Source organism: Eubalaena glacialis, chromosome 14 (genome assembly GCF_028564815.1).
Source record: "Eubalaena glacialis isolate mEubGla1 chromosome 14, mEubGla1.1.hap2.+ XY, whole genome shotgun sequence".
NCBI lineage: Eukaryota > Metazoa > Chordata > Mammalia > Artiodactyla > Balaenidae > Eubalaena > Eubalaena glacialis.
In genome coordinates, this window is record NC_083729.1 from 21,476,920 (window position 1) to 21,614,035 (window position 137,116).

The window sequence follows — 137,116 nt, forward strand, 5'->3', positions numbered from 1 at the left end:
ACCTTTTCCAGCCCTGTGGGTCTTGAGCATTGGCCCCGCCCACTGCCCAAACCTCACCCTTGCTTAGGCCCCACCCTCCACAGCTAAGGCCTCCCCCCCGCCTTTTTTTTTTTTCTTTTTTCTTTTCCCTCCTCCTCTTTTTTACTATTGTGTACTGATGTACCTTCCGGTTGTTGATTCATCTATATTTTTATTTTTATATTCTTCCTAACATATCTGTTAGCTTCTAGTCTAATTTTATTTTTTACTTTGTTATTGTTCTTTTTTTTTTTTTTTTTTGCCGCTCCCGGCAGCTTGTGGGATCTTGGTTCACAAACCCTGGGTCCAGCCGAAGCACCTGTGGTGGGAGCTCTAAGTCCGAACCACTGGACTAACAGAGAACCTCAGACCCCAGGGAATATTCATCGGAGTGAGGTCTCACAGAGCTCCTCATCTCAGCACCAAGACCCAGCTCTACTCAATAGCCTACAACTCCAGTGTTGGAAGCCTCAGGCCAAACAACCAGTAAGACAGGAACACAATCCCACTCATAAAGAAAAAAAAATGAGATGGCAAAAAGATACGTCACAGATGAAGGAGAAAGGTAAAAACCTACAAGACCAAATAAATGAAGAGGAAACAGGCAATCTACCTGAAAAAGAATTCAGAGTAATGATAGTAAAGATGATCCAGAATCTCGGATATAGAATGGAGGTATGGATTGAGAAAATACAAGAAACGTTTAACAAAGATTTAGGAGAACTAAAGAATAAACAAACAGAGATGAACAACACAATAACTGAGATGAAAAATACATTAGAAGGAATCAAATAACAGAATAACTGAGGCAGAAGAATGAATAAGTGAGCTGGAAGACAAAATGGTGGAAATAACTGCCAAGGAGCAGAATAAAGAAAAAAGAATGAAAAGAATTGAAGACAATCTCAGAGACCTCTGGGACAACACTAAATGCACCAACATTCGAATTATAGGGGTCCCAGAAGGAGAAGAGAAAAAGAAAGGGTCTGAGAAAATATTTGAAGAGATTATAGTTGAAAACTTCCCTAACATGGGAAAGGAAATAGTCACCCAAGTCCAGGAAGCACAGAGAGTCCCATACAGGATAAACCCTAGGAAAAACACACCAAGACACATATTAATCAAACTAACAAAAATTAAATTCAATGAAAAATATTAAAAGCAGCAAGGGAAAAACAAAAAATATCATACAAAGGAATCCCCATAAGGTTATCAGCTGATTTTTCAGCAGAAACTCTGCAGGCCAGAGGGGAGTGGCAGGATATACTTAAAGTGATGAAAGAGAAAAACCTACAACTAAGATTACTCTACCCAACAAGGATCTCATTCAGATTTGATGGAGAAGTCAAAAGCTTTTCAGACAAGCAAAAGCTAAGAGAATTCAGCACCACCAAACTAGCTTTACAACAAATGCTAAAGAAATTTCTCTAAGTGGGAAACACAAGAAAAAGACCCACAAAAACAAACCCAAAACAATTAAGAAAATGGTAGTAGGAACATACATATCAATAATAACCTTGAATGTAAATGGATTAAATGTCCCAACCAAAAGACACAGACTGGCTGAATGGATACAAAAGACCCATATATTTGCTGTCTACAAGAGACCCACTTCAGACCTAGGGACACATACAGACTGAAAGTCAAGGGATGGGAAAAGATATTCCATGCAAATGGAAATCAAAAGAAAGCTGGAGTAGCAATACTCATATCAGATAAAATAGACTTTAAAATAAAGACTGTTACAAGAGATAAGGAGGGATACTACATAATGATCAAAGGATCAATCCAAGAAGAAGGTATAACAATTGTAAATATTTATGCACCCAACATAGGAACACCTCAATACATAAGGCAAATGCTAACAACCATGAAAGGAGAAATCGACAGTAACACAATAATAGTAGGGGACTTTAACACCCCACTTACACCAATGGACAGATCATCCAAACAGAAAATAAATAAGGAAACACAAGCTTTAAATGACACAATAGACCAGATAGATCTAACTGATATTTATAGAACATTCCACCCAAAAGTGGCAGAATACACTTTCTTCTCAAATGCACATGGAACATTCTCCAGGATAGATCACATCTTGGGTCACAAATCAAGCCCTGGAAAATTTAAGAAAATTGAAATTGTATCAAGCATCTTTTCTGACCACAACGCTATGAGATTGGAAATCAATTACAGGAAAAAAAAACTGTAAAAAACACAAATACATGGAGGCTAAATAGTGCGCTACTAAATAACCAAGAGCTCACTGAAGAAATCAAAGAAGAAATTTTAAAAATACATAGAAACAAATGATGAAAACGTGATGACCCAAAACCTACGGGATGCAGCAAAAGAAGTTCTAAGAGGGAAGCCTATAGCAATACAATCTCACCTCAAGAAACAAGAAAAATCTCAAATAAACAATCAAACCCTGGACTGAAAACAAGGAGAGAAAGAAGAACAAAGAAAACCCAAAGTCAGTAGAAGGAAAGAAATCATAAAGATCAGAGCAGAAATAAATGAAATAGAAATGAAGAAAACAATAGCAAAGATCAATAAAACTAAAAGCTTGTTCTTTGAGAAGATAAACAAAATTGATAAATCCTTAGTCAGACTCATCAAGAAAAAAAGGGAGAGGACACAAATCAGTAAAATTAGAAATGAAAAAGGAGGAATCACAACTGACACTGCAGAAATACAAAGGATTATAAGAGACCACTACAAACAACTATATGCCAATAAAATGGACAACCACGAAGAAAGGGACAAATTCTTGGAAAGGTACAATTTTCCATGACTGAACCAGGAAGAATTAGAAAATATAAACAGACCTATCACAAGTAATGAAATTGAAACCATAATTTAAAATCTTCCAACAAACAAAAGTCCAGGACCAGACGGCTTCACAGGCGAATTCTATCTAACATTTAGAGAAGAGCTAACACCCATCCTTCTCAAACTCTTCCAAAAAATTGCAGAGGAAGGAACACGCCCAAACTCATTCTATGAGGCCACCATCACCCTGATACCAAAACCAGACAAAGATACTACAAAAAAAGAAAATTATAGACCAATATCACTGATGAACATAGGTGCAAAAATCCTGAATGAAATACTAGCAAACAGAATCGAATAGCACATTAAAAGGATCATAAACCATGATCAAGTGGGATTTATCCCAGGGATGCAAGGATTCTTCAATATACGCAAATCAATCAATGTGATACACCACATTAACAAATTAAGGAATAAAAGCCATACGATCATCTCAACAGATACAGAAAAAGCTTTTGACAAAATTCAAGACCACTTTATGATAAAAACTCTCCAGAAAATTGGCATAGAGAGAACCCACCTCAACATAATAAAAGCCATATATGGCAAACCCACAGCAAGCATCATACTCAATGGTGAAAAACTGAAAGCATTTCCACTAAGATCAGGAACTAGACAAGGATGTCCACTCTCACCACTCTTATTCAACATAGTTTTGGAAGTCCTAGCCACAGCAATCAGAGAAGAAAAAGAAATGAAAGGAATACAAATTGGAAAAGAAGAAGTAAAACTGTTACTGTTTGCCAATGACATGATACTATACATAGAAAATCCTAAAGATGCCACCAGAAAACTACTAGAACTAACCAATGAATCTGATAAGGTTGAAGGATACAAAATTAATGCACAGAAATCCCTGGCATTCCTATACACCAGCAACAAAAAATCAGAAAGAGAAATGAAGGAAACACTCCCATTTACCATTGCAACAAAAAGAATAAAACACCTAGGAATAAACCTGCCTAAGGAGGTGAAAGACTTGTACTCAGAAAATTATAAAACACTGATGAAAGAAATCAAAGATGACATAAAGAGACGGAGAAAAATACCATGTTCTTGGATTGGAAGAGTCAATATTGTGAAAATGACTATACTACCCAAAGCAATCTACAGATTCAATGCAATCCCTATCAAACTACCAGTGGAATTCTTCACAGAATTAGAACAAAAAATTTTACAATTCGTATGGAAACACAAAAGACCCCGAATAGCCAGAGCAATCTTGAGAAAAAGAAATGGAGTTGGAGAAATCAGGCTCCTTGACTTCAAACTATATGACAAAGCTACAGTAATCAAGACAGTATGGTACTGGCACAAAAACAGAACTATAGATCAGTGGTACAGGATAGAATGCCCAGAGATAAACCCACGCACACATGAGCACCTAATTTACGACAAAGGAGGCAAGACATACAATGGAGAAAAGACAGCCTCTTCAATAAGTGGTGCTGGGAAAACTGGACAGCTACATGTAAAAGAATGAAATTAGAACACTACCTAACACCATACACAAAAATAAACTCCAAATGGATTAAAGACTTAAATGTAAGACCAGACGCTATAAAACTCTTAGAGGAAAACAAAGGAAAAACACTTTTTGACATAAACGACAGCAAGATCTTTTTTGACCCACCTCCTAGAGTAACAGAAATAAAAACAAAAATAAAAAATGGTACTTATTTAAACTTAAAAGCTTTTGCACAGCAAAGGAAACCATAAACAAGACAAAAAGACAACTCTTAGATTGGGAGAAAATATTTGCAAATGAAACAACAGACAAAGGATTAATCTCCAAAGTATACAAACAGCTCACGGAGATCAATATCAAAAAAACAAACAATCCAGTTAAAAAATGGGCAGAAGACCTAAACAGACATTTCACCAAGGAAGACATGCAGATGGCCAAGACGCACATGAAAAGATGCTCAACATCACTAATTATTAGAAAAATGCAAATCGAAACTACAATGAGGTATCACCTCACGCCGGTCAGAATAGCCATTATCAAAAAAGCTAGAAACAATAAATGCTGGAAAGGGTGTGGTGAAAAGGGAACCCTCCTACACTGTTGGTGGGAATGTAAATTGACACTATCACTATGGAAAACAGTATGGAGGTTCCTTAAAAAACTAAAAATAGAACTACCATTTGACCCAGCAATCCCACTACTGGGCATATACCCAGAGAAAACCATAATTCAAAAAGAGACGTGTACCACAATGTTCATTGCAGCACTATTTACAATAGCCAGGACATGGAACCAACCTAAATGTCCATCGACAGATGAATGGATAAAGATGTGGCACATAGATACAATGGAATATTACTCAGCCATAAAAAGAAACGAAACTGAGTTATTTGTAGTGAGATGGATGGACCTAGAGTTTGTCATACAGAGTGAAGTAAGTCACAAAGAGAAAAACAAATACCATATGCTAACGCATATATATGGAATCTAAAAAAAAAAAAAAAAAAAAGTCCTGATGAACCTAGTTGCAGGGCAGGAATAAAGAGGTAGACGTAGAAAATGGACTTGAAGACATGGGGCGGGAGGGGAAAGCTGGGACGAAGTGAGAGTAGCATCGACATATATACACTACCGAATGTAAAATAGCTAGTGGGAAGCAGCAGCATAGCACAGGGAGATCAGCTCAGTGCTTTGCGATGACCTAGAGGGGTGGGATAGGGAGGAGGGGAGGGAGGCTCAAAAGGGAGGGTATATGGGGACATGTATATGCATATGGCTGATTCGCTTTGTTGTGCAACAGAAACTAACACAGTATTGTGAAGCAATTATACTCCAATAAAGATCTATTTTTTTAAAAAAAAGCCAAAAGGTGGAAATAGCCCAAAGGTCCATCAACAGAAGAATGGACAAACAAAGGAATGGAATATTATTTAGCCATAAAAAGGGACAAGTACAGATACATGCTACAATTTCAATAACTCTCAAAACATTATGATAAGTGAAAGAAATTAACACAAAAGGTCACATATTTTACGATTTATTTTGTATGAAATCTCCAGAATAGGTAAATCCGTAGAGACCGAAAGCATATTTGTCGTTGCCAGGGGCTGGGTGAAGTATGGATGGAAGTGATTACTTTAAGGGTACAAGGTGTTCTTCCAAGGTGATTAAAAAAAAAAAGTTTTTAGACTAGAGAGAGGTTGGCACAACATTGTGAATGTACTAAATGCCACTGAATTGTTCATACTTTAAAATAGTTAGCTGTATGTTATGCGAATTTCGCTCAAAAACAGAACAAAAACCCCAAGCAACATAATTAAATATATTCTGCTTTCCAGCCCCGCCTCCCCACAAGAAAGAGAAAGACAGTGAGAGTGCTAATCACCGTTCCAAGAAAACTACCCCAAACTAACGTTCTAGGACATAATGGTAGCATTTGCAGCAGCAGAATGAAGTTAAACCAATAAATCAATGGGAAGATGTTAACCTCCTGCTTTGTGGATGGGCACAGGCGTGAACCCCGTGTTGCGTTCAGTGACAACAGAAACTTCGGAATTAAAACAGCCTGAGATAACCCCCAAAATGTTGGAGCCGCGAGGGGCTTGAAACCATCGCCCGACCTGGATTTGCCCGGGGCGATTGTGACTCGGGGTAACACAGGCGGTTGCAGAGCTGGCAATGGAGACCAGGTCTCCCCGCACATCCACCCCGCCACACCGCGAAGCAAAGCTTCACACACGAGCTGGGTTTTAGGTTTGTTTCTTTGTTTTAAAACCCCGGGAGCTTTTGGTGGGCAAAGGATTGTGGGCTGGCATGCCAGGGCCCTGGAAAGAGAGATGCAGGTGTGAGGCGGGCAGGGGCGGGAGCCGGGTGGATGCTAGCGGCCCGACTCACCGCCTGGCTCAGGGCCCCGTCCGCAGTCGCTAAGCCCGGGCATCCCGCGCCGCCCGCTCCCGCGCCGTCAGGCTCGCCTCCAGCAGCTCGGTGGTTTGTATCTTTCCTGCTCTTAGGAGGAAGAGATCCTGACAAACGTGGGTTAATTGACTGAATGAATGTCCTTCACATCAGGAGAGCAGTAGGATTTTACAGGCGCCCCTGGAGAAACCGGAGGGAAACGAGGAGCGGAAATAGCGAACGTAAGCGGTCGGCTTTGCAAACCCAGCGGGCGCCGGGCGATTGTAGAGCACGTGTGCGTACCCGCCCCGCCGGAGAAATGCGGCCCATAAGTCAGGGTTGTGGGCCAGGTCTCGAAGTGTCCGCAGTCCTGTAAGAAACCACAGCGGGTGGGGGGCGGGGGGGGGTGGCGGTATCGTTTTGTAAAAAGCAAGGAAACGGAAGGGAAACTGTATTGCCTGTGTTTCCTTCGTCCAGCGTTGGAAAGCGGGTCCTTTGGCAGCGCCCTTTGCTCGCATTTCTGTCTCCGGGTTTCTCTGTTCCGTGCACCTTGGAGGAGCTCGGCCCCAGGGAGTTCCTTTAGAGGGTGGGGGCCAGGCCACCCCAAAACTACTGAGACCCTGGAGTGCGGCCTTGGTAAGTATTAGGGGGACAGCGGCAAAGGATAGCAGCAGCGGAGCCTTCGATAGCTCAGTTGGTAGAGCGGAGGACTGTAGTGGGTAGACTATGGTAATCCTTAGGTCGCTGGTTCGATTCCGGCTCGAAGGACTTCGTGCGATATTTTTAGCTTCCACTCATTCACAGGAAAAAAGCTTACCTAGAAGCCGACTGTGAGTTGCGTACGCACTGCAGATGTTCCGTGAAACATATATGCAGTAAATAGGGTACGGGTACGCTCTCTTGGGGGTTACATGCAAAGGAATGTTAACCTGTGCTTTTAAATAAGGCTTATTATTGCTTATGTGTAATTATTATATGTCTGCTTTTAAAAATCTTGCCCGCGGTCCCACTGCACTTGAGTGCAGTGCTAAGCTAAACGAATGTTCTGAATTGCGGTCGGTTCACTGGTCAGTGGACACCCCAGAACAACCTGTAAGGCAAAAAGAAAGAAGCCAACAACGGCCGGGGGATTAGCTCAAATGGTAGAGCGCTCGCTTAGCATGCGAGAGGTAGCGGGATCGATGCCCGCATCCTCCACTCGGTTTTTGGCCCGCGCACCGGAGGATCCTTGAACCGCGGGAGAGTGGCTGAAGCCGGTGGGTGTTTTGTAATACACAGAGGAGTACGGAAGGCAATCGTCAGCTTCACACACAGTCTTTTTATTTTGCAGGTGAGTCTTTTCCAGTGTCCTTCTTGGTCACTTCGTCTTTTCCTCCTCCCGGTGGGCAGGCCGTTAACCGTCTTCTGAGAAGACGCGGGCGGAACCCTCCCACCGGGCCCGCAGGTCGAGCCCCCAAACAGCACGGGCTCAGGTACCCGCTAAACGTGCGAGGGAACCCCGGCGTGCTGGCCAATGGCAGCGAGCCTTACTGGGCGGGTAGCCAGCTGTCCCCGCGGCCAATAGGCGTGAGACTTCTTGTTTCCCGGCAGAGCGGGGTCCCGGCACCACGGCGCTCGGGTTTTGTTTGGGTCCTGGGTGGAGGGCCCGGGTGCCGGGGCCCAGGTGGCGCCTCGCTAGCGGGAGAGGGAGCGGGATCACCGGCCCGGAGAGAGGTGAGGGGCTCTGCGTGGAGTGCGGGCCCCGGCCCCGCCCCCTTCTCAGCCCCTGGCGGCCCGGAGCCCCTCTGGAATCCCACCCCGCCCCGCCCCTCGCCCGGGGTGCCCCCGGCCGCACCCCACTCCTGTGGCCTCCTCTCTTACCCGCTACGCCCTGCCTTCCTACCCTCCCGCGAGTGTGAGTCCGCCCAGAACCATCCCAAGCCAACAAACCCCACCCTGGCCGGGACAATCTCGGTCCTTGTGTGAGGGTCCTTCAGAGTTGTGGGTCGAGAAGCCATCCCCCTGTCCCCAAGTAGGTCTCTATCGGCCACATTTTTTTAGGGATGCTCAGAACACCCATTACTAACCCACAACTACCAAGGTAGCTTTTTCAGGGGCCTCACTGCTTATAGGACTGGGGGTGAGGGGGTGGAATAGACCCGTACCCTAACTGGGTTTGAGCTGCAGTCTCCAGGTGAGCAGGTGGCTTCTGCCCAGTTTCCTTCGGCTTGGCAAAGGCCACACGTCTAGTTTTCCTCCCTGATAGGCATGGGGTAGTAACAAAAAAGTAAGAACCAGCCCTTCCAGGGCTCAGGGGAGCAACAGAAAACTGCCTGGTCAGTACTTGTGAGGACAGAGGAGTGGAGAGAGGAAGCTGCCCATCCAAAGTTAGAAACGTGGTTCTCTCCACTCTGCTCTTCTCCAGAGTGGGGAGCCAGTCTAGGAACCAGAGATCCAGAATGGCCCATCTCTCAAGATGGCCACATGTGGTGGTGGGTGTATCTTGGCTAGATTTGGGCAATCTGACCTCTCTAGCTTCTCTAATCTTTGGGCTGCAAAGAAACTTAGAGTCTAGTGTTTCTCAGCATACTTTAGCCACTGAGTATTTCATTTTGGAATAGCCAAGCTGTGGTAAAATAGGGTCCTTTGAGGTCAGTTATAACCCTTAGTGTGGGGACAGAATACTGCTTATTCTTGGCCTTTGCTGGAAGCCCACTTCTACCTTTTTTTAAGGCGGAGAGAGACTCTTGTTTCTTAGGGCACTCCCTAAGAGCAGCTCTCATTCACCCAGAGATACTCAAAGAACGTGTTTTCATTTTTCTTCCCTCTCCTCCCTACCCCACCATTTTTCCCCAGCTCTCAGGGCCTGAGTGGGGCAGGAGGATGCTTTCCCAGCCCCACCATGGAGCTGCGCTGTGGGGGATTGCTGTTCAGTTCTCGCTTTGATTCAGGGAACCTAGCCCACGTGGAGAAGGTGGAATCTGTGTCTAGTGATGGGGAAGGAGTAGCGGGTGGTACCTCAGCCTCCACCAGCAGCATTGCCTCTTCCCCTGACTATGAGTTCAACGTGTGGACCCGACCAGACTGTGCTGAAACAGAATTCGAGAATGGAAACAGGTAAGAGGAGAGTAATGGAAGGTAGAAGAAGGAAGAGAAGCTGGCCCCGCACCCCTGCTTCAGTTAGCCCTTTGACTGAGAATTCGTGCCAGCACACTACCCTTCCCCTCCCACTCCCCCTTCCTCTCCCTCCCTCCCTCTCTCCCTACCAAGTAGCCCTTTCCCAGTTTGGCTTGCTCCAGCCCTCCCACATTGCTCCTCTCCAACCCTCCCCTGTAGAATGACCTGTCTCTCCTACTCTGGCCCTCAGGTCATGGTTCTACTTCAGTGTCCGGGGAGGAACTCCAGGGAAACTCATCAAGATCAACGTCATGAACATGAACAAGCAAAGCAAGCTGTATTCCCAGGGCATGGCCCCCTTTGTGCGCACACTGCCCACCCGGCCACGCTGGGAACGCATTCGAGACCGGCCCACCTTTGAGGTAAGTTCTCCATGAGGAGGATAGACAGACTTGGGTGCTAAAAGCAGGTGAGGGAAAGAAAAGAGGAGTCCCTTCGATACAGCGTGCTAGGCAGGCGGGACACCAGGTTTTGGTACCAGCGTCCCTCTGGCGCCAGCTGGAGTCCAAGATAAGCCCCTGCCTCGGGAAGCCTAGAAGGATCTGGCTGTCACGTGGAGTTTCAGAGGGAGGGACGTTGGTAAAAGTGATGAGAGTGTGAGGTCAGTTCCTGGTGACCCCAGCAGGATCTTAGTTCTGACACCGATGGCATGTTGCCCCTCCCTCTTCCTTCTCTGCTCCTCAGATGACAGAGACGCAGTTTGTGTTATCCTTTGTTCACCGTTTCGTGGAAAGCCGTGGGGCCACCACCTTCTTCGCCTTCTGCTACCCCTTCTCCTACAGTGACTGCCAGGATTTGCTAAACCAGCTGGACCAGCGCTTTCTGGAGAACCACCCTACCCATAGCAGGTGCCAGTCGCATTCTTACTCCTGTCATGCCGTCCTGGACCACACGGCACCTCTGCTACTCCTGGAACCTGCCCTAAGAGCCCTGAAACAAAACCTCATCTGTTCTTTTCTCTGTACAGAATGTGGGATTTGGGGTACCTTTGACAGATGTTTCTGTGTGACCTTGATCTTGGCATTACCACTGCTCCACTCCACTTATCCACCTGCCTACTTCAAGCCTCCTAGTATCCCAGCTCCCATCAGTTACCCAGAATTTAGCCAGCACTGCCACTGCTCAGCACACATTTGTTTTTCTCCTGCCCCAGCAGAGGCCAACTCTCTGTGTCTATGCAAAGTAGTCTATCCTAGGGCACCATAAACTGGGGAAAAAAACAATAAGTTTATCCTGTCCTGTTCCCTGCATTCTGGCAATGTAGACCCACCCACATCCTCAGCCTCATTTAAAACTGTGAGGGACTGTAAAGCCCCAAAGGTTAGGGTAAAGTACCAGATCGTACAAATCCTGGGCTCATGACAAGGCCCACCTGTTGGTAGGACTTCAGGGACTTCTCCTGGCTTAATGACTTTTACCTTTACAGCCCCCTGGATACCATCTATTACCACCGGGAGACCCTTTGCTATTCTCTGGATGGACTTCGTGTAGATCTGCTAACGATCAGTTCCTGCCATGGGCTTCGAGAAGATCGAGAGCCCCGCCTAGAGCAGCTATTTCCTGATGCCAGCACACCCCGACCATTCCGTTTCACAGGCAAGAGGGTGAGTAGAAATAGCATAAAGGTAGTACCTTGGCCTTTGCCCAGCTCCAGGCACTGCTGGTAGCTTAAGGCCATGTTATTCCTCAGCCCCCCGTGGACACGGCCTCAGCCTGCATTCTGAGGCAAGTGTGACAGCTCCTACTCCATTTGCAAACTCAGCCAGCTGGAAATCCAGTGGCTGTTTCCACCTCATCCCACCACCATCCCCACATGGTTACCGTGGAATATAGAGCAACTGACCTAATAACTGCTCTCCTCTCCACCTCAGATATTCTTCTTAAGCAGTAGGGTACACCCTGGGGAGACTCCATCTAGCTTTGTCTTCAATGGCTTTCTGGACTTCATCCTTCGACCTGACGATCCTCGGGCCCAAACCCTACGTCGCCTCTTTGTCTTTAAGCTGATTCCCATGTTAAACCCCGATGGCGTAGTCCGGGGCCACTACCGGTAAGAAGCGTCCCCAGCCCTCCTGGATTGTTCCCAGTCCCCTCACGCCCTGCATCTCAATGGAAGACTGTCAGCCTCTCATCTAACGTCTGTGTTCCCAGTCCTCTTGCACCCTAACAAGGGCAAGTTCATGTGATCCTCCAGTGACCTGAGAAGGAACATGATCCCATCTAGTGGCACTCTCTAGAAGGAGAAGAGCCAGAATCCCCGCAGGTCCAGCTGAGCAGAGGGCGCTGTCTTTTCGGTTTCTGTGGGAGGGGTGACAGCTGACCACGGAGAGGGCCTGGCCTCAATTCTTCCTTTCCTAATGCACCCTCAGCCTCTCGTGTCACAAGTCAAGTCTCCTTTTCATCTACTCTAGTGTCTCCTTCGCTGGCCCAGCCCTCTAGACCCTGCTTTGGTCCTTGTTTCCCTACAGCACAGACTCGCGTGGAGTGAACCTGAACCGTCAGTACCTGAAGCCTGATGCAGTCCTGCACCCGGCCGTCTACGGGGCTAAAGCTGTGCTTCTCTACCACCACGTGCACTCCCGTCTGAACTCCCAGAGTCCCTCTGAGCACCAGCACAGTCCCCATCTCCCTCCTGATGCTCCCCTTTCCGACCTTGAGAAAGCCAACAATCTCCGTAATGAAGCTCGCCTTGGGCACTCGTCTGACGGGGAGAACCCTGAGGCCTGGACACAGACCGAGCCAGCAGAGCCGAAGCACCACAGCGTGTGGATTATGCCACAACAGTCCACTGAGGCTGAGCATCCAGACCCCGACACCATCCCCCCCAAAGAGAGTGGTGTTGCTTACTACGTGGACCTGCATGGACATGCTTCCAAAAGGGGCTGCTTCATGTATGGAAACAGCTTTAGTGACGAGAACACCCAGGTAGGAATCCACAGGTGGTCATGTGAGTGTGGGACATGTTGCAGGTTAGGAAATAAAGGTCAGGCCACAAACGGAGGGAAGGGGGCCTTCTGGCAGGAAGGCCTGGGGCTGCAAGAGGTACACTATCCTGAGCGAGCTCCGGAGAGCCAAGAAGGGGCAGCACTGGGCCCCTCATGTCTCAGTCGTTACGTCATGACCTCTGAAAGAGGGTCAAGCTTTTGGCATCCTAGTCTTTTCTAGGGTTTGGGAAACCAGGGGAGGAGGAGAATTTTGCATTATTGGAGAGAAGAAGGGCTTAAAAAGAGGTAGAATCGTACCTTTCCAACACCTAGAAATATTGTCAAACATTCAGTGAGAATTTACGAACACTGACTACTGCTGATGGTTCTGAAGGTGTCTGCTGTGTTTAAGGCACGTGGCCGCATGCTTGGCATCTCTTCCTTGTCCCCATCCTTTCTTTCTCTGTCTCTCCTTCTGAGTTGCCTTTTTCCTCGCCCAAACAGGTGGAAAATATGCTGTATCCAAAGCTCATCTCCTTGAACTCAGCCCACTTTGACTTCCAGGGCTGCAATTTCTCAGAGAAGAACATGTATGCCCGAGACCGCAGAGATGGCCAGTCTAAAGAGGGAAGCGGCCGGGTTGCAATCTACAAAGCCTCAGGGATAATCCACAGGTTGGGTGGAAATTGAGATACAGTTTGTGAAATAGCTTCCCAAGGAAAACAGTACCTAGTCGAGGGCGTTCAAGGGGCAGGGATAGCCGAAGTCTTCTCAAAGGACAGATTCACAATTAGTGTTATTGTCTTTAGTCTGGGACACTAAAGGTCCCTTTTGGGGACCTTCTTAGGTATATGATAAAGTGCCAAGGTCAATTACTAGTTGCTGGGGATTAGCACTTTCTATTTGTGTATATTTTTTCCCAAATGATTATCTCATAGACCACCTAGTCTGTCCCCCCGTGGTTCTGTCCAGATTCTGTCTGATAAATGTCTCTGTGTCTTAGCTACACACTTGAATGCAACTACAACACTGGACGCTCAGTAAACAGCATCCCTGCCGCCTGCCATGACAACGGACGTGCCAGCCCCCCTCCCCCGCCGGCCTTCCCCTCCAGATACACTGTGGAACAGTTTGAGCAGGTATGCATGCAGGGGATGAGTGGGGAAAAGGGAAACCGCAAAGTCTGGAAAGGCCTTCACTCTTGCTACCTGACTCTAAGGTCCTCTGAGGAGAGGCGCACCACTATCGCTGTCTCATCTCTCAACAACTGTGGTTGTCTTCCTCGGTTAATAGGCGCAGGCCTCTGACTGTAAGAGTACTGAGAGGATGAGTGGGCACTATTCTGACCTCCCCCCAACCCCGCCATAGAGAATCCCCGAGCACATCCGGGTCAGATTCTTCGCCTCTGAGCTTGTCTTCCTCCTTCTATTGCATTTGTTCACTACTGACCTAAAAGTACCCCCTCTGCAGAGGTACCTGATGATCCTGGTGTCCTAGGGCACACAAGAGGAGTAGAAAGAGCTGTGGGTTATAGAAAAGATCCCAATGCCTTCTCCTGCTGGGAGAACTCCTGCCTGGTGCCAGCCAGAAAGCCCACCTGCCCCTGCTCATAATGGATGGGGGCCCCAGATGGGCAACAGTTTAGGGAATAGCTCTAAATCCACTTGCGATAAACAGCCTGAGCACTAAAGTTGGGATCCTCATCGAGCAAATGTGAGGCCAGCCTCTCCTTCCCTTCCCCTGTGCTGTGCACCCCAAACCAACACAGCACCCTAGGTTGGAAGACCAAGACACTGAGCCAAACCAGACTCTCCCCACAGGTGGGACGAGCTATGGCCATTGCAGCTCTGGACATGGCAGAATGCAATCCGTGGCCCCGAATTGTGCTGTCAGAGCATAGCAGCCTCACGAACCTCCGGGCCTGGATGCTAAAACACGTGCGCAGCAGTCGAGGCCCGAGCACTACTGTGAACACGGGTGTCAACAAGAAGAGAGGCTCTCGAACTCCACCCAGAAGTAACAAGTAAGACCAGCAGGGTGGAAGGGAGAAAGGCTGTGAAAGTGGAACAGGGCTCTAGAGCAAGCAGTTCCAAGGAATTTGTGTGATTGATTCCCAACTTCCAAAAGGACCACATGGTGAATATTTCCAGGGTAAACTTAAATTAGTAAGATCAGTGCATTTTTTGGAGAATGGGATCCTCTTCCCTTTTACCTGGAGCTGCATACTTCCCAGATATCTGAAAAGCAGGCTAGGGGATTCCCTGCTCCAGAGCCCTGCACAAAATCAAATACAGTTAGGGTGCGGGTGGGGGCAAGTCTCAGCTTCCAGTGGTTGTGAATGACTGAGGGGTCCAAGGGCAGCACCAAGGCATTAAAGGGGAATTCGCTGGGAGTTAAAGCTGCCCAGGGACAGCCCTTATGGCTCTTAGCGTATTGTCTGCAGGAGCATGTTATGTGTGAACAAGGGCTCCCAGGCATCCTGAGATGCCCCAGGTTAGGTACCTTATCCATGGACGTAAATCCCTCCCTGCTCCCTTGGAATGAGTCCCTGTGCCTTTTCACTCCAGAGGTGATGCTTTACTGAGCATCAGACCATGGGGAAAGACTTGCAACAACCTCCCTGGCCCAGGGTTAACTGGCATCTGCTTCTTTGCAGTGGACTGCCTGTTTCCTGCTCTGAAAATACCTTGAGCTGCACGCGAAGTTTTAGCACTGGCACAAGTGCTGGTGGTAGCAGCAGCAGTCAACAAAATTCTCCACAGATGAAGAACTCCCTCAGCTTTCCTTTTCATGGCAGTCGGCCTGCAGGGCTGCCAGGCCTGGGCTCTAGCACCCAAAAGGTCAGCCACCGGGTGCTGGGCCCCGTCAGAGGTAAGCTAGTCTGGGAGCCCCTGCAACAGGTGTTCAGTTGTTTGGGGCATTGCTGGGGGAAGTGAGAGCTTGAAGATACACACTTGGCCTGGGACCGAGGGGTGAATCAATAAAATTAGTATATAGCAGAATCTACAGCCTCTTCTGCGACCTTGGTGTTCCCCGCGGCACGAGCTCCAGACGGTACCGTGTGTGGCATAGGCGGGAGTCCGCGGTATCTGGGTTTCAGCAACTGCTGGGAGGCAGGAAAGTTTCCAAGGAAGAAACACTGGCTAGAGCAGGGTCACACTGAGACATGGCGCCTCCACGTCAAGGACAGGGTCGGTCTTTTTGGGACCAACATAAGGAGATGTCCTCACAATCCAAATCGCAGCACCATACAAAGATGGAGAATCCTATCCAGGGTCTCTATGGGCTGAAATTGTTCCTGGCTTCAGAGCCTGTTCAGAAAGTGTTATCAGAAGGATGCCAGCTCTTCCAAAGAAAAATGGAACAACTACAGACAGCTTCTGTTCTAGGCTTACAAAGCCATAGTCTAGCCCCTTCCAGCAGTGGTCACAAGTGCTCAACTGTGCCCCTGGGTTTGGCCAAGGAGACCCTGCTTGATACAAGACAAGAGATTCTGGGTCACAGTGTATCCCAAAAACAGGTGGGCCTTTAGGGAAAAAGAAGAGGAAGGGACTCCAGAGCCGTCCCTCGGGAGTGACCTGGACTGTAGCAGGGAGACAGTTGCCGGGCCACTTCTGGAAATAACACTAAATCAAAAATCAACATTGTATTTGGCTTCTGGGCTACAGCAATCTTGCCAGAGTATGGAGGCTTAAATGCTAGAACTAAGCTTTGCTGGTCTTCAAGCTGCACTCGTCCTTGTTAGCACTTCCCTGCTACTCAGCTTGCAACAAAGCTTTCGGTGCAGAGCAGAAACATGCACTGGGGTCAGTGGCTGTGGAAATCTGACTACTAGTTAGAGCAGCCACAGGAGAGAGAGCAGCGGGCCTTACCAGCTTTGACCAGTAAGATGTTCTACCTGAGAAGCTCCATAGTTACCTCTGCTTATGTTCCAAGCCCCACTCTTAGAGAGTCTGTCTTCATTGGGAAAGGACACTTTTGCACACTGTTTGATAGAAGGAGAGTATTAAAGCAATAATAATGCCTTATATTTAAATAGCATTAAACAGTGAACAAAAAAAAAACAGTATCGCATATTTATTTCATTTAATCCTCACAAAGACCCTGTGGGATAGGTGGTATTTCCACTTTTCTGATGAGGAGACTGAGGGTGTTTAAGGGTAACTTGTCCAAGATTGTGCAGCTATTAAGTGGCAGTTATTCAAACTTAGTCTTTTCATGTTCCAGTATACTTGAGTTTCCCATCTTAAATCTGGATATTTTTTCTTCTTTTTCTTTTCCTTTTAACTCATAGAAGGAGTATTGGCACCATAAATTCTCCTTCCTGGACTACAAAAGGGAAATAGTAAAGAGCCTTTTCTAGGTCCTCACTGGAGGATTCTAGGCAGTCTTTTAGTCAATATTTTATTAACATCTTCCCTGCCCCCCCCACCCCCGCCAAATGCAGAGTGTTGTATTAAGCTCCTTGAGTGAGAGACATGTATGCTGTTTCTTTGTTACTTCCCCCAAATAACTAATAGAAAATAGGCATAGTCAGTACAAAGTAATTCCTGGTTGACTGACTTGAAACTTTATGGGGGACACAGGGCAGTAAACACAACGTAAAAGCACACACTCATTATAAACATACAGGGAGCGTGGGGAGCCACTGTTATAGATAAGCACAAGAGTAATCACCCAAAGAATGATCAGTTGAGAAATGGTTTTGAAGAATGGGTGGTGGTGTATGGTTTTAACAAAAACATTGCAGCGATGACAGTGATAGCCAGGACCAGAGCTGCCGCGTAGAGGACCACAAGCAGGCACACTGGCTGTTTCGAGGGGCCAAGCCCTTCCCGTGGAAATCAGCAAGACAGGTGGGAGGAAGGGGCCGAAATGTCTTGAAAACAAAGATGATGAGTTAACGAGACATATGGCAACGACTGTGTTTCTGAGAATGATGGGAACAAAAGATTTGTTTAAGAGAGCTATCTGTGAACTGTTTATATATAAATCAAGCAGGGGCGGGGAGGTGGGATCCTTGCAGTAGTTTATACATGAGATAACTAGTGCCTATACCAGGGTCTGTGAATGTACATACTAGAAATAGAAGTGGCAGGATTCAGTGGTGGTGGAAGAGAGACTAAGAGAGCTTCATGGCTACAAGCTAAAGGAAAATGTCATGATGACAGTAAGACATTGTTGGAAGAAAAGTGCTGAGTTTATCTACTTTAGACGTGCTTGGATGTCATGGGCTAGCTATATGGAGGTGACCTACAGGCAGAGAAAGGACCAAACTGTAGAAAAGATGACATCAGGGTTGGATCTAAGAGTCATCCACGTACAGGTGAAACCAAGTGAGAAGCCATGTTCCCCCAGGTAAATGAACTTAGAAGCAGAAAGAGAGCTGGTCTGAGTACCAAGACACCCTAGGGACTTGCATAAGTATTTGTAAGAACTAAGAAACTATGTCTCTAAAGTCAAGGGGTCAAGAAGGTTCCTAATAATACCAAACAAACAGGAATACTGTAAGGAGTTGAAAGATCAGATCTGGCAATCTTGACTCCTGTTCTCCTGAGCATTTGCTGGTGCTACAGTTTTACCACTTCATCTCAAAGTCCCTGATAAGACTCCAGGATGGGAGACTGGCCCTGGCTTGGGATAGGGGCTTGTGATGGAGCTGTGGTATGTGGACATGGCATCTTCAACTAACCCTTAGAAAAACTTCCTTATTTTGTTCGTGTGATTTATCCTATGCTGTAGCTTTGTGACATTTCCTGGTTCCACACATCTGGCCCCTGGGCCTTTGCCACATCTGGGCATACTTTGTCTTCCGAGATAGGAAGAACACGACCCTCATATCTCTAACTATAAAAGCAGCTATAAATATACTTTCCAAATCCCAAAACTGGGATTGCGTTGACAAGGTTTTTTTTTTTTTTTTGACTTACCAACTTATTTATAAGAAAATTCCCACTAATGTATAAAAATTTTATCACATTTAACCATACGTTTAATTGACTATCCTTTATTGGCCAGAACAGAACATGAGATTGGGCTACCCAGAAAATTTCAGAAAAGATCTAGGTAGCCCAGCCAGAAGCTTAAGTTAGAAGTTCAGGGAACTAGTCTGGCAGGGTCTGTCCTCGGAGGCTGGGGGTGACATTTTAGAAGCCAAAAAGTAGCCAACTTGGGGTGAGCAGGAATGTTGCTGGGGCAGGAGGCTGGAAGAGCCTGAGTAAGCCTTGCCTCCCAGCGCCCCTGACCATAGTGCCAGGATCTTCCTTACCTCGTTCTCCCCCTGCTGCAAAGTAGGTCCCGAGAACCACCTTCCCAGACCCGTGGTCATGTCCCTGACCGCGGGGCTCAGAAGCGCAGCCGGCACTATCCGCAGCTGCCACCGAGGAGCAGGAGGGAGAGCTCACTGGGGAAGAGCTAATGGAACAGCTAAAGTGTGCGATTTCCTGGTGCAAAAGCAGATGCAGACAGCTCAGAGGAGGACCTGCTGGGGAGACGGTGGATAGTAAACGAGCTCCTCCTTCTGTTGGCTATGTACTGATGAAACCAGGGCTCGGACTAGAGTGAAGCCAGTGAGGTGCCTAGGACACACGATTTAAGAAGGCACTCGCTCTCAGGGTCAGGCAAGGGCCTCCTTAAACTATGCACTCTAGGCGCCTCACTCGCCTCATACTAGTCCTGGCCCTGGATTCAAGCAAGTCTCACTCAATAACTTAAACTTATTCCCTAGCCCTCCACCCTACCCAGCGGGATACTGGTGTAAAAGACAAGGGACTTAAGTGTAAAGCGGGGAGCCTTCAGCCATCAGCCTGCCATGGCCACTCTAGTCCCCCCCAGCTCTGGCACTTAAAGCTGAGGTTACCAGAATTCTCTCCTGGCCTCTGTGATGCCTTGTCTCAGCTGACCAGCAGCTTCTGATAGAGCAGCTAAAGGCCAATGGTGAGTGGAGGCTCCTTTGAGAAGTGAGTCAAAGGACATAGGAAGAGTGCCTCCAGCACCATCACCACTTTTACTTTTTCCCCTGCAAACAAAAGTTTTGTGTTAAATAGAGTAAAACTTATTTGATGGCAGGAAGTGTCTCCTAACACATCTATTTATTCCCTTAGCACCTAGCACCACGCCTGGCACTTATTAAATGATCTGCAAATATTTGTTGAACAAATAAAAGGCAAGAAGTTGAAGCTGAATGAAGGCTTGTCTCGCCTGTCCACCCCTCACAGGGCATAAATCAGGTCTGCGATCATCCTAGGGATCCATTGAGATCTGGGGTGCTACCTGTAGGGACAGTTCTAAAGATGTTTTGGAGGGATGATGCACGACCTAGGCACAGATTACACAACTGCTCCTCAAAATTGTGAGCCCTTAGAATATCCATTCTGACTCATACAATGGTGAGGTCAGTCTGGCTCTAAGTCTCAGGCCTCTGCCCCATGACTGTCCTGCCTCTCCCAAATGGAACCTAGCGGCTGATTATCATAAAACACCATCTCACAACCTCTAGATGCAGAGCTGTTCACATTATCACTTGCACTCAGCCTTAAAGCACTGTTTCTCTAGCTCAGAACCAAGAAAGAAGAGAGTTGGGGCTCCTCCCTTTAATTCTTGTCACAGTGGAGACTGGGTAGGCCTGGATTATACCAGGGCCCAGAAGCCAAAACATGAGAAACTGGGCTGTGTGCTCACGCTGCCAAATTCACAGGCAGCCCCCGAACCTTAAGACAGTCTTTTAAGTGATGACGTGTTACCTTTAAATGCCTTGTACTTTCCAGATCAGGCCTCTCTCCTAAACTAGAACCTGTCTCCTACCCTGAAACTCTCTTTAGGGGCAGGATTCCTGAGTTGTATCCTTAATATCTTTCCCTTGATCCTTACATTTCACATTGGCATTTTTTATATCATTTGCCTGTTTTGCTTTGTATCTTCTTAAGTGCCACTCAGTTCCTTACTAGAACCTACAAATGTCCCAGAGGCCTTCACTCAATTTCTAGCCTGCTCTCTTATCCTTCCTTGGGGTGGGGTGAGGCTTCATCCCTTAACATGGTTTCAACATCCTTCTGTGTATGGATATTTCTCAGATCATCTATTAACATGGTTTCAACATCCTTCTGTGTATAGATATTTCTCAGATCATCTATTTCCTGCTATTTCCCCCTCTGTCATTAAAGTTCATTATTTCTGCCTACTGTGCACTATCACTTGACATCATCTTGTCATCCCTGTTTGAACCAAAGAATTACCCAGGTCTAGGCTCTACAGTGTCTCTAAGTCACTGGTGGTGGGTAATGTTTCGAGTTATGTGACTGTGGCTATGAGTCTCTGACTTCGGTTGTTTTGTTGGCATCGCTGTGCCAACTCTTACTAGCCCCCTAAGGTCTGGTTGTTTTTGACTCCTGTGTGTGGTCTTAGACTCTAATTGGTACCCAGCATCTTGGCAAACTCCTCAAAGCTAGAGTAGCTTCCATCCTGAGATCTCTCCCTTTCTTCTCGTCCTTATTCATACAAGTATCAGTTTTTAAAAATTTGGTTTGGGACCTTCCAGAATTAGCCTTGTCACTGCTAGTGTAGCTAGACAAGGTAAAGTTACTGTCACCTACTTCCTACTTTAGAGCCTTTTCACATGTAACACATGTTGCTTTGTTAGAAGTCAACTGGCATCGTGGAACCACCATCGAATTCAGCTCCACAAAGGTTAATAGCTCATTCCGTTTGAGAGCATTTGGTACCTGCTGTCCCCCTGTGATAAGGAAGGACCTGCCAAGCCTGAGAATCTCCCTACCTCACCATCTACCCCACTGGGACCCCACCTTTCAGAATCTGTAGCAGTGAGGCTCTAGCTACAAAGAAGGGACCAAGAGAGCTGCCCCACAGAGTATAACCATATGCCCTTAGAGAGGGATTGTTGAGCCAGCCTACGGTCTACAGTGGGTGTCTGCTATCCGGGTAAACAAAATGTTTATTAAGGTCTCTGGTTTTCCAGGCAGTACTTTACAGGCACTGGGATGTACAGTATTGGAAAAGACAAGGTCCCTACCCTCAAGAGACTCAAGTTCCAATTAGAATATTAGCTACCATTTATTGAGCACTTACTATGTGCCAGGCAGTATTAAGTACTTTACATGTACTAATATTTAGTTAAGGAGACAGAAACCATAAACAATTACTAGCCAAGTGAACAAAGGACAATGAAAGAAAAGAGAAGAATTAATTCTACTGTTAATGGTCAGCGAGGCTTCACAGAGGTGACATTCGAGATGGGACATATAAGATGTCCAAAGTTTCACTAGAAGAGGAAACAGACTTTGCAGAGGAACCACATAGCTAGTAGCCCTAGAGGCTATAGCAGAGGGTGTGAAGGATCAAGTCAGCATCCTACTAAGGATGTGTAGACTGGACCCACAGTGGGCGGGGCTCTGAATGCCATGTTAAAAAGTTTAGACTTTATCCTTTAAAAGACCTTCAGTATCTCCCCCTTGCCTGAGCCAAAATGACTTTTGATCAGGTCTGTATTTTAGAAGAATAATTTCTGGCACCTGTGTGAAGGATGGATTGTAAAAGGGAAGAGACTCAAGCTGGGGAGGCCAGTGGGGAATTTTTTTCAAAAGCCTGGATGAGAGATAAAGACCTGTATCTGGATGCTGGCAATGGCAAGGGTGAATAAAGGAGGAAATCAAGTGAAGGCAGAGGGAGAATTGTCCAGATTTGGGTTAAACACAAATCTAAATGTGAGGGAGGAGTCGAAAGATGAAACAAGGTTTCTAGCAGATTTTTCACCAAGATAGGGAGAACAAAAGGAAGGAGGGGAGAAAATGAGTTTTGTTTGGGTCATGAGAGACTGCCAGGTAGGAACGATCAGTAGACAATTAGAACTGCAGTTCAGGAAAAAAAGGGCAAGAGGGAGACTTGGGAGTTTTGAGTACATAGAGCAGGAGAGAACCAAGGATAAAATGGTGGGGGACACTGACATTTAGGGACAGGACAAGTAGTTGAAAAGGGGCAGTTAGGGGGAAGAGGAGAACCTAGGAAAGCCAAGCTCAATAACTTCTTTGCCAGAAGAATGAACTGGTGGGTGAGTAGGCTAGCTCCAGAGAGGTGAAGTAGGATGAGGGCTGGATGAAAACTGGAGAGCTGGAATAAATTATTAGTTCTTTCTACCCATCTTAGACTTACTTCAGAAGAGGGATGCTGGTGTGATGACAAGTTTGAAAACAGGCATCTGCTGACAAGGGAAAGCCAGTGGGGCGGGGGAGTGACAATGCCTCACTTATTTGCCCTTTTATCTGCTTTTGTCCCTTCCACTCAGAGCCCCGAAGCCAGGACAGAAGACGGCGGCAGCAGCCACTGACCCATCGCCCTACTTCAAGCAGCCCGGCCCCGTCCCCAACTCCTGTTAGTTCTAACACAGCCTCTTTACACATGGGCTCCTGCCTATTGCCCAACTCACTCAGCATATCAGGTCTGTACCCACTGCCACTGAAATCTGGGTTGGCCAACCTCCTTCCTTCCCTACCTTCCAGGGCATAGGCCAGACTCCTGACTAGGCTTGAAGAAATCCCTCCGGCTCCGCTGCCACGTGACCTGGACCTCATTCCTGACTTGTTGTAATATAGGCCACTCCAGACCAGGGGCATCAGTTATCCTCCTGGATTATCCTAAATCCCTAACATCAATGCCCTTGTACAGGAAGCTGGAGTTTAGTGAACATCTTTGTGTAATAAAATAAGTTACCACTTATTGAGCGTTTACTATGTGGCAGGCACTGCTCTAAGCACATTATCTCATTTAATCCTTACTTTTACAGTTGAGGAACCTGAGGACTTTTCCTACCTGCTATTTATTCACGCTCCCTGACTCCAGGAGCTGGGCAACTTAGACAAAACTGAAGAATGAAAAAAGCATAGGCCTTTCACCTGTCGTCACCGCAAATGTTATGTGACCATATCATCCACATAGAGCCTAGACCGTCTGTCTGCTCTCCTTTTAAGTTACAGACCCAGCCGTGTAAAGGACTGGACGGGAATGATTTCTAAGACTCCAGCCTAACATCTTCTACCTCCCTCAGAGCCCACTACTCCCAACCTGTTAACTCTCTTCAATGGGTAGCCCTGAATCCACCAGTCTTGGGTACTGCTGACTTGATCCTTAAATGCTCACACATACGACTGGGATAACTCTAAGATCTATAAATTCAGAGTAGTTCAGCTTGAGTGGGTTCTGATTCAAGCTCCAAGTTACTGATCTACCCCTCGGACCAGACTAGAGCATGCCGTGCTTCTGAACCAGGGGCGATTTTGCCAGGCAGTGGACATTTGTGTGACAGGAGAGATTTTTGGTTGTTACAGTGGGGAGGAGGCAGGGGAAGAAGTGCCATCTGCTGAGTAGAGGCCAGAGATGCTGCTAAACATCCTGAAATACACAAGGCAGCCGCCCACAACAAAGAATTATCCAGCCCAAAATGTCAATACTGCCAATGTTGAGAAACCCTGATCTAAAGGAAGTTACCTCTTCTCCATGGCCCCATCCTGATATCAGTTTCCTTTGTTCCCTAGGGAGCAGCTGCTCATTCCTATCCTCAGGGGACAAACCAGAGGCTGTCATGGTGATTGGGAAAGGTCTGCTAAGGGCTGGACCTCGGATCCCCTGTATCAGGACCCGACTACAGGTAACATTTTTGGGTCTTCCCCAGTCCCCAGCATAACAACTCTGGCAGAGCCCAGCAAGGCGCTGTTCACCTGGGTAGTGGGAGGGAAAATGCCCAGCACTGCTTTACACCCTCTCCCCACAACCATAGCAGAGAGCTGCTCTGATGCCTGAGTGCCTGTCTGTCCAGTGCTGCACCCCCATCCCCTTCAGCCAGGTCTCTTGCTTGCTTCTAATCCCAGTATCCCTGCCAGACGTACCCTAACCTCAGCCTGCTAGCATTGGCTTTGCCTGCCCCTGCCCTTAGCTTCTCCTCTCTTTCTGCCCAGACCTGCCCGAGGAGAGTTCCCGCCAGGAGGGGTCCCGGATTCCCCAGGTAACACATCTGGTTGCTGCTCCTAGGAACAGCTGTACCACCAACTCTGATTCAGTCCAGATCCCCATACTAGGTTGACTGAAGTTGGGTATAGGCAGAAGCTGACTGGATGGGTGAAGCTTAAGCTGCTCTGGCAGGGGCTGAGGCAGTGAAGGCTCTGAGGTAGACCTACTAATCCTCCAACATCTTTCCACACCGTGCTTCTCTACTCAGCCAGATCTGGACCGTGGTACAGCCATGAAGGTTAAATGCTGGACCCTTTTGACTCCCCTAGTTAAGTAAAGCTTGGAATGTATAGTCATAGACTGAACCCAAGAGTTTTCTAGCTATTATCCTGCCCTACCTTCTCAGCTAGGAACAGTGCCCAGGAACTCAAGGCCCCAGTACCCGTGTTGACACCTATATTACACTCATACGCGTGGATACTAGAAGGAAACCTAGAAGCAAAAAAGTTCATGGAAGAATCCAGCCTCATAGCCTACCCCCTGTCCACACAGGCTAGGCCCAGGTTGGGCCGGGGCTCACCGCCGACTCGCAGAGGGATGAGAGGCTCTTCGGGCCCCACGTCCCCTATCCCCCGGACCAGGGAGAGCAGTGAGCCAGAGCCGGGACCCTGCTCCATACCACGGTGAGCACCAGGGTCCAACTCTTCACCCCACCTCTCACTTCTATCCCCTTATTCCCATTTCTGCCATTCAGGATCATTTTCTTCCTTCCCTTCTCCCTTTGACCCCCGAAAGACTAAATGTACCTTCATTAAGAACCTAGTCCCTGACTTTTTTCCCATCATGCTGTCAGTCTTCACTCCAACAGACAAGAGAACAACTTCTAGTTAGGCCTAAGGAGCAGGCTGGTCAGACCATTCCTATCAGACCACTGTGCAGTGCTCAACCTGCCTATCCTCACCCACCTTGCCTCTCTCATCTCCCAGCCCCTGGCTGAAAGACCAGAAGAAGGGCGGAGTTTTCACAACCCTGACTCCTCTCTCTTCTCTGTTGCAGGCTGCCTCAGGCTGGGCCCCCACGGCCCCGCTCTGCCCCTGCCTTTTCTCCTATTTCCCGTAGTCTGTCTGACTCCCAGTCCCGGATTTGTTACAGTGGGGGGCCCTTGGGCCAAACTGAGGTTTGTTTTGTCCCTAAATCTCCTCCATTCCCTGTTTCTCCCCGGGTCTGATGCCTTGACCTTCATGCCCAGCACATGACCCCGAGATGGGGAACACAGTGAGAAATGAGCTAGTCCCCTTTCTCAGCTCCTGATTCCATGTGACAATTATAACTCCTTGGAACGCCAGCCACATTGTTCTGAGACACTGCAGAGCATCACCTTGAGACAGGACAAAGCAGGGACCTGCCACCCCTTCCCTCCCTCCACAGCACACGATTTTGGGACCACAAAAAAAATCTATATTTTTATATTGGGGGGAGGGAGTAGAAAAGAAAGTAGCCCTATGCTGGGCCCTATTCAGTGGCAGCTTCTTGTTCCATAAGGTTAAGGAAGACTTTGAGGAAATAAAAGTTGTTTGGAAAAATCCAGGTGTAGTTGCTTTGTATGTTGTGATGGGTAGAAGGGATGAAGTGAAGTGTGAAGGCCCCTCACACCCTCCATCTTGCCTCAGACTATGTCCTGGAACCCTAGAAAAGAGGGGGAAAGACCTGAGGTAAGGAAAATGCTGCAGCTTTCCTCTGGGGCAATCCTTCAGCAATCAGCTCCCATCCAGCCTGTCCCCCCTGACAATTCTCGCCCACACTTACGGGCTGGTACACAAGACGTTCATACAACACACCCCCCATCCCATTCTTCTCTATGGCTTGGGTCTACACTAGCCAACCCCTAAATCAGTGCCCTGTGCCCCTGAAATAGAATCCCCTATCTTTCCAACCCCTCACACACAAAAAATTATGCCTAAATAAAAGCCTAAACAACCTTGGAAAAGTGAGTACTATTTAAGTGAAGAGCCTAAATTCTCTTACTTGGACGGCATCCTCACTACCTTTATTCCTTCGGGTGTCAGTACCTCCTTGTACCCGTACTATCAACTTGGGCATCTGGGGACCACATGAAGATGGGGACTGAGGGGGTTTAGGGAACCCACCCCGTTCTAGCAGGGAGCAGTTTAAGGGGGAAGGGGGCAGGGCACTCGCTACTCTGTGCGGATAAAGGGGCCCAGTTCTGGACAGTATCATGCTTGGCCCAACACTTTCTGATTTGAAGTTCCGAACCCTTCAGGCCCTGGCGCGGCCCCGCCACTCACTCTCCAGGGCTGGGCGCTACAGCCCCGGACCGTTACCTGGGGCGGAGAAAGCGCCACTTTCATTCCTGCTTCTTGGGATTGTTGACGGCCACGTAGTGATAGAGAACGACAAGCAGGAAGAGCGACACGCCCAGCATGTTGGCGAAGATGGCGAGCTGCACGTCCGTGATCATGCTGCGGAGAAGAGGAGGGACTGAGCCTCGGACCGGCGCACTCCTCGCCCAGACCAGGACCCGTCCTCGCCCCACTGGCCCAGCCACCGCCGATGGGCCGTGGACCGCGCCTGCGTGCCTCTCACCTGATCAGCAGGGCTCGGCTCCGACACGGTCTGCGGACTAGCTCGAGGTAGGAGACCTGGGCCGGAAGTTTGCTGCTCCAGCTCAGTCCCAAAACAGCCACTTCCGGTCGTCAGGCTCGGCCAGTAAGGGCTCCCTAGCCCCCGCGTCTCGCCTGCTCCCGCGGCGCACTCGCGAGGGGCGGGGTCTTGGGCGGGGCTGAGGAGGGGCCGGCCGCCGTAGGGGGCGGGCGGGCTGCAGACGCTCGCCTCGGACGCTGCACGGCGCAGCTGGGCGCTGTTGGCGTGGTCCGGGACGCGGTTAGCGGGGCTGGGGCTGCCTCCTTGGAGCCGAGGAGTGGGCTAGAGCGAGGGTGCGGCGGCGGGACCGAGCGGGAGGCTCGGCCTGACCCTAGACTCCGGCCCCCCTGTCGGTCGCGGGCCCCCATGCTGCTGCCCACTTTTCACTTCCCAGCCCGGCCAGGTGCTTCCTTTGCGCCCTGCCCTCAGGGTCCCCTCCTTGGTCCGGGCAGCGGGGAGAGGGGTGAGAGGCGGTGCAGAATGAGGACAGGGCTGGGGCGGCCGGCTAACTCTCCTCGGCGCCAGCCTTTCTGCCCCACATCCGCCAAATAGAACGATCCTGCCTGTGATCTGATCAGTGCCTCCCTTCCGGACTCCCTCCCTCCATCCCACTCTCAGAGGTGGGCGGACCCTCCCGGAATCAAAACCCAAACCGTGGGACTTCAGCCAAGTGGGAAATCACCCCCCCGGATGTGAGGGAGGGGGAAAAGGAGGAAGGGCTGGGACCAGCAAAAGGGGTCCTGTGGGTAATAAGCAGAGTGGGCCACCGAGGAGAAAAAAGAAAAGATGACTGTGGGTAGATGTCCGAGGGTCTCTGGTGAGGGGAGAGGCAGCCTGGGGCTCTACAACCCTCTGCCCAGCCAAAACCTACTCCCCCCCACCTCCTTGCTTTCCCTCAGCTTCACCATAAAAGGGAACGGCACTGAGCCAGGCTGGGGCCAGGGGCTGGGCTGTTTCTCTGGAGCTGTCAGGGGTAATGGAAGCCAGTTGCTTTGCGGTAGAGGGGGGCCAGGGCTCAGGGGACGCCTCTGCTTCTCTGAGCCAAACAAAACTACAGGAGCTTCTATGGGGCTGGAACAGCTGGGTAAGGGGACCGACTCGCTGCCTGTGTGCACGGTGAGCTAAGGGTGCACTAGCCCGGAGTGGGCTTCCCTGGCCTGGGACCATCAGCAGTTTGTCCTCCATGCACCAGCCCAATGACTCCTAAGCTTGGTCTCAGCCTTTAGCAGTCTGTAGTTCCCTGGCCTCCCCTCTCATCACCCAGCCCCCACCCAGTATTTCCCAGAAGTTTTCTGTTTAGAATCCCAAGCCCATGTTGCCTCCACATAACGGTGAAATCCCAGCCGTGTACTCGCTCATGTGTCCCCTCAGTGAGCAGTCTGTCCCCAGCTCTACTCTGGGAGAATGAGGGTCTAGGTCTTAAAGGATTACACACATTATTCTTTGCATCTCCTGGAAATTTGAAGCAGATCCAAGTGCAACCAAACTTTTAGATCTGTTGAAACACAACTAGATCCTGGAAAGTAGACTTTCTAGACTGCAAATGACATAAGGGAAGGCCTTGGAAGTGCTTCAGCTTTCCAAGGCTGTCCAGAAACCAGCTGACCCGGGTGCAAAGTAAACTAGACTCTCAGAGCTGAAGGGGGCCTTCAAGGTCATTTTATGAAGAAGGAAACTGAGGCCCAGAAGGTAATTGACTTGACCAAGGTTCTACAAATGGTTAGAGACAGTGTCACCTGGTCTTCCTTCCTCTGTTCCATACTCTGTGTCAGACTGTGGACTCAATAGGTTGTGCTAGGGTCAGGGGCAAGCGGAAAAGGATTTGTTTTAGAACCATCCAGAAATGTCCTTCACCTCCCAGAACATCCTGTGCCTAGGTCAGCGAGTCTTTATCAGCCTTGACTGGGTCATTTGGCCTAGTGCCTGGAGGAACATTTTAACCAAGTTAAAAATGGTCTCCAGGACTAAACTAGACTCAGCTAAGAGCTAACAACTCCTGAAAAAAGCTTGGGTGGAAAAGTATGTGGGAAGTGAGACAGGTGAAGCCTTACCCTGGGGGAAGTAGGAGAGAGAGGATTAGGGGGCACGTGGGGCGGCGGGGAACGTGTGGAGCTTAATCTCTGTGATTAGTGGGACAATTTCAAGCAGAAGACATAGTCAGGATTAGGCTCAGGAGTGAAAAAGCAACAAGACCTGGAAAAGGGGCACTGGGCCCTGCGTCCAGGGAGGTTGGCTCCTAAAGTATTGTACCTGTGGGAAGGGTTGGAAGGAAAAAGAAAATGTGTGCATTTGTGCAGGAGTGGACTTTTGCTCAAGAGTCCCCACAAGCTGGAATTCCCATCTGGGTTGGCATGACCCAAGGCCCGGTTGATATTATTCCCCCCTTTTTCCTCCCACTATTCAGCCTTCTGACAGAGGGTGGTAGGCATAAAATGCTCCTTTCTGCTGGGGCCCATATCTCTCTGGCCCCAGGCACAGGAGCTCATTGCTCAGTCAGTGATGGTTGACTGAATGAGTTAGTTGCCTGGTATAGCCAAGATTTCCCATTGGCACTAGACCCATGGAAATCTGTGTTGGAGAGGTTATAAAATAGATCTTGTCCTAGTGCCCCAGGGACTCTTAGCCTTTTTTGGTCTCAGGAATTCTCTTCCAGTCTCTGGAAATTTGTGGCTGCCTATCAATACCACCGCCACCACTGCATTCCCTCTAACCTTAGTCTCCACTGCAGCCTGCTTGCCCAACACCTCAGGCCTCCCCAGTGAACCCACTGATTTCTTTGAGATCTCTAAACATTCATGTCAGGCCCTAGGTCTTGGCTCCTAATTACAGCACTAAATGAAATGCAACCTACTGCCATTATATTTCAAAGGCAACATTTTTGACTTGACACACTTAAAATACAACAGATTTTGTAACTTAAGGGGGCAGGCAAAGGAACGGGTGACAACTGGGTAGTCACAAGATGGCTGGGATGATTTTTCAAGTTGCCAGAAGCTCCTGAACGGAGAAGACGGGGAAGAGCAGAGAAAGCAAACCCACAGCAGCAGCCAGGGCCACCTGGAGGGGAAGTGAGTTAGCTTCCTGCCAGGGCCAGGGCCAGGGCCTAGGCTGCTGCCTTCCACTGACAGCGACTTTGAAATCAGGACCTTCCAGGACCAATTCCTTCAAGTCTCCCTAGGTGCCGATCCCTTCACCTCTAAGGAACAGCCACAAATTTCCATTTCTGATGGTTCCTGTGTTTACTTTCACCATCCTGTCTTTTCACCAACATTTCTCCCAGTCATCAGGATCATATTCTGGGCCATAGGACCTCAGAGGCAGATCACTCAGATTCACATTGAAGATTTGGTGGCATCCATTCTTATAGTTTCCAACTATTGCCCTGCAAATGGTTCCCAGAATCAAGACCCACACTGCTAACCATCTCCTTTGGACGTTTATTTCCATTGAGATGTGTCATTCTCATCTTAAACTCAGGATGCCCAAACGAAGGTCATCTTTCTTTCCTTCAAACCTGCTCCCCTTCTCGATTTACTCATCCTGGCTCAAACCCTGGAAGCTTCTGTGGTGTCCCCCTTCATCTGGTCCCTCATTACCCAGGCAGTCACCAAGCAGTCACAGCCTTCTCTTCCAAGTCTGCATCACTTTGCAATGTAGAATTTGGAAGGGACCTGAGATGACAGAAAGATAGCAGACCCCCGGTGGAGTCAGGGGGTTTGCTCAAAGTGATAACACTATTTAGAGGAGGAGCTGGAACCAGCATCCTTGTGCCCTAACACCCTGCCCATTGCTCTTGCCAAGAATATCTTCTTTCTGCATGTGTATTGACCCCCTACTCAAAAACTTGTAACCCAAGCTGTTAACCAGTCATCTGAACCTCTCCCTGATTTTTCCACAATCGACCTCTCTGACTTTCTGACACAAAGAAGAGCTAACATTTACCACATGCCAGACACTATTCTAAATGCTTCACATGGATTAACTTAATCCACACGAAACTAGGAAGGAGGGTACTATGATTATTCCCATGTTACAGATGAGGAAACTGAGACAGACCGCTTTCACCAACCTGAAATCTCTCCCCCACCTTGTCTCTGTTCTTCACTCCCCACCCCCCTCCCCACATTTATCAGATTCTCTTTCTTCCAACAGCTCTTCTCTGACTCCCTGCAGCAGCCAGCTATCTTTCCCCTCCTCTTACCCGGAGCACAGCATCCATCTGGCCTTCTGTCTGTCCTGCCCTGTGTTCGTTCTCTGTTGGGCGCTTGTGTCCTGTTCCCCAGCAGGACCAGCTGCTCCTTACTGAGTTCTACACATGCCTTTGCTACCCAGGCACCTCCACAGTGCCCACACACGGGGCTCTCGCCTCCTTTCTGTCTAGTACTGCTGCCTCGCTCTCCCAAGCGGCCCACCACGCAGGGAGACCTGTACAGAACACAACGCTGGGGGCCAGATGGTGAGGGGGGCCGGCCGACAGATTCTGACAGAGCCTACCTGGCAGGCTGGTGGTTGAGTCAACTTCCTTACCTGCCTCAGAGGCTATCAGACTTGGCTCCACTCTAGGGAGTGACTTCCTTCAGGCTAAATAGATAGGGCGCAACTCACCTCCCTCCTTCCCTCCCCTCCCCCACTCAGGCTGACCTTCTCCAAGACAAGTCTGAGACCCATGTTCACCTGGCCTTTTGAGAATAAAAGTCTTTCTCCTCTTGCCCATGTCCTCTCCATGCTTGACAGAAGGCTACTCCCCATTTCCAGATTCCTTTCTTCTGGCTTCTCCGAATTTCTTGCCTGCCTCAGTGGAGTCCTTCTCCTTTTCCTCCCTGGCCCAGTAGCCCTCGCTCCTCTCCTCCTTTTTCCTCCCAAGCCACTGACCTGGGTACTATTTATATTCTAATCTGAGCCCTGCTCTTGACTTGCTGTGTTACCTTGGACAAGTTACTTTCCCACTCTGGGCCTCAATTTTCACATCTATGAAAGGAGGCAGCTGGACTAGATGGTGAGTGACTGTCCTGCTGAGCCCTGCGAGTTCTTCCTTCCTTTTACAGCTCTCCTCTCCACCTCTCCCCTCTGGGCTCCTCTCTCAGGTCTTCTCTCCCAGGGTAGGCCTGCCCTGGCCCCAGGAGAGCTGTGGCTCCAGCTCCCGTTCCCTGTCTAAGCGACCAGCCCTGGGCCTCCTCCCCAGCTCTGGCCCCAGCTCCGCTCCATGTGGCCCGTCTGAGAGGCTGGCCCCAAGCCCGGCGGCAACTCCACATTTCTCTGTTTTTCCTTTTTTTTCTCTCTTTCCCGGAGTTAACAAGAAGCAGATGTGGCGCACGATGGTTGGAGAGGTGGGGGGAGGAAGGGGGAGGCTGGACCGCCAGCCAGACAGGGGGGAAGGGAGGGGAGTGAGGGAGAGAGAGAGGCGGGAGGCCAGGGCCCGCCCCGAAGCCACTCTTGCGCCTCTGAGCAGCCACAGGGGCAAAGCCCTGTCACCCTCAGGATCCAGTCATTGGGGAAAAGCGATAGGGAGACCAGAGGAGGGCCAGCTGGGGCGAGGGGGTGGAGGCCCAGGAAGCAGCATCTGAGAGGGCCAGGGACCAGGCACAGGAGGCCAGGGGGCACAGAGAACAAACCCCCCTCAGAAGTGGAGAAGAGGAGAGCGGAAGGAACCGAGGGAGAGACAGATAGGAGCCTGAGGAGGAAAGAGGAGGGGGAGAGCGGTCAGGCCAGGCGGCCAAGGAGGAGGCGTGTGGCTGGGGGCTGCCGGCAGGAAGCTGGGGACAGGACCTGCTGTCCCTCGGAGCAGCGGCATCCCCCGCTCCAGGCAGAGGCGCCAGTGGTCAGGCCAGGATGTGCCTCTGAGGACCACCACGGAGCGCCCCCGCCATGGCCCCCGGAACCCTCTGGAGCTGCTACCTCTGCTGCCTGCTGACCACAGCCGTGGGGGCAGCTAGCTACCCTCCTCGCGGTTACAGCCTCTACACTGGGAGTGGCGGGGCCCTCAGCCCTGGGGGACCCCAGGCCCAGAGTGCCCCCCGGCCTGCCAGCCGCCACAGGTAAGAGTCTGGGTCCCAGCCCGAGGCTGGAGGTAGGTGGGAGCGTGGGTGAGAAGGTGCGTATCCTGGCCCCTGCCTTGGGTCCGCTCTTCTGGGCTGTCCCCGCCCAGGGCAGGGAAGGGGGAAGAGGAAACCCATCCGTCAGGTGGCTCTTTACATGCCCGCCTTCCTTCAGGGCACTTCCAGGGCCCCCTGAATAGATAGGTCCCCCCCAACCTCAGGGAGATCCGTTTCCATGTTAGGTGCCCAGGGAAACTACCCTGAGCGGCACCAGCCAGGCCTTCCTGCCAGCCACCAGCTGCATACCAGCCTGGGATTCTCGGCAGACCTTTCATTCCTTTCTAGGGCTCCCTCAGCCCCATCCAGTAATCCACGCTTCTGACGCCACTCCTCTGCTCCTTGTGGCTCTCCAGCCGACACGGACCAGAGGCTGGCGTGAATGGGGCCAAGAGTGTAGAACTGCGAGCCCCAAGGCGGGCAGGGTTCATCAATGGCTTATTCTCTCCTTAACCCCGAGCTGGACCCCTGCCTGCCCCGTCCTCTCCCCTGAGTGGTGGGTGGAAGCCAGCATCCAGGGGATCTCCAGGGGACCCGGCCAGTCGGTTCACACAGGCCACGCCAAGCTGGGGGTTGAGACAGAAGGGACACGAATGAATGCGTGGATTCAGAGGCTCCCCAGGTGCCCCCAGCCACAAGGATCAACATCTCATGGTTGTGGTTTTGCATCTACACCTCCTGTCCCCATCTTGAAAAGTCTTTATTGACTCCTGCTGCACAGGAAGGCGGGGAGGAGCTGCCCCTGCCAAAGCCCTGGCTCCCACCGGTCTCCAGGGGCCCTTCATCTTTTGACCCTCCCTCAGCCCCTCTGGTGGCCCCTGGGCCTTCCTTGGGGGCATGTGTCTCTGGCTCTTGGGCCCACGTGGGGTTGTATCTGCAGGAACTGGTGTGCCTATGTGGTGACCCGGACAGTGAGCTGTGTCCTTGAGGATGGAGTGGAGACCTTCATCAAGCCTGACTACCAGCCCTGTGGCTGGGGCCAGCCCCAGTGTTCCCACAGCATCATGTGAGCACCCCCCCCCCAGGGGATGTGCACTTGGTTGGGGCTGGGCTAGGGCGGCCAACTGGGGGCATTTGTACCAAGCAGGTAGCAAGGGGCAGGACCGGGGGCTTTGGTCAGAGCCAGCTGAGGAGATGCTGAGGCAGCAATTTGGCTGGTGGAATACTGAGGGCAAACTTACCTGGACCACCCTGCCAGCCCCTGGAATGCCTTTTCCGGGCTGGGTCACAGTCAAGGAGAGGAGTTCAAAGTTCCAGCACAGGACAAGGGGAGGAAGAATAGGGATTTGGCCCTTGGCCAACAAGCTGAAAACTGTCAACTGAGCAAGGCCACATGCTGGTCAGTAAGGGGGACCTAGCCTGAGGGACAGGCCTAGTCCACCAGCGGCTGCCCATCTCTGAGGACAGGGGCCAGGATCACTACAGGACAGGGAGGAGTCAAGAGGCCTCCCTCTGCCTCTCCCAGGTACCGCAGCTTCCTCCGCCCTCGCTACCGTGTGGCCTACAAAACAGTAACGGATATGGAGTGGAGGTGCTGCCAGGGGTATGGGGGTGATGACTGTGCCGAGGGCCCTGCCCCGGCGTTGGGCCCTGCACCCACCACGCCGCGCCCCCGGCCCCGGCCCGCCCGCCCCAACCTCTCGGGCTCCAGTGCGGGCAGCCACCTGAGTGGACTGGGCGGGGAAGGTAAGTACGGGAGCTGCTGGGGAGAGGAGGGGGAGACGGTGCTGGGGGAGGCGTGGGCCAGGCTGCTGCGGGGAACCCCTGCTCCAGGTCAGAAGAGGGGACAGAAGGGAGTTAATGAGATCCCTTCCCACACATGAGAGAGAGAGAGAGAGAGAAAGAATATGTCCGTGTCCGTGTGTGTGTGTGTGTGTATGTGTGTGTGTGTGTGTGACACAGAGAAGAGAGATTGAGTGGAGACCCAGAGAAAAGGAAGACAGAAAAAGAGAATGTGCTCGTTCACGCCCACGTGTGGCCAAGATACTTCCTAGTTGGGAACAGCTGCGGAGGAAGGGGGAATTCCTTGGAGAAGCTTGGTCCAAGGGGATAGACAGATGAGACTACAAGTCCTAGCATGCACTGCAGCCAACTACAGGTCCCAGGCCCCTCGATGGCCTCTGGAGACTGCAGGTCCCAGAATGCAGCAGTCCCCGTTGCCCGGCACTGCAGATGTGCTGTGTTTGCCTGCCAGAGAGATAGCTGTGCTGTAATTATGGAAACAGGAACTTCTGGCTGACTCTCCCACCATCCAGCCAGATCCCCCACAGCTTGCCTCGGAGCCCTGTTTGTCCCGGTAGTGCTGTGGAGAGGTTCCTACCCCAGGTTCGCATTTCACTCACCCTGAGGGAGTGACCTAGTATCATTCCCTTTTTTCAGATGTGGAAACAGTTTCCATAAAGTTAAGAGGCATTCTGGAAGGTGGAAAGGACCTGGCCTTGGTGGTCTGATGGATGACCTGGGTTTGTAACTTGGCTCTGCCACTTATTAAACTTGTAATCCATGGCCCAGTTAATTAACTAACCTCTCTGGTCCTCTGTTTCCCAGTCTGTGAAATGGGAAGAACTAATGGTATTTGCACAATGGAGTTGTTGGATGGGGGAAGGAGCCATGGTACACATGTGGCTTAAAGGCATTCAGTGAATGGAGTTTCCTACCATCTTTTCTTGCCCAAGTCACGCAGCTAAGGAATGGCCGAATCAGCTGGGACCTCTGCCCTCTTGTTGGAGCTGGGGAGAGCAGGACCTAGGAGGTAGGCACTGAGCTCTGAGGCCTAGCCCCTCGACCTCATGCCTTCCCCTCTCTGCCAGGACCTGGGGAGTCACAGAAGGTGCAGCAGCTGGAGGAGCAGGTGCAGAGCCTGACAAAGGAGCTGCAGGGCCTCCGGGGTGTCCTGCAGGGACTGAGTGGGCGCCTGACGGAAGACGTCCAGAGAGCTGTGGAGACAGCCTTTAATGGGAGGCAGCAGCCCGCAGATGCAGCTGCCCGCCCCGGTGTGCACGAAACCCTCAACGAGATCCAGCAGCAGCTGCAGCTCCTGGACAACCGCGTCTCCACCCACGACCAGGAGCTGGGCCATCTCAACACCCATCACAGCGGTGGTGGTGGCAGCGGTGGCAGCAGGGCTCTGGGCGCAAGCCCGGCCCCTCCCGGCCGCAGCGAGGAGCTGCTGCGGGAGCTGGAGCAGCGGCTGCAGGAGTCCTGCTCCGTGTGCCTGGCGGGGCTGGATGGCTTCCGCCGGCAGCAGCAGGAGGACAGGGAGCGGCTGCGCGCGCTGGAGAAGCTACTGGCCTCCGTGGAGGAGCGGCAGCGGCAGCTCGCTGGGCAGGCCCTGGGCCGCTGGCCCCCTCAGGAATGCTGCCCTCCAGAGCTGGGCCGGCGACTGGCCGAACTGGAGCGGAGGCTGGATGTAGTGGCTGGCTCGGTGACAGTGCTGAGCGGGCGGCGGGGCGCCAACCTGGGAGTAGCAGCTGGGCAAGGGGGCCACCCCCCAGGCTATACCAGCTTAGCGTCCCGCCTCTCTCGCCTGGAGGACCGATTCAACTCCACCCTGGGCCCCTTGGAGGAGCAGGAGGAGGGCTGGCGGGGGCATCCCGGGGGGCTGGGCCACTGGCTGCCTGCTGCCCGGGGCCAACAAGAGAAGCTGGAGGGGCTGCTGGCCAATGTGAGCGGGGAGCTGGGGGGGCGGCTGGCTCTGCTGGAAGAGCAGGTGGCAGGGGCTGTGCAGGCATGTGGGCAGCTCTGCTCTGGGGCCCCGGGAGAGCAGGGCTCCCAGGTTAGCGAGATCCTCAGTGCCTTGGAGCGCAGGGTGCTGGACAGCGAGGGGCAGCTGCAGCTGGTGGGCTCAGGCCTGCACAAGCTGGGAGCAGCTGGCGAGGCCCAGCAGGCCGCACTGGAGGGACTGCAAGGGGTCGTGGGCCAGCTCCAGGGTCGTGTCGATGCGCTGGATGAGACGGCTGCAGAGTTCACACTGCAGCTGAATCTCACAGCTGCACGGCTGGGCCAACTGGAGGGGCTGCTGCAGGCCCGTGGGGATGAGGGCTGTGGCACCTGCGGTGGTGTCCAGGAGGAGCTGGGCCGTCTTCGGGATGGTGTGGAGCGCTGCTCCTGCCCCCTGCTACCCCCGCGGGGCCCTGGGGCCGGCCCGAGTGTTGGGGGACCGAGCCGTGGGCCTCTGGATGGCTTCAGTGTGTTCGGGGGCAGCTCAGGCTCAGCCCTCCAGGCCCTGCAGGGAGAGCTCTCCGAGGTTATTCTCACCTTCAGCTCCCTCAATGACTCACTGCATGAGCTCCAGACCACAGTGGAGGGCCAGGGTGCTGATCTGGCTGACCTGGGAGCCACCAAGGACCGTATCATCTCTGAGATTAACAGGCTGCAGCAGGAGGCCACAGAGCATGCTACAGAGAGTGAGGAGCGCTTCCGAGGCCTGGAAGAGGGACAGGCACAGGCCGGCCAGTGCCCCAGCCTAGAGGGGCGATTGGGCCGCCTGGAGGGAGTCTGTGAGCGGTTGGACACGGTGGCCGGGGGACTGCAGGGCCTGCGCGAAGGCCTCTCCAGACACGTGGCTGGGCTCTGGGCCGGGCTACGGGAAACCAACAGCACCAGCCAGACACAGGCAGCCCTGCTGGAGAAGCTGCTAGGGGGGCAGGCCGGCCTGGGCAGGCGGCTCGGCGCCCTTAACAGCTCCCTGCTGCTCCTGGAGGACCGGCTTCACCAACTCAGTCTGAAGGACCTCACTGGTGAGGGGGCAAGAGGAGGCACGGGGTGGGGGGACTCCTTTCAAGTCCTTTCTTTCTCCTCCCCTGACCCTGTGACAGCCCAGCCTTAACCTCGTCCACTTTCTCCTTGCCCTGCCCAGCATGAATTGCAGACCCACCTCTGTCCCAGGGCTTGGTTTGTCCACAAGAGATGATCCAAGGTCCCAGCTCCCCGCCCTCCCCTGATGGCTCAGACAGGCCTGTGGGTGGAGGAGGGGTGCTGCTCTGCCGGCTAGGTGCCCAGCATGGGCAGCGAGGGGCCCCATCACCCTGCCCCTGGATCCACCACCTTCCCTGTCCTTTGGAAACTCCTTTTTATGGCTCTCCTTCAACTTAGTTTTGTCACTGTAGGTCCTGCAGGTGAGGCTGGGCCACCAGGGCCTCCTGGGGTACAGGGACCCCCAGGCCCTGCCGGACCTCCGGGACCTCCAGGCAAGGATGGACAAAAGGGGCCCATTGGACCACCAGGTATGTGGGCTGAGATCCTTGCTGCAGCCAGGGCTACTCCAACCCCAACCCCGCTGCCCCGGGCTTGACATTCCACTCTGAACCGGACAGAGAAGTGGGGAAAGGGGCAAGGAACTGGGGCTCCTACATGGCTGACAGTGACTAGGAAAGTGAGTAGGAGCTAGGATAGTCACTGTGTTGGCCAGTTGGCTGTGGTGGCCTCACTGCTGTGTTGAAGACGATGGCTGAGCCTATAAGGTTGAACAGAATGGATCCTATCTCTTCCTCCTTTTCTTGATACGCCCAGTTCTGTTTTGGAGTCTGCATAGCACCTGGCACAGTGGGAAAGCAGATGTTTGCTGAGTGACTTAGCGAGAGCTGCCCTACTTCTCACTGCTCCCTTTTTTCTTCCCACAGGTCCCCAAGGTGAACAGGGTAAGTTCCTCTCATTCAGTGCTGGAGGGCGGGGAACTGAACTAGGATTTGGAGGACGGAAGGCCTCAGGCAGCCCTGGGGGTAGAGACCCAGGAGGGGAAGGGGGCTGGGCAGCCCTGCACTGAGCGTCCACTCTGACACCCTCCCCACCCCACCCAGGAGCAGAGGGGGCACCAGCAGCCTCTGTGCCCCGGGTGGCCTTTTCAGCTGCCCTGAGTTTGCCCCGGTCTGAACCAGGCACAGTGCCCTTTGACAGAGTCCTGCTCAACGATGGGGGCTACTATGATCCAGAGACTGGTAAGCCTGGGAGTGGGCAGCTGGGCACAGGGGGGAACGGGGGAGGCTGTGCAGTGATATGTCCCCATTCTTGCCGTTTCAGACAAGCTGAGTCTTTTCATTCTCTGGTTTGGGGAGACCCCTATTCTCGCCTTCATTTATTCATTCTCACCACAGCTTGGACTGAGGGGTGGGTGGGGAGGGGAAAAGCCTACCATTCCACAGCTCTTTATGGGGGCCTGTTCTTGCCCAGGCACTGTTTTAAGTGCTGGGGATGCGGAAATGAACAAAACACTGGTTTCCCTGCCGTCCGTGGAGCTCACATTCTAGTAGAAGAGAGGTGAAAAGACCCAGAGGGTCCCTCCGCACGTAGTCCAGGAGTTCTGCAAGGGCTCCCGGACACCTTCCCGGCCCCTGCCACCTGTCTCCCTCCTGATTGCCACTGTTGTCCCCAGGCGTGTTCACGGCGCCACTAGCCGGACGCTACTTGCTGAGCGCGGTGCTGACTGGGCACCGGCACGAGAAAGTGGAGGCCGTGCTGTCCCGCTCCAACCTGGGCGTGGCCCGCATAGACTCCGGTGGCTACGAGCCTGAGGGCCTGGAGAATAAGCCGGTGGCCGAGAGCCAGCCCAGCCCGGGCGCCCTAGGCGTCTTCAGCCTCATCCTGCCGCTGCAGGCCGGGGACACGGTCTGCATCGACCTGGTCATGGGGCAGCTGGCGCACTCGGAGGAACCGCTCACCATCTTCAGCGGAGCCCTGCTCTACGGGGACCTGGAGCTAGAACAGGCGTAGACAGGGAGCTGGGCCCCAATGGCCCGAAGTGTCTACGCCGTCCAAACAGCCAGCTGGGGGGTGGGCTCCGGGGCGTCTCGCCTGGGACGGGGCCCCGACTCGGGCAAGCTGCCGTCTCTGTACCCGCCGCAGCAGCGCAGGCGCCCAGAGCAGCGTCCTTCCCACGGTCGGAGTGCACCGGGTCGGGGACTCTGGGGGTCCCCTCGTCCAGACTTTTGGCCTGATCGCCGTCCCTGCAAGACTCGGACTGCGGAGGGGCTAATCCTCGCACACTTTGCTCCCCCAACTGGCCTCTAGGCCGAATCCCTGGGCTCCGGGACTCTCTCGAGGGGGCTCCGGCCCCCACCGCCATACTAAACTATTCAGGAATAAAGACACTTGGTTTTTATAAAAAAAAAAAAAAAAAACTAAACTAAACAAGCTGTCTGCTCTATGTGTTCAGGGGTAGACAGGAGTATACAGGGGACGGGGTGAGGGAGCCCCGGGTTCCGGATCCCGCTCGTGCCCTCCGCTCTCGCGGGGGTAGCTCTGCCTGCACTTGCACTGGACGCGCGGGCGAGAAGTGCGTCTGGTGCTTGGAGCCCTAGCCGGGCCCCATTACTGGTCACGCCTTTTCCGCCGGCGTCCGCCAGAGGGCGCTGGGAGCCGAGACCGCGTCGCCGCTGGGCGGTGTCTCCCGTCACGTGACGTCCGCCGCTCATCTTGAGTGCCCCAGCTGCTCAGCGGCGGAGGCGAGGCCTCGAGCTGGGATTGGCTGGGCCTCGGGGGCGGGGCGGGGCGGGGCAGTAGGGACGGCGCGAGCCGCGGCTCTGGATGCCGGGGAGCGGGTCGCAGCTGCGGGGTCAGACTCAACCCCGCGGGCCTAGGGTCTGGAGAGGGAGCCGCGGGTGCAGGAGAGGGCGTGACAAGGGATGCCTTTCTGCTGCGCTTTCTCTTGGCATTCATGAGGTTGCCTAGCTGCGCTTTAGAGAGATTTGTATTAGCTCGGAGTCCGTCTGACAAGTGAGGAAACTGAGGGCGAGAATTTGAAGGCGTAGCCATCTCCTGGGCCACGCAACCTTCTAAGGGGAGGCCGGGGACCAAAACCGCGGGGTCTGCACTCCCCAGGCCCGCTGGGGTCGATGCGCGTGGGGAGCAAGAGCCCGGCTGCGTCCCCTGCACCCCACTGCACCCCTCGCCGCTGCAGGAGGCTCCTTGGAGGAGGAGCTCGGGACGGGGAGGAGGAGCCAGGGCAGACTCTGGGAGCTGGGACACGATACTCCGGGATAAGAGGCAGAGCCCGGGAGGAACCCCGTCAGCCGAGCGGGCAGAAAGCTCCGGGAGCAGCATCATGGAAGAGAAACAGATTCTGTGCGTGGGACTAGTGGCGCTGGACATCATCAGTGTGATGGACAAATACCCGGAGGAGGACACGGACAGCAGGTAGGGGCGCCCGGGCCCCTCGGAGACCCTAGGGGCCGCTGCAGCCCCGCGTTGTGCCAGGCGGCCAAGACCACAGGGCTAATGAGCGGAGGGGCCCCCGCAGCGAGGCCTTGAGGTCGCCTTGGGAGCTGGTGCCCCCTGCCCTCTGCCCGGGACCTGGGGAAAGAATTGAGGCCTTTAGTAGTAAGATCCAGGCTTTGGATAGCATTGTGTTCTCCAGTTCCCATTTCAACCCTGGGACCGTGTCAGACATCATTATCCCCATTTTACCGAGTAGGCTAAGCAAGTAAAGACCCTGAGAGACGCAGTTATTTATCCACGGGCACACAGCTAGGAAGGTGCAGAACCAGTTGTTTTCTTTTTAACGAGAACTGTGCACTTGCCTATCACCAGCATTTACTTCTAATTTATTTACCACATATATATCTCATATGTGTCTTTTAAAAATTTTTTTTGAGGTAGCTTACAATAAGAAGTATGTGCAGTTAGACTGTTCAAGAACTTTCGAAACCATGGTGTTTGAGCTTCACTGTAGCTCAGGGCTTGCTGGCACGGCAGTCAAATTTGGAGATGCTGTGAGTTATGGGTAGAGCTGGTTCATGAGCCACACAGACTTTTCCCTGGTGCCGAATTCCAGAAGTTTACCAGAAGTCCTTTCTACAATACTCAGTGAACCTGAGTGGAAGAGACCCTTCTTGGTTGTCTGGTAGAAGTTGAAAAGTCATTTGTTGGTTCCCGTATTTACTCTTGATCACCCTTACACTGTAATCCCAAGACACTTCTGTGTGGTGGAATCCGTGGCTGTCTCTTGGTGCAGTCTGGTGCTCAGAATACGGACAAGAACTGCTTCTTGGCCCTCACTTGTCTCAGCCAAGAACTGGATAAAAGGCGAGTTCAAGATTGAACTCGGGAAAGACACTACAGCAACCACAGCCAGGAGGCTCACTGAGGGGAGAGCCCTGGGTCCACACAGCACTGTCACAGGCATTGTGACATAGTTTCCTCACAGCAGCCCATGGGAAGCGTGTAAGGATCAGTCGCATCCTCTCTTTAGAGATGAGGAAGCTAAGGATTTGGAGAAATTAGACACTTTCTGTAAGGGGCCACGTGGTTGATGAGTGGCAGAGCGGTAGTCACAACTCAAGCGTCCTGATGCTAGTGCCCCAGCCCTCCGCCCTCTCTGGTTCCTTTGCTGCTGCCCGCCTCATGGAGTTGACCCTTTGCTTTGGGCTGCTTTGTTTGCCAGAGGTGACAGCCCCTGGCAAAAGGTGCAGGGACGGTGGGGGGGAGGCACAAGGGTATGCTGCTGTGTGGACCTAGCCCACCTACCAAGGTCAAGCCAGCCCCAGGACTTGGTGCCCAGCGAGGAGTCAAGTTTACTTTCCGGAGAACAGTGCAGATTCTGGGGCTACAGTTTCTCCAAGAACTGTGGAGGACCCCCAGAGGACCCAGAGGACTTGCTCTGCTAGAGCTGAGTCCCAGTGCCTTTGAGCTTACTCATGTTGGGAGGCTAGGACAAGAGCCTGCTAGTTCCACCCTGACGGGAGCTGGTTCCGAAGGTGGGCACTAAGCGAGGTGCCTCTCTGAAGAGACCCTCCGTGCTCCCTGCGCTTCAGGGAGTATCTCCCCCCTTCCCCAGACCCATGGCTCTGCTCCTCTGTGGAGCAGTTTGGTTGTCCACAGGGCCTCTCTCCTGTGCTCGCATCCCACCCAGCCCAGCTCCTGGACTCTGTTGTGCCTCCCCGATGGGCAAACCTGAGTGGGGACACAGTCCTTCCCAGCATCTGAGCCCCACCTTTCCCAGGCTCTCTCCATAGGCAGCCCACCTTTCCCAGGCTCTCTCCATAGTCTCCATAGGTGACTCTCAGGAGCTGCCACCTGGAACTCGGCCAGACCCCTGAGGAATGGCCCTCCCTCCCAGAGTCCTGGCTGAGAAGGACCTTCTGGAAAGCATCTTCATGCTCAGCAGAGCATTTCTGCACCGAAAGTTGGGTGTCAATGTACCTTTGAAGGGTTTCCACAGAGTAAAACTGTATACCCTTTCTCGGAAGCCTCATCAAGCTGGGACCCAACTACTTTCCATTCAGAAATGCAGAGCACTTGCAGTGGTTTGGGGTCAGGAAACCCGGGTTCTGGTATCAGCTTTGTCATTAACTGTTGTTGTGACCTTGAGCAAGTCCAGTCCCTCCAGGCTTCTCCTCTCTTCTCTGCATGAAAATTTCTCTAAAGCTCATAGCTTGAGAAATGTTTGACCCTTTGCAGATTAGTATCCTTCTTTCTAATGAGATCATGGTCCCCTTTTCCTAAGGCTGAAGGGAACTTCAAGGTTAAGCTTTGTGTACAAATATACCCTAGCCTAAAAATTCTACTTCATTTATTTCTCTTAATTAGTAGTTCTTCAGTACTTGTTCCTCTTATCGTAAGCTGCCACAGTTATTATTATCCTTTTTGGAACTGGAAGAATAGAAATAACAGCCTGTACTGTTACCTCACAGTATTATTGGAGCACAAACGAGAAACCATTCAAGTGCTTTGACTATGTATGCATGAGTTATCATTTTTGTTGTTGATGATGACAATGAAGCCCTTCAGGTGTATCTTGACTTAGTTTCCTTTTATTAGATTTTCAGTAGAGATGGAGAAAAAAAAAAAGGAAAAAAAAAAAGGTAACTATGCACTGTGATGGATGTGTTAACTAACCTCATTGTAGTAATCACTTCACAAAATATATGTATATCAAAATCATCACGTTGTACACCTTCAGCTTTCAGAATGTTATAAGTCAATTACATCTCAATAAAGCTGAAAAAAAAAGGAGAAACAAACAAAGATGGAGAAAAACTGGTCTTCACTCAGTAATCTTTTTAACTTTTGTCATCATAAAAGTTACCACACACAACCTTCTTAAATGATCACAATGTCCGGGTTTGCTTCCTGTCTTAATTATTTTAATCTGAGTTATTACTGAAGTGGTCTCTCCTAAGACAGGAGCAGCAGGAGATTTGCCACTTTTGGGAAGAGGCAGCTCTCAAGGAGGAGGCTTGGTGGGGGGACACTGTAACAAAGGAGGAAGTAACCCAGAGTCAGTGGGACCCTCAAATTGTGATGGGCCCGAGTGAGTGCTTTCCTGATGTCATAAGAATAGGTGCAAGATAGAAATTAATCACTGTGAACTTGAATTTAGCCTGGGCTGGGGAATAGCTGAGCCTCTTCCCTTTGCTGAGCCTAAGGCTGGCCTGGATACTTTCTGAGGGGAATCGCCTGGCTTTTACATCCTGTGGGCCCTACTCAGGGCTCAGCCCTGCTTATCCCAGCCCCAGCCTGCTGGATCTGCAGGGACGCTCCTTGTGTTTTGCAGGTGCTTGTCCCAGAGATGGCAGCGTGGAGGCAACGCATCCAACTCCTGCACTGTCCTGTCCCTGCTTGGAGCCCCTTGTGCCTTCATGGGCTCGCTGGCCCCGGGCCACGTTGCCGAGTAAGTGGAGGGAGCAGGGGAGGGTGGCCCACAGGGTGGGGGAAGAAGAAGGAAGCCTTGGCCCTGGGTGGGCGGTCTCTGAGAAATGGTTTGCGGCCATCAGAAATGGGTGGGGCGTGGGGAGTGGAGTACCAGCATCCCAGACCCTCCCTGGTATGGCTTATCTGCTGCTCAGTTGTTAATGCTGCTCCTGTTAAAGGTTTCATTTTCACAGCCTGTTTCCTTGGCCAGTCCCTGGAGCCTGCTTCGGCTTCCCACCTTCTCCTTCCTTGTTTCCAACAGACTCTCTGCGGTGGATGTGACTTTGCCCTTCTCAAGTCCCTAATCTTGCCTGTGCTTGTGGCAGAAGGCAGTTAGGGACATGCTGTACCTGCCCTCTCTCGGGGATGTCCTGCATCCACGGTCCCAGGGTCCAGGCCTGCAGTTTCTTTCCCAGCTGAGGGAGCAGGGCCAGTGATTGTGTCCCCGTTGTTCACTGAAGCAGCGAGAGCTCCCTGCCCAAGGACACCCGGATGCCACGTGCTAAAGCTGGGCCCAGACCCATGCCTCCCAGCTCATCGGCTAGGAGGCTGCAGCCCGTAGTGGCCCACACACTTCCTCTATGTTGGCTGCTGCAGGGACCCAAGAGCCCTTTGACCCCTGGCACTGCCAACTCAGCAAGCGCTTATCAGGGCGGTGAGGCCCACTTTGCCCACTGTGGGCACAGGGGCAGGCTGCCAGGTTGCTGGCCTGTAAAGCACAGCCCTTTGAACCCTGGTTTGAGAGGGGCTGCTGCCAGAGCCCAGCCCCAAGCCGCAGCCAGATTCCCTTCCTTATGAACTGGCACGAGGCAGATAATGGGGTGAGAGCCTGCCCTGTGATGGGAGACAGAGGGACCCGGAGCCAACAGCTGCTCACTTGTCAGCCCTCTTCAGCAGCTGCCTTCCCTACCAGCTAGAGCAAGACCGTGCCTCTTGCTTTGGGGTTGTGGACCCACCTTTGTGTGGCAATCATGCTGATAGCTGGGCCATTCCAAATTCTCCCCATGTGTTCAACAAACACTGAATGAGCACCTACCACGTGCCTGGCACTGTGGGTGCAAAAAGTTATTTGGCAAAAACCAAATCATATTCTCCATGCTGTGAGAAAGCTACTATTTAAAGGATCCTTGAGACGTAAGACAAGGAATGATGCCCCGACGTGGTACCTCTATACAAATCTGTATTGTTCAGCCTTGGTGTTGCCGAAAGTGGGGTTCAGCCATAGTGAGAAAGGCCAGGATGGTGGCTGGACTGCTGGGTATAGTTGCCAGCTCCTGGTGACAGGACACTGCATTTCCAAAGAGCTGGGAGGGGTGGGATGCCCGCCTTGTTCTGCTGGTACAGTCTTCCTGAGGGGCCACCCCCCGGCTCACTCTGATTGGAGGGGATTCTGAGCAAGAGTCCTGGACCCAGTCTATACTGAGGGGCCTCAGGCACTGAGAGGGCTTGCCACTGTGGAAGGAGAGGGCAGTGAGCAGGCCCACCGAGGCAGCACCACTTCCTGGCTGGGCATCGTGGAGGCAGCTGTAGAAGGAGAGGAATCATGTTAGGACTGGAAGGACTTCAGAGAGAGGAGTACCATGGGGATGAGCAAGCAGAGGTCACCTGGGGGACAAAGTGTCACCTTGGTAATTATTAATATTGCCTGGGCCTTGCATGATGCGGGCCACAGTGCCCTCACCTGCTTGGTGCAAACAGGGTGCATGTTCTAGGTCCCAAATCTACCCCATCTAGCTTTATGAACGTGAGCAAATCCTTTCCAGCTTGAGTCAGACTGAAGGACAGGGTCAGGGTTGGAGTTTGCTTCAGTCAGGACCTAAAAGAATGTCCCTTAGGGTTTTTCTCACTAAGCTCCAGCCATGCTCTCCTGCCTCTCCTGCCTCCACACAGCCTGTGACAGTGACTCCCCGTCCCATCGTAGCCCCTCTGCTTGCACCCCAGGGTCCCCGGTGGCCCTGCCACCTACCCTCCAGTCCCCAAACCCCCGTCGAACTGCGCCTCCCCGGGTTACTCCGCCCTGGCAGTTTTGTCCTGGACGACCTTCGCCGCTATTCCGTGGACCTACGCTACACGGTCTTTCAGACCACGGGCTCCGTCCCCATTTCCACAGTCATCAGCAGCGAGGCCAGTGGTAGCCGCACCATCCTACATGCCTACAGGTTTGTACATCTGTCTGCGCCTTGCCAGCTGCCGCCGCCGCCATTGCCGTCACTCAGCTCCCAGAGCAGGACCCTTCTCTCCAAGGCCCGCGTGCTCTGGCACCGCTCCCCACCCCGTGGGAGGCCCAGGCCCCTGGTAGCCTCTAATCTGTGTCTCCTTGCCCTTCCCTTGGCTCGGGCTCCACCCCAAGCTTCCTGGTGGCTGACTTCAGGCAGCGGGGCGTGGACGTGTCTCAGGTGGCCTGGCAGAGTAGCGGGGAAGCCCCGTGCTCTTGCTGCATCGTCAACAGCTCCAATGGCTCCCGTACCATTGTGCTCTACGACACGTAAGGCCCCCTGGCCTGCCCTGCCACAGCCCACCAATTAGCTTCCTCACTTGCCACGTGGGCAGCCCACTTGCCCGCCCTCTGTGGCCTCTCTCTTTGTACCAGAAATTGTCCCTATGCCAAACTGTTCAGTGATTTCGGAATTGTTCTCAATTAGGGGAGAAGTGAGGTGGGAAGGGATGGGCTTTGCTCTGCCTGGCGACTTGGCCTTGGTCAACACCAAGGATGGGCGGGCAGGCCTGTGCAAACTGTAATTTATGATGTGATTCCTCCATAATCAGCTAATCAGCAGCCTGGGTGTGAGTACGGGGAAATTGTTCTGAGGACAGAGGGATGGGAGATGTGATTCAAACCATCTTGAGCCCTGAAGGGGGCCCACTGGGGTTTCCAGGGTCAGCCCCAGAGTTGCCAGCCTGCAGCATGGCACCAGGAGCTGAGGTTTGGGTGTTCGAAAGAGATGAGCAACCCCAAAGGTCCCAGCATAATGAAGCCAGACCAAATGCCACACACCACTCACAGCCATTGCTGAAGGAGGGAAGGGGAACACTGGCTCAGCAGAACAGGGCCATCTGATGTGTTGCTAACCTGGGGCAGGGCAGGGGAATCCCTTTAGGGTCCCAAGCTTCCAGGGAGAGACCCCTTCTCATCTCTCCCAGATTCCCTCCTGAAAAATCTCAGAGGTTTAGTTTACTGAGAACCTAGTGTGTGCCAAGTACTCTATTAGGGCAGAGATGGCCCAAGCCCAACTGCCCTGGGGTTCTGACTGTCCCTGCTGCCCAGCATGACCACTGGACCTGTGGGAGGGGCAGTCATCCTAGAACAAGATTTATAACCAGTGGCCCTGGGCTCTTTGTGTCCCAGTGAATGAGTGGGTAGGCATACATGCTAGACACGATCTTCCCATTGGGCAACCCTAGTCATCTGCCCATTAAGCAACAATCTGTAGCAACTTTGATCAGGGACACAACATGGGTATTCACGGGAAGGGAGGGAGAGGAGCTCCAAGGAGAAATGTTTATTGCCCACTGGCCTCTGTCCAGGCATATCCACACACATTATCTCCAGCTGCAGCAGGCCTGCGAGGCTAGGGGTTCGGTCCCCTTTACCAAAGGGGAAGCACCTCAGAAAGGCCACAGTCACCCAGCTAGTTAAATCGGAGGAGGATTTGGCACAGAACATGGAGGGGAGGACACTGGCTGTGTGTAGGTCTCTGGCCAAGGAAGGTCAAGGCGGACCCTTCCCAGGTCTCCACACCTAAGTCAGCCAAAAATAAACTCATCCTCAAGCACCAACCTTGATCTCAGGGTCATAACATGGAGCTGCCAAACTCAGGACAGCGCTGCTGTCACCGCTGGGGTGCCTGAAGTGAGAGGGCCCAGACCCGAGCTCCAGGCAGAACAGCGTGGCCTTTGTAGTTTCCCGGGGCACTGCATGGTGGTAGCTGTGTGTGCTGCTGGCAAGAGGAATTCTGGGGATTGTAGTCCCTGGTGCACTGAAAGCATTTTGGGAGATATGGTCTCCAAGGCACGCAGAATTGGTCCCCTGCTTGACATATGTGGTGGTTGAGTTTGCCCTTAGATAATATCACAGCCTCAAACACAGGAAGGGGCACCCTAGGAAACTGTCTCCAGCCCCCTGTCTGGATGGAGCTGAGTAGGGCAAGGAGTGGTCTCGAGTTTAGCCTGAGACAGGGTCTGTCCTGGAGCTAAGCCTCAGAAGCATGTGCTATAGATTCAGCTTCCTGCCATGCTGCAGGCAGCGCCAGGCATAGGGGCCCTAGCAGCCAGTTAGAGATCCTGGCCCTGGCTGACCTCACCATGACCCTTCTCTGTCCTTTCTGTCCTGTGACTCAGGAACCTACCAGATGTGTCTGCTAAAGACTTTGAGAAGGTTGACCTGACCCGGTTCAAGTGGATCCACATTGAGGCAAGCCCTGCCCTACCTGTGTTTTGAGGGCCTCAACCTGCCAGCCCCTCCACATGTTCTGCCTCCTTCTTGGTTTCTTTGAACCATGAAGTACCTTAGAGATCAATGAATCCAACCCCCCTCACCCCCTCTCCATCCTCCTTTATGTTTTCAGGTGGAAACTAAGGCCCAGAAAGACTGGGTGATTTACTCAAGGTCACACAGCAGGATGTAGGTGCCAGAAGCAGGATGCTGGCTCTAGGCAAAGTCTGGTGCTTTCTGTGTTACAGGCTGCCCCACCTCCTCTGGACTTGGCCTCTGGCAGGAGCCTGGCTGTGGGAGGCCTGACCCATTACCTCTGGGGAGGCAGGAATGAGAGGGCCTGACCCAGCTCCCAAATAAAGGGAACTAGAATCTTCATTCCAAGAGAAGTTTTGGAGTCTAGGTGGGAGGAAACCTTGAGAAGTCCTGAGTTCTAATCCTAGCCCTGTCATTTAATTTATTGTAGGTCTTTAGGAAAGTCTCTCTTTTATTCTTTCGTCTTCTCATCTGAAATGGGAGGGCTGGTCAATAAGGTCTCCAAGGTCCAGAATAGCACTAGAATTTTGAGGCTTAGGATGGGGTTCCGGCCCAGCCTTCCTGGCCCCTCTCCCCCCTCACCCATGGTTCCAGCAGGGAAGGATGAATGAGGCAGAATGAGACCAGCGCCCAGCTGGTCCTGAGTTGCCTGCCCTGCCCTGCTCTGCCCCAGGGCCGGAATGCATCGGAGCAGGTGAAGATGCTGCAGCGGATAGAACAGCACAACGCCAGGCAGCCTCCGGAGCAGAAAATCCAGGTGTCTGTGGAGGTGGAGAAGCCGCGAGAGGAGCTGTACCAGCTGTTAGGCTACGGAGACGTGGTAAGCATCCCCCACGGCCCCCCACTTGCCACATGCAGCTTCATTTGGTCCTTAAAGGGAGTCCGAGTGTCCCCTTGTCCTGCCTGTCACACTTGGGATGGCAGTTTGCGGCTTGGTGATGTTCGCAGGTGGGGGCAAAGCAAAGCGGAAGACCTCTAGCTTAGGGCTCTGGTGCAGGCCTCAACAGTGGCCAAGGAGTAGAATTTCTCCACCCCAGTGGGCGCATAGGTATGAAAGCAGCCAGAGGGCTTGGTCAAGGCCAAGACAGCCAGCCTCAGGGCCAGCCTGCATGGAAGCCTCTCCTCCCTGGGCCTCCTGTCTTTTCCTCTGTCAGATGACAGGATGGGGCAGCTCTCCGAGGTGCTCTCCAGTTCTGGGGTGGGAGCCACTAGGGGGTGAGGGAGGATGGGAAGGGGACTTGCCCGTGGTAAGTTTGGAATGTAAATGGAATCGGGATGATAATCCTGGCATCACAGTGGAAGCTCGTTGGGCCTCAACCTTGGCTGCACGTTAAATGATGTGGATGCCTGAGCTCCACCCTCATTTTTTTTTTTTTTTAATTTGGTTGGTAGAGGTGAAGCCTGGGCTGAAGTATTTTTTAACAAAACACCCTGGTGATTCTAATATGTAGCTGGTGTTAAGGAAGCTCTAGAACCCCTATTCCTTTGTTTTAAAGATGAAGAAATCAGACCTAGAGGGCATAGCTGTATGCGGAAAGCCAAACAGAACAAAAACCCTCCTGAAAGCCGTGGTTTTACCTGCCAGTTGTAGATTGCGCCCCAAGATGACCTCAAGACTCACTCTGGGTTTTCAATTGTGAGGAAATTCGTTGATCTTAGAATAGGCCGGGGCTTTTGTGTCACAATTTACATGGCTGTTTCCTAGCATATCCTGAGCAAGTATGAAACCCTGTTCCTGAGGGACAGCTAGGTGCTACTTGGGGGTGTAGGTGGCCACGATGCAGGAGCAGGTTGCTGGTCGTGAGGGACAGCTGGGGTAGAGCCCAGGTGACTGTCAGCCTCTCTCCCACTGCCCACAGGTGTTTGTCAGCAAAGATGTGGCCAAGCACTTTGGGTTCCAGTCAGCGGAGGAGGCCCTGAGGGGCCTGTACGGTCGCGTGAGGAAGGGGTGAGCTAGCGGAAGCCAGGCAGCGGCCCGGTACGGGGAGTGAGGGAGCCTGGCCCCCGGGGTCTGCCCCGGGGAGGGATAATGAGGCTGGGGGCCAGGGCTGGGGGCCAGGGCTGGGCTAACACCCAGCTGAGTGGAGGTGTCACAGGGCTACGCTGGTCTGTGCCTGGGCTGAGGAGGGTGCCGATGCCCTGGGCCCTGATGGACGGCTGCTCCACTCCGACGCTTTCCCACCGCCCCAGGTGGTGGACACTCTGGGGGCCGGAGACACCTTCAACGCGTCCGTCATCTTCAGCCTGTCCCAGGGTGAGTACCCCAGCAGGAGGCCCAGGGCTGGGGCCTGCCCCTGCCCGGAAGACCAGGCTGATCTGGCTGTTCATCCCTCTCTCCAGGGAAGAGCATGCAGGAGGCACTGAGCTTTGGCTGCCAGGTGGCGGGCAAGAAGTGTGGTCTGCAGGGCTTCGATGGCATCGTGTGAGGGCCCTGTGGCAGGAAGCACCAGCTCACACCCCACCCCAGGCCAGCATCACTGGCTGCCGTTGCCCTCTCTTCTCTGGCCAGCTGGCATCAGGCTGCCTTGCCCCCTGGGTGGATGCAGGCTGTGGGAGGGCTCCACCTGTGACCTGGCATCTCACATGGCAGAGCTGCAGAGCAAATAAATCTTCCCCAGAGCCAGCTTCCTTCTGGCAGTCTGTTTGTCTTTGATGTCTGAGCTGCTCTGGCTGGGGATTCTGGAGGCTTTGATCCTGCAGTCCTTCGCCCTTTTTTTCTCTATTCCCCAAATTCACCTCCTGCCCAGGCCCAGAGGAAGGGCCACCCAGACCAGAGCAGCAGGAAGTGCCCCAGGCTTGCCACCAGCTGTGCCCTTGCTGGGGACCCAGCTCAGGGTAGAGGGCCAGACTTCCAGCCTTCCTGGTGGGGGAGGAGACTTAACCCCTTGCACCCCAGGGAACCTTCCAAATAACCACAAGCCATGAGAAAAGCTCCTCTGGGCCCCAGCTCTGTCACAAGACTCCAGTGGCCACAAGAGTGTCCACGTGGCTGAGCCAACCTGACAGGCCAGCGGGCACGGAGCCTACTCTGGTTTGGCGGAGCCTCTGCAGTCCAAATATATCTCCCCAATGACTGCCCCCGAGCCTGACCGCCCCACCCTCGCAGCCGCCTTGTAGTTAAGGCGGTGCTTCAGCCACAAATGTGACCCGGAATACAAAGCATTGCTTTCCCTGGGGGAAACCTGGTCTGAGGGCATATGCGAATTGGCGAATTTCCATATGGGAGTTGGGGCAGGGGGGTGAGGCCGTAGAATGTGATAAAAGGTATGGGCTTTAGGCTCAGACAGGCCTGAATTCAAATCTGCCACTTAATTAGCTATGGGACCATGAGTACATTACTGAACTCCATCTTCCCCAATTTCCTCATCTGCCAAATGGTGCTCATTCTGCCTGGTCATAGAATTATCGTGAGGATAAAATCACAATATGTAAAATGCCCAGCATGATGCCCAGTGTGTACTAGGTTCTCAATAAATGGTAATTATTAATATTTTCAGGGGTGGGGAGCAGATACAGGGTGATGGAGAAGATCTGCCCTGAACTGCAGGAGGCCATTCTAGTGGTTAAGCCCCAGGGAAAGGCCGAGCTCCCTTCCCCGGTGGGCTGCAGCTGGCTGTGGCCGAGCGCTGTACTCTGCTGTGTCTCAGCGCCATCTGGGAACGCTGGGTAAACTGAACTCCTGCCCTCCCAAGAGGACTGCCCAGTCCCGACCCCCTGCAGCCTGAGGTCAGGGCAGGCTGGACCAGTGGATCGATGGCCCAGAGGGATGGGTTCATTTGGTTCTTTATTGGTTGTCTGGGCCCTAAAGCTGCCCTTCAACTTAGGGTCTCCCTGAGCTGCACAGAAAGACCTGCCACCTACTGGGGCCAGGAAGGGGGCACAGAGGTGGTCGTTGTCCTAACATACACACCCTACCCTTCGGGGCTTATGTTCTGGCACTGAGACTTCTAGGGGTGCAAACCTGTATCCTCAAGGTTTATATCTCATCATTCTCCAGCTGAATAGCATGAACCTCAAGCTCATTTGGGGTTTTCTTAGACTCCAGTGTTTCCCTTGGAAGCTCTTCTCTCTCTCCAGTGTCCCTGGCTTCTACCTGTCTCCCAACCTCCCCTCCAGGGCCTGGGGCTTCTCTTGCAGCCTCTGCCTGTCCCCCAGCCTCCTGTACAGGTTCCAAGGACTCCCTCCTGGCCTCCACCTGTCCCCCAGCTTCTTCTCTGGGACCTGGGGCTTCATGTGCTTCTTGTCTTGATGGGCTTTTAGCCAACAGAGGCTGCCTCCCAACATCCTGTGGCTCTGGGGGCTCTTTGAGATCTGTGTGCCTCGGGTCCTCTCCGGGGAAGTTGACGAGCTCCGCAGGGGTCATGAGCCCATCCCCATTCAGGTCCTGGGTGTCCAGCACCTCATCCACTACCAGGATCACCTGTGGAAGGGTCTACAGTGACTGGAGATGCTCCCAGGAACCCTGACCCTCCCAACACACCCCTGCATCCCTGCCATGCAGGCTTTGAGCCCTCCTTTCACAGGGGATTCACCAAAAGAGTCATGATGAAAAAAACCAGAGCCCCAGGGAGCTGGGTCTTCTTCTGGGAGAAGGGCCCCCATCCAGCAGGGCTTACCGGGTTGGTGGTGGGAGAGTCAGAAGCTCCAGGGGCCAGAGTTGCTGTCAACATGGACAACAGCTCCAGGCCATCCAGCTGTCCACTCTGGTCATAGTCGTAGAGAGCAAAGAGGTAGAGGAGGACTAAGGAAGAGAGGCTGGGTCAGAAGAGGCATCAGGCGACAGGTGCGTCAGGCAGGAGTCGCGGGATGGCCCGAGGTCAGTCCCAGCTCTGGCTGCCCTGAGCCCCCCGTCCACTGGCCCCATCAGCCCAGCCCCTCACCCTGCTCCCGGCTCATGTGCTCCGGCTCCTCTTCCATCCTCTCTAGTCCCTTTAGGTAGCTCTGCAGAAGTCTGGCAGAAAAGCGGAAAATCAGCCCACGAGAGGCCAGTCTGCAGCCCCAGGCCTGGCCCTCAGGCGCCCCACCCCAGCCTACTCACTGAAGTTGCTCCTGGCCTGGCTGGAAGGGGTTGGGTAGAGGTGGATGCTGCACTTCAGGGTCCAGCCTGGAGGAGGGAGGGAAGCACCGGCCTTGCAAAGAGCCTCCTCTGAGGGCCCAGCCTCACAGCCTTCCATCCCCAAGCTCCTGGTAGAGTTCTCCCCCCAGACCCAAAGGGAGCTGCTTCTCCAGGTCCCCAAAAACCTTGTGGGGAGGAGGCCATTCTGGCCTCCTCAGAAGCAGAACCTTACTCCCCAGACTCTGCCTTTGCAGATTCCTAGCTTAGATGGTAAGTGAAAATCCCAATAAAACATCTGGTTTGGTGGAGGCCAGAGGAAGCCGCACCTAGTAGACACAAGTTGGAGACCCAAGAAACCAGCATAGTGGGCGGCAGGACAACATGCATCATGGCAACCCTTCCTCTGTGATGCTGGGAGCCGAGGGACAGGTCTCTGGCTGAGCCTGGTGGCACTGCCCAGTTTTACACAGACCCGATTTGCTCCATGACACAAAGTGGACTCTTTTTTACCCCAAGTTGAGGGCATATATGTTGGTTTTGTAGTTTCGATCTGCTCAGGGGCTTTTTGTCAGTCTTTAAAGCTCAAGATTTGCTCGCAGTTCCGGACAGGGATCCCTGTTTGCCCAAGTCAATCCAGATGTGTGATGCCAGAGAGCTGGCAGGAGCTGTTACAGCAACTTTTGTCACTGCTGCCAGCCCTTGCTGCTGTGGCTGTATCCATCCCCCGACCCCACCCAGCATATCCACTGCATAGTATTAATACACAAAACCTCAAGAAAGATATTCAAATAAAATAGAAGTGATATGCTAATGATCTCTATTTCTTTGGAGCTTCCACTATAAGGTCTTGATAAGAGGACTGCAGCCCCTTCCCAAGCTCATAGCCTCACATCTCATTGGAAATGAGCTCCCGGTTTCCAAGTGAGTCCAGCAAACATGTGTCGATGCCCACTTTGCAGAGGGCACTCTAACAGGCACAAGGCAGAAGCTGAGGTGGTGGGGATGATACAGACGTCAGGGAGCGTACACCCAGTCTCCCGCCTCCCAGAGGGGCCCACAGCATACCTCCGATTCTCCAGAGACCCCCCTGCTCCCAGCCCACGGCCCTGCCCCCTGAATCCCGTTACCTTGTGGTGCCGTCCTTGGGAGCAGCCTGACTCAGGGGCGGCAGCAGCAGTACTAGCATTCTCATCGTCACAGATAACATCCTTCCTGTAGCTGGAAGTAGGAACAGGGTTAGGGAGTCAGAGGGAAGCGGTGTCTGCCACAGAGGGGGGGATCGGTGGGTTAGACAGGAACGCCTCTCTCCCTGCCTCTACCTGCCACCCAGGTGACAGGACTCCTGTGCAGGGAGGAGCCACACACGGACATCAGGAACTTGGCTCAAAATAAATCTTATTCCGGATCCAGCATGTAAAGCGCATAACGCAGACCTGTGCTGGGGGAAGCTGCGCTGCGGGCAGGAGCACCCCACTCCTCTTGCCCTGCCAGTGCCCCAGGTGCTCGCAGAAGTGCAGTTTAAGCACATATGATGTAGTTCAGTCCACTCATTTTACGAGTGGAAACTAGTTCAGAGAGGATAAGAAAAAGGCCAAATTAGAAGTGCATAGAGTCACAAAAAGACCAAGCCTTAAACAGGGAGGGAAACAGATTGTTGGTTTGTATCTATTAAAAACTCACTGAAGAACAAATCAAAAGAGACTCCTTGAAATAGGTCTACACTCAGGTAGGGCTTGAAAACACAACAAATCAGGGTCAATCCAACAGTGGTCCCAAGAATTGCTATTTATTAAACACAGGAAAACCAGATCCCAATAGAAAGGAAAAAAACAAAAACTTTCCTTTAGACCTACATTGTGTAGGCCCATTGGCAGCACATCACTTGATTAAATGAAAATAGTCAAATAGAGTATCTATCAATGTGCAGAGCATGAAGCTTTCCAATTAGTCCCAGGATTGTGTACATATCATGTGAGTTTCGGAGGAAGCAGAAGCCCTCCAGAGCTGAGGCCTGAGACCTCAAACTCATCTTTAGGAAGACAAATCATCAGGTGCTTGATGGTCTAGAGCAGAGGATCAGGAACCCTCTGAAATGGTACCCTACACTTTGGCTGGCATTGAATTTTCCTGGAGAAAGGTGCATAGCTTTCAGCAGATTCTCAAAGAGTTCCATGACCCTGATAAGGTTCAGAACCACTGCAAGGGAGGACATCAGCTTCCTAAGAGCTCTTTCTAGAGGCAGTGAGCAACTGGCCAACAGGTAGATACATGTGTAGCTGTGCAAACAGAGCTGCCTTGAGGAAGAAGCAGCACAACATGGAAGTCCACAAGAAGGTGAAGCTCCCGAGAGTCATAGAAACTGTCTCCGTTTTTCTAGACATACGTTGGCCCCAGCAGATATAGTGAGTCTACGTAGTTTGTAGACTAAGACCTGCCGCAACCAAAAAAAAAAAAAAAAAAGCATCATGGAGGAGATAATAGGGGAAAAAAAAGAAACTAAAAATTAAATAATTAAAAAGGAAGACAAATAGAAAGCATAAAATAAGATGGTAAAAATAGATCCAAGTATATCAGTAATCGTAAAAAACATAAATTGTATAAACTCATCAGTTAAGAAATAGAGATTATCAAAAGGTACATAAAACAACATACAAGTTACATGCAATTTTCAAGAGATTAACCTAAAAAGTAAAGTCACAGAAAACAAAACGGTGGAAGAAGGATATATAAAGCAATACTAGAGGAAAGAAAGCTGGCATAGTTTTATTGACATTAGAATAAATAGAATTTAAGGTGAAAAGCATTATTATAGATAAAAAAGTATCATGACAAAATGCACAAAAGTTTAATCCCCTAGGAAGATGCAATGATTCTGAACCTGTATGTACCTAATAACATAGCCTCAAAACACCTAAAACGAAAACTGGCATAACACTATCACCTGTTAGAATGACCAAAAAATCCAGAACATTGACAATACCAAATGCTGACAAGGAGGTTGAGCATCAGGAACTCTCATTCATTGATGGTGGGAGTGCAAAATGGTACAGTCACTTTGGAAGACACTTAGGTGATTTCATTCCAGACTAAACATGTTCTTACCACACAATCCACCAATTAAACTCCTTGGTATTTACCCGAAGGAGCAGAAAACTCATGTCCACACAAAAACCTGCACGCAGATGTTTATAGCAGCTTTATTCATAATTGCCAAAATTTGGAAGCAACCAAGATACCCTTCGATAGGTGTATGGATAAAGAAATTGTGGTACATCCAGACAAAGAATATTATTCAGTGCTAAAAAGGAATGAACTATTCAGCCATGAAAAGACACGGAAGAATCTTAAATGCATATTACTAAGTGAAAGAAGCCAATCTGGAAAGGCTACACACTGTATGGTTCCAATTGTATGACATTCTGGAAAAAGCAAAACTATGGAGACAGTAAAAAGATCAGTGGTTGCCAGGGACTGGGCGTGAAAGGGATGAATAAGTGAAGCACACAGGATTTTCAGGGCAGTGAAAATACTCTATATGATATTATAATGATAGATACGTGTCATTATAGATTTGTTCAAACCCAAACAACACCAAGAGTGAACCCTAAGGTAAACTATGGACTTTGGAATGATTACGATGTGTCAGTATAGGTTCATCAGTTCATCGTGTACCCCTCTGGTGGGGCACGTTGATAATGGATGAGGCTGTGCATGTGTGGGGCAGGAGGTATATGGGAAACCTCTCAATTTTGCTGTGAACCTAAAACTATTCTAAAACAAATAAATTCTTTAAAAAAACTGGCATAAACACAATCAGGAAAATCGAATCTGCCATTATGGTGGGAGAATTTAACATACCTCATACAGTATTTGAAAGATTAAGCAGACTAAAAATTAGTAAGAATGTAGACGATTGAATAAAATATTTTCTAAGCCTGAGCTAATGAACAAATAGAGAACCCAACTCCAGTCACTTAGCAAATACATTTTCTTCTCAACACATGTGGGATATTTATAAAAACTGACAAGCAGTAGGCCAAAGAATATGGCTCAGCAAATACTAAAGAATCAGTCTCATACTGTTACATGACTAAATGCAATTGTATTAGGAATCAGTAACAAAAATGATGTAAAAATCTCATTTATATAAAAAATTTAAAAGGTACACTTACATATGGGTCAAAGAAGGATATCATAATGGAAATTGTTGAATACTGAGAATTGTATAATACTGGGAAAACATACATCAAAACAAGGTATGTAGCTAAAGCAGTATTAAAGGGGAAGTGGATTGGGGAATTCCCTGGTGGTCAAGTTGTTAGGACTCGGCGCTTTCACTGCCAAGGGCCCAGGTTCAATCCCTGGTCAGGGAACCAAGATCCCACAAGCCGGGACTTCCCTGGTGGCGCAGTGGTTAAGAATCCACCTGCCAATGCAGGGGACACGGGTGAGAGCCCTGGTCTGGGAAGATCCCACATGCCGCAGAGCAAGCAACTAAGCCCGTGTGCCACAACTACTGAGCCTGCACTCTAGAGCCTGCGAGCCACAACTACTGAGCCCACACACTGCAACTAGTGAGCCCACATGCCACAACTACTGAGCCCGTGTGCTGCAACTACTGAAGCCCACGCGCCTAGAGCCCGTGCTCCGCAACAGGAGAAGCCACCTCAATGAGAAGCCCTCACACCACAACAAAGAGTAGCCCCCCACTCGCCACAACTAGAGAAAGCCCACATGCAACAACGAAAACCCAATGCAGTCAAAAATAAATAATAAATAAATAAATAAAATTTTTTTTATAAAAGAGAGAGAAAAGATAAAACTTCTTTAAAAAAAAAGATCCCACAAGGTGTGTGGTGTGGGGGTGGGGGGAATATATATATACACATATATATATATACACACATATATATATACATATATATGTATAGGGGAATTGGATTGACTTAAAAACTTATATTAGAAGAAAGGCCAAAAGTTAGTGAGTTAAGCTTCCGACTCAAGAAGCTAGTAAAGGAGAATAAACTTAAAGAAACTAAAAGAAATGAATAATAAAAGATAGAAGAAATTTAAAATATAATAGAGAGCAGCAATAAAGTCAAACAACAGTGTTTCTTTAAAAGAACTAATGAACTACAAAACCCCTGACAATTTTCATTAAGAACAAAGAGAAAAGGCACAAATAAACAATATTAGGCATTAAAAGGGGGCATAACTACAGGAATAGAAGAAATTTGCAAACTTAGCAGATATAGCCATTTTCCCAGAAAAACTTAACAGTAAAACTGACATCAAAATAAATAGTAAATTTTAATAGTCCTATAACCACTGAAGAAATTGAATCAGTGAGTATTAACCTATATTGTTTGAGGAACTATAGACGTGAACTATTTCTGGAGAGTAATCTGCAAATGTGTATTAACTGCCATAAAACCCCTACCCAACAATATCATCCTGGGGATTACGTAAGGAAAAACACAAACGGAAAAGAAATTATAAAGATATTTATAGCTGTGCTATTAATATTAGTCAAAGAACTGTAAACAACTGTAACATTTAGGTAATGGTTAAGCAAATCATATTATGTGACAGAGCCATTAAAAATGATAAATATTTCATGGGACTTCCCTGGTGGTCCAATGGGTAAGACTCTGAGCTCCCAATGCAGGGGGCCTGGGTTCGATCCCTGGTCGGGGAACTAGATTCCGCATGCATGCCTTAACTACGAGTCCGCATGCCACAACTAAGAGTCTGCATGCCGCAACAAAGAAGCCCGCATGCTGCAACTAAAGATCCCGCATGCCACAACGAAGATCCCGCGTGCCGCAACTAAGACCCAGTGCAGCCAAAATAAATTAATAAATATATTTTTTTAAATGATAAATATTTCAAATTCATGTTTTAAAGGAAAAAATTGACAGATTTGAACATATCAAAAGTTTAAACTTCTGTATTATGAAAGACACCATGAATCAAGTTCAAGAAGACAAGTGATGGGGGACTGGAGGGAACAGGGTTCAAGGCTATTTGGATTTTCAGCAGGGTGGAGTTCACCACCCCCACCCCCAGCAGAGGCTTGGAGACAGAGATCTCCGTAGAGACCCCACGGAGACTGAGTGGAAATCCAAGAACGGCAGAGTTATGTGCCTAACCCGTGAAGATTCGAGAGAAGGCCCTGCCCACAGTGTTCTTGGCGGTTAGGAAGCAATGGCTTAGAGAGGGTCTAGGCAAGTGGACAGGAGGCCTGCCTCACCCAGTTCTTGGTATCCAGCGTGCTGCTGGTTTGAAAAGAGGGGTCTGAGGGCTCCAGGCTCTAAGGTGGAAGGAGGGGCACGAATCGGCTGAGAGGGCCAGCTGGCCAGAAGAGGCCAAAAGGAGAAGGCCAGAAGATATAGACCCTGGACTGGATGCTGCAGAGGACATCACGGGAAGCACCAGCCGAAGTCAAGACCTTGAGTGACAAGGACCAGGAAGGCGAGCCTTTGTAGGGAAGCAAGTGTAAATATAAGTTTATAGAGTAAACTTTTAGAGTAAGGGCAACCTTATAGAGTAAGGGCAAATGGTACTCATTTCTTTAATATTTATTGAGCACCTACTATATGTGAGGCACTATTTTATAAGTAAGATGATAATATTAGGTAAAATTACCTATTATTTTTCCTCCTTAAAGCTTACATATTTAGGTAAGTAGGAAATGATACAAATGTTAAAGCAATGATGAAGAGAAAAACAGAGAAACACAGAATTGCTAAGGAATAGGTGGCATAGCCCAAAGTTTAAGGGTATGGGCCCTAATCTCTGGCTGCCTAAGTTCAAATCCAGGCTCTGCAACTCACTGTGTGCCTCCTGTGTTTCAGAACCTCAGTCTGTTAACATGAGGTGGATGAGAGCACCTCTCGGGGTGTGGTGAGGATTAAATGAGACAAGACGTGTAAAGCGCAGTGCCTGATTATACAATAAGGCATTTTCCTTCCAGAAGTTTTTCTGGATTGCTCTGTAGTAGCTTCACACCATCCTGGTCTCCCCACCTGGATACCCTCAAATTGCTTTCTCCTCCCATCTGTTAACTGCCAGGACCTAGGCTAACAGGAGGCACAGGAGTAATTTAAATCCCTCAGAGCTGTCAAAACCTATTATCCAGGCTTAATGTGTTATCATCACTAGGAGTTGCCTTTTAAAAAAGGACATTTGGAAACTACAAAGAATGACTCTGGTGGTAGCAGTTCAGGGATAAAGGGGAAACACCTATCGGATCCCACTAATCCAGTCACTCACTCATTAGGCCAACTGTGCTGGTTTGAAAAACATCTACCAATTCTTTCTTGTGGGAAGTAGCTGGAGTTAAATTTGCCTTTCCTTGTATATGATCTGGACTTAGCGACTCACTTCAAACGAATAGCAGAAATGACGCCATGTGACCTCCAAGTCTGAGTCATAAAAGGCAACACGGTTTATGCCTGTTTCTGGTTCTCTCTCTCCCTCTCTTGACATGCAGATATGCTTCTCTGGAGCTCTGAACCACGAAGGAAGAAGTTTGCCACGCTGAAAAGACCATGTGGAGAGAGCACAGAGGGATAGGGATGCTTGAGGAGCCCCAGTTGCTCTAGCCTCCAGCTGCTCACTTCCCCACCCAAGGGCCAGGCAGGTGAGAGAGCACACCTGTAGATCATTCCAAGCCCCAGCCTTCGAGCTGCCCCAGCCAACACTGATGGAGCAGAATTGAGCTTGCCTTCCCAGCCCTACCCAGAATGTACACTCATAGGCAAAGTCAATGTTATTGTTTTCAGCCACTGAGTTTTGAGGTGATTTGTCAAGTTGTCATAATGATTAGAACTGCCTTCTTGCAGTCACACAGGGCCCTGCTCTCAAAAGGGCCCTGGGCTTAGTCTAACGCTCTGCTGTCTCTGTCTTGAAATTCTTAATCTTATTTTTGCACTGAGCCCTGAAAAGTAAGACCTGGTCCTGAATCCCGCCCACATGAATTACTCTTACTCTCCTCCTCTTGGCCCTATGTCACATGTGTGCAACTATTCAGCATGTGCAGTGGACAGAGGACAGAGCTATGGAACCAGCCAGATCCAGGTTCAAATCCCAGCTCCACCACAGACTGTCCCCGTGACCTCGGGTAGGTTAATTACCCTCACTAAACTTATCTGCATAATGGAGATAATAATAGTATTTACGTCACAGAGTTACAGTGAATACTAAATGGATAATGAATTACTCATTGCACAAGGAGTCTTATTCTTGTCCCTGCCTCTGCTATCTTCTCGATTTAAAGAACTCTCCATACGCAGAGTACTCTTCCTTTGCTGGAACTCCACTGCTCCAAAACCTTCAATGGCTCCCTATTTCTATTACAGTCCAGAGTCTTCGCCTGGACATTTAAGGCCTTCTACAATCAGATATCAAGTTACCAGTTTAGACTCATCTTCCAGTGCTCCATTATACTAACACTCTGCTTCAGAGGGGTTACTGGAGTCTGCGGAAATACTTTTCGTTTTCACTTTGCAGTGCTTTTGCCCAAGCTGTTCCACCCTTTACCTGGAACATCCTGTGCCCTCCTGACAACCTTAGCACTCTGGTTGCAGCCCACTTCAGAAACAAATAATTGCATGTGGACTTTTCGTGTCATCTCAGTAATATTCTCCTAAGTCATGCTTCCAAACGTGACATTTTTAGTACAGGTAACTCACCGCTATTATTTAGAGGAAGTCAGGCTAAGGCACCTCAAGTAATGTGTAATGAGGTTGGTGTAATGTGATTTCTTCACACTTTCACATTTCTAACTACAGTATTTACAAAAGCTTTTACGAGCAACAGAAATAAAGCAGCTATTGAACAACTGCCTGTCAAATAAAAACGTTCCTAATCATTTTCTATAACGTGCGTAAACGTAATTTACCCTAATGACCACAGAAAAGCCACCACAACTGCTAGAGTTGTGATATAATTCAATAAAGTTATTCATTCACATCACACACACACACACACACACACACACACACTCACAATGATCCTCTAGCCTCTGATTTCTTCAAGCCTTTGCACCAGTGCATGGGAGGAGAGCCTGGCCTTGGAGTTAGACCTCTGATCAAATCCAGCCTCTCACAGGACTAACAGTGTGATCTCAGCAGGTGTCTTCGTGTCTCTGAGCTCTGGGACCTTCACTTTAAAAAATGAGGATAGTGGTATCTATCTTGTAGGGGCTTGGGGAGGATGCAATGGAATAATGTAGGTTGAGTGCATGGCAGTGAGCAGATGCTCCCTGAGTATTTCAGAGACTCTAGGATGTGGCAGGGCCTTTTCTCTTGCTTGACTTCCCATCCAGTGCAAAACTGCTTGCACAGCATGCCTGACAGTGGCCATCAGCCTCCACTGGACTTTCCAGGACAGAAGCCTACCACCCACAGGGCACGCATTCCATTTCTGCCTAATTCAAACTGTCGGAAGTAATTCTGAGCTCAATCCTCTCCCTTAACTTATCTCTCCAGGGCCGCCTGTGACTCCCAGCACCTCCCACCCCCCGGCGCAAGAGAAGAGGCACTGGCTATACAGCCAAACGGGTCCCACACCTGAGAGCTGGGCTCCCCCTGCCACTTCTAGCTGGGTGATAACCTCGGCCCCTCCCCGGTCCCCCTTTTCCTCCGCTGTCAAATGAGGATGAAACTCCTGCCAGCCTCCCCCCTCCCCGGGACTGTCAAGAGCAACGAATGAGACACCAGAGGGAAAAGCCCTTGGGGGACTGTGAACCACCCTCATCACAGCGAGGGAGCTCAGGCCTCGCTTTCCAGGCCCTCCCTCTACGTGCTCTCAGCGGTAACCTCGGAGAGGCGCCCAGAGGCGACAGCCAGCGCTCCGGCGGCGTCCGAGCCGCAGGGGATGCGGAGGGACTGCGCCTTCAGCCTCCGACCTGGAGGCCAGGAGACCGCCCCTGCCCGCGGTCCCGCCCCGCGGCGCCCAGTATTCCCGGCTGCCCGCGGCGGGGTCCCCGGCCCCCAGCCCGCCAGCCCCGGGCGGGGCTCGCACCCACCTGCGGCGGCGCTGCGCGGCGCGGGCCGGGTCCGGCTGGGTCGTCGCTCGAGGCTGTGCGCCGCCGCGGCCGCCGCGCCTCGGCTCCCGCCGCCCGGCCCTCCCCCGGGCCGCTCCACGTGGCTGCTCCACGTAGCCCTCCCGGCTGCGGCCGCCGCCCTGGCCCGGGCAGAGTCCGGAGCGCCAGCGCCGTGGCCAGGGTCTCCGCCCCGCCCCGCCTGGCCCGCAGACCCCGGCCCGCGGCGGCCCGCACCGGGCGAGAGCGAGCGTGTGCGTGAGTGCGTGCGCGTTTGACAGGCACAGACAACTAGAGAGAGAGAGAGGCAAAGAGACAGGTGATGAAGCTGGTGCGTAATGAGAAGCACGTTTAACTGGGGGCTCCCTCCCTGCTGGGACCCAGATGTGTGTGACAAGATAGAATGTGACTTACTGTTAGCCTGTGTGATTGTGACTGGTGTATGTGGCTGTGTGGATGAGAGACTTGTGACGCGGTAGGGGGTGTTTCGTGTGGCTGTGCATCCAGTATGGCAGTACTTGAGAGAGTATGGCCGATGTGTGACCGTCCGGGTGTGTGACCGTACAGGACGTGAGTGGTGTGTCTGTTAGGGTATCTGGCTGAACTCTTCCTGAGCTGTGATGCTCAAGTGACACCCGTGACTGTCGGTTTCCGGTGAAGGTATCACTGTGTGACTGTGACTGCACATCACTGAGAAGTGGCTCCATATGAGCCATGGTGGGGGGAGGGGGGCCTGGGAAAGTATCAGCTTAAGGGTGACAGTGGCAGTTGTTTGCCAGCACAGTGTTGCAGTGTGTGGCTATAGCTTTGTGGTCAAAATGCAGTGTCACCAGTTTTCTCAGAGCAGCCAGTTCCTCCACCCAGGCTTCAGACTACTTCCTCACCCACTGGCTCAAAGACTTAGTTCGTTGAGTGCATGACTTCTTATCTCTCTGTAATCTTCAACTTCTCCCTCCCCATCAGCTCCTTCCCATCAGCATCCATCCACAACAACAAACTCACTCTCATCAAAGTCACGCTGTCCTCCTTCCTGTGGTGGACAGGTGGATACTGCTGGACACTACCTCCTTGGGTCATGGTATCATTGGTTTTGGCAATACCGTTCCTCTCTCTTTAGTCATTTCTTCTTAGTTTCTTCATGTGTCGGAGCTCCTCTGGGCTCTCTCCTCATTCCCCACCTGCTCATGTGTTCTTCCATTCACGTAGCTTCCATCACTATCTCTTATGGGTTGAACTGTGTCCCTCAAAAATTCATATGTTGAAGTCCTAACCCCCAATACCTCAGAATGTGACTTTATTTGCAAATAGGGTAGTTGCAGATATAATTAGTGAAGATGAGGTCATACTGGAGTAGGATGGGCCCCTAATCCAGTATGACTGGTGTTCATATAAAAAGGGGAAATTTGGACACACACACACACACACACAAGGAGAACAGCATGTGAAGATGCTGGCAGAGATTGGAGTGAAGCTTCTACACACCAAGGAATGCTGAAGATTTTCAGCAAACCACCAGAAGCTAGAAGAGAGGTATGGAACAGGTTCTTCCTCACTGCTCTCAGACGGTACCAATCCTGCTGACACCTTGATCTTGGACTTCCAGTTTCCAGAACTGTGAGACAATAAATTTCTGTTGTTCAAGACAACCAGTTTGCAGCACTTTGTTATGGCAACCCTGCAAGCTAATATATCATCTAAATGCTGATAACTACCATATCTCAAATTCCAATCTCTGAGCCCCAGACCACTTCAGGAACTGAACAGCCTACTGATTTGTGCCCGATCTTAATTTTTAAAGGTGACTGAGTGACAACCCAGAGAGGTCAATGCCATTGAAAGAAAAGTTTAATGTTACAGTTCCCTTAGGAAGAAGAGGCACAGCTCACCACACAGGACCACAGAGGGAAGCACCAGTGTAGGTCAGAAGGCAGAAAGGAACAAGGGGAAGGCACAGGCCACAGCTTTTATTAAACTAGAAAAGCAAGACAAGGCAGGTTGAACAGTTTAGGGTTGGCTAGTTTTAATAACTTCAGAGAGCTTTGGGGCATAGGGGCTGTCCCTAGTTGACTGGTCCCTGGTCCTGGGTTTATCTAGGAAAGGGAAAATATTGGTTTGGTATGTGAGAGTTGGTTAAAGGAAGTGGTTCAGAGTATGGCCTCTGGATTGCAGGGGAGATGTGAACAACTTTGGCTGTTAGTTTGGTCCTGTGATTAATGGATGCCAAAGAGACAAATTCAGAAGCTAAGAAAACACAATTAGAACACCTACCAGCACCCCAGACGTGTCTGAATCAGAATGCATCATCTCCCTCCTCAAAACTTCCCCTCCCCCCCCCCCCCCGGCCTCCCTATCCCAATGTTACCACCATGCATCCCTGAATCTATGCAGTCAGAAAACTGGGGGTCGTCCATGATTCCTCCTTCTTCCCCCACCTCCAACCTACTACCAAGTCCTATCAATTCTGCCTCCTATCTTAAAGATCTTCACGCCTCTCCCGAGCTTTCCCTCAGTCCGGGCAGCCCTGGTCCATGCCAAATTTCCGTTAACAGCCTCCTAATTGGCCTACTTTTCATCCCCCTCCAATCCATTCTCAAAGTAGCCTGAATGATTCTTCTAAAATATAACTCTGATCATGTCGCCCACCCCTTCTTAAAACTCTGATGGCTTTCCTCCACCCTTAGGATAAAGCCTAACATCCTTTATGCAGCTGCCCACAACCTGATTCCTGACCATCTCACCTGCTCCAGCAACACCAAATTTCTTTTGGTTCCTTTAAGAAGTCTCTCACATCCAGGCTTTTGCTTGTGCTCTTCCCTCTCCTGGAACAATTACTCTCTCCCCTCCTCCACCTTGCCTTGGAAACTACTACTTATTTTTTGATTTCGCCTTAAATGTATTGTCATTTAATATCTGGGTGTGCTTTCTCTGATCCATGGAGTCTGGGCACCCTCCCTGGGGCTCCCACTGCAGCTAGTACTTCCCTTATCTAGCACCATGGTCTGTTGCAGGGGTTCAACCCTGATTACACATTTGAGTCTTCCAGAGAGATTTTAAGTTGTTATTAATACTTAGGCTCCTCTCCAGACCAACCATAACAGCGGGTGGGGCCTGGGCACTGCTAGTTTTAGAAACTCACAGATAATTCCACTCTTCAGTCAAGGTTGAGTCATTGCTCTAGTAGATTACTTACTTGTTTCCATATCCCAATGAAGACAGGAACAGCATCCCAAGTGCCCAGTACAGAGTGGGTGATGAGTTAAGTATCTATTTTACTTGTTACAGGGATTGTATGAGACAGCGTAGAGTGACACTGGACGAGTGGCTTTAACCCACGTGTGTGTGACTCTGTGCGGAATGCCACTCACTCAAGTAGCTGAAACTTGACTACGTGACACTGTGGGATGTCGGTGTGAATGATCGTGTCCAGTGTGTAAGGGCCACTGTCAGTGACTGAACACTACGGCAGTGGAGTGGTGTGACCACGTCAGTGGCTGTGCTCTGTGTGTGACTGACTGAGAGGCTGGGGGACTCTGGCCAGGCTGTCAGACTCGCCGCTCCGGGGCAGGGTTTGAGGAAGAAGGAGCTGGAGCTGCCCCTCAAGATGGCGGCTGCGGGGAAGGCCGCTAGTCCTCACAAGAGGCCGCAGGGCCGGTGACCGCGAAGCGGAAGCAGGAGCCGCAGAGGCGCGAGACCCGGCCCGCGAGCGGAGAGGCCGCTCGCAGGACACTGGGGTCAGCTCCGCGCAGACCGCCCAGGCGCGATCCACCCACACCCTCGACGTCCTAGCACCGCCCCTCGCCACGCCCGCCGACGGGAGCACGGGCGGTGGGCGGGGCCCGGGTCCCCGAATCGCCGGGCAGTGCGGGCGGAACCCGCACAGTCTGTCCAATGGCGTGTAACGGGCCGGGCCCAGCGCGCACCTGCGGGCCCACTAATCGAAGCTCAGGCGTCAGAGCCAGTCAAGAACTTGGGAGTGGAGACTCAGCAACGCGAGAGGCTGAGCTCCTCCCTGGGCCCCCAAGATGACAGCTGGACACAGTCCTTCTCTCTGCTTTTGGGACTTGGCGCTGCCCTCTACTTGGGCTACTACTGGGCATGGGTGGCCCAGGAGGGTGCGGGTCCAGAGCTCTCGCCGGCGGGTGTAGGTAACTCGAGTCTGAGGGCAGCTTCCAGCAGGGGCTCGAGCCCTTTGTGGAGGCTGGCTGGGTGGGGTCTCCTGGCCCAGGTGAAATTTGACGCCACAGCCGCACCACCACTCCGGTCCCGCGCTCCAGCCAGGCTCAGCTTTGCTACTATCACCTAATGGAGAGTCGGTTCTTTGCCTGCCTGGATTCTCTGCATCCCGCGTACTCCCCATGCCAGCTGGGCCTTTTAGGCATCGGAGGGGTGCTGCTGCCGATGATGTGGACAAACACTTGCGGAAAAGCGGAGTGGAAGGCATCCTGAGGTGTCAGGGAGATATGCACACTATCTTTTTCTTTTTAGGCAGTCTAGATGAGCTTCTCATTAGTTGCTCTGAATGAAGGAACCAGTTGGTGGGGTGGTGGCTAACTCCCAACATCATCCCATCAGCTTAGTAGGACCTTGCTTCTCTGAAGGACTGGCGGAGGTTCCCCGCCTAGCTCAGGACTAATGGATAACCCTAACTATCCTTGCTCCTTCAGCCCTGTTTTAAGTTCTAGGCTCTCCATGTAGAGTGCAATGGAAAAGTCCGAAGAGGATGATTTTGATGAACTTGGAAATTTTATTCTCACTGAAATTTACCTCAGTTACATAGCCACAAAAATCTAAATCTTTTAATTTTCATTAAACTCGGTTCTAAGTAGCTGAGTCTAACAAGAAACCTATTGATTCAAGCCCTTTAAAAAGATCTATAGGGAAATTTAATGTTACCTCAACTTTTCTGTATTTTCAGAGCTTTATACATCCTATGTATTGTTTATAGAATACATGTGCCTTAGTAAAACAATTTTAAAAATCCAAACCTCACAATACCCTATAAACCTTACCTTTTATGCCTGATTTGGAAAGTCAGTCATTTCAGAACAGAGCTGTCCTGAACTAAACATTTTCCTTTGCTTACAACCAGCCACAGAGAAGTCAGAGACCTCTGCCACTTTATACTCCAAATCCTTCTTTGATTTCCAAATACTGGTTTAAATGCAGGGAAAGTGTCATTCTGGACACTCTGAGGACATGCAGTTTGGATTGTCCAGCATGGTAATGGATTGGGATTGATTCATCCACAGTGACTAATGGCATTTAACTAATTAATTCTCAGGGATAAGTCAAGAAACACTTCACTAGAGTTAAAATGAAACTAACCCACATACATCAAACCTGTGATTTATTAGCACCTTGTTCTACACAACTGAGCTGTTTGACCAAAGATTTAATAAATTGATAACTCAAAATCTTGGCAACTAGGAGGTAATATAGTAAAGTGACTAAGAGCACAAACTCTTAGTTTCAATCCCAGCTCCATTGCTAACTAGCTTTGGCACATTTTGTGACCTTTGACGACTTACTCAATATTCAAACACGTTCCCACAGGGGGATCATAATACCTATCTCAAAGAGCTATTGTGAAAGTTATAGGATATAATCATGTAAAATGCTTAGCACAATACCTGGCACATAAGGAGCACTCAACAAATCTTACTAGTATTAGTGGTAATATAATTATTTTTTACACTTTTTAATAGAAGTATAGTTGATTTACAATGTGTTAATTTCTACTGTACAGCAAAGTGATTCAGTTACACAATTTATATACATTCTTTTTTTATATTCTTTTCCATTATGGTTTATCACAGGATATTGAATATAGTTCTCTGTGCTATATAGTAGGACCTTGTTGCTTATCCATTTCATATATAATAGCTTACATCTGCTAACCCCAGCCTCCCACTCCATCCCTCCCCAACCCCCTCCCCCTTGGCAACCACAAGTCTGTTCTCTATGTCCGTGAGACTGTTTCTGTTTCGTAGATAGGTTTGTTTCTGTCATATTTTAGATTCCACATATAAGTGATATCATATGGTATTTGTCTTTTTCTGACTTCACTTCGTATGGTAATCTCTAGTTGTGTCCATGTTGCTGCAAATGTGTGTGGTTTTTTTTTAATGGCTGAGTAGTATTCCATTGTATATATGTACCACATCTTCTTTATCCATCTGTCAATGGACATTTAGGTTGTTTCCATGTCTTGGCTATTATGAATAGTACTGCTATAAACATAGGGGTGCGTGTATCTTTTTGAATTAGAATTTTGTATGGATATATTTTGTATGGATTGCTGGATCATACGGTAATTCTATTTTTAGTTTTCTGAGGAACCCCCATACTGTTCTCCATAGTGGCTGTACCAACTTACATTCCCACCAACAGTGTAGGAGGGTTCCCTTTTCTCCATATCCTCTCCAGCATTTGTTATTTGTAGAGTTTTTAATGATGGCCATTCTGACTGGTGTGGGTTGTTGCCTCACTGTAGTTTTGATTTGCATTTCGCTATTAGAGTCGTTGAGCATCTTTTCATGTGCCTATTAGCCATTTATATTTCTTCTTTGGAGAAATGTCTATTTAGGTCTTCTGCCCATTTTTTCTTTTTTTTTCTGCCCATTTTTCGATTGGGTTGTTTATTTTTGTTGTTGTTGAGTTGTATGAACTGTTTGTATATTTTGGAAATTAAGCCCTTGTCAGTCTCATTGTTTGCAAATATTTTCTCCCATTCTGTAGGTTGACTTTTCATTTTATGGTTTCCTTTGCTGTGCAAAAGCTTGATTAGAAAAAGCTTGATCTGTAAAAGCAGATGTAAGCTTGATTAGGTCCTATGTGTTTATTTTTATTTCTATTGCCTTGGGAGGCTGACCTAAGAAAATATTGGTACAATTTATGTCAGAGAATATTTTGCCTAATATCATAATTATTATTCCACTTTGCCTTTTGCTAGCTGTGTGACTTTGGGCAAACATCTTAACCTGTCATAGTTTCTTATAATAAGGTTGGGTTTAGCCTAGTGCCAGCAAATAGCATACAATGAATCACAGGTGTTATTATTCCAGGGCTTAAGACCCAGGGTACGAGTCACAACAGTCACAGTACCAACCTGGCCTCTCTAGTTCATAATTTACGTAGCCCCTTTTGACTGCGAGATAGGAATCTGGTCCTTGGGTCCCTTCAGGCTTGCAACAGAAATGCAATTTCTATTTCTTGAGTCTGAGGCCTTCTGTCTTTGTACAGCATACTCCCCCCTCATAAGCCTTCTTTGTGGCTAGGCCCTCTCATTCACTTGATGTGTATCCAGAAGAACCAAGCAGAGAGGTTGAAAGACAGGGCTAAGTGCCCAAAGACCTCATCTGGCCCACCATCCTATCCCTGTTACCTTCCTCCTGGCTGGCATGAAGAAAGAGAGAGTCTGTTCCCATTGGGACTATTCCTCCTTTAGAGTATGGTCTAACAGCAGGGGCTGTTAAGTAAGAAAATGAGGTGGTGCGGTACAAAGAAGCCCTTCAGCAGCGAGCACATGCAGTAGGGAATGGGAATATGCAACAATGGAATGCTAGCTCCAGCATGACCGGAGCTAGTTTTGAGATGAGAGTGTGGATAATTCGACTGGCAGAAGTGTAGACAATTCAAAAGGCAAAAGTCACAGATTGAATGGTGCTGCATTTCTTCAGCCTCTGTCCAGGATCCCAACCTTTCCTGCAGATTAGCTGGGCAACTTATTTTATATTACCTGCTCTCTCCAAAATGGGTTTGGGGCATGGATAGGTTGAATGTGGAAGTCGGTTCAGGGGCGATTCTGGAGAGGTAACACTCTAGGACTGGAGTTGGGTCCCTAGTGGGACTGTCTTAACAGAGGTGACTTGACCATTCCAGATTGAGGTATGCTAGATTCCTCACGCCCAGACAAAGCAGTGCCCTCCAGGCTGGCCTCTGGAAAGGGGTCACTCTGGTATCGGGTACCTCACTGGCTTGGTGCAAAAATCAGGGGAGTGAGGCACATTGTGTTGTGTGGTTACAGAGGCCACAACTGGTGACTGGGTCCCAGTTTCTGGCCTTCCTGGAGCAACACTGTCCAGTCCCTGTGGAGACTTTCTACCCTACGCTCTGGTGTTTTGAGGGGCGGCTACAAACCATCTTCAGAGTCTTACTGCAGTCTCCGCCTGTAGTCCCTTACTCAAGGTAAGAAGGGACAGATGGGGGTGAACATGAAGCTGCAAGTACAGCGGAATCCTACTCATGTACCTCTTTTAAAATGGGGGTAACCTTTGCCCCATCTACCTCAGTGTGCTAAGGGTAACCAGAATGGCTATATGGAAAGGCTATTTAATTGCACAACCATGAGGAAATACTCAAATCTTTTATGTCCCATTATACCTTGTTACAGTCTTAATGTTTTGCATAATGCATGCCCTCAAATGATGCTGGTAACTTGTGGGAGCTGTTTGGGGAGGGAGAGGAGGGTGTAAAATCTTTCGAAGTACATGGAGTTCCTAATAGTATCTTTCTGTGCCCTTTTCTCCAAAACCACAGGGAAGTTCTCGAAACCCCGGATAGAGGACAGCTCCTCCTAGACTGGGCCAGCCAGCCTAACAGCAGTCAATATCCTGACCCTACCACCCAGCCCATTGTATTACTGCTTCCTGGTGTCACAGGCAGTAGTCAGGAGACATATATCTTGCACCTAGTTGACCAAGCTTTGAAGGATGGCTATAGGTAAGGATGGACACAGCCCAGCGGAAGTGGGTGGTGTCTGATAACTTATAATTGTGTGTTAGGGGTCGGGGGAGGGTCAATTCAGACCCTGCTAGCTATGGGGAGGAGGTGCCATAGGAAGGGCACCTTTTGACCGAGGCCTTTCTGAAACCTACCAAAAAGGGGAGAGGAGCCCTTAGGGACGGTCTGCCTAACATGTACCTGTGTGTGCCACAGGGCTATCGTATTTAAGAACCGGGGCTGCCGTGGGGAAGAACTGCTGGCGAGTACCCTCCTTCCTCGTAGTGGCCCTTCACCCCACTCCCTTCAGAGACCCTGGGCCCTGGGCCTCAACCTACCTGTCTTCCATTTCTTGAGCCCTTTCACTTTTCTGCCTTCTGGTCAGGGCCTCCTTCCCTACCCAATGATCCGGTTTGCCTCAGACCTACAGGGCCTTCTGTGCCCGCAACACTGAAGATCTGGAGACAGTCGTGAACCACATAAAGAGCCGCTACTCCCAAGCTCCACTGCTGGCTGTGGGCATCTCTCTTGGAGGGTAAAGGCTGCCTGCACTTAACCCAAAGGCCCAGTCTTCCTTTTTCTCTTTCCTCCTCCATGTTCTCTCCCGTTCTCCTGTTCCAACTCGCCAATACAAACCCTTCTTTCATGGCCCCTGGTCCAATCCTGCAGGATATTAGTGCTGAACCACCTGGCTCGAATGGGATGGGCTGCGGGGTTGGTGGCAGCACTGACTCTACCTGCATGCTGGGATTCCTCTGAGACCACCTGCTCCCTGAAGACCCCACTGAACTCACTGCTCTTCAATCAGCACCTCACTGCTGGGCTCTGCCGAGCTGTGAACCAGTAGGGTCTTGACAAGTGGAAAAGGGAAGCAGACAGGGTAGGATGGCAGACATGCCACGTTCTCCCAGTGCTCGGGTCAGTTCCCTATCTGGATTTTCTCACTCGTGAGATAAGACAGAGGCTGGCTCTGGGTCAGGTCCAGGAGTAGAGCCAAAGCCCTATGTGTTCTTTTTTTTTAATTTTTTTTTTTTGGCTGCGTTGGGTCTTCGTTGCTGCGCGCAGGCTTTCTCTAGTTGCGGCAAGCGGGGGCTACTCTTTGTTGTGGTGTGCGGGCTTCACTGCAGTGGCTTCTCTTATTGCGGAGCACGGGCTCTAGGCGTGGGCTTCAGTAGTTGTGGCTCGCGGGCTCTAGAGCACAGGCTCAGTAGTTGTGGCACGTGGGCTTAGTTGCTCCGCGGCATGTGGGATCTTCCTGGACCAGGGATCGAACCTGTGTCCCCTGCATTGGCAGGCAGATTCTTAACCACTGTGCCACCAGGGAAGTCCCACCCTATGTGTTCGTTTGCAGAAACAGAAAGGTGATGGAAAAGGTGGTGAATGTAGACTTTGTGCTACAGGTAGTCTTTCAACTATCCCCTCTCTGCCCAAAACTGTTCTTCCAACGCCTTATTCCCTATCCTCATCCTAGCCTATCCCACCCGCCACCACCTGCAGGCCCGCACAATCTGCCACTTTGATGAGCGCTACACAACTGCGGTCTTTGGATATCAAGACTGTGCTGCCTGAAGTTGAGACACAGATATAGAGAACAAACGTATGGACACCAAGGGGGGAAAACTGCAGTGGGGTGGGGATGGTGGTGTGCTGAATTGGGCGATTGGGATTGACATGTATACAGTGATGTGTATAAAATTGACTGATATATATATATATATATATATATATATATATATATATATATATATATATAAATGAATGAATGAACGAACGAATGAATGAGCTGCCTATTACCGAGCAGCAAGCCCAAGAACCAAGGCAGATGCCATCCAGATCCCTGTGTTCTGCCTCAATGCAGCTCATGACCCCTTCTCCCCAGTCCATGGTGAGCACCTGGGATCTGGATGCTTTAGGCCCCAGGGGAAATGGGCCATGCAGTGCAAGTGGAGAGAACCTGGGCTCTCAGCAGAGGCCAGGGTTCCTGACCTCCTCTCCAACCCCTCCTAGCCCTTCCCCTACAGGCTGCCCAACATTCTCCCCACGTTGCACTGCTCATCACAGCTCGGGGTGGCCACATCGGCTTCCTGGAAGGATTGCTCCCCTGGCAGCGCTGCTACATGAGCCGCCTCTTGCATCAGTATGCCAAAGCCATCTTCCAGCACCCAGCAGAGATGCTCAGCCTCAGGGCACCCACTCCTTCTGAGGGAGGCAAAAGCTGACAAGAGTACCATCTGGAGCCTCAGTTCAGTCTTCACTTGTTTATTAAATATCAACTTTTCCTGCCTAATGCGCTGAAGTTCATTTTCCCTTTTCTCAAGGCTAGGGTAGACTGTCCAGGAATTTACTGCATATTTAGCCTGGCTGGCTTGGAGCTACCAGCTGAACCCAAAGATTACTGCCTGGTCCTTCCTTTTGCCCCTTCCTTCCCTAATACCAAGTCCCAGGCCAGTGCTTGCCCCAGCAAATGCCAGGGGCTCATGTGAAGAGCAACTGGCCACGAGGCTGTGAGGGGAGGAGAAGAAAACGACTGTTTCTGCAGGAAGGACAGCACTGCCTCCAGGTTCTTGGGCATCTTCACATATTTCTGGAGAAAGGACAAGCTCAACTATGGAGGCTCTGGTAGGCAGAGGGAAGGAGACAGGTGGTGTGGCCTGGCCTTCAGACACCACTGTCCTGGGCGGATCCACAGATGACGAATGCAAGGTTCCCAGGACTCAGTGTCGCACAGGGCCACAGCCAAGCTTTAACTGGAAAGGGCAGGCATTGCCCGTTAGTCTCATCAGAGGCAACCTCAGCTGCGGACCCAGATGGAGCGAGCAGTGGGCTACAGGCCTCCACACTGGTCTGGAAGGTGGCAGTGTCCAGGCCCCTGGCTCCCTGGGAGCAGGGAGGCTAAAGAAAAGCTGGAAAGGCCCTCTGGAGCAGCAGGATGGTCATAACGATAAGCCCGACACACAGCAGCAGCAGCAGCCATACAGGAACACTCCCTGCAAGGGGGGAAGGGAAGAAGTCAGGAGGCAAAGGAGCATCACAGCCCAGAGAACAGAACCATTCAAGAAGGGGGTAGATGGCTACAGATAAGCATCCCATTCTCCAGGAGGCAAGTTTTTGCTACAGCGAAAGCTGGGGTGGTTCCCCCACCCCACCCACCCCAGTGACTCACGTCGTGAGGGCAGCAGGTGTAGCTGGCAACGGCTATCAACAGCCACAGAAAACAGAGCAGTTTCCTGGGACCCAAGGAGCTCTGGACCACGACCCTTCTCAGGTAGAAAGGCCACATCCGTCACCACGATGCCATGGGCCTCCTTCACGTAGTACAGGCGCTGGGGACAGGAGGAAAACTAGTGAGGGGAGGCCCAATTCGGAACATTCCTTCTGGAAAACACGGCCTCTGCCCCAGAAGACTTTCCCGCTACGGGCTGGGCCAGACTCCTTCCTGCACACTCAGTGCAGAAGCAGGCCTAGAATCCCCACCCCAAAGAGCCCTCAGGGCTGTGCCCACCTCCACCCATTACCTGGAGAGAGAAAGCTATGTAGATGGCAACAGAGCCAGTGACCGTGCCCAGGCCTAGGAAGGTGCCCGATTCACTGCAACAAACAATAAAATGCTCGCTGTCCTGGAGTCTGTGCAGCAACAACAGTCCTCAGGGACTCAGGCAGCACATCTCCCTGAGCTCCCCCTGGTCCCCCCATACCCAGCCAAGCCACCACTGTCTCACACCTGACACTAAGGCAGGAGACGACTTCATGGCCACAGGACTTGGTCCGAAGGGGCAAGAACGTGGAGCCATCCCAGGCTGTGAGGTAGCAGGGCGGGGGCTGGCGCAGACGCTTGTGGGGAATCTGCACCGTGAAGAGTCGCAGCCCAGCAGGCTGGTCTGGAACCTGCCCAAACCTGGGGGCCGGGCGAGAAGCTATTCAGCTCTTGGGGCCTGCCCAACCCTCCTCAGAGGTGTGTGCCCTCCTGCACCCTGGTCAGGCCTAGAGTAACACCCGACAGGGCTCCGATCCTCCCCAGCTTCCCCCCAGTCTCCTCCCACTCCCCCCCCATCTAGGCTGTGCCTCTTTCAGCCACCCTCCGGGGTCCTCACACCTGCAGGCCTGGTAGCGGTAAGGCGTGTTAGAAAAGGTGGGTCCGTTCTCTTGCCAGTGCAGCTGTGTCACCAGCTGATCCTTCTGCCACACGGAGGCCTTAAGGTCCCAGCCCACAGTTACCAACTAGTCAGGAATCAAGATTCCAAGGATGGACAGTTAGGGCATTCACTTACTGGACAAACAGCATAATCACCTACCTTCTCCACCCTCTCAACTCCTCACCTTGCCATCAGGCCCCAAAGCCAGGTCCTCAATCTCCCCTTCGTGGGCTCTGAACTCCAGAACTTTCTCCAAGGTGGGTACCTGCAGCCAAACCACCACCATAGTTAACCTAGGTACCCGGCAAGAGCGCAATGATACTCACCCCTCTTCTCTACTAATGGCCGCTCAGTGCAGGCTTCACTCCCAAGTTCCCCAGAACCCATGTTCAGTTTCTCACAATTCTGGCCTTGCTGCTACTGACACTCATTCTCTAACCTCCCCAAACCACACCTTCCAGACACGAACGTAGCCATCCGTCCCTCCAGTGGCAAGCAGGGTATTATCATGGTTGAAGCATACAACTTTCTGCAGTGGATCAGGGCCGAAGTCTGTCTGCACCGCCTGCAGATTCTCTACGCTGAATTCTACCTCCTCCTGGTGGGTTTCAGCTCCAGACTTCTCTGCCGGGGCAGCCCTTTTCCTTTGTCGAGGCCCCTGCTCCTTGGAACCTGCAACACAAACAGCCTGCCAGGTTCCAGGTTTCTAAAGTAAGTAGTACTGGCCCCCTCTCTAGTGGTGAACATCGAGCTTCTCGCCTGCTACCATAACCCCACTTCCAGCCCCACTTCGTCAGAGGCCAAGATGAGAGAGATCTTACTTATTTAACCCTCTTCCCAAAGCTAGAGAGAGGGCTCTCACCTGCCTTCTCTGCCTTGTTTTTGCTCTTCTGCTGATGGGTCTGGAAGCGCAGGAGCTGACAGTGGGCATCCTGCCCCGCAGCAAGGATGTTACCGGCCAGCGCCAAGTTCATGGTGGCCCGTGTCTCTGTGTCATGGGAGTGTAGTAAGGAGGCGCTAAGGCGCCCATTAATCTGCTCCAGTTGCAGAAAGTGCTGTGGGAGAGGAAACCAGGATGAGGTCCAGAGAGCACCTCAAGGGCAAACTTACATCCTATAGTCTGATGCCCTACCCCTTTGCTAACTACACTTTCTAGTTTAAAAGACTTTTTGCAACCTTTTTTTCTTTTTTGAGCCTCACGAATCTGTACAGCAAACAAGCCTCTAGTTTGCAGAACAATATGATAACGCTCAGAAGAGTAAAGAAACCTAGATTATATTTCACTCGCCGCTCCTATTAGGCAGGCAGACAAGTCTATGTGGCCTCCCTGGAAAAAGCCAGGATAAGACTCCTGGTGCTAATCCTGAGGTCGAACTGAAGCGTTCCTGCCTAGGTAGCGCCGTGTGCAGTTTTCACTTTATCTTAGGAGCGTCTCAATTGACCGGTGAGTGAGTTCTCGATTGAAATTCGCGCCGGGACGCCCGGCATGCCGGGGTTCCCACCCGGGAGGGGCCGGGTCCGAAGCAGGGGTGCGGCCGGTCCCCAGACCCTTCCAGAATCGCCCTCAGCCCGTGGCGCGACCCGGCCCAGTGGCACTGTACTCACCACGCCGTTCTTTATGCCGGTCTTGGCGGCGCCTCCTCCGCCCGCAGCGATGAGCAGCCCAGCGCTGGGGTCGACCTGAAGCGCGTACAACGGGAACGGGGCCCGGTAGAGCTCTGGCGCCCGGCGCCGACCCATCCCGCTCGCCCCGCGCTTCACTGTCTGCGCCGAGGCACCGGGGACATGCCGCGCCCGGCCTTCGACTGCTGCTCCGGTCGCTGTTGACCTTGGTTCGGTCGCCGCCGGGAGGACTCCAGACCCCTCTCACAGCCGCCGGGTTGCCGAAACTCTAACTACACACAAGGCTCCCTATCACTGCCGCGGGCCGCCTAACCCGGTCTCGCAGACGCGCAAGGCGCAGGCGCACCGAGCCCGCACTCCTCGCGCAGGCGCAGAGCCGCCAATACGCGTCAGCACTAGCCGGCTGCGGGCAGGCGGAGCCCCAGCTCCAGGATGCCGTTCTCCGCCCGCTTGTGACGGCAGACTCCGCCATCTTTTTGCGGGGCGTTGGGGGCGCGCACCAGCTTCAAGAAAATGTCTTGTTCTGCAGGAGCGGGGTGGGTGGGGGCGGGGACGGGGTGTGCTAATGAAGGTTAAGGAGGGTTAATAAGCCTTTAATAAAGAAATCCGTGGATTAGGACTGTCCACACTTCAGGAGTGATACGCAGACTCGTGAAGCGCAGCCTTTACGTTTACCCCAGAGACGAAGTGATTTATCCAAGGTCACACTCCGGAAAGTGACCTCTCTCTCCTGCTTCTTAATGGACGCAGCGTGGACTTTAAAACAAACCTGGCTTCAAATCCCAATTTCACGGCTTCCTAGTATGAGGAAACCACTATTTAACTTCACGGTTAACACCTAGACTCCGTAGTTGGCAGAGGTGGGAATTGGCCATTCTCGAGGCTCCACACCCGCTCCTGCACTTTTTGTGGGTGGGGACAGCTCCCCTCTGATACTCTCAGAGATAGGCAGCTCAGCCCCCAGGTAGGGCAGGTGTCTGCCTCGCAGCCCACCCTCCTGAGGGGGCCCTTGGATTTCTGATCTCCATCGTGAGGACCCCGTGTTTCTCTGCAGTGAACGCTAGGCTTGCCCTTCCCTGCAAGGAGACACCTCCTGCTGCTCCCCTGGCCTTATCAGCATGAGTCCTTTTAATCTAAGGTGCGGCCAGAGGAAGGGGCCCAGTGGCTTCATCTCTGGGGATGCCATTATCTGTCCCAACAAATCGAATTAAATGGGTGAAGGGCCTGGCAGAGCCCTCTGCACATCTCAGGTGCTCAGGGCTTATGGGTCCCTTGCCCTCCTCAGATGTATGGCACTCACTCTCCTTGGTCATTCTGTTTCCTTTGACTCTCCTCCACCCCTTGTTGGGTTCTGGTCACCCTGAAGGTACAGCCACCCACAGGATCTGCTCAGCAAGACACAAACACAAGTTTTGCAGGGTCAGGCTTTATTGGATACACTGAAGGCTGAGTGGGGCCTCGGGTGCCCTTGGTCCTCTTCAGCCAGGAGAAAGCAGACTCCACAAGGGGCTCCCAGGGTTCAGGGCTGGAGAACACACCTGACCTCCAGCCAGCCAGCCCTTCAGAGTGTCTCGGGAGCTCCCTGAGATCTGGGGCCGGGCAGGGATGGGGGGGTTCGGAGGAGGTGCTCCAGGGAGCCTCCGTGGCTCTGGCACTAGAGTGGTGACTTTCGGGGAATGGGCTCTGGAGAGGCAGGCCTCTTTGAGGCAGAGGAAGGTCTGGGCTTCAGGGAGACAGTGGCCTGTTTTGGTGCTTGAGTCTGAGACCCTGAACAGCACATGGAGTTTGGTGATTGAGGGCCTACAGACCTGAGGCTCCCGTTCTGGGAGGGGGTGCCTGGGCCTAGATCTGCCTGGGCCTGAGCTGCTGGGGCTTGAGATGCCTGGGCTTGACACCCACGGGCCTGAGCAGCCTCTCCCCGAGGCCCTACTTCCTCCGGCCTTCTTTCTGCCAACAGATGCAAGGCCCTGGCCTGGCCCCGAGGCAGGCGGAGGCCAAAGCCAATGCCGATGCGCAGTGGTCCGGATTGCCGGCCCTGCGCACAGGGCAGTAGTTGGGGGAAAGCAAGTAGCCTGGGTCCAGTCCTGTACCTGGGGATAGGGCAAGAGGGGCTGCGGGGCCGGAGACACACCAGACAGACAGGATACTCCACGACCGGGGCCTTGCCGGTTTTGCCTTGCCACAGGCGCTGCAAAAGCAGTAGCCGCAGGTCGTGGGCGATACGGCGGTGCCCCAGATGAACAACCAGGGCCTGGGCCAGGGCTCCTGGGTCCCTGAACTCTGCAGGATCCCTCTCGCTTGCCACGCATCCCCCCTCCCCGCCAGGGGACCCGGTGTTCCTGTACTGATGCGAGTGGCATGTCTGGCTGTTAGAGTGAACCCCACGAGAAGGTAGACTGGGGCTTGGGGAGGTGAGAGTGGACCTAGGTAGGTCTTCGGGGTGGGAAGGAGACTGGCAACGTGAGCCCAGGAGAGAGGAGTTCTGTGGCTGAGAGGGAGAAGAGGAGTGAGTGAGAGTAGGAGATGGGTATAGCCAGTGGGAGGGCGAGGAAGAACGTGGTGGGGAGAGAGAGAGGCAATTCTGATGAAAGAAAGAAGGGGAACTTGGGAGAGAAGAAGAGTAGGGATGTACGACAAAGTCCGAATTTGAGTCAGAAGAGTAGAAATGGGCGCCTGCAGAGTGGGACCATGGGGGAGGAGAGCAAGGTGGGTGGGTGTGACGGAGTGATTGTTGGGGAGGTTGAGGTCGTAGGTTGCAGGAAAGGGAGTCCACAATTTGTGAGGGGCCCCGAGGGGGGCGCCCAGGGGGTGCTGCGTTCTGTAGCAGCACTTGGTCCTTGTTTTGAGGCAACATTGCCTTGAGCCCAGAGGAGAGTGGAGCGTCAAGCCCAGAGATTAGAGACCTGGCAGACGCAGGACCAGTATCTCTGGGGCCAGAAGTGGCTGAGAAATCAAGGCCTTCTGTGCACAGAATGTGGCTCCAGCCTGGTGTTGGTAGGACTGTTGGTGGCAAGCCAAGAAGACACCCAGCCCTGGAGCACCAGCTTCTCTGGGTGTTCAGACGGGAGCTTGGCTCTAAACTTGCCTTCTCACTTCTTTGCAGTGGGCCAGTGATGAGGGCTGGAGGGGATGGAGAATCAGGACTGACTCTTGGGAGCTGAACGACAGCAGAAGTTATCTGGGTGGGCCAGGGAGGAAGACACAACCCATAGGATCTGTAGAGAAAGAAACAGAGCCCAAGATATTGGGAGACTGGGTCCATTTCTGGCTCTGGCTTATGTACCATGCAGGCTGGTTCACCAAGGCCCTAAATCCATGTCACCTTTGGGGTCAGAAGAGCTGGCAAAAAGCTCCAGAGAAGGTAAGAGCTAAGGAGGAGAGGAGTAGGGAAGGAGGGTAGGATGGATAGGATGGAGTTAGAGGAGGGGGCTTGGGAGATGGGGACTGAGCTGGGACAAGGAATTGAGGGTGTTCTGGTGCTGTGAGCTCTTACCAATGAGGGTTCCTCTGGGCTGTGTTTCTCAAGGCACTTCAGTGATGTGGGACCTGGGAGAGAGAGGAACAGAGTCAACAAATGGTGGGTACGCCCCTCTCTGCCCCCAGCGTCTGTCACCCAAAACTCACTCTGACCAAGATTTCTGTCTGAGCCTTGCCCTCGGTCCTCCTTCAGCCAGGCAGAGGTCTTCTGTTACCAGGTTTTTGTTCTCCTAAACCTGAATCAGAGATTCTGCAAGCATCCTGGTTTCCTGGCACTCTGGTTGCCCTAATCCCTGTCTTCCCTAACGCTGATGTCCTCTGGCTCAGTCTGGCCCCAGCCGAGATGGCTTTTCACGCTCAGTAGCAGCAGTAGCAGTGGGGCTAGCTGGTGAAAGCCTCTGGGAGGTGGGCACTTTGTCCCAACAGCCCTCGGGAGCTGGGAGCTGGGAGCCCCATTTCCTGGGGCCGTTGTCCCTGGCATCTAGTGCCTATGTCACAGAGGTCGGGGGCTGACATCATAGACTCTCCTCTTCAAGGCTCTAGAACCTTCTCTCAGAGATCATCCAAAGGCTGGCCCTTGATAAAACTGAAGCAAGCAAAATTCTTTGGGGCATTCAGTCTCTCCTTCAGGGTCTAGCCCCCACCTCTGCTCTCTGCCCATACACTTTACAGTTCCTACCACCTCCTCCATCCAGGCTTCTCCCCAACTGTACACCCTATCTGGGCTGGACCCTCCCTTCAACTTCCTGTTTTCTTTGCTTTCTGAGCAGTGGTTCATGCTCCACACCTTTTCCCCCCTTGGGATAATGCTTATATGTTTGCTTTTTTTTTTTCAATCAGTTATGTTCTATAATTTTTTAGCTTTACTGAGGCATAATTCACAACTAAAATTTGTAATACCTTCAAAGTGTACATAGTGATGATTTGATACATTGTGGAAGGAATCCTCTTAACTGTTAATTAACACATCCTTCACCTCATATACTTACATCTATATTTTGGGGGGGAGGTGAGGACATTTAAGTTTTACTCTCTTTGGATATGCTTATATGTTTTAATATCTATTTTCTTAATCGCTTTGTTGAGATGTAATTCACATACCATACCATTCACCCATTTAAAGTGTGCGATTCACTGTTTTTCCAGTATACTCGAAGGGTTGTGCAACCATCACTGCAATCTAATTGTAGAACATTTTTATATCCCCCCAAAAGAAATCTCACACCCATAGTCACTCCTCATTCCTCCCTCCCCCCAGTCCCTGGAAACTATAAATCTACTTTCTGTTTTTATGGATTTGCATATTTCAGACATTTCATATGAGTGGAATCATACAATATGTGACCTTTTGTGTCTGACTTCCTTCACTTAACGTTATGCTTTCAAGGTTCCTTCATGTTGTAGCATGTATCGTTACTTTATTCCTTTTTATTGCCAAATAATATTCCTTTATATGGTTATACCACATTTTGTTTTCCCATTCAGTTTTTTTTGAATATTTGAATTTTATTTTATTTATTTTTTATACAGCAGGTTCTTATTAGTTATCCATTTTATACATATTAGTGTATGTATGTCAATCCCAATCTCCCAATTCATCCCACCACCACCACCACCCCCCACCACTTTCCCCCCTTGGTGTCCATATGTTTGTTCTCTACATCTGTGTCTCTATTTCTGCCTTGCAAACCAGTTCATCTGTACCATTTTTCTAGATTCCACATACATGCGTTAATATACAATATTTGTTTTTCTCTTTCTGACTTACTTCACTCTGTATGAGTCTCTAGATCCATCTACGTCTCTACAAATGACCCAATTTCATTCCTTTTTATGGCTGAGTAATATTCCATTGTATATATGTACCACAACTTCTTTATCCATTCATCTGTCAGTGGACATTTAGATTGCTTCCATGTCCTGGCTATTGTAAATAGAGCTGCAATGAACATTGTGGTACATGACTCTTTTTGACTTATGGTTTTCTCTGGGTATATGCCCAGTAGTGGGATTGCTGGGTCATATGGTAGTTCTATTTTTAGTTTTTTAAGGAACCTCCATACTGTTCTCCATAGTGGCTGTATCAATTTACATTCCCACCAACAGTGCAAGAGGGTTCGCTTTTCTTCACACCCTCTCTAGCATTTGTTGTTTGTAGATTTTCCCATTCAGTTTTGTTGTTTTTACTTTTTTGGCAATTATGAACAATGCTGCTATGACCATTCTTGTACAAGTTTTGTATGGACGTATGTTTTTATTTCTCTTGAGTAGATACCTATAAGTAGAATTGCTGAATCACATAATAAGTCTATATTTAACATTTTGAGAAACTGCCAAACTGTTGTCCAAATTAATTTACCATTTTTCAGTCCCACCAGCAACGTACAAGGGTTCCAAGTTTTCCTATCCTCACCAACACATGTTATTGTCTGTCTTTTTGATTTTAGCAATCCTAGTGGGTGTGAAGTAGTATAATATTGGGATTCTGATTTACATTTTCCTAATGACTAATGATGGTGAGCATCTTTTCATGTGCTTATTGGCTATTTGTTTATCTTCTTTGGAGATATACCTATTCAAATCTTTGGCCCATCTTTTAATCAGGTTTTTTTGTGTGTTCTTGTTGTTGAATTATAAGAGTTCTTATATATTCTGGATACACGTCCCTTATCAGATATATGGTTTGCAAATATTTTCTCCCATTCTCTGGGTTATCTTTTTAGTTTCTTGATGGTCTCCTCTGATGCACAAAAGCTTTTAAATTAAGTCCAATTTTTCTATTTTTTTCTTTTCTTGTTTGCTTTTGGTACCTTATCTAAGACATTGCCTAACCCAAGGTCACAAAGATTTGTTGTTTTCTTCCGAGACTTTTGTATTTTTACCTGTTAAATTTAGGTCTATGATCTATTTTGAGTTAATTTTTCTATGTAGTGTGAGGTAGGGGCCCAACTTCATTCTTTTGCATGCAAATGTCCAATTGTCCCAACACTGTTTGCAGAAAAGACTATTCTCTCCCCACTGAACTGTCTTGGCATCCTTGTCAAAAATCTGTTGACCATTGTTTTAGTTTCCTATTGCTCCTGTAACATACTACCTCATACTTAGTGGCTTAAAACAACACAAATATATTATCTTACAGTTCTGTAGATTAGAAGTCCAACATGGGTCTAACTGGGCTAAAATCAAGATGTTGGCAGTGCTGTGTTCCTTTCTGGAGGCTCTAAGGGGGAATCCATTTTCTTGCCTCTTCCAGCTTCTAGAGGTTGCCCAAATTCCTTGGTTCGTGGTCCCTCTCCTCAGTCTTCAAAGCCAGCACCATTGTATCTCCATGACCATTTTTCTGACTCTGAACTCTTCTGCCTCCCTTTTCAATTTTTAAGTACCCGTGTGATTACATTGGACCCAGCTGGATAATCTATTTTAAAGTCAGCTGATTAGCAACCTTAATTTCCCATGTAATTTTGTTGAGGAATTTTGTGTCTATATTTGTAAGGGATATTTGTCTGTAGTTTTCTTGTGATGTCCTTGACTGGTTTTAGTATCACAATAAAACTGGCATCATAGAATGAGTTGGGAAGTGTTCCCTCCTAGTCTATTCATTGGAACAATTTGTGAAGGATTGGTATTTATTCTTATTTCAGTGTTTAGTAGAATTCACCAGGGAAGCTGTCTGGGTCTGGGCTTTTCTTTGTGGGAAGTTTTTGTATTACTAACTCAATCTCTTATTGTATTTCTTTTCAGATTATCTACATCTTCTTGAGTCCATTTTGGTAGTTTGTGTCTTTATAGGAAATTGTTCATCTAAGTTATCTATATTTTAAAAATTATTTATTTATTTACTTATCTATTTATTTATTGACCGCACTGCGCGGTATGCGGGATCTTAGCTCCCCGACCAGGGATTGAACCTGTGCTCCCTGCAGTGGAAGTGCAGAGTCCTAACCACTGGACCATCAGGGAAATCCCCTAAGTTGTCTATTTTTTTTGACATATAGTTGCTCATAATGTTCCCCTTTAGTCCTTTTTTCTTTATTTATGGTCAGTAGTGATGTCTCATTTTTCATTTATTGTTTTAGTAATTTGAGTCCTCTCTCTTTTATTCTTCATCAGCCTAGATGAAGTTTTGCCAATTTTGTTGATCTTTTTAAAAAACCAAAACTTTTTTTCATTTTCTCCATTGTTTTTCTGTCTCTATTTCATTTGTTTTTCCTCTAATTCTCACTATTTCTTTCCTTCTGCATGTTTTGAGTTTAGTTTTTTCTTTCCTTTCTGGTTTCCTAAGGTGATTAGGGTATTGGTTTGAGATTTTTCTTCTTTTTAAATATAGACATTTACAGCTATAAATTCTGCCTCTTTCCCACTGCTTTAGCTGCATCCCATAAGTTTTGGTATGTTGTTTTTTGTTTTCATTAATCTCAAAGTATTTTCTACTTTTCCTTGCAATTTCTTCTTTGACTTACTGATTATTTAGAAATATGTTGTTTAATTTCTACATATTTGTGAATTTCCTAGATTTATTCTATTATTGATGTCTAACTTAATTCCACTGTGGTTGGAGAACATACTTTGTAGGATTTTATCTTTTTAAATCTACAGAGGCTTGTTTTATGCACTAACGTATGTTCTATTCTGAAGAATGTTCCATGCACACTTCAGAATAATGTATATTCTGTTGTTGTTGAGTGTTCTTTGATGCCTATTAGGTTTATTCAGTTTACTGTGTGGCTCGAATCTTCTATATCCTTATTGATTTTCTGCCTACTTGTTGGATACTGTAAATTTAAGACAGATTGATAGACCAGGCATGAGCCTTTCCATGAATTTGTTCTTAGATGAAAGGAGGCCCTGTGGTCTTCAGTGAGGTTCTCAGGACTCTTTCCTTCTCAGAAGCAAGTCTTCCTTAGAGAGTTGCCAAGGGATGAAGAGTCAAGGTCATTAAATAAAAATTTCTAATACCACCTCTTCTCCATTCCACAGTAAATCTGAATTCAGACTACCCCAGAGAGGGACAAAATACCTTGTTTCCAATGCCAGGATATGCCCTTAACAGAAATATATATGTATTAGTCTGGGTTCTTCAGAGAAACAAAACCAATGGGATATATCAATGTCTGTGTATCTGTGTCTATGTCTGTGTCTATCTATCTATCTAGAGATATATCCTATTAGTATCTTTCTAAGAAATTGTCTGTTTCATCTAAGTTATCTACTTTTGTTGGTATGCAGTTGTGTATATTTATATAGTATATATCTATATCTGTATCTAGCTATCTATGTATCTATATAGAGAGAAATTTACTGTAAGGAATTGGCTCATGCAATGAGGGACACAGAGAAGTCTGAGAAGTTCACGGTCAGCAAGCTAGAGACCAGGAGAGCCAATGGTGTAAGTTCCAGTCTAAGTCTGAGGCCAAAGGCAGGAGAAGACTGATGTTCCAACTTGAAGACAGGCAGAGAGAGTAAATTCTCCCTTACTCCACCTTTTCGTTCTATTCAGGCTTTCCATGAATTGGACAAGGCCCACCCTTGGGAGGGCAATCTGCTTGCTCAGTCTACTGATTCAGATGTAATCTCATCTAGAAAAACCCTCGCAGACACACCCAGAATAATGTTTAACCAAATATCGGGGCACCCCTTGGCCTAGTTGACACATAAAATTAACCGTCACCGTATATAAGTGAAAGATGAGATGCCTTTCCAAGGATCTATGATGCCTAGATTAAAGGAGGCTTTGCCCATATCAATATTTCCAATTGTCTCCTTTTTTTGGTGCCCTGGAGTTTTTTTCACCCCAGGACAAGTCATCATAATAAAATTAGGACTGAGTAAGATGTACGGTTAGTATAAAGTGAGAGAAGGGTTCTTATGAAGAGGTGGGTGGTGGGAAAGCAGAACCAGGCAAAACCTTAGTCATATCAGTTTTAGGAAGGAGCGAATATGGAGGCTGAGATCCAGCCTTAGGGACTGAGGGCTTCCTGGGATGCCAGACTTTCAGTGCTAAAACCAAAACAGTCCTAGATAAACCAAAACTAAACCCTAGAACTTGAGTCCTCTTGGAAAAGATTCATGTTCCCCTAGGGTATGAGGACCCCAGTTTGAAGATTACTGTTCTAACAAAAAATTTCTGTAGTAACTTCAATTTACACTAACCACTCTCTCCCTTATTTTGTGTTAATTACTATATGCCTAGTAAAACTCTACTGACCAAGCAAATGGAAATACTCTAAGCATTTGGCATCCAAGTTGGAAACATGGTATTGTAATGCAGTTGTTTTCTTGTTTGCTAGTTGTTTCCTATTGTAGACGTTATCTAACACACACTTTAACCACCCCCCACTACTCCAACGGTGGGCAAGAACACTGTGTTCTATTTCTTTCAAATGCTCTATAGCATGCTCTTTCCAGAAATCCACCAATGTTTGTTGAAAGGATGAATGAATGAGTAAATTGATAGTTATCTAAGAGAATTTGACCTTTGCACTTTGCTTTTTCTTTTCCTTTCTTTTCTGTTTGGGCCCTACATTATTGCATGGTAGGAAGTGGAAGGAAGGGGCTGCTTACAGAACTACCTGAGTATTCTTGGAGAAATCATGATTATGAGAGAGGTGTCAGAAAACAGAGATAGGTAAATATTCAAAAAGGGAAAAACGATAAATTCTAGAATCTCAAACCAGTCAGTTTCTAGTTGCTTGCCAGGAAAATTTTAAACTGAATTATTGACAGAATGTATATAAGCTCTTAGAAAGGAAATGGATGATCAAAATGGCCAGAGTGGGTTCAAGTAAAACAACTTGTAGAGAACATACAGCCGTCCGGAAGTGGTATATATATCATGTCATCAGGGAAGGCAGTTATATCTAACCTTTCACTTTCTAGGACAAGAAGTGTGCCCTTGACCATGCCAACTAAAACACACAGCCTGAGGTAAGTGCCAGAATGCCAATTTATAAATTTACCCTAGGGACTTCCCTGGTGGTCCAGTGGTTAAGAATCCGCCTTCCAATGCAGGGAATTTGGGTTCCATCCCTGGTCGGGGAACTAAGATCCCACGTGCCACAGGGCAACTAAGCCCGTGCACCACAACTACTGAGCCCGCGCACTGCAACTAGAGAGCCCGTGCACCACAGCTAGAGAGTCTGCACGCCACGACTAGAGAGAAGCCTGCGCACTGCAACAAAAAGCCCGTGTGCAGCAACTAAGACCCGATGCAGCCAAATAAATAAATATTTAAATATATATATATATAAATAAAAATAAATTTTAAAAAATTAATTTACCCTAAAAATGTAGCTCACACGGACAGGAAATAATTAGCATATTCTCTCTCTATAGTCTATTTGGGAAGTCAAAATGTAATCAGAATCCACAAAATTGATTTACCATGAGAAATCATAGTTGCAGGGATTGACTTACTGCTTTAAACATCACCAATATTCTCAAATCATGTAGACAGAAGTGCCTGGGGGTCAGAAATGCTTGATGCATGGTTTCAGAACAAGGAAAGTTAGGCAAACTAATAAATTGATTGCCTGGTAGCACGAAGCTAAGAGGTTAGTTTCATGCATCTCAATAGAAATACTCAAAGTCTGTTGGGCAAAGCTCTATCTTTTCTGACCAATGCTGGGATGAGTATTATCAGATTTGTCTCTGTGACTCTTCTTTTCTTACTCTTCCAAAGTTGATGGACACATTCTCTCAAACTAGCTACTATGGAGACTTGCTAGATGGGAATTGAAATGTGCACACCTGTGTTCTGACCCACTGTGAGTTGCTTTTGCAGTTCAGCAGTGCAATTTGCCTTATCCTCAAGTGCTTGTTTGTATCTAAATATAGTCCTTAAGTACCACATAAAATTTCCCACATTACTCTTATTTCCTACTTTGTAAATGAGTTTTCAAAGGAATTATAATAATCCCCATGTATATTGATTTCATCAAGGTTTTGACAGAGTGTTGTGGTGGAAAAATGTGAGCCAGCCAGCTGAACCACTATTGCTTTTTTGCCTTTTAACTCTTCTTGTTCTTTGAAGTATACAAATAATGCACAAATAAATTCCATTATACAAAATCCTAACAATACATACGTATACAGAGTAAAATTTAAAAGTTGGCCTTGACACTCTTCCTATTTTTACTCTCTCCAGGGATGTCCACTGTTTGTCCTCTATTTTTGTATATATCTAATATTTGAGTTTATTAATTATAATTCAGTATCTCTGCTTATGTATCTCTGTTTAATCTATCAGTTTCTGAAAGAGGTGTATTAAAATCAACTATTAATTGTTGATTTATATATTTCTTCTCGCATTTCTGTTAGTTGTTGGTTGATGGATTTTTGAGGCTGTGTTATTAGGTGCAAAAATATGTTTGTAATGATTAAGTCTTCTTGTTCTGTTGTTCCTCTTATCATTTAGCAAATCACACAACCCAGCTTTCTTCTCCAGAAGTTGGAAAATGAACATTAGGGCAAAATTGAAGAAATGAGAAGGAAGAAAATAAAAATGATAAGGCTAAAAATGAGTGAAATGGAGACTTTAAAAGAATAGGGATTCACACTCATTAGGATGGCAATTATAAAACAAAAACAAGACAGAAAACGATAAGTGTTGCAGAGGATGTGGAGAAATTGGAACTCTTGTGCACTGCTGGTCGTAATGTGAAGTGGTGTAGTTACTATGAAAAACAGTATGGCAGTTCCTTGAAAAATTAAAAATAGAATTATCGTATGATCCAGCAAATTCACTTCTGGGTATGTACCTGAAAAAATCAAAAGCAGGACCTCAGAGAGATATTTATACAACTAATGTTCATAGCAGCATTATTCACAGTAGCCCAAAGGTGGAAATTACCCAAATAACCGATCGACTGATGAATGGATAAACCAAATGTAATAAATATATACAATGGAATATTGTTTCACAAAAATGACAAATACTGTATGAGTCTACTCATATGAGGTACTTAGAATAGCCAAATTCTTAGAGACAGAAAGTTCAGGGGTGCTGGGGTAGGGGAAATAGGGAGATATTGTTTAACAAGTATGGAATTTCGGTTTTACAATATGAAAAATGTTCTGTGGATGGATGGCAGTGATGTTTGCACAACAATGTGAATATACTTAATGCCACTGAACTGTATACTTAAAAGTGGTACATTTTTATCATAATTTTTAATAAATAAATAATTTTTAAAGACGCAGAATATTAAAAAAAACAAAGGCTGACAATCTAGGCATATTTCTGGCAACACTGATCAAGGACAAAAAAACAGGGAGGTGCAAATAAAATACAGAACAAAAAAGGGGAAAATATCTAGAGACATAATGGAGATTGAAAAATAATAAAAGGGGGCTTCCATCTGGGGCTGGAAGTAGTGACACTTCCAGGGCATTCCTATAGCACTTGAGGCACTAGGAGAAAGGAGAAGTATGAGTGACTCTTCCAAAAGGAGAGGGAGAAGCCTGCTCTTCTTGTCCCCTCCCACTGGCCCCATGGTCACTCAGATGGATCCTGAGCTTACCAAGTACTTCTTTTTTCAAATGGACCTCAAACAGTATCCAAGAGGTCATTGTTCCAGGTGTAGATGACAACTCCTGGGAGATGGAGCTCAAGTTCTAGGTTGAAGATGATCCTACCCTACATCCACTTCCTCTCCACATCTCTGTGGACAGAGCCAATACCCGTGGAACCATGCAGGGGCTTCTTCTTTCACCTGAAATAGTGGGGGCTGATGGTGCGCTGAAACAAAACCCAGGAGGAAGAGAATTTGTCATTAGTACTAGAGGCCAAGGAGCCACGAGGCCCAACTTCCATTAGTTAGACCAGTTCCTCGGACCCTACCTATGTCCTACTCAAGAAATAGATGTCCCAGACCAACTTCAAAAGAGAACGCATGACAGAAGCTCTGCCTTCACCCATCTGCTGCCTGTGTTCTCCATGAAGCCCACTTGGACCAATGTGGCAGAACCTGCCCTGCTATATCCATGGCCTGGCTGCCGGGGACGAAGCCCAAGACTGGGACAAAGTTCTACTTCACATGGCTGTCCACACACATGCATGCAGGTGGTCCCGTAGCAGCGGAGATAGCCAGGCACAGCATGAAGCTTTGCTGTGCCCTATAGATGAGTCTCAGCACTCAGAACCGTAGCTGCCTTCAAGATAAGCTTGCTGAGGCCCAGTCTGCCTGCTCTGCTGCCTGGTAGGAAACTTGTGCAAGATGTTAGAGCACTAGAAATGGCCCCTGTACCCTTTGGCCTGGGAAGCACCACCCCTGTACATCACTCTTACCCTGTCTGGGTTCACCACTCGGGGCTTTGTGGACACTGTCTTTCACTGTGTAAGTTTTCCTTTCTACTCTAGCATCCCTGCTGAGGATGCCACCCTGAGGTAAAAGTCCGAGAAGTCCCAGGTTAAACTGGCCATGACTTTGCACTCCTGAGGACTGAGCATGTAGGTAGAGGAGCTCCCTGGGGGTGTCCAGCTCACCTAACTCTGGGAATGCACTTGGGCACAAGAAGATCTCTTTCCACGTGGCTGCAAGTGTGGATTTATCTTTTTCTTCCTTCCTACTCTGTGTCCTGGCTCAGAAAAGTTGGAGCCAGATTGCCCTCCTTCCCTGATAAGTAAGTTCCTACAGAAGGAAAGACATCATACCCATTTACCATCTGGCAAGGGCTTTCATGGGTTCCCTTAGAAGTCTGGCTTTGGCATTGACCTGATTACATTTCAGATGGGCTCTGAATGGAAGCTTCAGGAGAGGCCTACCTTAACAAAAACGGAATGCATTGTGAGAAAGACAATATTGAACTGAAAGCCTAAAAATACTTGCCACTCATTCTATGAGCCACTCCTCATCTCACAGATGGTTAGAATGCAAGAAACTCTGGAATGCCCAATTTGTCCCCTCACGGTGGTGTTTTCTGTGGGTGACTTTTCAAAACTGGTCTGAGGGTCTTGGGATGGAAGCCCCTATTGACTCTTAGCTCATCACTTGAAGTTGGCGTCTGATAACTTCGGAGTAGCTACATGTATATGGGAATAACAAAAGACAGTTCTGTTATGTCTGAAAAGTATGCAGTTTTTGCTCTTTCCATCCAAATGCCATTCTTCTGTCCTGAGGGCATGGTGAACAAGTCTGTCAAGATTAGAATGATCTTTGACCCCAAAGAGGATGGCCACAATAGTTTCTTATGATTCTGAGTTTCAACAGCAGAAAAGTTCAAGTACAAGGCAAAGTTCTTATGCCACTTAGAAGGTGTGGCTGTCTCAGGCAGAGCTTGGAGATGTTTCTTGTCAGTCTCATCTTGCGAGTCCTGCCACAGAATGGTCGGCCTGTTGGAGTCATTTGAAATTTGGGTTTTCCCAGAGGCCCAAGGCCTTGCCCATATTCTGAGCCAAGTGTTGCTCTTAGACAGGTGAGCTGCCTGGCCGTTCTCAGAGCTCTGCACTGTTCTCTTCCAAGAGAACTGCCCAGATTTTTGAAAGAAAATTCTTGCTGTATAGGATTTTTGGTTTTTCTCGTTTCCTTAATGACCTATTTCTAAGAGCATTCTGTACATTAAAGTGTTGGAATTCCTAGATGAAATGGATAAATTCATAGAAAAATATAAAATACCAGATATTTATAAGAAGAAATAAGGAACTTAAACCAATCAATAAGAAACTAAAATTGAGGTGAAAGTTAAAATTTCTTCACCTCTTTACCAAAGAAAACACCCAGGCCCAGTGGTTTTTTTTTTTTTTTTAAGAAGTTTGAACACTAAGACCTTGAGCTCTTAGCGGTCTTCTCTCTCCTAGGGGCATTTTGCTTTTTTTTTTTTTTTTAATTTTATTTATTTATTTATTTATTTTTGGCTGTGTTGGGTCTTCGTTTCTGTGCGAGGGCTTTCTCTAGTTGCGGCGAGCGGGGGCCACTCTTCATTGAGGTGCGCGGGCCTCTCTCTGTCGCGGCCTCCCTTGTTGCGGAGCACAGGCTCCAGACGCGCAGGCTCAGTAGCTGTGGCTCACGGCCCAGTTGCTCCGCGGCATGTGGGATCTTCCCAGACCAGGGCTGGAACCCGTGTGCCCTGCATTGGCAGGCAGATTCTCAACCACTGTGCCACCAGGGAAGCCCCCCAGTGGTTTTACAAGTAAGTTTTACCAGACTTTCAAGGAAAAGTTAATTTACATCTTATATAAAAAGTTGTTTTAGAAAATAGAAAAAGAAATACAGCCAATATTTTATAATAACTATAAATGGAGTATATGTTATAAAAATTTTAAATCACTATGTTGTACATGTGAATAATTTATATTATAAATTATTAAATTATTTATATTTAATATAAATATTAATTTAAATATTATAAATATTTATAATATATTATAAACAATAATATATTATAAATCAACTATATCTCAATTTTTAAAGTTAAAAAAATGAAAATAGAAAAATAGTGAGGTTGTATGAGGTTGCATTGTATGAGTTTAGTGTAACCTTGACTCTGAATCCAAATAATGATAATTAAAGAAAAGAAAATTATAATCTCATTTCACTTATGAAGTAGTTGTAAAAATTCTAAGTAATGTATTTACTAAATGAGTCAGACAGTGTATTTTAAAAAAATGAATCACATTCAGGTGGGATTTTTTCACAGGAACTCAAGGAAAATTTATCATCAGAAAATCTAATGACATAATTTAGCATATTAATAAGCTGAGGGAGAAAAATCACGATTAACTCATGATTATGCAGAAAAAGGATTTGATAAAGACCTACACTTACTGATGAGTTTAAAAACCTCTTAGCAAACAAGGAATAGGGGAGTACTTCCTTAACTTGGTAAAAGTCATATGTCAAAAACCTACAGCAAATATTACGCTTAATGAAGAAATATAGATACATTCTATTTAAGATTAGGAGAAGAAAAGGGTGTCCACTATCACTATTTTTTTTTTAATTTATTTCTTTTTTATTTTTGGCTGTGTTGGGTCTTCCTTGCTGCACGCGGGCTTTCTCTAGTTGCGGTGAGCAGGAGCTACTCTTCGTTGCAGTGAGTGGGCTTCTCATTGTGGTGGCTTCTCTTGTTGCGGAGCAAGGGCTCTAGGCGCGTGGGGTTCAGTAGTTATGGCACACAGGCTCAGTAGTTGTGGCTCACGGGCTTAGTTGCTCTGCAGCATGTGGGATCTTCCCTGACCAGGGCTCAAACCCGTGTCCCCTGCATCGGCAGGCAGATTCTTAACCACTGCACCACCAGGAAAGTCCCACTATCACTATTTCTGGTTAACAGTACTGGAAGCACTAGTCGATCCTCTAAGGAATGATGAAAAAACAAGTATAAAGATTGGAAAGGAAGAGATAAAATTGTCATTATTTTGTCTGCTTAGAAAAAGCAATGGAATCAACAGAGTATTAAGACCAATAAGAGCGCTCAGCAAGGTTGCTGGATTCAGGATAAACTTTTAAAATGTAATAATATTTCTGTATAGCAGCCATAATCAGCTAGAAAATATAATAAGAAGAAGAGCATTCTCAAGAGCAACAAAAACTATGAACTACTTAGTTGAACAAAACTATTTCACTTAAGCAAGAATACACAGATGATCATACTAAGTGAAGTAAGTCAGACAGAGAAAGACAAATACCACATGATATCACTTATATGTGGAATCTAAAAAATGATACAAATGAACTTATTTACAAAACAGAAATTGATTCACAGACATAGAAAACAATCTTATGTACCAGAGCAGAAAAAGGAGGGAGAGATAAATTAGGAGTCTGGGAATAACAGATACACACTGCTATATGTAAAATAGATAAACAACAAGGACCTACTGTATAGCACAGGGAACTATACTCAATATCTTGTAATAACTTATAATGGAAAAGAATCTAAAAAAGAATAGATATATACATATCTATGTATAACTGAATCACTTTGCTGTACAACCCAAACTAACACAACATTGTAACTCAACAATGAATCAATTGTTATTGAATCAATACATCAATAAAATTAAAGAAAAAAGAATACACAGACATTTGTGGAGTAAACTACAAAATTAATAAAGGATATAGAAGATGTTTGAAATAAAATGAGAGATATTTCATGTTTTTGGAAGGATTGACTTCAAAGTATAAAGATGGCAATCCTCCCCAAATTAACCCATGGATTCAATGAAATCCCAATCAGAATTTCAGCTGAATTTTTTAGAAACTCAGCAAACTTTCTCTAAAATCTATATAGAAAAATAAGGGTCCAGATATAACTAAGTCAACCTTGGAAAAAATAAGCATTAAGAGAAGAGTTTTATCTCACCAAGTATTAAGACATGCTACAAAGTCATAATAATAAAGCAGTGTGATGTTGGCTCAAACACAGACAAAAAGATCAGTAGAACAGAGCAGAGAGCTCAGAAATTGACCTATATATAAATATGGGAACTTAGTATGTGGTAAAGTGGGAGCTGCAACAAAACAGGGAGAGGAGGCACTGTTTCATAGGTGATGTTGGGAAAACAGTCTCCCAATATGGAGAAAACAAAACAGAATCTCTACCAAGCTCCATACACAAAGGATGCTCGAATTCATCGGTTGTCAGATAAGGACAATTTAAAACAGCCCTTACAAATAAGATGGCCCTTTATAGCTATTCAACCGTAAAACTAGGAATCTGGTTAATACTAGGTAGTGGTGAAGATGTGGGGCTCTAGGGCACATGCAGTGCTGCTGGACGTGCAGACACTGTGGCCATTCTGGATGGCACTCTTGGAGTACCCAGCATTCTGCTCCTGGACATGTGTTTTTAAAAATCTGACATGAATCCATAAGGAGATATGTGATGGTATTCGTGACAGCATTGTTTGGGGCGATAAGGAGTTGGAGACAATCTGGATGTCCATCCCTGGGGCTCTGGGTGGTCAAAATGTGATGGGTGCACACTGTGGAGTACCCTGCAGCAAATTAGAAGCAAAGGACTTAAAAACATAGGATGGAATGGAAGAAGTAACAATGTGATCTGAGACATAAGTAATATTGTATTATATATTTGCAATATAAATGCATTATCATTTTAATGATTTTTAAATCCATTCATGCAACAATGCACATGGTTCAACGACACGCATTGCATTAGTTATCTATGGCTGCTTACCAGATTACCCCCAAACTTAAACAGCAATCAACATGTATTATCTCACACGGCTTCTGGGGGTCCGGAATTCTACAGGTTAGAGCAGCTTAGCTGGGTGACTCTGCCTCAGGGCCTCTCATGGGTTGCACGCAAACTGTTGGTCAGGACTGCAGTCATCTAAAGGCTGAACTGGTGCTGGAAGGTCCATTTTTGAGGTGGTACACATACACACATGGTTGCTAGTTAGTGCTGGTGTGGTTGATAAGCTTGAGTTCCTCACCACTTGGGCCTCTCCTCAGGGCTACTTGAGTATCTTCATGACTTAACAGCTGGCTTCCCCCAGAGGGAGAGATCCCAGAGAGAGCAAGGAGGAAGCTGCAGTGTCTTTTATAACCTAGTTTCTCAAGTAACGCGCTGACACTTCTGCCACATGCTACCTGTTAGAAGCAAGTCCCTAGGTCCAGCCCACACTCACGGGGAGGAGGATTATGCTCCACCTTTTTTTTTTTTTTTAATTTTTATTGGGGTATAATTGCTTTACAATGGTGTGTTAGTTTCTGCTTTATAACAAAGTGAATCAGCTATACATGTACATACATCCCAATATCTCCTCCCTCTTGTGTTTCCCTCCCATCCTCCCTATCCCACCCATCAAGGTGGTCACAAAGCACCGAGCTGATCTCCCTGTGCTATGTGGCTGCTTCCCACTAGCTATCTATTTTACATTTGGTAGTGTATATATGTCTATGCCACTCTCTCACTTCGTCCCAGCTTACCCTCCCCCTTCCCCGTGTCCTCAAATCCATTCTCTACGTCTGCGTCTTTATTCCTGTCCTACCCCTAGGTTCTTCAGAACCATTTTTTTCTTTTCTTTTTTTTTTCAGATTCCATATATATGTGTTAGCATACTGTATTTGTTTTTCTCTTTCTGACTTACTTCATTCTGCATGACAGACTCTAGGTCCATCCACCTCACTACAAATAACTCAATTTCATTTCTTTTTATGGCTGAATAATATGCCATTGTATATATGTGCCACATCTTCTTTATCCATTCATCTGTCGATGGACACTTAGGTTGCTTCCATGTCCTGGCTATTGTAAATAGAGCTGCAATGAACATTGTGGTACATGACTCTTTTTGAATTATGATTTTCTTAGGGTATATGCCCAGTAGTGGGATTGCTGGGTCATATGGTAGTTCTATTTTTAGTTTTTTAAGGAACCTCCATACTGTTCTCCATAGTGGCTGTATCAATTTACATTCCCACCAACAGTGCAAGAGTGTTCCCTTTTCTCCACACCCTCTCCAGCATTTATTGTTTGTAAATCTTTTATGATGGCCATTCTGACTGGTGTGAGGTGATACCTCATTGTAATTTTGATTTACATTTCTCTAATAATTAGTGATGTTGAGCATCCCTTCATGTGTTTGTTGGCAATCTGTATATCTTCTTTGGAGAAATGTCTATTTAGGTCTTCTGCCCATTTTTGGATTGGGTTGTTTGTTTTTCTGATATTGAGCTGCATGAGCTGCTTGTAAGTTTTGGAGATTAATCCTTTGTCAGTTGCTTCATTTGCAAATATTTTCTCCCATTCTGAGGGTTGTCTTTTCATCTTGTTTATGGTTTCCTTTGCTGTGCAAAAGCTTTTAAGTTTCATTAGGTCCCATTTGTTTATTTTTGTTTTAATTTTCATTTCTCTAAGAGGTGGGTCAAAAAGGATCTTGCTGTGATTTATGTCATAGAGTGTTCTGCCTATGTTTTCCTCTAAGAGTTTTATAGTGTCTGGCCTCACATTTAGGTCTTTAATCCATTTTGAGTTTATTTTTGTGTATGGTGTTAGGGAGTGTTCTAATTTCATTCTTTTACATGTAGCTGTCCAGTTTTCCCAGCACCACTTATTGAAGAGGCTGTCTTTTTCTCCATTGTATATTCTTGCCTCCTTATCAAAAATAAGGTGACCATACGTGTGTGGGTTTATCTCTGGGCTTTCTATCCTGTTCCATTGATCTATATTTCTGTTTTTGTGCCAGTACCATCTTGTCTTGATTACTGTAGCTTTGTAGTATAGTCTGAAGTCTGGGAGCCTGATTCCTCCATCTTCGTTTTTTTCCCTCAAGACTGCTTTGGCTATTCGGGATCTTTTGTGTCTCCATACAAATTGTGAAATTTTTTTGTTCTAGTTCTGTGAAAAATGCCATTGGTAGTTTGATAGGGATTGCATTGAATCTGTAGATTGCTTTGGGTAACACAGTCATTTTCACAATGTTTATTCTTCCAATCCAAGAGCATGGTATATCTCTCCATCTGTTTGTATCATCTTTAATTTCTTTCATCTGTGTATAGTTTTCTGCATACAGGTCTTTTGTCTCCTTAAGTAGGTTCATTCCTAGGTATTTTATTCTTTTTGTTGCAATGGTAAGTGGGAGTGTTTCCTTAATTTCTCTTTCAGATTTTTCATCATTAGTGTATAGGAATGCAAGAGATTTCTGTGAATTAATTTTGTATCCTGCTACTTTACCAAATTCATTGATTAGCTCTAGTAGTTTTCTGGTAGCATCTTTAGGATTCTCTATGTATAGTATCATGTCATCTGCAAACAGTGACAGCTTTACTACTTCTTTTCCGATTTGGATTCCTTTTATTTCTTTTTCTTCTCTGATTGCTGTGGCTAAAACTTCCAAAACCATGTTGAATAATAGTGGTGAGAGTGGACAACCTTGTCTTGTTCCTGATCTTAGAGAAAATGATTTCAGTTTTTCACCATTGAGAACAATGTTGGCTGTGGGTTTGTCATATATGGCCTTTATTATGTTGAGGTAAGTTCCCTCTGTGCCTACTTTCTGGAGGGTTTTTGTCATAAATGGGTGTTGAATTTTGTTGAAAGCTTTTTCCGCATCTATTGAGATGATCATATGGTTTTTCTCCTTCAGTTTGTGAATATGGTTTATCACATTGATTGATTTGCGTATATTGAAGAATCCTTGCATTCCTGGGATAAACCCCACTTGATCATGGTGTATGATCCTTTCAATGTGCTGTTGGATTCTGTTTGCTAGTATTTTGTTGAGGATTTTTGCATCTATGTTCATCAGTGATATTGGCCTGTAGTTTTCTTTCTTTGTGGCATCTTTGTCTGGTTTGGGTATCAGGGTGATGGTGGCCTCGTAGAATGAGTTTGAGAGTGTTCCTCCCTCTGCTATATTTTGGAAGAGTTTGAGAAGGACAGGTGTTAGCTCTTCTCTAAATGTTTGATAGAATTCACCTGTGAAGCCATCTGGTATGCTCCACCTTTTGAAGGGAGGAGTGTCAAAGAATTTGTGTACATAGTTTAAAAACACCACAAAAAGTATACATTAAATGAAAGAATATACATTAAACAGTTTGGAATGGTTGCCTATGATAGGGAATAGGATAAAAGGGAACAGATGGAAGGGAGGGAGGGAGGGAAGGAGGGAGAGAGGAAGGCTAACAAGAGGCCCTGCGTGGACCAAAAATGACAGTGTGCAGCGAATTCTCTGCATCTGGAGTTAAAAAAAAAAAAAGGTAACTCAGTGTGCATCTTTTCAGTCTCCTTTCTATATATTCACATAAGCACAAAAACCTTTAAAGTTTGTTTTTTTTTTTTTTTTTTTTTTTGGCCACGTCATGAGGCATGCGGGATTTTAGTTCCCCAGCCAGGGATCAAACCTGTGCCCCTGCAGTCAGTGGCAGAGTCCTAAACTGGAAGGGAGGACTGGCAGAAGGGAGTCCGCCAGGGAAGTCCCTAAACCTTTATACTTATAGCTTTTGTTTTTTGGTGTTTTCTTTTAAAATCCTGGCTGGGATCTTATTATACATAGTGATCTACAACTAGGTTTTTTCACTTCACTGTGCATCTTGGAGAGTTTTCCCATGTCACTATACAGATGTCTGCTTCTTCTTATTACTGCATATCATTCCACAGAATGGATATAGCAAAATCTATTTAATCACTTCCTTATCGATGGACATTCAAGTGAATTTTACTTCTCTTCTGTTTTCCTTTCTCTCTGGTTGGCTGAATGTCTGTCTCTGTATATCCACCTTTGTTCCTCTGTCCTCTCTCCACTTTCCCTTTACTTATTTTGTCTCCTCTGGAGTTCAAGATTGGAGGATAAGGGACGTGCAATGACTCTGCTGCAGGCAGGGGTGGTAACCTGAGGGCAGGCAGGGCCGACTGTGGCAGGCTTGCTATTCCTTCGGCCTGCCTCCTCCTAACTAGCTGAATAGAGGATCTGATGCAGCTCAGCAAACATCCTTGTCCTTGCCTTCAAAGACCTCGCACCTAGCAGGGGAACAGACATGTGAGTAACCCACCCAAGGCAGAACGGTGTAGGGTGAGGAGCAGCCTTCCAAGTCTCACTGACTGCCTGGGCTCTCATCCACCGCCATCACTTACTAGATGTTTGGCACTGGGCAAGTTATTTCACCTCCTGATACCTCAGTGTTCCCATCTGTAAAATGACGATGTAAGAGTCTTTTTTTCTTCAGACGTTGATCTGAGAAATAAGATAATACATGTAAAGTACTTAGCACAGTGCTTGGCATGTACTGATCTAGAACACTGAACTGTTAGGAAGCTAGCCAGGGTGTAGTTGTGCATAGAATGGGGTACCAATAAAACAGGGAGACATGGGCTCTGGGTTCTGTGGGGTTGGAAGAAATCCTCACAAATCCTTTGGACATAACCCAAAGGATGGGCAGCTTTTCCCCTGGCAGAGCTAGAGGGAGGTATTCCAGGGGGACAAAAAGGTAAAAGTAAAAGCACTGAGGTGGAAATAAGAGGCATGTTTGGGGTATGGGGAGTAGCGCCCTCTGACTGGAAGGTCATTTTCACTGGCAAGGGGAGGAAAGGTCCTTTCAGGGATGTGCACAGCCAGGCTTCTGGCACAGGGAAGGGAGTTCAGGGCCCTTCCATGGACTTGAGCCCCAAAGCCGAAGCTGCAGGTCTATCCCAGGACCACAGTCAGGGTCAGGCAGGGATCCAGGAAGGGAGCTCCCTTCCCACCATCCTCCTGCCCTCTACAGCAGGGGCCTCCTCCCAGGGCCTGGCCACTCCCCGCATCCAGCACCCCCGCCCCTCAGCCGGTTGGGAGGCAGTCAGGAGGCTTTTCGCGGGGGCTGTGCCGGTGGGCGGTTTTCCCAGAGTGAGGAGCGGAGCAGGACTGAGTTGGCGCTAGCTTCCTCAGATATAGACGTTGCTGGCTGGATGACCAGCCTGCCCCGCTAGCGTGAGCCCAAGGGCTTCCTCAGGCTCTGTGTTCCTGTCCTGGGGGCTGCAGCATCATACCTCAGGGGTGTGGCATGTCTCAGAGAGAGGCCAGAGGGGCACTGGCCATGCCAGGAGTAGGGAAGAGCCCGGCCAAGGCCACACCGCGGTTGCTAGCAGGCACTGACAGGAAGAAGAGCCGCCTGAGCAGGACAGGGCAGGACCTGTGGGAAGAGACCAGCTGGAGCAACCAAAGTTGGAGCAGAGCTGCCCCAAGCCCTCGAGGGGCCAGGGCCAGGAGCCTGGCTCGTGGCCGGGTAAGAAAGCCGGGACCTGAAGAGGTAGCTGGGAGAGGCAGGCATGGGAGGGGCTGCGATGTCCCCTCTGATGGCAGAGCCTCACTCATGGTTACTGCCCTGCCCAAGAGAGGGGACATTGGCCAACTTCCGCTCCAAGGCTCCATGCTTGGGTGGTTAGGGAAGTCAGAGCCGGTCTTAACCAGAGCGTGGCTCAGAGAGCTGGCCCAACTCACTTCTCTCAAGGAAACTGAGGCCCGGAGAAGTGATATGTTTCCCAAGGTCCCAGAGCAGCAGTCAGCGACAGGGCCAGCACGCTTTGGTGTCCTTTCCTCTTTACCACAGTTGCCTCTACATCTCAGGACCTGGCTGGGCCTAGGGTCAGCCCTACAGAGCAGGGCAGGGCTGTGTGCTCCCTGTGGCCCCAGGGCATCCTGATAAGCAGGGTTCAGACTTAGGTGTGGATGCAGCAAGGGCCAGGGGGAGGCACAGTGGAGGGTGGGAAAGAGTATAGGACTCTCGGTTCTGAGCCCAGATGAGGTCTTCTCTCCATTTCCTCTGCCGTAAAGCGGGGCCGGGCTGAGAGCAGGCAAAGAGGGGACGAGGCCCTTGGGTCTCTGTCGTTTGGCATGCTACTACCCTGGCAGGAGACCTTGCCCTAGGATGCTCTTAGCAACCAGGGGCAATGGCGTCCGGTCAGACCCGCTCACCCGGGGTCCTCTGTGCAGAGCGAGGCCAGTCCTGAGAACGCCGCTCGGGAGCGGAGCCGGGTGAGGACGCTGCGCCAGGCCTTCCTGGCCCTGCAGGCCGCTCTGCCTGCCGTGCCGCCCGACACCAAGCTGTCCAAGTTGGACGTGCTGGTGCTGGCCACCAGCTACATAGCCCACCTCACCCGCACACTTGGCCACGAGATGCCTGGCCCCGCCTGGCCACCCTTCCTGCGTGGACTCCGCTACTTGCACCCTCTCAAGGTAGGTCATGGGCCCGGGGCCTTGGGGAAGGGGGTTTGGGATGGGGGATACTGGACTCAGTGCCCCTGCCCTCGGCAGAGCTGACGCTGGGGCCAGCTGCTTCCTGCTCTCTCAGGGGGAGAAGAGCTGAGGCTGGCTCTTGGGACTGGAATGATAATGTTTCTCATGGGATGCAGTGGGAGTGATGACTGGAAATGACTTCATGAGAATATGGTTCCTCCAAGGGGAGGGAAATTCTTAGAGGCCCCAAGACTCCGGAGCACTTAGTGGTAGAGGACAAAAGGGGGTAGTTTCCAGGGCTGGGGCCTGGGAAAGAAACCACACCTAGGAGATTCCTAGATTCCAAGGGGCACCATGCCACTGTACAGTGCCTTGGTGTCCTCTGGACTTCTGTCTCAGGAGGGATCCCCCTTTGGAGAACAAAGCTCTAAGAAAACATCACTCTAGATAACTCTTGGTTTACCAAGCTGGGTGGGGGAGTGGCAGGGGCTGGGAAAGGGGGAAGGAGGGCTTCCTGCATGCATCACTTACCCGACTGTCACCTACCTTTCCTGAACCTCAGTTTTATTATACGGAAAGGGAAGATAACATGAGTCTGACTTTGCTTCCAGGGTATGAAATGAGATCATGAAGGAAAAGTATGATTAACAATAATCATCATCACAATAACAGCTAACATTATCTGGGGGCTAAAGTAATGCCCAGAGCTAGACTAAATGCTTTAGTGCATTTTTATCTTTTAATCTGCACAAGAACCAAATGAGGATTTAAAAAAAGAAAATGAAAAAAAAAATAGAACAAGAACCAAATGAAGATTACTTTACAGATGAGGAAACTGAAGCTTAGGTAGGTTAAGTGGCTGAATGCAGTTCAGGCCCGGGGCTCATAGCCACTAAGCAGGCCCCGGGCGTGGGGTGGAGCACACTGTAAGTTGCTGACTGTGAGTGTAGCTGTTATAAAGGGTCGTCTTTGCCCTCTGAGGACAGCAACTTTATTTCTATGGAGGATACTTTTCGCCATCTCTCTTCCTTAAACATCATAGTTCTGAAATGTCTTGAAACTTAAGATATTTTTCTTTCATATAAATACAACTAAAATGCAAGAATTTGAGACTAAAAGGGGCAACTCTGAAATGCCAACGGTGGCACCTGGTGCAGTGTCCCCGGGTGGCACAGTTGCTTGCTTAGCTGTAAGATGGCGGCCAAGGTGAGGCCCTTGCAGGAAGCAGGTGATGCATAAATATGTTGAAGAATGAATAAATGAGAGCCCAGCTAGGTCTAGCACTCTGGCAGCTGGGTGGGGTGGGTTAGCTAGCCAGGAGCAGTGGCCCTCAGTCCCCAAGTGGGGGGCTGTCAAGAGGAGGGCAGACCTCAGAACCAAGTCAACCTGGCCTTTTCTGGGACTGGCCATGCTCCTGCTGGAAGGATGGACAATCCTGGGAGGTCCCCTGCTTAGGGGGAGTGGGCAGCACTGACATCTGGGACCACAGGCACTTGGGTCCGGGACTGGGCAAGAGAAGGGGTCAGGACTGTTCCGTGTCAGGAGGAGCCTGCCCTTGCCCCACTCTGCTGCCCTCCCCACTGCCCAGGCCCTGGCTGCTGCCAGCTCTGCCGCCCGCCTCCCTCCCCACCATCGGGGGCTCCTCTTGGGGCCCTTGCTTTTCTCAGATGGCTCCTCCTGTGCCTCTCAGCCAGGCTCAGGTGGTCAGGAGAATTTGTGAGGCCATGAGTGGTGGTGAGCCTGGGACCGCTGTCATCGGAGCAGTCGTGGGGACGGGTCTCAGGGAGGGAGGCTAGGGAAGGCCCGGTCTGGGGTGCCGAGGACTATGAGGGCTGTGCCAGTGAGCATAACCCTCATCCCCTCCCCATGTCTTGCAGAAGTGGCCGATGCGATCGCGTCTCTACGCCGGAGGCCTGGGGTGCTCTGGCCTTGACTCCACCACAGTCGTCACCTCGGGCCAAAGAACAAAGGAGGCAGAGACCGGGCCCCAAGTCTCTGGAGAGGCAGATGCTCTTCTTCCCACCAGGCCGCTCTCACCAGCACCTGGTGACAAGTGATCATCACAGTCGCCCTTTTCTCCTGGGCTGTGACTCAAGCTTAGGGACCTGGATTCTCTGCCAGGCCCTGCCTGTCTTCATTCTGCCTCTCACCCATCGATCTGATTCAGGCTCCACTCCCAGGTTCCAGCACACAGACCAGGCAGAGCAGTGGGCACCTCTGTGACGGAGAGTATTCAGGAGGACCAGGGAGCAGATCCTCATCTTGTCCCCCACGGGTGATGCCCCAGTGGCTCCCTTGTGGCACTTACAGGGAAGTGGGCAAGGAAAGGGTCTGACTGAGTTGGAAGTTGAGTTAGGGCACTGTCCCTTGCTTTTCTCCCCTAAGGTTCCCACAGACCCTCTGGAGATTGCAAGAAGACAGACACTGCTGCACATGTACAGAGGTAGCGGCTGAGGCTGGCAGCAGCTACAGGTGCTGATGGGAAAGCCAGGGGCCAGACAGGCTCTCGGCAGCTGTGAGTGTGGGCAGAGCTGGGCCGGGGTCACATAGGTAGAGAGGAAACTGAAGAAGGGAACATACTTTGTTATTGCACTGCAAGATGCTTACCCAACATCAGGAACTTAGGAATTTTGTATCTGCGTTATGGTCTCTCCAGCTGCCCCTCATCACTACATTTTCTCCCTCTCTGGGCCCTGCACCCTTCCACTCTTCTCTTGCTATGAGTTATATTTACAGGTTAAACCATAAAGCTTACATTGCTTACATTCCAGTATCCAGAGAAACTTGTACATAGTCCTAGCTGCCTAGTTTGAGATTTTATCCCAGAGGCAGCTCTACCTTAACTGAACCAGGCAGCATCTTAAGCCCTCGCGTTTGAAGGTTTTGATAGACTCAGTTACATCCTTGAAGGACCTGAGAAGGATAACATATATCTTTTCCAGGGGATAATAATTATAATCTTCCGTTGTATTAGAAACCTAACCTCGAGGACAAACAAGATAAGCCTGGGTTCACAGGGTTCCTTGTAAGATTTTGGCCGAAGGCCCCACTGGCTCAGGAGTCATTTCTACAATCTGTCTACAACGAGCTCCCTCCGGCCAGCTCCTCCCCACAGGCACTGCCCTCCCAGGCTCTCCCTTAGTCCTGCCATGGGGTGCCAGAAATCAGATAGTGCTTTAATGGAATTTATCTCTGGCCTTGTAGAAACAGTTTGAGGAAAACTCAGTGTCTACACATACAGAAAGTAACTTTCCAGATCAGGTGTGGCTTCAGATCAGGTAAAGTCCAGACAGAGAAGGAACCATCTTTTTGTTAAACTTCGGTGCCTCAGAGTGGGAAGGCACAGGCCAGGCCAACTAGAGTCCCAACAGGGGTAGCCTTAGACAGACGCCACCACTGCCGTCATGAGAACGAATGAGATTCTGGCCGACTGGGAGGGGCCGGGGCTCTGAGCTCCGGTGTGAGGAGCTGCTGTTCCGCCACAGGGCTGGCCAGGGCAGCAGGGGAAGGGGGCTGAGGGCGTGACTCAGCAAACTGGTGTGGAGGCAGAAAAGCAGACACAGAACGTCCCAGCCGCGGCAGCGCGAGATGTGGGAGAGCATCTGGACCGTGGCTGGGAGCCACGGCGAGAAGGCCTCGGCCAAGGCCAAACTCGTAAATCTACCAAGTCTCTGCCGAGGAGCCTGGAGAGCTTGTGCAGAGCTGCTTCTGGGCAGCTGGACGGGGCCAGGCAGGGCAGAGACCAGGTGTGGGTGGGCACTAGCACAGTGTTCTTCGCAAGACCATAAAAGTCCAGCTCGAATGTTCTATGTTTAAAGCCAAAAAGCAGTATCTTCCTTGTTGAATTTGAACGTGGTCAGAAGAGGAGCACATGAGTTTCCTCGTGAGCTGGTAGCACACAATCTCTCTCTGGGGGTGAAGCTGGGAAAGCTGGCTTTGTGTGTGCCCTGGGGTCCCCCCACAGCACGGAGCTTCTCCTGATAACTCAGGTTTGGGAGCTTGCTCCATCCACCCACCTCAGACTCCAGCCTTTGCCTAGTAATGCCAGGCCCTTCGGGAGAGGGGGGACCACATTACCCTGGTAGAAAAGACAAGGAGGGCCAAAGAAGGATGCAGCTGGTGGGGGGCTGGGGGAGGGCAAGTACCATCATTACAAGTTTCTAAGTCTGTCTCAGGATCTTTCCAGGCATTTCCTTAGTGTTCTGGACAGTCCCTAAGGGGTCCAGAGACCGTCTCCTCCAGCCAGACAGCACCCAGCACAGTCAGGTCAGGAAGCAAAAGGACTGTCAGGGGGCAGGCAGAGCCAAGGAAAGGACCAGGGGATGAATGGGAATAACCAGAGGAAATGTCAGGTTGGAGACTTCGACCCACACATGAACCAGAATCAGGAGTAACCCCCTTTTCCTCTAGCAGAGGAAGAAAAATACCCTCTCACTGGGAGACCCTGGGAACAGGGGTATGTAGGAAAGAAGCTCCAAAAGGAAACAGGAGCCTGGATGACAAAATGACGCTCAAGTGGCCTGGCTCGGGAGTGAGAGGGCTGGCTGGTCCACTTCAGCGTCTTGCACCGCCTGCCCCATCCCCAGGTGCCTGTGACTCTAGGTGGGGGTGAGGCAGTGATGGCCGGGACAACTTCCCTGGGGCTGGATATGCGTGTGCTTTCTGAGGGACAGCAGAATTACAGGGGAGAGGCTTCGATGCACTTTGGGAGAAGCAGAGCTGGCCAAGGGATATCTAAGTATTAAGGTGGAGACTGCAGATTTCACTAAATTGAGAACTAGAGCCATTAGAAATAGAAAAATCTAGTCTTGTCTGAGAAATTCCCTTTCGCTTCCTCTGGAAGGAGCCTGGCTAGGATGAGTCAGATGGCACTGTCCTCTCCCTTTTGTGGCCTAAGCCCTAAACCCAGGGCCCCTGCAAGCTTGGTATTCGAGATCAGGGGTTGGCAAACTATAGCCAGTGGGCCAAATCCAGCCCCCGATTTTTTAAATAAGTTTTTATGGGAAAAGAGTCACACCTATTTGTTTACATATGATCTATGGCTACTTTCCCGATACAAGGCAGAGTCGAATAGCTGTGACAGACAGTAAAGCGCAAAATATTTACAGAGTTCCTGTGAAGGAACTCTGGCCCTTTACGGGAAAAGTTTCGCTCTTGATCAGAGATATGCAAAGTGTGGTCCGGTAACCCTGGAGGTCCCTGAGACCCATTCAGTGCCCTAAGTAGCCAAAATTATTTTCATAATACAAGATGCGATTTGCCTTTTTTTCACTCCTATTCTCTCATGAGTGTAATGGAATTTTCCAGAAGCCATATGACATGTGATATTGCAACAACAGATGGAATGTAGAAGCAGATAGGAGAGTCCAGCTCTCGATTACAACAGACATTAAAGATATTTGCAAAAATGTAAACCAATGCCACTCTTCTCACTAAATATTTTCCAATATGGAAAATAATTATTTTTCATAAAAATGGTATCTATATTCACATATAGTGGGTTAATTAATGTTGTTTTTAAATAAATATTTTAAGTCTATTTTAATTTCTAATATGGTAAATATCAATAGAAATTACCCACATAAGCAAAAGCTTTTCAGAGCCCTACTTTTTTAAGAACGTAAAGGAATCCTGAGACCAAAAATTCTTAGAATCTCTGCCCTAGAATAGATTGGCGAAGGTCAAGAAAAGCTCTTACCCCATCCGCATGACCCTGTATATGACAGCTCTACCCTCTGCCTGGGGCAGACACAGTGATTCGGTCTTGGCCTTCGAGAGACAAGGGGCTTATGGTGAGGGAGGGGGGGTGTGCCTGGCAGAATATGGACAGAGTGTCCCGAGTCCAGATCACAGTGAGGCCTCCTGAAGGATGAGGGTGGGGCTGATCCCCTGGTGGGCTGGGCCTTCCTCAGGCACATCCATGGCCTCCTTGTCTCTGCTGCCCCTCAGCATCCCATTGCTCACCTTCTCCGGAAACACAGCGGTTTCCACAGAGAGATCCTGGGGAACACAGAGCAAAGGGAGTGGGTGGGGTGAACGTGAGGCAAAGGGGAGGTGAAGGAACCTCCCCTTTCTCTTGCAGGAAAGGTGACCCTGCTTTGATCCTGGCTAGAAAGGAGACCGACGAGGAGCAGGCCCGGGGATGAGCACGGGGCTGGGAGGAGGGAGACAAAAGGCCAGCAGCCGTGGCCTCTCGGGGCTGAGACCCTTCTGCCCACCAAGCCCCCGCTCCCCTGTGGGAAGGGGCCAGGCAGCTGCTGCGGGACAGTCCAGCTCAGGCCAATCACCAGAGAAAGGGGGGCTGGGAGGAGAAAGAAAAGGGAGGCACAGGAACCCAGGGGGCCGGCAGTAGCCTGAGAGGGAAGGGAGGGGCGATCTGACAACAGAGGCGCTACCTGGCTGAGGGTTTTGCAGTGAAGTCGCTTCTGACAGGACATGGGCAGGAGGGCAACGAGTTTCGGCAACACTGGGTAAATGGTCCGAGGGTTCAGGGTCCGGCCCCGCATTCCGCCTGAAGACAAAGTGCTCCCGAGGCTCCTACTGTGTAACCAGGGGACACCCGCGGCCCCCTGCTCTCCCCCTGCTCTCAGGGCTCTAAACCCCCAGTCCCCGCCCACCTCCCCGAGCTCCACCAAGAAGCGTGACTGTTCCAGGCACCCAGGAGCCCGGGATTCCCTGAGCTCCAGACCCCAGACCCCTGAGCGCCCTCCCTCAGCTGGTCCTTGTTTCCCTGTACCCCCATGCCACACCCTGTCACCATTGTGCAGACTGCCTGCCCGCCCCCCCATCCCACTAGACTTGCAGCCAAGCATAGGTCCCATGACCTGGCTGGCAAGTGGCTTCCAAAAGAGCCACCACGGTTCTTGCTTTGATGATGAGAAACCCCAGGAGTGAAGATCTATCTCCTCTTGGTTGAGCCTGGATTTCCTACTCCCCCCACCCCCAGACTGGCTGCTGGGAGCACTTCCCCTCTTTGGGGCTCTGCCTCCCCAGCCTCAGGTTTGGAGCGGAGCCCCCTCCCCCAACACAGCTAGGGGCCAGCTGCTGAGCAGGGAAATAAAGGACAGGGACCGCCTCAACTGCCCAGGGTAGAAGCAACAGGATTAAGTGCAACCTACAGGAGATGCTGGAAAGATGGAGGAGCCGACAACCAGCCACTGGGGAGATCATGGGGACCGAGCGGGAACTAAGGACCATTGAATTAGCTGAGAAGTTATGAAGGGGCAAAGACGATTGGGTGTTTTTTAACCTGAAAAAAAATTGACAAATAATTATCAGATTACGAACACTCCTCCACATTAAGGATGCTGGAAGGAGAAAAAAAAGTTGAGTAAATCAGGCTGGGCTAACAGCAGGTCTATCAAGGTTTCAGGGGTCAAGAACGTCTGGGTCCAAGTTGGGTGAAAATAATTTCTGTGTCACACATCCCAGAAACCACAGTTAACTGCACAGTGGCTGGCAGAGTCCTGGTGAAAACACAGGTACTCTCTCTCTACAGACGCAAACTTTGAATAGGGCTTGGAGAGGGATCCAGGTGAATATAAAACTATCAAGATGTGATATGCTCTGAGAAGAAGTACAGTAGCATGAAGCAGAGGTTGAAGCAAAGCTCAGTTCTAACTGAAGTGTGAGTATATGCCACGCCAGCTGGGAAGGGCTACATCTCATCACAAGAGGCCATTGGCCCTGACATTGGCAGGGCTGCCAGACATGGGAAGTGTCGGTCAGGGCTGGTTTAATGTGCCTCAAACACAGTGGTAATACTCCACCAACTGGCCAAGGAGTTTCTCTTTTGACCAGTCTTACCAGGTGCCTATTGGCAACAACATGCTGCCGCCATCATTTCCCTGGACAGAAGGGCAAACCAAGGCAGACCTATTTTGCTTTTGGAAGGTTGTCATAAAATACGCCATTGACCCAGACAGGCAGGCCTCTCATACGTTACTACAAAATGAACATTTACCTGTGCCTTTGAAAGTGGAACTCTACGTGGGGAAAAAATGGTGTTACTGGAAAATTATGATGTCCTAGGCTGTATTTTGATGACTACAGGACCCAGAGTTAACAGATTTTCATGGGGCTCCTGTTATATGTGAGCCATGGGACCATTGGACGAGAAGACTGGATAGCCCTTTTTGAAAGGCAGCGACACTTTGTAGAAGAGATCCTGGTATTATAAATCCTCCCAAGAAACCAACTGTTAAAAACACTACCAGTGAAGTGATGAAGTGTGTTATTAACACCAAGCTTATTTAAGACCTAGAATTGAAAGGGGCTGGTCTCCTGCATATTAAAAGAAGCCAGAGCCATCAGTAGCCTCCCAGGAACAGTAAAAATCCTAAGTTGGTCCCCCTGAGGCCTTTTAAGAAGGAGAAAAGTGTCTCTTCTGGCTTAAGAAGACACAAATATTGGCTGGGCTTTCTGCCCACCACCTTCGCCGGAGGATTTTTTCCTTTTCTTTTTCTTTTTTCTTTTTAAAAAAAAAAATTTTTTTTTTAAATTTTTTTGGCCGCGCTGCACGCCATGTGGGATCTTAGTTCACTGACCAGGGAATGAACCCGCGTCCCCTGCACTGGAAGCTCAGAGTCTTAACCACTGGACCACCACGGAAGTCCTGTATTTTTTTTCTTTAAAGCATTTCAAGGATGATCTTTGTACAAAGTCAGAACTGGAATTGTTCAGAAGACCCCCCTCTGGTTTCTTTACCAGAACTGCTCCGCTTAAATTTACATCCCAAGACAGGGAGCTCATCTATTTTAAACAACTCCTAGCTCTTTCTAAATTGCAAAATTGTGAAAGAAGATGGCTCTGATCTTGACAGAAAGGTATCATCTGGGTTAATCATTTCTCCCATAGCTTTTATTTTTTCCCAACTTAATATGGTCCTGGATGATCATCTCATTACCTGGTGCAATAATTGCTATTTTTAGGGAGTTTTCATTCAATTTGCTCTCACTTATGGCAACTACACATTTATAGAAGGAATTTCTCCTGAGACACCCTAAACAAACATGAAGAAACACAGTAGGAAAGAGAAAACTTGGGTTTGTAAAAAGTCCTTGACCGACTGCTGAAGAAGAAATTATATGCCTTATGGGGCTCCTGCATGAGTATCATATTTTCTAAGAAAGATTATTGGACTTCCATTTCTGACAATATGGTAGACTAATGTGCAGGAAAACCCTCCTGGTACAGAACACTCAAAATGATGGATAAAAAGTTTTAAATGTTTTAAAAATCAGTGCTGGGCTGGCAGAAAAGTGAGGGAAAGGAATAAGAAAGTATAAAACCAAAATTGTTAAGCCAGGGCTTCCCTGGTGGCTCACGGGACACGGGTTCGAGCCCTGGTCCGGAAAGATCCCACATGCCGCGGAGCAACTAAGCCCGTGAGCCACAACTACTGAAGCCTGCACGCCTAGAGCCCGTGCTCTGCAACAAGAGAAGCCACCGCAATAAGAAGCCCGCACACCGCTCGCCGCAACTAGAGGAAGCCTGCGCGCAGCAATGAAGACCCAACGCAGCCAAAAAAAAAAAAAAAAAATTGGTAAGCCAGCACTGAAGCCAGTGTAGCCCTGGTGGTATCTGCAGGTTCCTGGTGCCCAAGGTCAGGGTTTTAAGAAGCCAAATCTGGGGACAAGAGACAAAAAGCCCGGGCCCATACAAAATGCAAAGTTGGATCAAAGACTCTGTAATAAACTTGGGATCCCCAAACGCCAACATCCTCAGTGAGTAAAGGAGAGATGAGAATATTTGCCCAAATAGATCTTGGCTTGGGGTGGAGGTGGGGGAGGGAGTCTCCCACATATTTCCAAGCCCTTAAAATTTGGGGAGCCAAAAAAGCCCCAAATTTTAAGTGATCTCAATTTAGTAATGTTTCTAAGCACAAGAAATTACAATTCTTCTCTGGAAGAACATACTTTAAATCAGGCATTGAAGGATTCCCATGGATAAAATTCTGACAAACTTGAGCTCATAGCAAACAGTTCTAAAAATCAGTAGGAAACGTGCTACCATAAGCAATGAAAGTGGAAACATTGAACTTGGGAGTGGTAGGATCACACTTGCAATGACTGCAGATATTGTAATTTTTAGGTACAGAATATACATTAAATATGTTTAATATGTTTAAAGAAATAAAGAGTATTTTGAAAAGACAACACCGGAACAAGAGGCTGTCAAACATGACCAGGCAGAATTGAGGGAAAATGTAGAATTTTTAGGCATTAAAAATATAATATTTTAGTTAGAAATCCAGTAGATGATTAGAAACTGCTGAAAACAGAACTAACAAATTAAAAAATAGGTCTGAAAAAATCACTAGAATTCAGTTCATATGGACAAAGAGATGGAAAATAGGAAAAGAAAAGAATATAAGAGAGTATCTTCATGACCCTGGAATAAGGAGATTTTCCTTTAAAAAGACACAAACAGCACTAACCCTAAAGGAAAAAAATTGATACATTATACTACATAAAATTAGGAACATCTATTTATCACAAGATGCTGTTGAGAGAGTGAAAAAGGCAAGTTCACAGACTGGGAGAGAATATTTGCGATACATATAATCAAAGGGCTTATATCAGGAATATACTTAAAAACCGCATAGAACAATAAGAAAAAGACTGACCACCCGATTATAAATGGGCTAGAACCCTGACTGGAAACCTTTCTAAAGAGGATATCCAAGTGATCAAAGATGGTCAGCTTCAATAGAAATTAGAAATATGCACATTGAAATCACGAGATACCACTACACATTCTCCAGAATGGTTAATACCTGTATCTATTAAATCCAGCAAGTACACACCTAGGTATATACCCCCAAAATATGAGTGCACAAATGGCATCAAAAGATATACACAAGAATGCTCATAGCAGCATTGTCTGTGATAGCCCCCAAACTGGAAACTTGTTTTTGTTTCCTATGGCTGCTCAGTGGGGCTGGACTTCAGCAAACCAGCTGGCACCTTGTTGGACTCCACCAGGAGGGGAAACCTGCAAGGCTGGAGGAGAGAGAAGGGACTGGCTTCTTGTGGTTTGCTTCCAGCAACAGCTCTTTAGGGCAGTTCAAGTTTCCAGCTTTTCCCCGTCTCAGAACCAATCTTACTGTGTGCATCAAAGATACCTGCACCAACTGTCCAGTACTCCTTCCTCTGAGGCCTGAGTTCCACCGCTTCCAAGCTTCTGGATTCCTGTAACTCCCACCTCTTGCCTTTTTTAACCACTACCTATCCGGGGGCTTCCCTCTGTTGCCACGTCTATGTTCCCTGGGCCCTTTCCTTTGGCCTTTTCAGTCCTTATAATAAATTCCCTCTGTTAAAAATAACTGGTATGGTTTTTACGTTCCTGGCTGGACCCTGAATGATATTACAGCCGTGTCAATTCTTTTTGGCAAGTTTCATTCCTGACCTGCCTCCTGACCAAGAGTGCATTGAACATCACTCCTCTTTCAAATAGGGAACCTGAGGGCTGCGACAAGCTTCAAAGATGCTCACAGCCTCGCTCGGTTGATTGTCGATGGCATCTTGACGTGGTCACAGAAATCTCTCAGAGCCGGAGAGCAGAGCATCTCGGGCGTCTACAGCTGTGACTGCCTGCCAGGAGGACAAGGAAGGTCACACCAACCCTTATGAACATTCTCTGGCTGCGTGTTTTTTTCTCCTGTGAATGTACATGGGGAAATGGCCTCTTTCCTACAGGCTCACAACCCTCCTCAGATGTTGCTGAGGAAACTGGATTTGAGAGCATCAAACTCCAGAGGCTCCCTGCTGTTACTATGGCCACCACTGTGTATGTTTCTGTTTAATAACGTCATTGTAAAGGCTGATTCTTTAACCAGATTGTAAACATGTGTGCAGAGCTTGCCCAGCAAATGAACAAGAAGGTTGTGTAATTTGTGAGAAAAATAACATGAGTTGAGACCTTGATGGGCCGTGATCTTTCAGCGTTCTTCCCCTAGCAGGCTTGTACCAACTGTTATGAATTATTATAAAGCCACTCCACCCTCCATCCCCCCAAAAATAAATAACCTCATGGTATATAATTTCCTAACCCTCTTAAAGTACACATCTCCATAGTTCCCACCATTTAAATCTGTGTCTAAATAAAACAGAACACAAGCTGCTTATTCAACAATCTATTTTTATTTACACTTTCAGCCAGAATATTCTCATAAGATTTTCCTATTGTATACATTCTAGATGCCAATCCTTTGGTTCTGCCCAGAGGCGTTATCCAACGTCTTGGGAACTCAGCTCCTGACCTCCTCAAATGCAAGTTCCTATTCCCTCACTGCAGCCACTCACTCCTACGGTCATACCCTTTCACCAATAACTGCACCATCTCCAAAATCTCTATTTCAAGCATTCTGATTTGATATTTTGGTCCCTATTTCCCATCCTTCCATCTCACCCAGGCTAGTGCTTGCGGTCCCATATTTCTTCTATCTTATTGAGGCCTCTGATTTTTTTACCACCTTCTGTTTTACTAACCATCTTTCCCCATATCCTTACTTCCTCTTCATTCATCTCAGATTCCATGTTCATTACTATAATCGCTCCCTTGCTATTACCATTCTCCTTTGCCCCCTCCCCCTCCATTGTTTTTGCTTGACAGCTTCCTGACCTGATACTATCTTCCCACTCCAGGCCTGAGCACGGCTGGAGATGAAACCACAACTGTGGCCACTGGCTTCCCTTGAAATTTTCACCATAAATCTCAAATGGGACTCAACATTGCAGCAACCTTCCCTCATATGTCTCCTTTCCCACATTCTAACACATTGATTTCCCACTTCTTTTTTTCTGCTGGAGTCCTCTCAGCTTGTCTTCACCACATACTTCATGAGAAAACAAGAGCAGTCAGGCAGGAACTCCTCCATCAGCATACCATCAACCACACCTACCACTTTCCCAGCTGTGCCCATGCTCACGATGGATGAAGCTTGTCCTCTGTGTGGGCCTGAATCCCACCCCCTCTTGCCCTTCTGAAGGGCCTCACTCTTAAAAGTATTCCCTCTGCCTCCTTCTGCATCCTTGGCTTTTTTCTCACCACTAGATCGTTTCTCCCACTTTTATCAACCTACAGATATTCTCTAGTATAGCATCGCCCACTAAAAAACCCTTCCTTGACCCTGTTTCCCCATCTACCACCACATTTCTCTGCCCCACCACAGAGCAACACTTTTTCAAAGTTCTCTCCATCGCCTTTCCTCACTCACTCGCTCCAACAAGGTGTTTATCTCCACCACTAAAACTGCCCCCCTTTTGCCAAATTTGGTGTTCATTTCTATGACCTTGTCTTAGTTTCTGTTTTGTTTTGCATCATTTGACCCTTTAGACAACTCTGTCCTTCTTGAAACACTTTTCTTCTCCAGATTCTTTACCCAGCTGTTCCTTCTCATTCTTCTTCCTGGCTCCTCCTCCTCTGTTCTACTTATAAATATAAAAGTAGCATGGAGAAAATTAGCAAGGCAAAAGTCACTATAAGTAAAGTTAGAAGGCAAATGACAAACTGGACAAAGAGTATTTACAGTTCAGGTCATAGACATAGTGATAACATCAGTAATATTCAAAAAGCTCCTAGAAATTATTAAGAAAAAGACCAACAACCCAACAGAAAAATGGAGAAAGAATATGAAAGGACAGATCTCAGAAAAGTGAATCAAACGCCCTTTAACATACAAAGAGATAGACACACTCATTAATAATAAAGAGAAATAAAGATGAAAACTACAATGAAATACCATTTTCAACCATCATACTAATAAAAATCCAAAAGTTTGACAACATGCTCTATGGAAAAACAGATCTCATATATTTCTGTAACATTAATGTGAAAAGATCTTTGAGATAGAAATAAATGAAGACAAAGAAAAGTACAAAACAGCATGTATTTTACTCTCCCAGAATATATATGATTTGTTTGTATTTGCGTAAGGAAACACACACACACACACACACAAAACAATGAAAAGCAGTTACTTGTTGGAGAGGGAACTGAAGTGGATGGGGGATAAGGTGAGAGTGAGTCTTTTAAGGCTACTCCTTTTTAGGTCGTTTGGCTTTTGAACTATATGAATGTATTATTTAATTTTTAAAAAGAGAAACAAAGAACAGTGGTCCAAAGAGTGTCTCAGTGAAATTTTTCTATGCATTGGCTTAAGGAACACAAACAAATGTGTTTCATCTTCAGAGGGAGTTAGGGCATTATTATAAGCATGCTGTGTGGATCCTGAGTTGTACTTCAGTCCTGTACCATTCAGAGATGGTCATAATGGCCTGAAATGACATTTATGATGACAGGCAAGAGCACCATCAGGCATATGTTAATCTATTTGAATACTCTGCACTGGCTCTATGACTTGGCTATGTACAGACTCAGATTTTTACCAGAGCACCATCTAAACACTTATCTGCTTCAATTACCACCTTCACCAGAAGCACTGGCATTCATTGGGTGATTTAGTTGCTAGAAAGAAAGTGTTCAAACCAAATACCCAAACAATAACTAACATCATTAGTCATTAGGGAAATGCAAATCAATACCACTTCACACTTACTTAGGCTGGCCATAATTAGAAAAAAAGACAAAACAGAAAATAACAAATGTTAATGAGGAAGTGGGGAACACTTGTACATTGCTGGTGGGAATGTAAAATGGTGCAGTCACTGTGAAAAACAGTTTGGTGGTTCCTCAAAAAGTTAAACAGAATTACAATATAACTCAACAATTCCACTCCTTGGTATGTACCCAAAAGAAGTAGAAACATGTGTTTAAATAAAAACTTATGAATGAACATCCATAGCAGCCCTATTCAAAATAGCCCCAAAGTGGAAACGACCCATAGGTCCATCGAATGATGAATGGATAAACACAATGTGGTATATCTACACAATAGAATGTTATTTGGCAATAAAAAAGAATGAAGTACTGGTACATGCTACAACACAAATGAACCTTGAAAACATGATACAAAGTGAAAGAAGGCAGACACAAAGGCCACATATTGTATGATACCATTTATATGTTCCCAGCATTAATCACCGTGCAGTCCTACAGAAAATGCAGACCACTTCATCACCCCAGAAGTTCTGTTGACTATATATCTAGCCAGGGTGAACTGTGCAGACCTACATTCAGGAAAGAGATTCTGTTGTGAAATTTTTACCTGTTTACCTGTTCAATATCTTCTTTCTTCTTGTTCTTCTTGTGTAATCATAAAAATGTCTTTCACTGTTACTGATAAGAACTTTCTTGTAGACATTAGGCATCCAAAAATTTTGTATTAGCCCTTATAGAGTGCAGCTATCAATCTCCTAGACTTGCTAATGAATTATCTTGTAAAATAGCAGTCAGTGTTGGATCTGTACCTCAGCTACTTAAGTTTCTGGATTTTGCTGTTTGCCAGAAAGGTTTTTAGTTTTATTTTGCTGGCTTCTTCTTCCTTTTGCCAAAGAATTATTAATATAATCACTAATATAGCATATTTGTTGTCTTAGAATGGTGTGTTAAGAAGTTTTTTGTCTATTCTAGTATAAAGAGATGCATGGGAAGAAGCACTGCATTTTCCTTTTTGTTGGATGAAATGATGTCTTCCTGCATTGTCTGCAATTGCTGCAGCCATCTTTTTTTTTTTTTTTTTAATGTTATTCTTGTCTGCTTACATTCTTTTTATGTATGTATGTATGTATGTATGGCTGTGTTGGGTCTTCGTTTCTGTGCGAGGGCTTTCTTTAGTTGTGGCAAGCGGGGGCCACTCTTCATCGCGGTGTGCGGGCCTCTCACTATCGCGGCCTCTCGTTGCCGAGCACAGGCTCCAGACGCGCAGGCTCAGTAATTGTGGCTCACGGGCCGAGTTGCTCCGCGGCATGTGGGATCTTCCCAGACCAGGGCTCGAACCCGCGTCGGCTGCATTGGCAGGCAGATTCTCAACCACTGCGCCACCAGCGAAGCCCTGCAGCCATCTTGAAACCCAAAGTGGAAGCATCACCAACATGCTGAGGATGGCAAGGCAGAAAGATGGACTTGTTGGTCTATTGGGATCTGCAATGACCTTATCAAGGCTCTGAGCTGACCTTGGACCACCTAGCCCCCAGACATCTTGTTATGTGAGAAAAATGACTGTCCTTATGGCTGGTCTGTAGTTTGTTTTGTTTGTTTGTTTTATCTTTTTGGCCACACCACACAGGCTGTGGGATCTTATTTCCCTGACCAGGGATCGAACCCACACCCCCTGCAGTGGAAGCATGGAGTCTTAACCACTGGACCCCCAGGGAAGTCCTGGTCTGTAGTTTTATTTTCTTGTGATGTATTTGTTTGAAGGGGACTCACAAACAAACTCTAGACAGGGAAACACTTTCATATTTGTTTCTGCTGCCCCAAGTCACAGAAGTATGAAATTAAAGGTGGTAAGAATGTGATCAAGGTACAAGGATTCTTATTTGAATGTTGGATATGGCACCAAAGGTCAGTTTTGACACCTTAAAAGACCCTGTGCTTTTAAACACTGCTCAGTTTGGGAAGCTGAACCAAGCAAAGATAGTCATGCAACAGAGCAGCATTAGATACGACAAAAGGCAAATTATTATTTATGATAAAGAGAGAAACTTTGTTTTTTAAAAGTATCCAAAAGTTTTGAAATGCACCCTTATGGCTACTGAGTCCTATACGTCCAACTGCAAAAATATTTTGTGTGTCTGTACCCTGTCATGACCTCCTATTTTAGAGAAAAACTCATTGGCAGATAAATTTTTTTACATCAAAAGGGTGATTAAAGAGTCTCTAAAGTGCCAGAAAAAATCATATGGTACAATGGCTGTTTGGCAGCCCTTGTATAGGATGTTACAACACATTTCCCAAACATTCTGTTGATGGGAATCCTCCTGACAACACAGAATGACAGTGAGTTCATTTCGTGTGAAATGTGTGAACACAGTGGTTTTGGATGACCTGAGAGGCAGAGCAGGGGGTGGAGATTAAAGTGAAATGCTGTCACTAAACATTTATAACAGCAGAATTTGTCATCCTTCTCATCCTTCACAATAAACTATGACAGGGCAAGAGAAGCCACACGATCAATTGATTTGTGATGTGGAAATCCCTCAGAAGAGAGAGCTGGAGAAGGGTATCTCTGATTTTGTCTATAAACTGACACAAGTCTGAGGCTCACCCCAGGCTGTTCATGTGCAAGACACACCCAAAGAAGCATACAAAGCTTTAGGTATGGAACTACAACATAAATATATTGATAAATCAACATCCAAGTCCCAGACCAACTCCAGAGTAAGACATGAAAGGGTAGATCCAAACAGTATAGCAAAGTCTTTGAAAACGGAACTGATACGGGAACTACTTCCCAAAGAAGGTGAACCAGAACTTGTGGTCTGAAACTCGCTGGATTGGTTGCTTGTTAAAACAACAACAAAGTAATCAGCATTATTCAGAGGATTTACCAGGACCCAGAACCTCACTTCTAGGTATTTACCCAAGTGAAATGAAAACCTATGTTGACAGAAAAACTAAGAAACCACTACACAAATGTTTATAGCAGAACCTGGAACGAATCCAACACATTGTGGCACATTTATAAAATGGATCGCTAGTTAGCAATTAAAAGGAAAAAAGTATTGATACTACAACACAGATGACTTTTAAATATATTATGCTAAATGAAAGAAGCGAGGTTCCAAAGACTACATAATTCCACTTAAGAAAACCCTGGAAAAGGCAAAAATAGAGAGATGAGGAACAGATCAGTGGTTGCGCCTTTGATTCCTTACCCTTTCCTGTGTTCTGCTGAGCCAACTGACTTTCTCTTTATTGGTGCCCTCCACTGCCCGCCTCTACCTGCTGCACCCCTTTCACCAGCTCCCTTCTGTTTAAGTCTCTCCATTCTGCTAAATCAGTTATCAATCGTCCATCTGCTTTCATCTTCCAATATTGTGTTGACGTCTCTTAACTCCTGTCATCATTTCTCCTTTCTCTTTAACCCTATGGGTTTATGGTCTTTTTACTTCTTTACTGTTATTATAGTGGGGATTTAGGAAGGAAAAGATAAAACATGTTCAATCTTTCATGTTTACCCAAGCTCTCCTTTAATCAAGTCTGCAACATAAATATAGTCTAGGAAAATGATATTATTTTTTCACCAAAAAATATATATACATATATATACATATGAAGTTTATTTCTGGCCAACCTCAGAAAACTTAGGTGTTTATCAGACATGATCCCAGTAAGTATCTTCAGGCAAGCCATTGGATTTTTGTCTCCCAGAAGAGACACTTTAAAAAGGTTGTCACACTGTTTCCAGTCTGACAGCCAGAATTTATGAGCTGCCTGGGCTGTAGGCCAGAGTTCACAGGGGTCTGACAAACCAGTGGCTTTACACAGGGCTGGGGAGCCGGGCAGCTGCTAGCAGTGTTAAGCCGGTGCCTTGCAGAGGAGTTATGGGTCCATGTTTGTCTTTGAGCAGCCTCCCAGTAGTCACACTTATAATCAGGACCCAGAAATGCCTTTTCATTACTGACATCATAATCATCCCCTTACATAAAAGCATAAAAATAGTGTTGAATGGGCACTGACTCCCATGGAAACATTCCTGTTCACTCTCATCATTTCTATGGCACCTTGATCTTCAATCCCAAGTGGTCTTTGAAAAAGCAGTGATACTCAAGTCTTCCACACAGAAAACTCCAGGGTCTCAGGAAGCATCTGGGCTGGTGTTTCCTTTTCTTTAGATGCCACAGCAAAGCTGAAGAACACTGGGTGGTGGCTTTTAAAACTCTGGCTCACACAAATGTAAATTACATGTGGTAATATGCCGTACACACATATTATTTTTAACAAATCTGTCACTCTTCATCTGACCATGCCAGCTGACCCTGAAATTTTGGATTTTATTCTGTAATATTATAAAACTATGATCTTGGATCTCCCGCTGCCCAACCCACTCCCCCAACCCTCCAACACACACACACACACACACACACACACACACACACACATGAAAACCCTGGGCTGCATAAACCAGGACTTTCTTTTTATTGATGGTACATGACAAGGTAGAGCTCCCTGAGCCCCTCCCCTCCTTCAGGGAGTCTGGGATGGAAACTGTGTCATGAACAGGAGATTCACATTGTGTTGGGGGATAGGACTGGGGCAAGGACTCCCCAGCAGCTGAGACCCTCTGTCTCCCTCTTGTTCTCTCACTGGGGCTGGTGGTCCAGGGGACTTTCACTCCTTGGATGCCATGTGGACCAGAAGGTCCACCACCCTGTTGCTGTAGGCAAATTCATTGTCATACCAGGAAATGAACTTGACAAAGCAGTCATTGAGGGCAATGCCAGCCCCAGCATTGAAAGTGGCTGTTGGGAATTCCCTGGCGGTCCAGTGGTTAGGACTCCTCGCTTCCACTACAGGGGGCCCAGGTTCAATCCCTGGTTGGGGAACTAAGGCCCCACAAGCCACAGGGCGTGGCCAAAAAAGAAAAAAAGAAAAAAAAAGTGGGTGTAACTGTTAAAGTCCAGGAGAAAACCTGGTCCTCAGCACAACCAATGGGTCACAATGACCCAATACTCCCTTTGTATGTGCAGATCTGGATTGTGTAAACTGTTTCAAAAACTTATATAATTGTGCTTAGACCTCTAACGGGTGGAGCAGCCCTTAGAGCTTTCTGAAAGACCATCTCCCAGGTTATAATCCTCACATTGGCTTGAATAAAATTATTCCATTTCTTTCTTAGATCAACTATTGATTAATTTTTTGGGTTGACATTAGCATGGCATAATGGGCAGGATATCAGTGATACCCACCGGAGGACACCTAGAGTCTACCCCGAGCTGGCACTCAGTACCAGCACAGGCCCATTGAGCCCCACTAGCCTCTCAGTACTCCTCAGGTGTTCTGGTGAATTCTCCTCGTATCTGGATCTCATTGTTTTTAAGTGATCATCCTAAAAATGTTATTCAAGCTGTTTTTACTTAAGACTTGGAGTCTTAATGGGTACCAGTACATGTCCTAAGTAGGGACCTAGGGGAATCTGGGCCGTAGGCTTAGGGAAAATATAGGTGGCTGGGTTTTTGTTAAATTTGGCTTAAGTTGAAAAAAAAAGGTCAGTGTATGATCTGAACAAACCATTTGCTAGTGAAATGAGAGACAATTATTCATCTCCTAAGAACAAGGGACATTTGCTTCTCTGGCCACAAGGGGTCCTCAGGTGACTGAGAACCCAGCAGAAGTCTCTGAGGATCAATCCTCGTGACTGCAGTGGCCCTTCAGAGGAACCCCACTACAACCGTTAAGTAAATACTGGTACATCAGTCCTTTGATATCCTTGAGGTGGCCACCCAATTCTTTGAGGAATTGAAACCAGCTGTTTTAATTCCTCAGTCAGCTGAGAGCCCTGACTATAAGACCTCTCCCTATTCCCCAGGAAGGAGTGCACAGTTCTTGAGGCACTAGCCTGCTACGTTAAGCCACCCTTTCTTTCTCTTCCAAAACCACGTCTCCGTATCTCATTTCAGCATCAGTGTACAGGGAGCCAATATTTTGGCATCAGTATTGTCAAAATTAGTTTGTAGAAGATCTCTATATAATCGACCTAAAGGAAATTAGGTGCTTATATAAATACTCAGAAATATAAATGAAACTAACCTAAATGAATTTCAGGATCACATGATTTAGGATTAATTTTTAATGAATGAAAACAAGTTTAAGTTTGTTGGTTTAATTAATACAAACATGTCTTTAGAGTCATCAACATTAAGTATAATCCTTTTATTGTACCTAGGTTTACTAGAAGTCAAATAAGATCTTATTATTCCTGTTACAAAATTTGTCTGCAAGAAAAATAACTTGATATGATGAAATTTTTAAGTTAAATGTAAGTGAGATAAGAGTTTTTTAGGTGAACTCTTTAGGAATAATTATGTTTTATTGTGTTTCTACTCAAAAATAGTTTCCACTGAACTGGGTAAGAAATTAGAGAACTTTAATGGAAAACCTGATGGCTTCATAAAACTGTTAACAGAAGATAAGGACCAAGAATTAGTCACATAGGACTGAGTGAACTGATGAATATGGTTGTAATTTGGCAAGGGGAGGGGTGCCTGAAATATCGCTGGTTTTTAATCTGTGTTTTCCAGATATAAAGAAACCCTTCCCCTCAAGCTAAGTATGACTTACAGAAATTTAATAAATTTTAACTTTGTAAGTAGAATTGAAACATTTATCTTTTCTCTACCTGCTCCTTCCAGAAACTAGAAATTCTTAGGTTCCCAAAAGCCTTATCAGGTGAATAAGAAGACCACCTCCTGCTGGTTGCAGGAATTTCAAGATATTTCGGGACCTTGAGAAGACAGGAATCCACCCACATCTATAGATATCTCAGGCAGAACCTGATGGCAAGCCCTTGATGTGGCTTTCCTAGCCTTGAGAGGCCTTTTGAAAGTTCAAATTGAGATTCCTTATAAAAAGTCCCATCATAGCCAATTTTTAAAAGCCTGAAGGATCAATTACACTTATGTAAATAATCAGGCCAACTTTATTGAAATCAGAATCATTTTTAGACAAATTAGTATTAATTTGGCTATATTTGGTAGAAATAAGGGTAATTTTAGAGAGGAAAGAATTATGTCTCAGTGGATATTAAGTTCTAGTGTTGTCTTTGAGGTTTTTATATTTACTGCCTAAGACTCACTTCCCTGATGGTTCCTTGTTGCTATGTTACATTATTGTAAAGTTTAATTGGATTATTAAAAGGACATTCTGAGTTTGTTTCTGAAGTTTATGATAGTAATCTATCTCTGGACAAAGAGCAGATACCCCATGACCTATTACCAGGAGATTATGCCTAATGACAAGACATCAGATAAAGGACTCTTTACAGCCATGATGGAAGGGGCCATATCAGTCCTCCTGTCCTGAATGAACTGCAACTCCTGTTTCTGACACCAGACTTCAGCTAAGACCAGCACTACCAGACCAGGACAAGAAGAAGACATACGAAGTAGACAGTTGACTTAAGGTGCCCAACCAGGCATAACTACTTTGATAATTGCCCACACTTTTGCTAAGGAACCAAATGTATCTCTTCCTTGGGCTCGATTATATGTAAGTTTCAAAAAAAAAAAAAAAAAGTCAATCCAATTGCTGGGTTTGTGGCCAATGACCTATGTCCAGTACTCCTCGGTTACCTTGGTGGATTTCTCCTCTCCAAGGCTCTGATTGTTTGGCCCTTAAAAATGTAATTTTAGAAGAAAGAACTTCTAGTACTACGCAAGCTACCGCCAATATAACTAAGTGGAACCCTCTTACCTGGTCAGTTAAGGATACCTGTTCAAACCTGGCCATAAATACCCCCTTTGACTAGATGTTAAATATTGGACCACAGTGGATTTATAGAACATGTTTATGACCTCGGCTCTCCCCAGGTTGTTTAGGAAGATGCACAATTGGTTTCCCTTGGGCTCAAGGTCACCGATCGGTAGCCTTGGAATCAGCCCCGCCAATCTGCCTTTAATGTAAGCACACTGGGTTCTGTCAGTTTTGCAATGGTATGATCATTTGGCTGTGATATTTGTCCCTTCACTTGGAATAGAAGATATCATTACTCACATAGAGAGTTTAACAAAATTTACTCAGCAAGCCTTGAATGATAGTAGTCAAGCCATTAGCTTGCTCAATTCAGAAGTCTCCATGATAAGAAAAGTCGTCCTGCAGAATCTCATGGCCCTTGATATTCTAACTGCTTCCCAAGGGGGAACTTGTGCTATAATACATACTGAATGTTGGGGTTTTATACCTGATGTGTCTTCTGATGTAACTCATCTTATGACATATATAAAGAAGCAGATTTCTGCTCTGAATGATCCTCTTCCCAGTTAAGGGGAAATACTAGGAAAATGGTTTGGTTTAGGAGGATCTTGGTTTAAACCTTTACTAATGACATTGTCACTCCTATTGGCAATTTTGATTATAATTTGTGTAACTTATAAAGTGATAGTTTCTTGCCTTTTGTGCTGTGTATTGCCTACTCTTACTAAGATAATATCTAAACAATTGAAACTATTGATCACATTTACAGTTCTTTATAAATTAATGAACATGAACAATACATATGCAAGGTAAAATTGGCATGAGTCCTATTGAACAGTTTGAAATTGATTGTTAGTCCTTGCCAGATATCTTACTAGTACAACCCCCTAAAAGGAAAAAAAGAACTGGACTATTTAAGACCCAACATCGAGGGACATGATGGACCCAGGATAGGTAAGCAACCACCACCTAATGCTTTCTATCAAAGATTATTAAAAAGGGGGGGAGATACTGCCTCCCAGGTTATAATCCTTAAGTTGGCTCAAATAAAATTTTCTGGGACTTCCCTTGTGGTCCGGTGGTTAAGAATCCGCCTTTCAATGCAGGGGAAGCGGGTTCAATCCCTGGTCAGGGAACTAAGATCTCACACTCCGTGGGGCAACTAAGCCCGCGTGCCACAACTACTGAGCCCGTGTGCTCTGGAGCCCGCACCACCACAACTAGAGAGGAGCCTGTGTGCCGCAACGAAGAGCCCATGCGCTGCAATGAAAGATCCCGCATGCCACAACGAAGATCCTACAACTAAGAGCTGACGCAGCCACAGACAAAATAAAAATAAATATCCCCCATGTTCTGAGGATGAACTGTGATTGGTTAAGCCAAAACATGGCAATCCCTTCCCCCATGCCAGTGATTGGTTTGGGTGGGCATATAACAGAATTCGACCAATTGCATCTGAGGAGAAATCTGGAGACTTCTGGGAAAGATTTTCCTCCCTGATTAAAAACTAGAGAGAGAGAGAGACAAAATGTGGGAAGTCCTTCATGCTTCCTGCCTTCAACAATCTCCTGTGAAGATGTGGCGCTGGGAACAGCAGCAGTCACTTTGTCACTGTGGAGGAAAAGTCATGAGAAAGTCAGAAAGACTGAGCCAGAGCTCTGATATTGTTGAACTTCTGAATTAGGCAGCTCTGGAATTCTTTCCTCCAGACTTCCTGTTTTGTAAAATAATGAATGTCCTCACTGTTTGAGCCTCATTTAGTCGGGCATTCTGTTTATGCTGCTGTAAGCATCCTAAATGATTTAGCTGAAAGTGTTTTGAATCTCACTCAGCAGGTGTTAAATGGCTGTTAAATGTTAAATGGTTCTTAGAGGGACCCAGAACTCAGCTGAAGAACTTTATGCCACCGAGCTAAAGTTATTTTATTGTAAGATCTACGGCCTAGTAGAATCACATGGGTCTTTCTCAAATCACACTTTCAAGAATCACAGAAACCCTCCCTCAGACTTTGGAAGGTGGATGGGAGACAGTGATTCTCACCTCCTAGGATGGAATAGTTATTCTTATTAACAGTTCTCTATATGCTCAAACTCACTGACAACTTCACAGAGCTACAGGGGGAAGTGCGAGCCAGGCAAGCCAATTTTATGAGACAGACATTGTGTCACAATTGTAGGTGTGAAATGGACAATCTTTAGCCCAGAAGAAGTTGGGATTGGTGATCCTGAGGTACAGTTGGCATCTATGCTGTCTCTTTTGATCACAATGTGGATAATATGCACTGTTTGTTGGTTTTAGTTCTAGACATTCTAAAATGAAGAAAATTTTTCAAAGGTTTGAAAGACACATTTTTATGTATGGCAAACATTTTTATTAAAAAAAATGGAAGGAAGCATCCTAGTCTCCTTTTTTCATTCTCTAGAAGCAACCATTGCTATGTTTCTTGTGTATCCTTCCAGACTTTTGCATACATGGACAATTATACAAATATGTATAACTTTTTAAATACAAATGGTAGAATATAATACATATTAATTATATCTTGGAGATCCTCCCACATCATTACTTTTGAAACTACCTTATACTGTTCAAGAGCTGCATAGAAGTCTAATACATGGATGTGCCATAACATATTAGCCAATCTCCTATTGATAGACACTACAGTGGACATTTGTCATGTTTTCTGGTTGGCCAGCTCCTTTGGAGCACTTCTCATGTTGGAGGAAAAACTCACTCTCCAGTCTCCTTGGAAGCTCTACCAAAAAGTTGCACCCAGGCCAGTCTCCAAATCAGAAGTGGACCCCAGGAGGACATGTGCTTTGGGCAGGACATCCATTTTGCTGGCCAGGGAAGCACAGCCTTATGGCTTTGGGAGCAGTAGGAGTTACAAAGCAAATTCCTGATGCAGAAGAGACATTGGTGGCGAACGTGTGAGTGACAGTTGTGATTGCAGTCAAATTTTGAGTGGCAGTGCAAATTACAGCATCTCGTTCTTGGTCACAGCACAAGGTCTGGGCCTTTTACTCATCAGGCTATTTCCATATGTGGTTTGTGGCTTGAAGTTTAGCATCAAGCCTATTCTCTAGTCCTCCCAACAATTATCTTTTTTATCTTCTTTTTAATTTTTGAATTTTATTTTATTTATTTTTTATACAGCGGGTTCTTATTAGTCATCAATTTTATACACATTAGTGTATACATGTCAATCCCAATCGCCCAATTCATCACACCACCATCCCCACCCACCCCCCCCACCCCCCCGCGGCTTTCCCCCCTTGGTGTCCATATGTTTGTTCTCTACATCTGTGTCTCAACTTCTGCCCTGCAAACCGGTTCATCTGTACCATTTTTCTAGGTTCCACATACATACGTTAATATACGATATTTATTTTTCTCTTTCTGACTTACTTCACTCTGTATGACAGTCTCTAGATCCATCCACCTCTCAACAAATGACCCAATTTCTTTCCTTTTTATGGCTGAGTAATATTCCATTGTATATATGTACCTCAACTTCTTTATCCATTCTTCTGTCAATGGGCATTTAGGTTGCTTCCATGACCTGGCTATTGTAAATAGTGCTTCAATGAACACTGGGGTGCATGTGTCTTTTTGAATTATGGTTTTCTCTGGGTATATGCCCAGTAGTGGGATTGCTGGATCATATGATAATTCTGTTTTTAGTTTTTTAAGGAACCTCCATACTGTTCTCCATAGTGGCTGTATCAATTTACATTCCCACCAACAGTGCAAGAGGGTTCCCTTTTCTCCAAACCCTCTCCAGCATTTGCTGTTTGTAGATTTTCTGATGACGCCCATTCTAACTGGTGTGAGGTGATACCTCATTGTAGTTTTGATTTGCATTTCTCTAATAATTAGTGATGTTGAGCAGCTTTTCATGTGCTTCTTGGCCATCTGTATGTCTTCTTTGGAGAAATGTCTATTTAGGTCTTCTGCCCATTTTTGGATTGGGTTGTTTGTTTCTTTAATATTGAGCTGCATAAGCTGTTTATATATTTTGGAGATTAATCCTTTGTCCGTTGATTCGTTTGCAAATATATTCTCCCATTCTGAGGGTTGTCTTTTCGTCTTGTTTATGGTTTCCTTTGCTGTGCAAAAGCTTTTAAGTTTCATTAGGTCCCATTTGTTTATTTTTGCTTTTATTTCCATTACTCTAGGAGGTGGATCAAAAAAGATCTTGCTGTGATTTATGTCAAAGAGTGTTCTTCCTATGTTTTCCTCTAAGAGTTTTATAGTGTCCGGTCTTACATTTAGGTCTCTAATCCATTTTGAGTTTATTTTTGTGTATGGTGTTAGGGCATGTTCTAATTTCATTCTTTTACATGTAGCTGTCCAGTTTTCCCAGCACCACTTATTGAAGAGACTGTCTTTTCTCTATTGTATATCCTTGCCTCCTTTGTCATAGATTAGTTGACCATAGGTGCATGGGTTTATCTCTGGGCTTTCTATCTTGTTTCATTGATCTATGTTTCTGTTTTTGTGCCAGTACCATATTGTCTTGATTACTGTAGCTTTGTAGTATAGTCTGAAGTCAGGGAGTCTGATTCCTCCCGCTCCATTTTTTTCCCTCAAGACCTCTTTGGCTATTCAGGGTCTTTTGTGTCTCCATACAAATTTTAAGATTTTTTGTTCTAGTTCCGTAAAAAATGCCATTGGTAATTTGATAGGGATTGCACTGAATCTGTAGATTGCTTTGGGTAGAATAGTCATTTTCACAATATTGATTCTTCCAATCCAAGAACATGGTATATCTCTCCATCTGTTGGTATCATCTTTAATTTCTTTCATCAGTGTCTTATAGTTTTCTGCATTACAGGTCTTTTGTCTCCTTAGGTAGGTTTATTCCTAGGTATTTTATTCTTTTGGTTGCAATGGTAAGTGGGAGTGTTTCCTTAATTTCTCTTTCAGATTTTTCATCATTAGTGTATAGGAATGCAAGAGACTTCTGTGCATTAATTTTGTATCCTGCAACTTTACCAAATTCATTGATTAGCTCTAGTAGTTTTCTGGTGGCATTTTTAGGATTCTCTATGTATAGTATCATGTCATCTGCAAACAGTGACAGTTTTATTTCTTCTTTTCCAATTTGTATTCCTTTCATTTCTTTTTCTTCTCTGATGGCCGTGGTTAGGACTTCCAAAACTACATTGAATAATAGTGGTGAGAGTGGACATCCTTGTCTTGTTCCTGATCTTAGAGGAAATGCTTTCAGTTTATCACCATTGAGAATGATGTTTGCTGTGGGTTTGTCATATATGGCCTTTATTATGTTGAGGTAGGTTCCCTCTATGCTCACTTTCTGGAGAGTTTTTATCCTAAGTGGGTCTTGAATTTTGTCAAAGGCTTTTTCTGCATCTATTGAGATGATCATATGGTTTTTATTCTTCAATTTGTTAACATGGTGTATCACATTGATTGATTTGCATATATTGAAGAATCCTTGCATCCCTGGGATAAATCCCACTTGATCATGTGTATGATCCTTTTAATGTGTTGTTGGATTCTGTTTGCTAGTATTTTGTTGAGGATTTTTGCATCTATATTCATCAGTGATATTGGTCTGTAATTTTATTTTTTTGTAGTATCTTTGTCTGGTTTGGGTATCAGGGTGATGGTGGCCTCATAGAATGAGTTTGGGAGTGTTCCTTCCTCTGCAATTTTTTGGGAGAGTTTGAGAAGGATGGGTGTTAGCTCTTCTCTAAATGTTTGATAGAATTCACCTGTGAAGCCATCTGGTCCTGGACTTTTGTTTGTTGGAAGATTTTTAATCACGGTTTCAATTTCATTACTTGTGATTGGTCTGTTCATATTTTCTGTTTCTTCCTGGTTCAGTCTTGGAAGGTTATACCTTTCTAAGAATTTGTCCATTTCTTCCAGGTTGTCCATTTTATTGGCATAGAGTTGCTTGTAGTAGTCTCTTAAGATGCTTTGTATTTCTGTGGTGTCTGTTGTAACTTCTCCTTTCTCATTTCTAATTTTATTGATTTGAGTCCTCTCCCTCTTTTTCTTGATGAGTCTGGCTAATGGTTTATCAATTCTGTTTATCTTCTCAAAGAACCAGCTTTTAGTTTTATTGATCTTTGCTATTGTTTTCTTTGTTTCTAGTTCATTTATTTCTGCTCTGATCTTTACGATTTCTTTCCTTCTGCTAACTTTGGGTTTTCTTTGTTCTTCTTTCTCTAGTTCCTTTAGGTGTAAGGTTAGATTGTTTACTTGAGATTTTTCTTGTTTCTTGAGGTAGGCTTGTATAGCTATAAACTTCCCTCTTAGAACTGCTTTTGCTGCATCCCATAGGTTTTGGATCATCGTGTTTTCATTGTCATTTGTCTCTAGGTATTTTTTTATTTCCTCTTTGATTTCTTCGTGATCTCTTGGTTATTTAGTAACGTATTGTTTAACCTCCACGTGTTTGTGTTTTTTACGTTTTTTTCCCTGTAATTCATTTCTAATCTCATAGCATTGTGGTCAGAAAAGATGCTTGATATGATTTCAGTTTTCTTAAGTTTACTGAGGCTTGATTTGTGACCCAAGATGTGATCTATCCTGGAGAATGTTCTGTGCGCACTTGAGAAGAAAGTGTAATCTGCTGTTTTTGGATGGAATGTCCTATAAATATCAATTAAATCTATCTGGTCTATTGTGTCATTTAAAACTTCTGTTTCCTTATTTATTTTCATTTTGGATGATCTGTCCATTGGTGTGAGTGAGGTGTTAAAGTCCCCCACTATTATTGTGTTACTGTCGATTTCCTCTTTTATAGCTGTTAGCAGTTGCCTTATGTATTGAGGTGCCCCTATGTTGGGTGCATATATATTTATAATTGTTATATCTTCTTCTTGGATTGATCCCTTGATCATTATGTAGTGTCCTTCCTTGTCTCTTGTAACATTCTTTATTTTAAAGTCTATTTTATCTGATATGAGTATTGCTACTCCAGCTTTCTTTTGATTTCCATTTGCATGGAATACCTTTTTCCATCCCCTCACTTTCAGTCTGTATGTGTCCCTACATCTGAAGTGGGTCTCTTGTAGACAGCATATATATAGGTCTTGTTTTTGTATCCATTCAGCAAGCCTCTGTCTTTTGGTTGGAGCATTTAATCCCTCACAATTAAGGTAATTATTGATATGTATGCTCCTATTACCATTTTCTTAATTGTTTTGGGTTTGTTTTTGTAGGTCTTTTTCTTCTCTGTGTTTCCCACTTAGAGAAGTTCCTTTAGCATTTGTTGTAGAGCTGGTTTGGTGGTGCTGAATTCTCTTAGCTTTTGCTTGTCTGTAAAGCTTTTGATTTCTCCTTCGAATCTGAATGAGATCCTTGCTGGGTAGAGTAATCTTCGTTGTAGGTTCTTCCCGTTCATCACTTTAAGTATATCATGCCACTCCCTTCTGGCTTGTAGAGTTTCTGCTGAGAAATCAGCTGTTAACCTTATGGGAGTTCCCTTGTATGTTATTTGTCATTTTTCCCTTGCTGCTTTCAATAATTTTTCTTTGTCTTTAATTTTTGCCAATTTGATTACTATGTGCCTCGGCGTGTTTCTCCTTGGGTTTATCCTGTATGGGACTCGCTGTGCTTCCTGGACTTGGGTGACTATTTCCTTTCCCATGTTAGGGAAGTTTCGACTATAATCTCTTCAAATATTTTCTCTGGTCCTTTCTCTCTCTCTTCTCCTTCTGGGACCCCTATAATGCGAATGTTGTTGTGTTTAATGTTGTCCCAGAGGTCTCTTAGGCTGTCTTCATTTCTTTTCATTCTTTTTTCTTTATTCTGTTCTGTGGCAGTGAATTCCACCATTCTGTCTTCCAGGTCACTTATCCGTTCTTCTGCCTCAGTTATTCTGCTATTGATTACTTCTAGTGTAGTTTTCATTTCAGTTATTGTATTGTTCATCTCTGTTTGTTTGTTCTTTAAATCTTCTAGGTCTTTGTTAAACATTTCTTGCATCTTCTCGATCTCTGCCTCCATTCTTTTTCTGAGGTCCTGGATCATCTTCACTATCATTATTCTGAATTCTTTTTCTGGAAGGCTGCCTATCTCCACTTCATTTAATTGTTTTTCTGGGGTTTTATCTTGTTCCTTCATCTGGTATATAGCCCTCTGCCTTTTCATCTTGTCTATCTTTCTGTAAATGTGGTTTTTGTTCCACGGGCTGCAGGATTGTAGTTCTTCTTGCTTCTGCTGTCTGCCCTCTGGTGGATGAGGCTCTCTAAGAGGCTTGTGTAAGTTTCCTGATGGGAGGGACTGGTGGTGGGTAGAGCTGACTGTTGCTCTGGTCGGCAGAGCTCAGTAAAACTTTAATCCACTTGACTGCTGATGGGTGGGGCTGGGTTCCCTCCCTGTTGGTTGTTTGGCCTGAGGCAACCCAACACTGGAGGCTACCTGAGCTCTTTGATGGGACTAATGACAGACTCTGGGAGGAGTACTTCCCAGAACTTCTGTTGCCAGTGTCCTTGTCCCCACGGTGAGCCACAGCCATCCCCCCGCCTCTGCAGGAGACCCTCCAACACTAGCAGGTAGGTCTGGTTCAGTCTCCCCTGGGGTCACTGCTCCTTCCCCTGGGTCCCGATGTGCACACTACTTTGTGTGTGCCCTCCAAGAGTGGAGTCTCTGTTTCCCCCAGTCCTGTCGAAGTTCTGCAATCAAATCCCACTAGGCTTCAAAGTCTGATTCTCTAGGAATTCCTCCTCCCATTGCCGGACCCCCCAGGTTGGGAAGCCTGACGTGGGGCTCAGAACCTTCACTCCAGTGGGTGGACTTCTGTGGTATAAGTGTTCTCCATCTGTGAGTCACCCACCCAGCAGTTATGGGATTTGATTTTATTGTGATTGTGCTCCTCCTACCTTCTCATTGTGGCTTCTCCTTTGTCTTTGGATGTGGGGTATCTTTTTTGGTGAGTTCCAGTGTCTCCCTGTTGATGATTGTCCGGCAGCTAGTTGTGATTCTGGTGTTCTCACAAGAGGGAGTGAGAGCACGTCCTTCTACTCTGCCATCTTGGTTCCTCTTCTCCAACAATTATCTTTATAATAAATGACTTTCTGCTCATCAGCCAGAGTCACTTCTGCTTGTGACCAAGAGCCAGTCTGAGACATTTTGTTTTCCTTCTAATTTGTTATTTTTTAGGAAAAAAAAAAACTTTAATGACTATCCTTCATATACATCTTTGGGCCTGTGTGGGGGTAATTCTGTGGCATAACATTCTAAAAATGAATTGTTCTGAGAGAAAAAATTTGCAAAAGACATATATGATAAAGGACTGTTATCCAAAATATACAAAGAACTATTAAAACTCAACAATAAGAAAACAAACAACCTGGTTAAAAAATGAGTCAAAAGACCTTAACAAACACCTCACCAAAGAAAATGGCAAATAAGCATATGAAAAGATGCTCCACATCATATGCCATCAAGGAAATGAAAATTAGAACATTAAAACACTTATTAGAATGATTAGAATGGCCAGAATCCAAAACACCAATAACACCAAATGCTGATGAGGATATGGAGCAACAGGACCTCTCATTCATTGCTGGTGGGAATGCAAACTGGTATAGCTACTCTGGAAGACAGTTTGGCAGTTTCTTACAAAATTAAACATACTCTTATCATACAATCTAGCAATTGCTCTCCTTGGTATTTAACCAAATAGACTGAAAACTTACATTCACACAAAAACCTGCACATGGATGTTTATAGCAACTTTATTCATAATTGCCAAAACTTGAAAGCAACCAAGATGTCCTTCAGAAGTGGATGGAGAAATAAACTATGGTACATCCAGACAATGGTATATTATTCAGCTATAAAAAGAAATGAACTATCAAGCCAGAAAATGTATGGAGGAAACTTCAAAGCATATTGCTAAGTGAAAGAGGCCAATCTGAAAAGGCAACATACTATGTGATTCCAACTATATGACATTGCAGAAAAGATAAAACTATGGAAACAGTAAAAAGATCAGTGATTGTCAGTGGTTCAGGGGGAGGGAGGGATGAATAAGCGGAACACAGGGGATCTTTAGGGCAGCGAAACTATTCTGTACAATACAGTAATGGTAGACACAAGTCATTATACATTTGTCAAAACCCATAAAATGTACAACACAAAGAGTGAACCCTAATGTTAGCTATGGACTTTAGTTAATAATAATGTATCAATATTATTCCTCAGTTATATAATATGTACACTAATACAAGATGTAAAGAGTAGGGGATATCATGTGCTCAGGGAGAGGAGATATGTGGGAAATCTCTGTACTTTCAAATAAATTTTTTTGTAAACCTGAAACTGCTCTAAAAAAAGTAAAATATTAAAAGCCCCTACAATGAGAACCACTTTATACACACTAGGATAAAAAAGATGGACAATAATAAGAACTGACAAGGATATGGAGAAATAGGAACTCCCCTACATTGCTGGTAGGACTGTAAAATTTGCAGCCACTTTGGAAAACAGTTTGGTAATCACTTAAAAGGTTAACACAGAATTACCATATTACCCAGCAATTCCACTCCTAG

The 137,116-nt window shown here is 47.8% G+C and overlaps 10 protein-coding genes and 2 non-coding genes across 19 annotated transcripts; 7 read left to right on the plus strand and 5 right to left on the minus strand.

Moving 5' to 3' along the window:
* The first annotated feature begins 7,394 nt into the window (after positions 1-7,394).
* Positions 7,395-7,483, plus strand: TRNAY-GUA (transfer RNA tyrosine (anticodon GUA)). Its single transcript is given in 2 exon segments — positions 7,395-7,431; positions 7,448-7,483. It is a non-coding gene; the product is annotated as a tRNA-Tyr (tRNA).
* Positions 7,484-7,839: 356 nt separating this feature from the next.
* TRNAA-AGC (transfer RNA alanine (anticodon AGC)) lies at positions 7,840-7,912 on the plus strand. The gene has a single exon. It is a non-coding gene; the product is annotated as a tRNA-Ala (tRNA).
* Positions 7,913-8,338: 426 nt separating this feature from the next.
* AGBL5 (AGBL carboxypeptidase 5) lies at positions 8,339-26,318 on the plus strand. 3 transcript variants are annotated; one of them, XM_061210742.1, is made up of 15 exons: positions 8,339-8,428; positions 9,551-9,811; positions 10,062-10,233; positions 10,556-10,719; positions 11,298-11,475; positions 11,743-11,921; positions 12,340-12,796; positions 13,300-13,469; positions 13,799-13,934; positions 14,616-14,818; positions 15,452-15,666; positions 23,093-23,245; positions 24,339-24,451; positions 25,303-25,433; positions 25,807-26,318. In XM_061210742.1, the coding sequence occupies exons 2-15, from the start codon at positions 9,597-9,599 to the stop codon at positions 25,976-25,978; spliced, it is 2,658 nt and encodes an 885-aa protein (XP_061066725.1). In that variant the 5' UTR covers positions 8,339-8,428; positions 9,551-9,596; the 3' UTR covers positions 25,979-26,318. The 3 variants fall into 3 exon arrangements, with proteins under 3 accessions (XP_061066725.1, XP_061066726.1, XP_061066727.1); XM_061210743.1 differs by having other exon boundaries at positions 13,360-13,469; XM_061210744.1 differs by lacking the exon at positions 25,807-26,318 and adding an exon at positions 24,759-24,805 and having other exon boundaries at positions 25,303-25,442.
* OST4 (oligosaccharyltransferase complex subunit 4, non-catalytic) lies at positions 26,186-27,463 on the minus strand. The gene is made up of 3 exons (XM_061210745.1): positions 27,355-27,463; positions 27,093-27,230; positions 26,186-26,436 (listed from the first exon to the last, which is right to left on the minus strand). The coding sequence occupies exon 2, from the start codon at positions 27,227-27,229 to the stop codon at positions 27,116-27,118; it is 114 nt and encodes a 37-aa protein (XP_061066728.1). The 5' UTR covers position 27,230; positions 27,355-27,463; the 3' UTR covers positions 26,186-26,436; positions 27,093-27,115.
* Positions 27,464-32,836: 5,373 nt separating this feature from the next.
* Positions 32,837-40,604, plus strand: EMILIN1 (elastin microfibril interfacer 1). Its single transcript, XM_061211225.1, has 8 exons — positions 32,837-33,446; positions 34,384-34,509; positions 34,969-35,189; positions 36,314-38,242; positions 38,612-38,728; positions 39,125-39,142; positions 39,302-39,439; positions 39,874-40,604. Exons 1-8 carry the CDS (start codon positions 33,277-33,279, stop codon positions 40,209-40,211), a joined length of 3,057 nt encoding a protein of 1,018 aa, XP_061067208.1. The 5' UTR covers positions 32,837-33,276; the 3' UTR covers positions 40,212-40,604.
* Positions 40,605-41,012: 408 nt separating this feature from the next.
* On the plus strand, positions 41,013-52,224 carry KHK (ketohexokinase). Of its 4 annotated transcripts, none has more exons than XM_061211318.1 (8): positions 41,013-41,633; positions 44,992-45,108; positions 47,153-47,287; positions 49,467-49,539; positions 50,270-50,416; positions 51,456-51,544; positions 51,693-51,850; positions 51,937-52,224. In XM_061211318.1, the coding sequence occupies exons 1-8, from the start codon at positions 41,542-41,544 to the stop codon at positions 52,020-52,022; spliced, it is 897 nt and encodes a 298-aa protein (XP_061067301.1). In that variant the 5' UTR covers positions 41,013-41,541; the 3' UTR covers positions 52,023-52,224. The 4 variants fall into 4 exon arrangements, with proteins under 4 accessions (XP_061067301.1, XP_061067303.1, XP_061067300.1 ...); XM_061211320.1 differs by having other exon boundaries at positions 51,787-51,850; XM_061211317.1 differs by lacking the exon at positions 47,153-47,287 and adding an exon at positions 47,479-47,613.
* Positions 52,225-53,101: 877 nt separating this feature from the next.
* Positions 53,102-64,749, minus strand: CGREF1 (cell growth regulator with EF-hand domain 1). 2 transcript variants are annotated; one of them, XM_061211201.1, is made up of 6 exons: positions 64,686-64,749; positions 55,780-55,870; positions 54,635-54,700; positions 54,477-54,547; positions 54,213-54,337; positions 53,102-54,016 (listed from the first exon to the last, which is right to left on the minus strand). In XM_061211201.1, the coding sequence occupies exons 2-6, from the start codon at positions 55,857-55,859 to the stop codon at positions 53,573-53,575; spliced, it is 786 nt and encodes a 261-aa protein (XP_061067184.1). In that variant the 5' UTR covers positions 55,860-55,870; positions 64,686-64,749; the 3' UTR covers positions 53,102-53,572. The 2 variants fall into 2 exon arrangements, with proteins under 2 accessions (XP_061067184.1, XP_061067185.1); XM_061211202.1 differs by lacking the exon at positions 64,686-64,749 and adding an exon at positions 62,039-62,103.
* On the plus strand, positions 62,689-75,696 carry ABHD1 (abhydrolase domain containing 1). Its single transcript, XM_061210864.1, is given in 14 exon segments — positions 62,689-62,777; positions 64,420-64,958; positions 65,208-65,270; positions 68,364-68,579; positions 68,642-68,814; positions 72,727-72,887; positions 73,239-73,421; positions 73,638-73,683; positions 73,844-73,956; positions 74,091-74,264; positions 74,773-74,821; positions 74,919-74,991; positions 75,205-75,306; positions 75,429-75,696. Coding segments are annotated over 14 exon segments (2,193 nt in total). The 3' UTR covers positions 75,641-75,696.
* PREB (prolactin regulatory element binding) lies at positions 75,664-79,499 on the minus strand. 2 transcript variants are annotated; one of them, XM_061210577.1, is made up of 9 exons: positions 79,160-79,499; positions 78,417-78,609; positions 78,009-78,226; positions 77,739-77,819; positions 77,515-77,639; positions 77,143-77,316; positions 76,937-77,009; positions 76,585-76,744; positions 75,664-76,408 (listed from the first exon to the last, which is right to left on the minus strand). In XM_061210577.1, the coding sequence occupies exons 1-9, from the start codon at positions 79,292-79,294 to the stop codon at positions 76,314-76,316; spliced, it is 1,254 nt and encodes a 417-aa protein (XP_061066560.1). In that variant the 5' UTR covers positions 79,295-79,499; the 3' UTR covers positions 75,664-76,313. The 2 variants fall into 2 exon arrangements, with proteins under 2 accessions (XP_061066560.1, XP_061066561.1); XM_061210578.1 differs by lacking the exon at positions 76,585-76,744 and having other exon boundaries at positions 76,355-76,408.
* A 1,332-nt stretch (positions 79,500-80,831) lies between these two features.
* Positions 80,832-82,031, minus strand: PRR30 (proline rich 30). The gene has a single exon (XM_061210865.1). It carries the CDS (start codon positions 82,029-82,031, stop codon positions 80,832-80,834), a length of 1,200 nt encoding a protein of 399 aa, XP_061066848.1.
* A 21,061-nt stretch (positions 82,032-103,092) lies between these two features.
* TCF23 (transcription factor 23) lies at positions 103,093-106,321 on the plus strand. Its single transcript, XM_061168552.1, has 3 exons — positions 103,093-103,314; positions 104,022-104,264; positions 106,142-106,321. Exons 1-3 carry the CDS (start codon positions 103,093-103,095, stop codon positions 106,319-106,321), a joined length of 645 nt encoding a protein of 214 aa, XP_061024535.1.
* A 3,779-nt stretch (positions 106,322-110,100) lies between these two features.
* LOC133074598 (sodium-dependent multivitamin transporter-like) lies at positions 110,101-110,853 on the minus strand. Its single transcript, XM_061168519.1, has 2 exons — positions 110,660-110,853; positions 110,101-110,264 (listed from the first exon to the last, which is right to left on the minus strand). Exons 1-2 carry the CDS (start codon positions 110,768-110,770, stop codon positions 110,112-110,114), a joined length of 264 nt encoding a protein of 87 aa, XP_061024502.1. The 5' UTR covers positions 110,771-110,853; the 3' UTR covers positions 110,101-110,111.
* Positions 110,854-137,116: the final 26,263 nt, after the last annotated feature.

Coding starts and splice junctions, on each gene's coding strand:
- CGREF1 (XM_061211201.1), bottom strand. CDS start 55,859: ATGTTATCTGTGACGATGAGAATGCTAGTACTGCTGCTGCCGCCCCTG. Junction 54,701..55,779: donor CCCAAGGACGGCACCACAAG/GTAACGGGATTC, acceptor TCCCTCCTCCAG/GCTGGACCCTGAAGTGCAGC. Junction 54,017..54,212: donor ACTCTCCCACCACCAACCCG/GTAAGCCCTGCT, acceptor ACCCTTCCACAG/GTGATCCTGGTAGTGGATGA.
- KHK (XM_061211318.1), top strand. CDS start 41,542: ATGGAAGAGAAACAGATTCTGTGCGTGGGACTAGTGGCGCTGGACATC. Junction 47,288..49,466: donor ACCATCCTACATGCCTACAG/GTTTGTACATCT, acceptor CCTGTGACTCAG/GAACCTACCAGATGTGTCTG. Junction 51,545..51,692: donor TACGGTCGCGTGAGGAAGGG/GTGAGCTAGCGG, acceptor GAGGTGTCACAG/GGCTACGCTGGTCTGTGCCT.
- OST4 (XM_061210745.1), bottom strand. CDS start 27,229: ATGATCACGGACGTGCAGCTCGCCATCTTCGCCAACATGCTGGGCGTG.
- LOC133074598 (XM_061168519.1), bottom strand. CDS start 110,770: ATGCGGGGCCGGACCCTGAACCCTCGGACCATTTACCCAGTGTTGCCG. Junction 110,265..110,659: donor ACTGCAAAACCCTCAGCCAG/GTAGCGCCTCTG, acceptor TGTGTTCCCCAG/GATCTCTCTGTGGAAACCGC.
- EMILIN1 (XM_061211225.1), top strand. CDS start 33,277: ATGGCCCCCGGAACCCTCTGGAGCTGCTACCTCTGCTGCCTGCTGACC. Junction 33,447..34,383: donor CGGCCTGCCAGCCGCCACAG/GTAAGAGTCTGG, acceptor TTGTATCTGCAG/GAACTGGTGTGCCTATGTGG. Junction 38,243..38,611: donor CAGTCTGAAGGACCTCACTG/GTGAGGGGGCAA, acceptor TTGTCACTGTAG/GTCCTGCAGGTGAGGCTGGG.
- PRR30 (XM_061210865.1), bottom strand. CDS start 82,031: ATGTTGCCTCAAAACAAGGACCAAGTGCTGCTACAGAACGCAGCACCC.
- PREB (XM_061210577.1), bottom strand. CDS start 79,294: ATGGGTCGGCGCCGGGCGCCAGAGCTCTACCGGGCCCCGTTCCCGTTG. Junction 77,820..78,008: donor GCTACGTTCGTGTCTGGAAG/GTGTGGTTTGGG, acceptor GTTTGGCTGCAG/GTACCCACCTTGGAGAAAGT. Junction 76,409..76,584: donor ACACCTGCTGCCCTCACGAC/GTGAGTCACTGG, acceptor CCCCCCTTGCAG/GGAGTGTTCCTGTATGGCTG.
- AGBL5 (XM_061210742.1), top strand. CDS start 9,597: ATGGAGCTGCGCTGTGGGGGATTGCTGTTCAGTTCTCGCTTTGATTCA. Junction 10,234..10,555: donor GAGACCGGCCCACCTTTGAG/GTAAGTTCTCCA, acceptor TCTGCTCCTCAG/ATGACAGAGACGCAGTTTGT. Junction 25,434..25,806: donor GGACCCTGCTCCATACCACG/GTGAGCACCAGG, acceptor TCTCTGTTGCAG/GCTGCCTCAGGCTGGGCCCC.
- TCF23 (XM_061168552.1), top strand. CDS start 103,093: ATGTCTCAGAGAGAGGCCAGAGGGGCACTGGCCATGCCAGGAGTAGGG. Junction 103,315..104,021: donor GGAGCCTGGCTCGTGGCCGG/GTAAGAAAGCCG, acceptor TCCTCTGTGCAG/AGCGAGGCCAGTCCTGAGAA. Junction 104,265..106,141: donor GCTACTTGCACCCTCTCAAG/GTAGGTCATGGG, acceptor CATGTCTTGCAG/AAGTGGCCGATGCGATCGCG.